Source organism: Pleuronectes platessa, chromosome 15 (genome assembly GCF_947347685.1).
Source record: "Pleuronectes platessa chromosome 15, fPlePla1.1, whole genome shotgun sequence".
In the NCBI taxonomy this organism is placed as follows: Eukaryota; Metazoa; Chordata; class Actinopteri; order Pleuronectiformes; family Pleuronectidae; genus Pleuronectes; species Pleuronectes platessa.
In genome coordinates this window covers 17,262,015-17,406,193 of record NC_070640.1, presented here as the reverse complement: position 1 = coordinate 17,406,193, position 144,179 = coordinate 17,262,015, and the positions used below count along the sequence as shown (strand labels likewise).

At 40.8% G+C, this 144,179-nt stretch overlaps 8 protein-coding genes and 1 long non-coding RNA gene across 19 annotated transcripts in view; 2 read left to right on the top strand and 7 right to left on the bottom strand.

The window, feature by feature from the left end:
* The window catches only part of cnih2 (cornichon family AMPA receptor auxiliary protein 2), an 18,420-nt gene extending 16,935 nt beyond the window's left edge, over positions 1–1,485 (bottom strand). Inside the window, exon 1 of the mRNA XM_053442129.1 lies at positions 1,447–1,485. Coding sequence (XP_053298104.1) covers positions 1,447–1,485 — 39 coding nt within the window. The remainder of the gene's footprint in view (positions 1–1,446) is intronic.
* A 1,104-nt stretch (positions 1,486–2,589) lies between these two features.
* slc8a4a (solute carrier family 8 member 4a) lies at positions 2,590–17,668 on the top strand. 9 transcript variants are annotated; one of them, XM_053441544.1, is made up of 9 exons: positions 2,734–3,921; positions 4,058–4,563; positions 11,554–11,660; positions 11,695–11,715; positions 12,941–13,035; positions 13,919–14,018; positions 14,548–14,550; positions 15,915–16,187; positions 17,289–17,668. In XM_053441544.1, the coding sequence occupies exons 1-9, from the start codon at positions 2,845–2,847 to the stop codon at positions 17,666–17,668; spliced, it is 2,562 nt and encodes an 853-aa protein (XP_053297519.1). In that variant the 5' UTR covers positions 2,734–2,844. The 9 variants fall into 9 exon arrangements, with proteins under 9 accessions (XP_053297511.1, XP_053297519.1, XP_053297517.1 ...); XM_053441542.1 differs by lacking the exons at positions 11,695–11,715; positions 14,548–14,550 and adding an exon at positions 11,976–11,980 and having other exon boundaries at positions 11,554–11,644; positions 12,891–13,035; XM_053441543.1 differs by lacking the exon at positions 11,695–11,715 and having other exon boundaries at positions 12,917–13,035.
* Positions 17,669–37,805: 20,137 nt separating this feature from the next.
* si:dkey-175m17.7 (uncharacterized) lies at positions 37,806–60,125 on the top strand. Its single transcript, XM_053442128.1, is given in 6 exon segments — positions 37,806–39,903; positions 40,348–40,650; positions 41,533–41,792; positions 48,787–48,911; positions 56,449–56,548; positions 58,554–60,125. Coding segments are annotated over 6 exon segments (3,015 nt in total). The 3' UTR covers positions 58,683–60,125.
* A 788-nt stretch (positions 60,126–60,913) lies between these two features.
* Positions 60,914–63,703, bottom strand: banf1 (BAF nuclear assembly factor 1). The gene is made up of 3 exons (XM_053441672.1): positions 63,567–63,703; positions 62,460–62,624; positions 60,914–61,764 (listed from the first exon to the last, which is right to left on the bottom strand). Exons 2-3 carry the CDS (start codon positions 62,583–62,585, stop codon positions 61,618–61,620), a joined length of 273 nt encoding a protein of 90 aa, XP_053297647.1. The 5' UTR covers positions 62,586–62,624; positions 63,567–63,703; the 3' UTR covers positions 60,914–61,617.
* Positions 63,704–65,350: 1,647 nt separating this feature from the next.
* prdx5 (peroxiredoxin 5) lies at positions 65,351–69,347 on the bottom strand. The gene is made up of 6 exons (XM_053441253.1): positions 69,139–69,347; positions 67,394–67,528; positions 67,172–67,303; positions 65,950–65,988; positions 65,797–65,861; positions 65,351–65,701 (listed from the first exon to the last, which is right to left on the bottom strand). The coding sequence occupies exons 1-6, from the start codon at positions 69,235–69,237 to the stop codon at positions 65,596–65,598; spliced, it is 576 nt and encodes a 191-aa protein (XP_053297228.1). The 5' UTR covers positions 69,238–69,347; the 3' UTR covers positions 65,351–65,595.
* A 2,481-nt stretch (positions 69,348–71,828) lies between these two features.
* Positions 71,829–88,007, bottom strand: esrra (estrogen-related receptor alpha). Of its 3 annotated transcripts, XM_053441414.1 has the most exons (9): positions 87,704–88,007; positions 86,036–86,141; positions 79,435–79,809; positions 78,828–78,869; positions 78,535–78,651; positions 78,280–78,393; positions 77,330–77,497; positions 76,762–77,031; positions 71,829–75,113 (listed from the first exon to the last, which is right to left on the bottom strand). In XM_053441414.1, the coding sequence occupies exons 3-9, from the start codon at positions 79,802–79,804 to the stop codon at positions 74,860–74,862; spliced, it is 1,335 nt and encodes a 444-aa protein (XP_053297389.1). In that variant the 5' UTR covers positions 79,805–79,809; positions 86,036–86,141; positions 87,704–88,007; the 3' UTR covers positions 71,829–74,859. The 3 variants fall into 3 exon arrangements, with proteins under 3 accessions (XP_053297389.1, XP_053297390.1, XP_053297391.1); XM_053441415.1 differs by lacking the exons at positions 86,036–86,141; positions 87,704–88,007 and adding an exon at positions 83,815–83,972; XM_053441416.1 differs by lacking the exon at positions 78,828–78,869 and having other exon boundaries at positions 72,072–75,113.
* A 7,872-nt stretch (positions 88,008–95,879) lies between these two features.
* On the bottom strand, positions 95,880–104,349 carry LOC128457202 (potassium channel subfamily K member 4). Its single transcript, XM_053441786.1, has 6 exons — positions 104,161–104,349; positions 99,721–99,835; positions 99,451–99,611; positions 99,173–99,359; positions 97,027–97,169; positions 95,880–96,458 (listed from the first exon to the last, which is right to left on the bottom strand). The coding sequence occupies exons 1-6, from the start codon at positions 104,347–104,349 to the stop codon at positions 95,880–95,882; spliced, it is 1,374 nt and encodes a 457-aa protein (XP_053297761.1).
* A 6,419-nt stretch (positions 104,350–110,768) lies between these two features.
* Positions 110,769–114,741, bottom strand: LOC128457656 (uncharacterized). The gene is made up of 3 exons (XR_008341954.1): positions 114,718–114,741; positions 111,948–112,038; positions 110,769–111,145 (listed from the first exon to the last, which is right to left on the bottom strand). It is a non-coding gene; the product is annotated as an uncharacterized LOC128457656 (long non-coding RNA).
* Positions 114,742–118,504: 3,763 nt separating this feature from the next.
* adssl (adenylosuccinate synthase, like) lies at positions 118,505–131,880 on the bottom strand. The gene is made up of 13 exons (XM_053441696.1): positions 131,626–131,880; positions 131,023–131,125; positions 129,885–129,953; positions 127,916–127,966; positions 127,753–127,819; positions 126,404–126,511; positions 125,424–125,505; positions 124,894–125,020; positions 124,641–124,795; positions 121,731–121,855; positions 120,928–121,025; positions 119,539–119,688; positions 118,505–119,435 (listed from the first exon to the last, which is right to left on the bottom strand). Exons 1-13 carry the CDS (start codon positions 131,863–131,865, stop codon positions 119,383–119,385), a joined length of 1,428 nt encoding a protein of 475 aa, XP_053297671.1. The 5' UTR covers positions 131,866–131,880; the 3' UTR covers positions 118,505–119,382.
* Positions 131,881–144,179: the final 12,299 nt, after the last annotated feature.

Sequence of the window (144,179 nt, the reverse complement as noted above, 5' to 3'; positions counted from 1 at the left end):
GTTTACTCCAGCTGCTAAATCTGCATCCCCGCATCTGTGGCTTTTAAAACGCTTCATGAAAGTCTCTTACATGTGTGGGTATCCTGTCTGGTTAGAATATTGAAAAGTCTCTTAAGAATTTCAGATAATCCGTTTTTCCACAGAGCGATATGAAGGATAACTTCATCTCCTGAGGCCACAACTTCGACACCGAGCTGACTCACAGACAACTGCACCCGGGTGAGTAATTCAGTTTCTTACAGAATTAACCATATTCTGTGCTAACACTATTCCTGCATGCACATCTGGATTCTTCACCGCTATGCTGTTGGCATCAGGCTCTGAGACTCATAAGTGAATGTAATCCAACACTACACTTGTCATATCTGCTTACTGTTTACTGATTGTGGGGTTTGGTTCAATATAATTAATTGTGTTGTGTGCAAGCAGCCGCTTCCCCCTTGTGTTTACACTCTGTTTCTGCTCCATTTTGTTCCTGACTTCTCATTCCCAGGGCAGTGGAAATGACATTTAGGAAGTCACTCATTGCTAATTGAGAATGCCACCATTTGAATAAAGAGAGAGAAAAAAAAAATCACACCTTCGCTCACTAAACCATTTCTGGCATCAAAATCTGACTCATTATGTTCAAGTGTTTACTTGTCAACCCGAGACCCCTGCGAACCAAACAGGAACACTTCTGACGATCAGATCATCATTTCATTTGGGTCAGAGTTGTTTTTCAATTTTAGAATAGCTGAAGATTGCATGTGGAATTGTGGGAAAGGGAAGTATGAAATCTCACTGGGCCTTTTCAGCAGCTGGAGTGAGGTTGTTGTTGAAATGATGATAACTAGTAAATATTAGCCTCACAGAGAATTGTGGTTTTGGACTGCTTGAGTTCCTCTAGGGGATCTGCATCCTCAAATCTATATAGGAAAGGTTTTCGGTGAGACTCGACGTTTGCAAATGATCCAATTAAGCTGAAAAAATAAAACCTTCAGCTTCAGTTGTTGTTGCAACTAGAAATCTCTGTATTCTCAAGGAAACAAGGCAGAGTGCCACTAAAAGTAATTTCCTGTGCTAGGTTATTGCTGCCTGGTGATTCAAATGAGAAATGTGAGTCAGTGAACAGTAGTTGACACCGGTAGAAACTAGCTACACCTCTTGTCTCTATAGCATTGATTTTTTTTTTTAAAAGAAAGAAAGAAAAAAAGCTTCATCCTTGTATTCCCACCAGTTGGAGAGCTTGCTTTTGCCATAGAAACATCACCCACTCAAAATTTGTGCAGGGTTGTTTGCCAAAGAAAAAATGATATTATTATATTATGCTATCGCGGAAAATGACGGCGCTGTGAAATATTAAACTCTCTCTAAATGACACGAGGTACACAATGTACTCTTGGACTCAGGATTCTCAGTGTTTTTGAAGTCAGGACTTTTTGTGGATGGTCCCATTTCACTCACGGTTGGTTCCTCCTGCCGGCTGGAGAAGTCGCTGTCCATGGTTCTGATCTTTCCACTCGGCACACAGCTGTTGAGCTGCCGCACAAAAGCTGTTGCTGCACAAATACAATCTGTCCCCAATTTATTTACGAGGCAACAAAAATATGGACAAGTTACATTTTTTACATTTGTACTGCGCTGCTAACCCCTGAAATGTAGCCTCAATGGAAACTGGTGGCGGTGGTGCTCCACTTAACTGCAGGTTAAAGTGAAGATTGCTGCTTTTTTTCTACCTGATGCTCCTGAAGCATTGACAGATCTCCTCTGCTTCAGGTGGGCAACCTATTTTCGAGACAGAAATTGGAACCAGTAGATTACACTCCCTGGTATTTCTCTTTTCTTTTTCCCTCTCTTCACACTGATTCAGATGTTAATCCTCTGGAGTGTATTGACGCTCTGCTCTTTGAATTGCTCACTCAAGCTGTAAAGATGGTCACCGCGCTGCCAAGAAAAACCACAGTGAAATGATTTTAATTTGTCCCATGACATAGTTTAAAAGGTTTAGATAAAATGGGGAGAAAAAATACGTATGCTGCATTTGTTAGCAATAAAAATAATATTGAGCTGAGAGGTAAGCTGAATTTCTCCTTCAAATAATCTTAAAATATCTCTTTATTCCAGGACGTCTGTGCTGCCTCACAACAGCTTCCTTTTCTCGTTAACTCGTTATCAGTGAAGATTTTTTCTTCTCATCTAACTGGACTGTACACGGTGAACTGAGTCAGTGTTTTCCCCTCAATATTTCCAGTGCAGAGGGTTAACGTTTTCTCTGCTGCTCGGCACACATTGGCCACATTACATGTGTGGGAGTTTGACAGAGTAGTTCAATACGAGTGACTCAACGATTAGTAGGTGCCAATACTTCTGGCTTTCCAAATTCGGACCGACCAAACTGTTAAATCCCACATCATTTGCATACAAAAGAGCATGAGAGTAAGGACTTTTGAGTTGTTGACCCTTTCCCTGTATAGTTCTAATAATAGATGAATATCTGACGTAATCGATGCAACCATCTGATTTTCTCTGCAAATTTCCTCTTTGTTCTGTCTTTCCGAGGTTTGTATAGACCTTCACGAGTGACAGCAGACTGCAAGTACCGTCACCATGCTACTGCACAAGATTATCCTGAACCACTCTTCGCCCGTCAGTCCATATATTTTCATCTCTTTCCTGCTCGTCCTGCTCCCGGGGGTAACTCACTTCTCCCAGGGCCATGAAGATGCAGGCGGCACGGCAGACAACTGCTCAACTGCGAGTAACTGCTCCGAGGGAGTGGTGCTGCCCTTGTGGAACCCACAAAACCCTGCGGTGGGCGACAAGGTTGCACGCGCCATAGTTTACTTCGCAGCTCTTATATACATGTTCCTGGGCATGTCCATCATCGCAGACCGCTTCATGTCGTCCATCGAGGTCATCACCTCTCAGGAAAAGGAGATCACCATCAAGAAGCCCAACGGCGAGATCACCAAAACGACTGTGCGCGTCTGGAATGAGACGGTGTCCAACCTGACCCTGATGGCACTGGGCTCATCAGCTCCGGAGATCCTGTTGTCCGTCATCGAAGTGATCGGCCATAACTTTGAGGCTGGCTCTCTGGGCCCCAGCACCATCGTGGGCAGTGCTGCATTCAACATGTTCATTATCATCGCTATCTGTGTCTTTGTGGTGCCAGAAAATGAAGTCCGCAAGATAAAGCACCTCCGGGTGTTTTTTGTCACTGCTGCCTGGAGCGTGTTCGCCTACATCTGGCTGTACCTCATCCTGTCTGTGTTCTCCCCCGGAGAGGTGGCCCTCTGGGAGGCCGTCCTCACCTTCCTCTTCTTCCCCCTTTGTGTGCTGCAAGCCTGGATCGCAGACAGACGCCTGCTCTTCTACAAGTACGTCCACAAGCGTTATCGCACAGATAAGACCCGCGGCATTATCATCGAGTCAGAGGGCGACGCCATGTTTACCAAAATGGACTTGGAGATGGACGGCCAGGGTGTGAACTCCCACACTCACCCTAAAGAAGCTCTGGATGGGATGCTGGAAGGGGTGGAGGAAGGCGGAGGTAGCACGGAGCAAGATCAAGAGGAAGAGGCCCGAAGGGATATGGCTCGCACTTTGAAAGACTTAAAACAGAGGCATCCGGAGAAGGACATGGAGCAGCTGATTGAGATGGCCAACTACCAAGTGCTGGTCCAGCAGCAGAAGAGTCGGGCCTTCTATCGCATCCAAGCCACACGCATGATGATCGGAGCTGGGAACATCCTGAAGAAGCACGCCGCTGATCAGGCCAGGAAGGTCGTGAGCTGTCATGAGGCGAGTGGCCAAGAGGAAGATCCCAACACCATCTACATGCAGTTTGACCCCTTTCACTACCAGTGCTTTGAGAATTGTGGCTCACTAAAGGTGTCAGTGAGCCGCCATGGAGGAGAAAGTGGCTGCACTGTGAAGGTAAGGGGGGAAATGGGAACGCTCAAGGTCAATTTAAAAATCCACTTCCTTCAGGCAGAAAATATTAATAATTCACCATGTTATTTTAACAACAGTTACTGAATATTTAACAAGTGTCTGTTCCTGTGCCATGCAGGTGGACTACCGTACAGAGGATGGGACAGCCAACGCAGGCTCAGATTATGAGTTTGCCGAGGGCACTTTGGTCTTCAAGCCCGGTGAAACAACCAAAGAATTCACTGTTGGTGTTATCGACGACGACATTTTCGAAGAGGACGAGCACTTCTACGTGCGCCTCAGTAACCCACGTATCGTGCACCGCGCCGAGGTCTCTGTCCTGGAGCCGAGTTCCATCTCATCCAGCAACAGCGCCTCCCACGCTCCTCCAAAGGCAGCCCTGGGCAGCGCTCACACTGCCACGGTAACCATCTACGATGACGACCACGCCGGCATCTTTACGTTTGAGAGCAGCTCCTCAAGGGTCAGCGAGAGCGTCGGCAACATGCAGGTGAAGGTTCACCGGACATCCGGCGCCAGAGGGAAGGTGGCGGTGCCTTACCACACAGCCGAGGGCACTGCCAAGTCCGGGGAGGACTACGAGGAGGTGTCTGGGAAGCTGGAGTTTCAGAACGACGAGACCATGTGAGCAGCAATTCTTCTTTTTTTTAAGTTGATGTGATGTCTTGTTGTTGCTTCTAATAACTTGAATAAACATCCCAGCCCACACCTTGGTGTGTTAAACAGTCCTGCTGGATCACCGTCGGCTGCTTGTCTGCTCACCCCTACAGGATATAAAGACTATTTTTATGAGTCATAGATACGTTCACTCTGACAAGTTAAGATCTTTTACAGGGATGATGTGGGAGGATAAGATAATTGTGAGGCAGATAATGAAACAGTGAGGCTGATGTTAGAGAGGAGGAACAAGGATACGCAGTTTTCTATGAATGCATGCAGAATTAAGAGGCAGAGCTGCCCTGTTTCTGTGGAGGTTATATGGGAATTTGTTGTGTTGCAGAGCATTGAGACGTCCACTGCAGAAACACAAAGAAGTGTGTGTGTGTGTGAGCCACAGCGCAGAGAGAAGAAAATCAGACTGGTGACTGCGATATGAGGAGTGAGCAGATACTAAGACGGGTACATGTGATGAAGCCTGTGTGATCATTTGAACCAAAGGATTCACGGATGCAGCAGCAGAGTGGCGGATGAAAAGAGGAAGGGTGAAAGTGTGATGTTTTTCAGGCTTTTCTACCCACCGTCGTGTAGAAAGGTCGGCAGAAAGATGAGAGACACTTGTTGTTGTGTATTTGTTTGTTTTTTAACGATGAGATGAGCCAGAACCTGGCAATTATCCACAGCTTCTTTATTATTTAACGAAAAGGAAAGGCAACTAAACTGCATCAAGCATTTCACAAAATGATTTACAGCACACACACCGCGGGAGGAAACAAGAGGGATAAAATGTGTCAGAGGAATCCGTCTGTGTGAAGAGGATTTCAGGGCTCGTGTGTAGGTGTATTGTGTAGGTTGGACGAGTGGGAGGAGAGGCAGGTGAATACTCGGTGTCAGAGAGAATGCAGATCTTCCAATTTGTCTTTTTTGTCTCGCAGTTTGTCAGTTCGCTCGTCGCACATTTATCCGTGTTTTGTGCTTGGTGTTTTTGCACGTTTGCTTGTGTGTACGTGTGCGTAAGCCCACATCAAACAAAGCGTGGCTCCAAAGGGATACTAACAAAAGAGCTTCTTGAGCTTTCAGAGCAATTAAAGCGCGTGAAGAGGGGTTAAACGAGTCCCAAAAGTTCCTGAGGCACCGCAAAGAGCTGCGGAAGGTGCAGTTAATGAGACAATGGTGTCGAGCACTGCGAGATGAGAGGAGGACAGCTTGTATCTGCGCTCAAATGAAGACTGAGTGTTACATAAAATTCTCACCTACTGAGGCGAGACTAGACAAGTTAAACAGACTGTAGCAAGCTGACAGTGACACAAGCATCTGCACACTCTATATTATCTGGACTCTGGTTTTTCCGCAACAGTTGCTCTGGAGCAGGTTGGGGAGGATGGACGGAGATGCAGAGAAGGATCCAGCAGAGCAGGACAGTTTCTCAAACCAGTGAAAAAGAGCCAAAGCTGTGCTCAGCTGCTCCTGTGTGAGGATTTAATGGGTCTCGGATAATGGGTGGAAACTTCAGACATGAGTCAGAATTGCCAGGTCCAGCTGGGTCAAGACACAGCAGCTCGTTCTATCCAGCCGAAGAAGCTAAACCTGCTATCAGAGGGTGAGAGAGAGATGTTGTTGTTCATCTCTATTTGCAAAAAAAAAAGGTGTTAATAAAGGCATCAAGACAGAGATTGGGAGAATTTCAAGATGCTCAATTCTTTCACAAGATTATATTTTGTTGCTGCTTTATGCTGCTCAGATGCTCGAGTCCGACTGAATTTTTCATGAGGCTGTTTAATTTGGAGCCCTCAGTCTGCCCAGTTAAAGATGCAGGTGAAGCCCCACCACTGTGTGTCTGTGCATCATCATCTCAAGGCATTTCAGCTCTTGCAAGCATTAGGCTGTTTGTGTGTTTGTGTCTACGCTAAAGAGCTTCATACACATGCTGTGCATTGAAATGCATATCCGTGCTGCTGACTGCTCAGCAGGCTGCCAAATTTCCTCCTTCAAACGGAGCTGGCTTTTCTTGCCCAAGTGTTTCCCCCGAGCGCTCAGGACAAAGAGCTGACACTCAGCAGCAGGCCCCCAGGCAGCTCTATGTCTTTTCTGTGTGTGTTTGTTACAGCCTCTCAGGCTTTCTGTTTCCTTGAGTCTGTGTGTGTGCATCAGCCGACCCGGGTCGATGTTTCACCATGCAGAGGAGCGAAGAACGGTGGAAGCCAAGTTTTTAAGCCGTTGACACGAAGCCAAAAAGAAGGGTTTAAAATGTGGGTGTGCAGTTAAATAATAATTTACTTTCTAAATTCTGCAGGAAATAGATTAACATGTGCACACAGAAACCCCAAATAAACAGGCGGCTGACATGGAGAAGCATTTTACATTATGTGTTCATGGATTAGAGGAAGATCTGCACAGACTCTTTGATGTTTAAGTGTAGTTTCCTCTATGTGTTTTTGTCAGCGCCTCAAGATGTGTGGCACCGTACACTAGTTGAGGCTGAAGTGGATAACTGGGGCAGTTACATAAGCTACGATGAAAGCGATGTGAGGAAAACTCCTCGGGAAAGTGAAATCAATACCCTGATATCATTTATTTCTCATGCCTAATGTGGTCAGGATCAATATCATCCTGAACTTCCTGACAAACATGGATGAAAGACGGGTAACGTCAACACATTCGGAGCTGGTTAAAACCTCTTTCAAATCATGTTCTTCTTTCTGTGAATTCATTCACTCGTTCGCAACATTGTAACGGCGCTGATGTGAAGGTTTCTTTTTTCAACCATAAGAAATGTAATTAGGCTTCACTTTTTAGATTCGCTCCACAAAGCTCGAAAAGATGGCCGCGCTCGTTTGGGCTACACTGAAGCTAGTGCTGGATATGCCTTGTAAACAGAGATACGCTCCAACATTTAAAGGTCCTATTATGTACAAAAAAACGTACAGAAATATGTGTCCTTTAGAAATTTCTAAAAAGTAAGTCAGATCTTTCGCCCCATTTGACATCCTGAGTGGCTCGAGGTCGAGTGACACTCCCTGAGCTCAGTGTTTGTTTCACCCACTGAATACTATTAAATTGACCTCGCAGCCACCTTGTTTAATTCCCTCAATGTGACTTGTCGAAGGTTGTTGGCTGCAATAACGAAGTTCCCACTAAATCTGAGGATAAACAAGTGCTAATGAAAACAAGCTTTCACAAAATGTTGAAGAGACATTCATGGTTCCCAATTCTAAATATTTAAATAAACTAAGCACAGCCTCACAGAGTCGTGTTGTATGTCGAGTTTCTTCTAATCTCACTCTTCTCTTCCTGTACTCAGCTGTTGTCATAAAAAGGTACCACCCAGCTTTGTAAGTTGTCAGAGGTAGGGTCATATATCACCATGTCGAAATCCCTGTTTCCATATAAATATCCTGTATAATAATCTAATATCAAATTAGAGAGGAGACAGAACAATGTTTTTTATTTTATCTGCAGCAGATATGAGGAACATATATCTAAATTTTCATTGAACAGCAGTGGAGCTGGTCGAGAGTCAGTATGTTGCTCAAGGACACTTCAGCATCGCAGAGAGGTGCTGACACACTAGTTTTAACTTTTAACGCACTTTTTTAACTGAATGGCATTGCCCCCTCTTCAGACGTGAGCGTTTTTACATACTGTCATGCATACTGAATATGATTTCAGTCATTTTCCCTGCTGGCTTCATTCGTGTCAGGCTCTCAGGAGAGCTGGAGCCTGTCCCGGCAGGCAGAGGGTAGAAGGCACAGACTCTTTCCTCGGGTGAACATACAGAGTCATAACATCACTCACACTCTGCCTGTAGGCAGTTTGGAGTCTCCAGTCCTCATGACTTACTGTACAGGTCTTTAGACTGTGGGAGGAAACTGGAGCATCTTCACCACATTAACGCAGGATGTGGGGGAGAGGGAAACTCCAGAGCTTCTCAAAGAATCATAGTGGTACGGTCCCTCTCTCCAGAGATGACCGTCTGAGTCACACCACACCAGACCCTGCTCTTTTTTGCAGGTTAATCCAAGTTAATCAATCTGATTATTTTACAGATAAGGCATGCACATATTCAATAATCCAAGAAAACGTGTGATGTCATCTTTAGTTTTATTAGCACCAGTAAAATAGAGCCATTCAGACTTTCTGCAGTGTATTTCACACCAGCAGCAGAGATAATAGCTTTTTTCATACGCTGGCTAGATGATAAGTCAGCGCACTGACAGTTAGGAAAACAGCATCTTTTCATCAACTTGACACAAAAGAATGCAGAAACGGCAATGGAAATGTTTTCTAGCTGAAGTTGGGTTCAGCTGCTCTAAAGTCACAAAGTATTGAACACAAAGCTTGTCCCAGTCGCGTTCATTATTTCCTTGTGTCCCCCGGAGAAACTCCCTCTGTTGTTTGTGCTTCTTCAGCACCTTTACGTATTCAGTTGTGTCCTGTTTATCGGCAGCTTAGGTTTTGTCAATTGATGAAGATTTCTTCTTACTTTGCTTTAGCTACAATGTGTTTTCTTAAGTCGTAGAGCACTGAGATCTCAGGGCCACAACACAGATTAGTTTTGGGAGCTCAGACAATAAAATTGAGCGTGTGTGTGTGTGTGTGTGTGTGTGTGTGTGTGTGTTTGTGTGTGTGTGTGTTTGTGTGTGTGAGTGTGCGTCAGACACGATAGCAGGATATGTTACCCACAATGGCTTCTCAGGACTGGAGAGATGGCTGATACACAGTCTTATGTGTAATGTAATATGAGTTCAACTGTGGCTATTGTACTAAAGTGCTTATTGGTCTGGGAGCAGTCAGGGAACAGAGCAGGGTGGTGATATAGACATGGGCCTGATTCTAATAGCGACGTCTAACTCACTAGTGGGGATTGAGAAACTTGGACGATAACCATTGTCAACAAATTGAAGTCAGTGGTCCGGTAGGGATAATGTTCTCAGGAAGATTTCTCTAGCTGTTATGCCTAACCTGAGATACATAGGCTACCTGCACACTCTAGTTTTATATTTACTGTAGAGAAATGAAAGTGATATTGATCTAGTTGTCTAACTCAACAAAATGAGGCTCATGGGAGTCAGGTAGACGATTCAACTGTGATACTGCTGATCGGTCTATTTGCTGATTTGTACTTTATAGGTAATTTTCATGTATATATACTATAGATTCATAAATTTCTAAATCTAACCTGAAATGTGTATTGCCATCTGCATTTGTTAGTATTTGTTTCTCAGGGTAGCTGATCAAAGATATATGTTTTTGTGTGTTTTTCAACTTTTTCATTAATTCTTCAGAGAGTAATGTGAGGATCTCTATGAATTTGGCATATTTAGTAGACTGATATTTATGAGTGTGTGAAAGTTGGTGTGGCTCCAAATAAAAATGTGGATGTTGGGAATATAAATGTGGATTCCTAAGGGAACTGTTTCACTTGGAGGAGGTGTGTGCTCTTACTGAGGGTCAATCTGGTTGAATCTATATTGCTCTGGTATCTTCATACTGCCGTTACATGAAGGAAGAAGCTCCATGAGACTCGATGGCTTTCATTTGTTATATTTATACTTTGGACTATTTCATTGAACCTGGTGTTTTTACAGTTTTCCTATGGGCTGCTCATTTGATGGATTTGAACTCATTCAAGACTTGGAAAAGCTTTAATTTCAAAAGGAAAAAATAAAAATAAATGATAAATTCATGTAATAATTCTGAATGTATATTTAAAAGTCTATGGTTCATTTTGAAACGTTCCTCACTTGAGTTATTATGATCCACTTCCTGTCTGAAATGAGAGCAAATTAGCGTAAGACTCTGGCAGAGATTCTGAGTTAAATTGCCAACTAATCAGCCTAATGCAGGAAGTGATCCGTTCCTCTGCTGCTTGTTGAATTTCTCATTTGGATTTCAGGCTGAGGTCACTGAAATGTAAATGTTTGTCTGAACCCTGCCAGTTGTTATATTATAGTTTCTCTTCATTTTGATCCACTGCAGCAGGACAAACTCTTCCTGCCCCAAGTGTGATGTAATATCAAAATGGCTGCCGCATGAATATAGCAGCTGAACAGTCATATTATATTTTAAGGCCTCTCCATGGTGCTTCAAAGTAGACTCATCCGTGAGTGTACATAAAGCACTTGAAACGGCCACTTGTTTAGAAGATGGGGTCTTTTGTATCCACTGTGAGGACTCGGGGCGATATGCTCCCACTGGCATGACTCTCCCTGACATTAGGCAGCCAATGACGTATTGTTCGTGTTTAAAATTAAATCCTTCTGTACTGCGAGCAAACTCTCTTTCCTGCATGTTGTCGAATCCTGAGTGTATGTGTGTAGACGGAAATAGACAGCCGCCCACATATCATTAGGGAGATGGAGGGAGAGGGAGAAAAAGACTCGGTGTGACAGTGTGGGAGAATGAAACGGGCTGAAGAGAATATATCGGTCACAGACTGACACCACAGACTCACGCGGTCAGGTCGGGTGTAAGCTTTAACTCGCATGAATCCGTTACAATTTCAATACAATTTCCCATTACTTGAAATTTGAAGTGTGTGAGAGGGTTCCGGGCTTTTTTCTGTATTATTAATTTTATGATTAATGGAATTAATGTTGTAAAAAGGAGTTCGCCCTCTTGCGGACTGCTGTTGAAAAACACTTTTATTTATTTATACGGTACACAATGTTCTACCCTACAGGATATTTGTTCAAATCTTCATCTTCTTATCTAACAGCTCTGATTCATGATTCATTGTGTGGGCAGTCTACCTCTCGGCTACACCGCTGTTATTCGAACGTAGCATTAGTAACTGCTTCCACCGGTTGCTAGGGATCTATTTCTGATTGGATAACAAAACCCTACTGCAGGTTAACTCATAATGACAGCTGCTGTTATTTCCAATACAAACCTCATTAATGAATGTCTCCTTTCGCTCCAATCCTTTTCCTGTTCCTTGACCCTTCTCGCTCACAGGAAGATGCTGAACGTGAAGATCATCGATGATGAGGAGTACGAGAAGAACAAGACCTTCACCATTGTGCTGGAGGAACCCATCCTGCTGGATGTGGGACAGAGACACGGTGAGATGAGGACAAGGCTGCACCGCCAAAGCAGCAGTGATTCTTTCTCATTTAAGTATTAAAAATACATTTTAGTCAGCATCCACTCTCCTCTATGTTTTATTGAAGTTCTTGGGCTTGTGCAGTTTATATCAAGTGATACACATTTGATGGCTAAGTAGTGATCTTTGTAGAGTGTGTGATCGGTACATTTCATGGTCAAACTTTACGTTGGAGGACTCAATGTTCGATTATTGACTTAAGGTCAGTTTGAGGACTAAAAGGGAGAGTTATATATCATTTGTTTGTTTTTATTGCCTACAGCTGCACATTAAGCTAAGGTTGGTAATCCTGGAAAAGCTAACCCATACATCCCAACCCTCCTTCAGCCCTCTTGTCAAATGCACGCCCCCAAAACACATGAACATGCACTGACAACAGCTAGAAGCCGACCTTTGTGTGACTCCTTTGCTAACCTCTGACTATCATCTCACATCAGTGGTGTATTCAGAATCTACAGAAAGACCCTTAATTATAATCGTTAACATTGTTATATGGAGATGCTGGGTCCTTTGACATGTGTGCCCTAGATAAATCCTTCCTCTGGGAGACAGTGAAGGCTAAATATATTCTTAAAACCAAAATGAAATAGATAGACATTTTTTGGGGAAAAACTGCTAAGAATGAATCAGGTAACTGATTTCAGGACCAGACACAGGTGCAGACGCCACCAAGGAAAGATCCAATAAATGGTCTTTAGCGTGAATAGGTAGAGGTATCCTAAAGTAACATGAGGAAGGCCCGCTCAAAATAAACGTAATTAACTCATGAGGAAGAAACACCGGAAAACCCTGCAGCCCTGAACGAGGAAGTGACTGGACGAACTGTCACCGAACTAAGAAAACACAGAGACTAAATACACAAAGTTAACAACACACAGGAGAAGCTAATGAAGGCTGGGCAAGTCATCAATAAAGGAGGAAAACTAGTCAAAGACAAGAAGTAAAGTAAGAGAGACACTCAAAGAGATAAGCTTCAAAATAAAACAGGGGATAATGAGATTACATTGCAAAGATAGAAATCCATGAACCAAACACAAGGAAAAAAACTAAAATATCCACAATGAAATAATCAAAAGTCCCAACAAATCAACAGGCTCCAGACAGGAGAATCAAGACAACAGAAGAGATTCAGACCCACAGATCGGACAGTATCTTGTTAACAAATCTCTCATGTAGGAGCCACTGATAGTTTCCACATCTGTTCCTCTTCTGCAGGTGACACCAACGATAACAAGACAGCACTGGGACCTGAGGATATATCAAAGATGGGCTGCCCCTGTTTGGGAGAGCACACCAAGCTGGAGGTTGTCATCGAGGAGTCGTATGAATTTAAGGTAAGCGTAACACGCAGCATCAAACACTGAGTTTACACAAGCTCACGAGACCTGTTCTCTTCCTGCTCAGCTGTTCTCAACAACTTGACATTAACCATGCATCTTATTTATTTATTAGCAGAGGGTTCAGGTCCATGCTGGCCTCCAACGTTGCTTTCACCTCAATAAATTTGTTCTGCATTGATAGTGACAAAATAAAGCACTGACATTTTTCAGTAACTACCCCAGAATCTTTTTTTTTTATATTATGACTTCTGCAGATGAATATTTAATCAGACCAGGGACGGGTGATGAATTATTAGTTATGTGCTTGGAACTAATGGCTCCAGCAGAGTCGGTCTCTCGTCGTTTCATCCAGCTATAGGTTGCGCTAACTGTTTTATTTAACTGTGATGCTTTTAAAGGGATAATCCATCAGTTTAGTCTCACGCTGCCATAAAGTTTGTTGAGTTGTCACAAGATCAAATAAAATAAATTTTATTTAAGCTCAAACCCGAAGCATTTTGAAAAGCGACTTCACAATCATCAAGTTTCATTTTTCAGATCGCTGGAGGCACTTCTCCAAAAAGCGTGTGCAGCGATTCTCCTGATGAGTAAACTGATCTTCATGTGTGTAACTCAGCGCTCCAGTATCATGAGTGGCTCTATTTTCTGCTCTGGTGACAAGCTGTTTTACGCCACTAAATGTCTTTGTCCTGAGAGACAGTGGGGTTTTGTTTTGGTGACTCGCCGTAAACCACAGAGAAATAGACACAGTTAATTTGTCCTCATTTCACCACGTCTGTGTTTCTTGTGTCATAATACGACTGTGTTGAGATGTGCTGTTAATCTCTTTCTCCTTGTTGTGTTATTTTGTTTCCTTTGTGTTCGGGGTCGCCTGCAGAGCACAGTGGACAAGCTCATCAAGAAGACCAACCTGGCTCTGGTGGTGGGGAGCAGCAGCTGGAGGGAGCAGTTTGTTAGTGCCGTCACTGTCAGCGCAGGTGAGTCGTGGCAGTGTCCTGAAATGTCTCATGTGTTCACTGAGGTGGGGGGGGGGGGGGGGGGGCTGCAGCTCTGGTGCTGGCCCACCTGCTGCCCCACACACCAGCCTCTGAGTGTGTGTTTAAAGTATTACTCATATTATGGGGTCCTAATTCTGTTTTAACAGTCACAGTTTGGGGACTTCATGTCCTTATGGGGACAAACAAAAAGTTTAAGGTTAAGGTTAAGGTCAGTCACTTATTGCTCATGGGTCAGGTTAGGGATAAGGTAAGGCTTTCTACAATTTATAAAAGTCAATGCAAAGATAGCTGCGCAAATCTGTGTGTGTGTGTGTGTGTGTATATGTGTATGTGTGTGTGTGTGTGTGTGTGTGTGTGTGTGAGTGTGTGTATTTCAGGTTACTAGTCATATTGTGTGGACCTCGATCTACCTGAATAGTCACATTATGGGGACCTCATGTCCTTATGGGACAAAAAATAAGTCCTCATAATGTAAATAATTACATTTTAAGATTAAGTTTAGGTTAAGCGGGTGTGTGCCCGTGTTTGTTCTTTTTAAATGAAGTGCTCCAGTTTGATATTGGATGACGTTTGAAGCCTAATTCAGACACATTATTATTTTAGCGTAATTAATTGAAGAGCTGGCAAAAACAAAGCGCGTTTTAATACATTTGTGTTTATTTGCTGCCTCATTTAATCCTGACAGTTCATTAAAAATGCATTTGAACACCTCATGTGACTCGTCATAAACACCGAACCGGCCGGCTCTGCCTGAAAAATTAACGGCCCTCAGGAATTTATGTCAGTGAACGTGGTGTGGTGAAACATTTTTATTTTGTCCCTATTTGAAAGCCTGTCATTTGGCTTTGTGAACCTTTTAGATCTGCACTGGCACACAAAGCATTTAGAGCTAAAAGCTGTTTTAGACACGAGAGATATTCCATTTTGTTAATAGGCTCTTTTTTCCCTCTCTGGTTGAGGTCACTCTGATTTGTATATATAAATAGAAAAGTCGACTTCCTGCCTGTTTGAATGCCTCAATCACTGAGTCACAGCTATGTTTAGCTTTAGATTGAATGTAATGATTTGAAAAGGTTAGCCCCCACACATTCATCAAACAACATGTATATTCATGGGTGGATTTTGCACTAGATATGTTATTCTTGGTTTAAATAATGCATGGAGCTACACGTATTTACCATTCCACAGATTTTCATATGATTTAATTTGATGAGTGCAGTGTTCGTTGTAAACCTGCCTGTTTGGAACAGACTATTTTCTTGTTCTGTGTTATTGCTCCGGAGCGACTTCAAAATGATTCCCTGTCATTAGTGAGTCCTCCTCAAACAGTTCTACAATATATTGTCACTTTTTTATTGTTTGCCTGCCTCCCGTTTGAGCAGAGCTTTTTATAAACAGTCTGTAGTGCATATTGAAATTAGAAAACTTTGTGTTCATCCTACCTGTTTTATCTGCGGTGAAGATGTTATAGTCAGTGTTTCACGTGTATTGCTTGTTTATAAGTTTGAATGATTTACTGACCTGCTGTTTTCATATTTTCCATGTCGGCTATTTCAGAGTTCCGTTAAACGTTGACACAGACCCATGTTCAAGATTTGCAGGAATAAAACAAACATGCCTTTACTTTGAAGACAATGTTGCTGCCGGGATTGAGATCCGCACCAGTGAATGTCCAATAAGTTGAAATAGGTTGACCCAGTTCCCAACACAGACACTCCTACAGAGCGCTGTTTATTCCATTTGTATCAATAGTGAAAAATGTGTGGTCTGATTTGTATACTGCAAGAAATAGTCTTCAGATCACGTGAAAAAGCAGAAGCAGCAGTTTGATGCCAGTGTTTTCCAGGGTATGCATCTCTTCTTTGTCTCTGCAAGGTAATGACGATGAGGAGGAGAGCGGAGAGGAGCACTTGCCGTCTTGCTTCGATTACATTATGCACTTCCTGACAGTGTTCTGGAAAGTCCTCTTCGCTTTCGTCCCGCCCACTGAGTACTGGAACGGCTGGGCCTGCTTCTTCGTGTCCATCTCCCTCATCGGCGCCCTGACGGCTGTGACCGGGGACCTGGCCTCCCATTTCGGCTGCACCGTCGGCCTCAAGGACTCGGTCACCGCCGTGGTGTTTGTGGCCCTCGGCACCTCTGTTCCAGGTGGGGCGTGTGTGTTGTCTGTCAGCTCTAACACCCAACTTGTTCTACAGGTTTCCTCTGGGGCTTTCCGACGCAGGCAACCAGCTGCTTGGGTAGGCTTGTGTGACCCTCCTGTCAGAGGAATTCTCTCTAGAGCTTTTTGAGCGTTAACCAGCTGGAAACAAAGAAAAACATTGTTTCACTTGTTAGTCTCTCCATCCTGCTTAGCTGTATTCCCACTTCACTGTGTCCTAAACACAATGAGAGTATGAAAATTAGGCTTTGACAGGTTTTAGCTCAGTGAGCCCCACACAGTCTCCTTCAAGCTGGCAGACTCGTTGTGCTGGGAATTGTTCGAAATAAACAGCCTGAGAAGGTAATGATCACAACAGTTGATTAACCTCAGGACATTGTTGTTTTGAATTTTACATAAATTTACAAGCTCCATCCACAGATGATGAGAGTTTCTTGCTTGAATTCCGATTGCTGTGGTGTTGGTCTGAAAGGATGTTGTCTGGGAGATGGTCATGATTAACATTGTCCAGAGTTCTTTCCCAGGCAAAGAAATTCTGCCTGGGACATTTGTGTTGTCACATACAGCCGCTCCAGTGAATGTCAGGAGTTTAGTGTATGTCTGAAAACAGCTTGAGATATCAGACTCTGTACTTAGGCTCTGTTTTCACTGCTTGTTAGTTAGCTTTTTGTAGTAGGATGTGGTAAGGGTCAAGAAAGAACTGAATGAATAAAGGCCATCAGTTTTCCTTTGGTACCGTTTTTATCCAAAAAAACCCCACAAAATTCCCCCTGAAATGATGTATACACTACAGGTGAAAAAAAAGTTATTATTTACTACAAATACATATTTAAAGATGGTTTCTTGTTATAAAGTTCTACCTGCTTTTGATCGCCAATTTATCCGAAACACTTTGTGCCCCAGATTGATATTTTAAAGTTTAATGTTGCAGAAAACTAAATGATGTAATTTTAGTTTGATTTGAAGTCTCTGATTTAGGTGGACTTTACACATGATGCCTTCAGAGTTTGTGCACAGTATTTATCTCCACATTAAAATCCAGCGATTAGCACAGATTCACTTGTTTCATTTTTCTATTTCTTTGACAGATACATTTGCAAGTAAAGTGGCCGCCATCCAAGACCAATACGCCGACGCCTCTATCGGTAACGTGACCGGCAGCAATGCGGTGAACGTGTTCCTGGGCATTGGCGTGGCGTGGACCATCGCGGCGGTTTACTGGCGGTCCAAAGGCAAGGTGTTCAAGGTGAACCCAGGCTCCCTGGCTTTCTCCGTCACCCTCTTCACCGCCATGGCGGTGTTTGGTGTGATGGTGCTTCTCTACCGCCGGCGTCCCGGCGTGGCGGGGGCAGAGCTCGGGGGCCCACGGACAGTCAAGCTCCTCACCTTCTTCCTCTTCGTCTCCATGTGGTTAATCTACATCCTGTTGTCCTCGCTGGAGGCGTACTGCCACGTGCCGGGCTTCTAAGACACAGGGAAAACGCACACACACGACTCTTCTCCTTGTTTTTACAGTCTACTGAACGTGTTTTCTCTGTCTCTTTTTTGCCTATTTTCACAAAAGTTTATAGCTATTTGTATCATTAGTTATTACTGATTCTGCACAATCTCTGACTGACTTTGAATCTTTGGACTTTCCACGATGCTGTGAAGGCTAGCCACTTAAACTTCACTTCCTCTCAACTTTCCTCTTTTGAAAGTATACGTTCCAAATGACATTCATCTGATCATTAATCAGCATAAATCACATCCAACCTTCACTTCACATTTCAAACTTTAGGCATCGTGTCCTCTCTCTGAAAACAATTATTCGAGTTTTTAAGTGTTAGGAAAGCACAAGATTGAATCAGGACTGGAACGATGTAGATTTAAAGATGGTGCATGGGATGACATTATATACTTGACATTCACATAAGAGGAAAGACATTACTGAGACAGAGATGATCTCTTCAACATTCTAAAACATAGCTGTGTGTGTTGATATTTACTACTCAATCTATACATTAATTATTCACTGTATATCATGTAAAAGATGAACATTGTGCGTGGGAGTTTTGTAAAAGAGTACGTGTGTTTACTTTTGCACGTTATCAGAGTTTTCTTGGTAATCAATCTCTAAAGTACTGTACGTGATATTTTGACATGGCAGTTGATGTGTTGGTGTATTCCTGTACATGTGAACCGCAGCTGTATCATGAACTTCTCACTGCCTGGCGCCTTTTCTCATGAAGCTTCTCTCGGTCAGTATCATGTTTGACATAGCCAGAGTTTACAAATGCCTTTTTTCAATTCAATGGGGAGCAGAGTGCCTGCTTTAAATTGTATTATAAAATATAAGTTCTGTGAGCACATATATAATTAATTTGCGCGTGTGTGTGTGAGCTCCTCTGCTCTCCAGCACAAACTGTCATAAAGGCATGGCACTATCTCCTCACCGACTTCACAGATGGTGGGAGCGCAGTCTTGAGTGCGAACGCGGAACGCCAGTTTCCTTATCTGTCATGCTGACACTGTGAACATTTTTCAACAGCATCACTTTTAGTAAAAAGCACAGCGGAGAGAGCAAAGGACCACTTTCCATATGACTGCAGACGGAGCGACTGCCCCTATCGCCAAACACACGTCCATCATTCGAAATGAAAAATGTTCTAAAAGAGATGACGCTTACAGTGTTTCCCTGAAAGTGTCTCCTTGTGTCCTTTGTTTCGTTTTTTTATTTAACCTAGAATCTGTAGAGCCATATTTATTGTAACAGTATTACAGTAGAGGTATTTATATGATCAGTTTGAATTTTATCGATATGCACGTTTAATGTATAAAAAAGTGGTAATAAATGTTGCTGATTTATGATCCTCTAAGATGCCTTGTCTTGCTTTCACGTGACAATAGAGAAGGAAACGTAAATTAAGATTTATAAAGAGCTTTTCTTGCCTTGATGAACACTCAAAGCTCTTTACAGCACAGTTTTGCCATTCACCCATTTAACACACACATTCATATGTGCAGCACTTTGTCACACATCCCTTACACTCTGCTGCGTTGGAGGCCATTTGGGGTTCAGAGACTGGTTTGGAATTGCTGACATTCGGGTTAGTGGACAACCGCCTCCACTCCTCTGCCACAGCAGGTACCCTCACATTACACTGTTTCATTAAGGGGCTAATTCATGAGAGTGTCTACACAAGTGCCACAGCACATGATTAAAAACTTTAATGACACTCAGCAGGATACCGAGCTCCGCCGAGGCCCAACAGTCGCCTTCTGAAACCACATTTAATTTACTGGATCTGGAATTTTATGTGAATGTGCACTAAATTGCAGACACTCACAAATATCAGTTCCTTAAACATGGCTGTTTTTATTTTTCAATGAAGATCCAAGAATTAATCTCTGAGTAATCAAAACGCTGTATTTTACAGTTTTAAAGAATGTGTATAAAAGATTCCTGGATCTGCCGCCTGACTCAGATCTGCGGATCCCTGCAGTACCACATCCCTCCACCAACTTTCACTAAAATACATCCAGCAGTTTTTGCATAATCCTGCTAAGCAATGAAAAGACAAACTAACGCAGATGAAAACATCACCTCCTAATGGGCGGCTGTGGCTGAGGGGTAGAGTGGTCGTCCTCCAACCTGAAGGTCGGCAGTTCGATCCCCAGTGTGACCCATCTGCATGCTGAAGTGTCCTTGGGCAAGATGCTGAATCCCGAATGGCCCCCCATAGAATAAGAGTGCAAATAGATGCACTGTATGTGTGAATGTGTGTGTGAATGGGTGAATTTAAAACTGTACTGTAAAGCGCTTTGAGTGGTCCTCAAGACTAGAAAAGCACTATATATATACAAAACCATTTACTATTTACCATAATAACAACTCTACAAACTACAGCACTCTTAACAGTGATAGAACTACACAGAGTAAAAGTATAAACAATAATAACGCATCCACGGACATATAGGAATAGCACGGAAGTAATTTGATCTAAATGTAAACTGGTAGCTTAATTCAACAGAGATTTCACAAATATCAGGGTTATTTCATGATTAAAACATTATTAACAATGTTTTAATTCGTCAGTAGAATTGCAATGTTGTTGTTGACTGAGGTTTGGGTTTCATCATGTTTCTTTTTGTTTGGCCTGATGCTCAGCAGCACTAGAGAATGTATAGAGACAAAAAAGTGTTGCTGCCTTTTTTATTGAAAACCTAAAGATGAACTGAATCCACGTGTTGGCAGGGAAATTAACGTTCACTCTGCCAAAGGGTTGATATTTATTTTGTTCTTGCAGGCACACAGTCTATTTTTTGGGTCTCTGGGATTAGTTTTTTGTCTCCTCGCCTAAGAATGAGACTTTTCATCTCATGGCTTCTTTGAGAGAGGTGTTCCACACACTGGCAACTCTCCGGCATGGTTTCAATTAAAAGTCCCTACTGCTTTGAAATGTCTGTTGACTCAAGACGGTTTTAAGTTTTAAATATAGAGGCTGGGAGCAGTTGAAGCTGCAAATAGAGTAGAGTATTGCTCTTTTGCATCAGGGCTATAAGCTTGGTTGGGGTAACTTTGTTGAGAGAGCCTGCATGGTGCAGAAAAGTGGAGGGTTAGGGTTTAAAGAATTTAAAGAATAACTTTTCAATATTACTTTCTTTTGACACTAAATAACTGAACTAAAAAGGCTAAATATATCAAATGTTTAATAATCTAACAGCATTTAATAATTACTGTCTATTTTAAATTATAGTTCTTATTTACAAACTGTTTCTCTATGCTGTAAGGAGTGAGAATATAGCCATGGACTTGATATGCATATACACCTTCTGGATGGCTACGGTACTTGCTGCCTAAAGAGAAAGATGAGATTTGCTGCAGCGCTCTGTGGAGGAATTAGCAGGTGAAGAGAACGGCTGATAAAAAACTTGTATAAGAAAATATGTAATATTTTATTGATTTATTTGTTCTCATTATGTCCTTTGTTCTTTCAGCGTTAGCTATGGAGCAGCAGCCTGTGACACTTTTACAAAACAGATGTATTTGACAGGTTTCGGTTCTTCAATGTTTAATGCTGCACTAATAAACATTTATGTTATGCATCAAAGGACTCTGATCAAAGTGAATGTTGTTGCTTATAGTGGGGACACAACTGGAAGTTATCACATAACTGCAGATCTTCTCAGCACTACAAAGCTTTTAAACGACCTTTAGCTTTATTGTTTCACCACGCTCGTCCCTGCTTCTCTTTCGAGCAGGTGTAGGCTGCTGGTGTCAGTGAATAACTTTCAATTAACCCACTGAGCAGAAACTGTCCATGCAGCACCTGACGGATAATATTAGCAAACCCCTGGTGGAATAAAGCGAGGCCTGATATTTGAGTTTGATTTTGACTTTTCTGGTGGTTATAAGAGGGTGTTTATTGAATTGATATTCACCAGGTGGTCAGATTTACAGCTCAACATGAAGCTAATATTGCCTCATGTTGGCTGGATGAGAAGATAAGCAGCTGTTTTCTACCATGTTCACCAGAACAAGGAGATGATGTCAGAGTTACAGTTTGTTGCATTGCCTCCAAGTGGCCAAGAAGAAAAAATGTTAACCCAGGTTTAACCATAACCAACTAACACTACTTGAGTAAATGGCTAGTTTGACATGTCCTAAACTAACTAAGACATCAGAGAAGCATCTGGAAATTCAACACTGCTGCTCTTTCTGTGACTCACAATTAAAAGCTCTGTTGAACAAAACAGGTCAGGACAAGATAAAGCTCTTGAGTGGATGTTAAATACTTTTAGCTACAGACAATGGATCATAATTACAATTATTGTTGCTGTAATTACTATCATTATTATTATTATTGACTTCATTTATAGAGCACTTTTCACAACAGCAGTTATAGGCCGCTACAATTTTATGTCAGCAATAATAACATTCCAAATCCTATACAGCAAATTATATAATACAAAAATATAATAAGTAAAATGATATACAATGATGAGATACAATCAATTGAGAAGGATGAAATAAACACAAATTGTTAATTTAGTATTAATGTAGAGTATTAGAGTATTAATGTAAGAATATAACAATGTAATATATAGCAGGTCATTGTAAATTAGGGACAATTTATCTACGGAGAAAATGTTGGTATGTCGATTTTTCGGAAGAAAAGATACTAATAATTAATAATCAAAGATCTAAACAACACTGTCAATACAATTACTTCAACAATGTCGTTTTTTGTGTCATATATATACATGAATCTATTAATAGATATTTTTACTGAGGTAATTCATCTGGCTCCAACCACTGGAGTGACTCTGCTATTACGCAGCGCGTGTGGTCAATAGTGAATAGTCATAGATACTTACAGTAAATATGACGGTATTCAGTGATGGCTCATGCAAACCATACGTGTTCATCGTCAGCATCCCCTTCCTCCTCTTCCTCCTCCTCCACCTCCCCTCCCAACGGCCCCGCACGTGCTGCGTGCTCGCCCCTGTGCCCATCCGTCCCGTGCGTCTCGCCATTGGTCTGGGATGATGTCATCATGCACAGCAGAGACAATAGAGCCCACCCCCCCACCACCCCCCGCTCACCCCCACCCCCCGTCAGTGTGTCCTCACACACACACACACACGCACCGCGGCTTCGGAGTGACACACGCTTCAGACGTGACGCCAGCTGAGTCAGCCAAGCACCTTCTCATCACATCTCCTTATTTCTCTCGTTTTTTTTTTTTCTCGTTTAACCCGGCAGAGCTGTGCATGTCAAGTCTCTTTTCTTTTTTATTTATCACTGTTATAATAATTCATTGCATATATATATATATATATATATATATATATATATAAATCCCGTGTCTTGAAATCCATGGAGAGAGGAGCAGGCGGGGAAGGAGGTGTTACACATCTGGAGGGTACCACCGCGGCGGGTCCTGCAGCTCGGGCCACTACAGGCATGAGGATTTCTTCTTCTTCTCTCTGTGTGGCGCACAGACCATGATCACGGCACGGGACTGTCGCTCTTGATGTAAGTGATCTTTCTTATTTACTAACGTTACTTCTGGTGGTGGTCGGCCTGCAGCCTCTCAGCCCCCACATCAGCAGCTTCAGCTCATATACAGAGACAAACATATATATATATATATTATCCTGTATTGGTGCTATTCATGTGTTTCTCATCTGCTGTCAAATTGATGCCACATATAATAACAAAACAACCCGTGCATGTTATTCGCCGCTGGATGTCAGCAGTCAGTGTTCGCCGTGATGAGTGCAGGCTGCTATTTGTGGAGGTAAATAAGTGCAGACGTGTGAAGGTGTCAGGGACAACACACGAAGCTGAACTTGAACACAGTGAGTGAGTGTGGGGGGGTCCGGGTCTGGGGTCTCGAGCCCTGCAGCCCACATCTGCTTTTATTTCTGGGTTCAAATGCGATCAGAGAAACGGAGAAATTAAGCAGTGCGCCATCTAGCGACTCCATGAACAGGAACTTGAAGATGTGCTGCAGAGTATAGCCCCAATTGACACACGATACAGAGCAGGGACGTGCTCACACATTTTGAGGGGCCATTGTTGGAACCTATAACCCCCCCCCCCCTCCCCCCCGCTATGGAAAGTTAACACATAAGTCCAGATCAGTTTCCTGTAAACAATTTGTACGTCTAGTCAAATTGTCATCTATCTGAATGCAAACCACATTATTTAAACTTTTGCAGGTATTGGGCTTCTCATAATTATGCAGCCACAATACAAATAAAACGTTTTCTAAGCAGAAAGGCAGCTCAGGGTAAACGGGCCGTTGCCCACTTTAGCTCTATGATGTGCACGTCCATGATGCAGAGGGAGAATGTAAACACAATTTCTGGTCCATCTGCATTTGGTGGTGCTGATGAGAGGCAGAGCAGCAGAGATTGTGCAGCAGCCAGTGATTTATTGACACACAGTTCATTGTCAGAGTGCATTCACCCAGCAGAAACAAAGGGCATTGTGGGTATAAGGATGTGCCTGTGTGGATTGGCAGACATGAAGGAGGAGACATGCTGGCTGATGAGAGTGATTTGGAAGGCTTCTTCGGAAAATTATAACAACATACACCCAGACTGCCCATATATACAATGGGCAATCTGGCCCCAAAAGGTTTAAAGGAAAACCTTGGTTGAGACCATTAATGTGATTTGACTTCCTCCATCATGACTCCTCTGAGTTTGCTCTTGATAACATGTTTTTTTCTAGATATTTCTCAATATGTCACCCTGAATGCTGATCTATGGTCTTACGCCATATTTTAACAAACAACTACACAGAGACAAGCCTAATGGTTTTTCATTATGACCAACGTTCAATGTGTTAAGAATTATATAAGTTTATATTTGACACAATTTTTCTATGCATATATTGTGATATCTACGATATGCATATAATCTTTGTTGGTGATACATCACGTTGTTCAGTCAAATTGGGTTGTAGTTATTTAACATGGTGATTGTTTCTTTATCTGAATTCTGAGGAAGAGCCTTGTGCTTCAAACGTCACTGGCAATTAAATCCTTTATCAGGAGCTTTAGGTGTATGGATTTTCTCTTTTTCAAACGTTTTATAGTTGAAGCTTACTCTTTTATTTTCTCAACAAGTAGTGCCAGGGTGAGGCAGGCAGGTTGCAAACACTGCAGTGCATTTGCAGGAAGACTGTGTTGGGACAATGTGGATCATGCTGATCATCCAGCTCTGGAGCAGAAGCTCTTCACATTGAGAACTGACCAAACTTCTTGCTTGGAAACTGGACGGACGAATAGCTTCAGCTCTGGTTTGAACACGTTTGTCTCAGTGCTCCGGTTTATTCTCTCAGTCCCCAGGCTCAAAGGTCAGGAAAGCAGGAACTAAAATCTGCCCACAGTTTCCACTGCTTGTTTTGACTGGAGACTCATTCTGGTTCCCTGCTCATTTCCCAGTGCATGCTGTGATAGTCTCTTGCCCCACATTACTGTGGCTGCATCCAAAATCACTCCCTACTTATATCACATATCACATATATTATAAACACATATTCATATATACTTTTTACAATATAAGCTTTTTTTTTTACAAGAAATGCACAGGACACATTCTGCTAACACCCACAATTCTTTGCTCTGCATTGGTTGCAAAACTATCATTGTGCAACTCTGCACCTGTCCAAGATGATGATCCATACTTAAATCTCAACACTCTGCTCACCCAAGAAGAGTTAACTAGTTATTGTTTGTAAAATGTAAAATGAGCTGAAATAAAATCTGCTGATTTATTAATTAGTTTATTGATTGAAAAATAATTGCAACTCTTTAAAGTGTAGGTCACGTATCTCTTGGACCCTGGAAAACTCCGATGACATTTTGTAAAGTGCACAGTTAAGATGAATCAATAAAGGAAAAGGTCAGAAATTGCTGCGACAGAGAAGTGAATGAGTGATCTTAGGAGCTGCTTCTGAATAAAAGAGCATGAATTACTTGTGGATTGTATTAGAGGAGTTACAGACATAATATGCAACAATGCCTTTGTTCAAATGTCTAAAAACAGCTGTATAATACATCAATATTTTGTTGACTTTCATACTTACATTATACAAAAGGTTTTTAACAATGTTCAAACCATGAGAACTCCCCATATTTATTCAAGGTAACAGGACGTTTCACTGTGGTCATCATCATATTTTGCCGTTGTTTTTGGCTGAATAATAATATTGCACATTTAAGCTCTAGTTTAGAAAGTTATTTGTCAACCTTATAAAAAAATTTAAAATATGAGATTAAAAACCTTCTTCTAAAAACTTTTAGTAGCTGAATGCACAATCCAACGCACTAAAAAGTAAACACAACTACACCTTAAAGGATAAAATATGAGATCAGACAATAAAATGTGTGACTAGACATTCTTACATTGCAGAGTTGTTGTTGGATAACAGCGTTGAAAATCTCCCATGCACCATTAATAATAATGATTTTATCAAGCATCCATTCCTCTGAATGTTGATGCCGCAGGCTGGCTGAGGCTGAGGGAGATGCTTTGACAGTGTGTGTGTGTGTGTGTGTGTGTGTGGGGGGGGGGGGGGGTCATGCGTCGTTGTTTTCATGCACACTCATCCTTTCTTTGATGTTCTTCTTGGAGGAAATAAAGATTGTCTGGCTTAATTTCCAGAGGGGAAACCGATAAAGGCTGTCGTTAACGCAGTGTAACTCGCCAATATGGCCGTTGGTTCATCATTTTGAGAAACTCCTGACAAATAGATAGTTTTTCTGGGGGCGAAGATCTGTAGGAGAAACAATCGTCAGAGGACACATTGAACCTGCAATTAATACTGAGGAGCCTGGAGCTGAGTTTGTTTGAATCAACTGGTTCCTCTCAGGCTGAGGTGATATCTTAGTTCCATCTTACTTAGTTTCCTCCCATGGTTCAAATGAAAATAGACTGAAACACACACGGATCAATTGCTGCACAACACACTCACACATAAGCTTTCAGCAGGCATGTTAATAATTTATCCTGTCTGTCTGTACTTTTGACACGTTGAAGGTCCAGTGGGTGAGACAGCTGCTCTGTCGAGTGATACACAGAAATAACCATTACATCGGCTTTTTAAAGTAATCATTCTTTACAGATTTTAATATTTATTCAAACCCTATTTCTTCTTTACTTATCTTGACGTAGCAGAGGATGAAATCCCAGCCAATCACAAAAAGCTTTTTTCCAAGCTGCTTTACTTACTTTCTATTCTTAGAGTTCTATTTTAAGAATTAAGTCATTTTTTCATTTCGTATTAAACTGCACAGAAGTGAATCTCCCATCTCATTATTTTGACATTACAATGGGTCTTTTCTTGAGTTTGGCTACCAAAGCTCTTTTTATAGTTGTCAGTGTGCTGATTAGAGAAGTTCAATATAAAAGATTAGCCTTAGTTTATTTCATGAGTTAAGCATATAATGTTTCTATAATAAAAACAATAATCAAAATAATAATAGTATTATTATTATTAAATCCAATTAAAAACCAGGTATTTAAAGGCTTTTCCATAAAAATATGTTTCAAGCAATGGTTTAAAACAGATAAACTGCTGGTATATCTAATCTCCTCAATTGAGGAATAAAATCCTGGTCACCCTTAGTTACCAACCTTGATTTAAGAACACCTAGCAAGCATTGGTTGGAAGATTGTAGATTATGGCTCGGAGCATATGAGAGATAGTAGCTCAATAAAATGGCATGTCAGTGAATTCCGTGGCACCCTGAAGAATTATTGCTCTGCAGCCGAAGCACCACCAATCCATTTTTCAACTCCTAAATAATAAAATAAAAGCCACCACTGTGGATGCGGGAGGATTATCCTGCTGCAGTGTGTCCACAAAGCCAGGTATTCCTTTCAGTGTGAAATCAGTTCGACTGAAAGTGGAGTCGCTGAATGCTTCCTATCACGCTGCTCACTGATTGGCCCGGCTTGTGCTGCTGCTTCCATCACTTTCTGTCAGCCGACCGTGGAGATGAGGTGATGTAATTATTTTGACTTCCCCCTCAGTAGCCCGTAGTGGTTTGGAGCTCTGATGATGAGAAGCCGAAAACAAGGCCGATTTGAGTGAAGAACACATTTAGCAAAAGGCTAACACTGATTAGCAGTTAACATGGAGATTTAATGGCGTTCCCAAGTGCTTTATTACTGCAGTGCTACGATGTGGAATCAGGATCATTCCAACAACAGGAGCAGTATCTCAGACGGGAAGAGGCGTCACATTAAACACTTGGTCAATGACTGTGTGTCATCATTGAACCCTTATCATGCCAATGTTGACAAAGCACACATTTATTTGTGCATGTGAGTCACATACAGCCAAGTTGGAAGTCATTTCTTTTGTCCCGAGTAAAGCTTACATCATTAGCTATGTGGCTTAAACCTGATTAGAGTGTGACTCTTAATGATTTAAGCCCTCGTGGCTCAGTTCATTTCTCAGGTGGCGATTCCCTTTTACAATCTAGACTTTTTTTGTCTAACTTAATTTGCTCCATTGTTTTCTTCGTCCCACTGCACAACATAATTTAAGTGTGTGTTTTCCTGTGATAACGGTTAAAGTTTCCTGCAACAACACCTCACTTTGGTAAATAATGAACACTGCTACCTCGTAATGGACGCCAAGAGAATCCTGTGAAGTCAATGGCTAAACTCTTTTTTATAGATGAGGCTCACTTTATGTGTTTGTGATCAGCGGACTCATTTCGAATTTGTTTTGACGTGTTCATGTCATGTTCATTTCGAGGCAGTTTATGGAAACACCAGAGATATAAACTTGTAAAGACGAGAATGTCACTCAGTGGAGCCTGCACCTCCACACCGGCCCAACAGTCACCTTAGATTCAATCAAGATGCACCAAATGTCACACAAAATCCTGGATCTGATCCGGATCTGCACCCAAATTTAATGTAACAAACAAACAGACAGGAATGAAAACACAACCTCTATGGCGGCGTACATGCTGTGACCGCTTACTGCTATGAAGAAACGTTTCCTTCGTGAAAGAAAAGAGCCACTTACCAAATGGATGTAAATATCGAGAGATCAAACTCATTCACACGTCTGTAGCGAGGCAGAAATATCATCAGGGTTATCAACATTTAAACATTCCAAACTTTTTTGGCATCAAACTTAAACAAGGCAAACACTCTCTCTGTTTTATTGCTCAATCCTGAAAATACATTGGGCTGAGCACCAATGCATTGCATTTTGCTTGTGAAGCTGGATTCACAGCATCTAGCTTGTAACTGCGGCAGAATGGCTTGTAGGTAGGGAGCAGCAGCCGAGGGTGAAGCGCCTCCTGCCCCTCACAGGTAGGATATGAATGATAATGACTGTGAGAGCGACCTGCACACGAGGCTGCTTGAATAAGACGTTTAACCCCAAATGGTTTGACTCACGCAATTACCAACATTGAGGATGTAATGAGAGGGAACCTGGTGCTAATGTGTGTCAGTGGTTTAATGTCAAGTATTTCAGAATTCAGTAGAATCGGCTTTATACATAAAGTTTAAATATTCAAAACAGTTACAACTGCAGCTCTCTAATGAATGTGGTTACAAAGCTGTGGGCCATTTAAACCCTCAATTACTATCAAGATCTAAAGCATGTATTTTATTTCCTCCATTAAGGAATTAAGCAAGAATAAAAAGATTTTTTCACGGAATCCAAAGATTTTCAACGGAAACCAAAGATTTCCACGGCACTTGGTCAAAAGATGTGGTATGAGTCAGGGAAGAACCCATTCAATTGTTGTGCGGATCCAAGATATTTGTATATCTGATATCTAGGATGAGGATGTAATTTGGTGCAGCTTGATTGGGCCATGGCGGAGGGGTGCGTACTACTGAGAGGCGTTCCAGTTGGATTCTGTTGTGTGTGTTCATTTTGTGAAAGTCCTGCTCGCCTCATACATATCAGTCCCTTAAACATGCCGGATTCCTTTCCACCAAGATCCATGAATTTTCCTATCCTACACAAAAAAGGTGAACATTTTGAAAATATTAAATAAAGTGTAAAGAAATTCCTGAATCTGCCCCCGGATCAGGATCTGCATATTTCAGGAAATCTTTGAAAACTCTACTTATTCACTGTCTTGCCAAGAGTCCTATAGAAAACTGATACCTCCCTCATGTCTGCCTGCTGAACATGAAACTAGATCTTAGTTGAGCTTTGAGTCTGGAAACAGGGGGAAGCAACAGGGTTCTGTTCAAACTGATACTGGCATTGATCTTCTCATGTCACAAGCTTTTTCTTTTTCTTTAACATCACATTTCCTCCGTTTCTTGTGGTGGTTTCAAGCGTTGGAATTTCAGGGTTTGTGCTGCCTTGACAGAGGCATTGTGTAACTGCATCATTCAACCCAAGCAAGGAAGCAACAAATTCTCATAATTTACCAGTTTCACATACATTTATAGGTGTATGGAGATTCCACCACTACTTTGCTGCTGGTAAGATCACAGGGGTGGAGGCCAGAGACATGACATGACCTGAGACATGGTTAACATCATGCAGCACCTGTTCCTCTCTCAGCGGAGCCGCTCGGTGACCCTTGTCACTTTGCTGCCACTGTAACTCAGTCAACACACTTTGTTACTCTTGATACAGCGGCTCTGCAGGAACCTGTTCAGTGTAGTTGTTAAAATCAGCATCAGTCTGTGGGTGGATCTATTATCTCCGCCGACTGCTTGACGCTCAGTGTTGTCGGGTACATTTGCATGTACATCCCACTTGTTTTGTCACGTGACCAGTGCCCTTAGCTCTTGCTTCCATGTGTCTGTTTGGTTTAGTGTGTGAACGACTATGTAAAGAGAGCTGCTGATCATGTTGTGCCAGCTCACAAGCAAAAAACGTGGATATGTGGATTGTCCTCGAACAGAAAAACGGCCTGCTCATCACCCTCTGGAAACATGTGACCCAGATGACTAATTTGTTTCTGCCATCCGTTATCTCGAAAAAGCCATTTTTTTTTCTCCACGATGGAAAAAAAACATCCTTTTCTTTATCATGCGGCGGCAGAGGAATACTTCCTAACTCAAGCAATTTTACAAGCCAGTAATTGAACAGCGCTTCCTCGTGTTATTGCCTGGGTTCTGCTGCGGCGTTGTCCATTCTGCTGTGTGGGTGTTCGGCTGTCAGGGGCCTTTTGATGAAGGAGCCGCATAGAGCTGAGTCGGAGCGAGAGAGGGGATCACCATCAATCTTGCACAGCCAGAAAACCATCTGCTCCCAAAAACAGATCCCCCCCCCCCCCCCCCCCCCCCCTATAACAGCTTGTCCCCAAAAACACTCACTGCACCACCTCTACAGCTGGAGATGGACCGTGCATCCCATAATGATGCCTATACAGTATCTCCACTCTGACTCATAGGATGCAGTGACATTCATCAAACTAGTACAGTCACCACTATCTACTGTATATGAAGCCCCAACATTACATGACCTTTCGTACAGTGGATGCTATTTTTATGTATCTTTTCATGACAAAATGTATTAACCTTCATAAATAATATAACACAGAAATAGTAAAATAGTAAAGAAATGTCATGGTGGAGGTTCTGGGAAGCATGGTTCTGCAGATGATTGACTCGCAGTAAGGTTTTTTAACCTTTTAATACTGTAGTGTAGATCACGTGTCTGTGTTTACAGCTTACATCGCGTTTTCATCCTGAGATATTTGTATTATTTATTTATTTTCTTCCATTTTTACATCTGCCGCGTGTTAGACGCGTAATCAACATGCCCACTCGCTCACTGTGAATTCTGTGGTAGATTTCCTGCTGTTTTCTCACTTTGACTCATTCGGACATTCTCTGAAGAAACTTTGGAGAATTCCGCAGTCTCTCACTCGCACATTTGCCCTCTCACATACAGCCCTTCCAGATAATGTTCGGAGTTCAGTGCATGTCTTAAAGGAGCTTATTACCACCCTGTGACACGCTGGCGACCTGTCCAGGATGTCGGAATGGCCCGTGACCCTCAAAAGCATAGATGTGAATGGACAGATGCAGGGTTTCCTCAGAGAAAGTGTTACGTCATGTAGAGGATTATTAGCATGTGCACCATCCTCGTCTCTCTCTCCAGCCTGTGACGATAAAGCTGTTATCTTTATTCTGATTGTGGGTTAGCGAGCGGAGGGAGGGCGTCATGATCTCCTCTGTAGGCTCAACGGAAACTAAGTGGCTCCTTTTTTCCTCTTCTTCTTCTTTTTCAAAACATATCCTTTTATCATTACACTTTCATGAGCTCGAATTCAGGAGCAGCAACTGTGATTGCAAAGCTTAGCATAAGTTAGCCTTTTTCCTTATATATTAATACAGCCATGATCGTGTGCATACATTTGCATTTGGCTCCCCTCTGCTTAATCCATCCTGCAGCACGTGTTCATTCAGCCTTATATGAGAAGCAACATGTCAAAAGTTTTTAAAATAGGATCCTCGGTAGCTGCTGTGTCTCCTTTGAAAGGTGCTGATAACTTATTCACAGTTTACTGTCAACCTCTGAAGTCATATCCCTAGTAGATATATTATGCAATCTCACACTGTGATATGAGTTGCCTATTATATAGTATGCTGCTTTTGTGCACTTGGCACTAAGCTGTCATTCTCACAAAGGGGTGAGCTATCTCTGAAGTATCCGCACGCATTGGTTCGGTTATTATAAAATATGATTTTTGTTCAGTTGCAGCCTGGCTGTAATCAACAATGTTTCACAATTTACACAGTTTAATATAGCCGATCCTCTAATGGCAGTAGTCATCTAATAGATCAAACTTTCCTATGGGTTTCTTTCTTATCTTTATTCAGGAGCGTTGTCTTTAAGTTTGGAGAGTAGAGTTAATTTCACATTCAGATTTGGTCCTGCTTTCACTCCAATACCCTGCGTTCGCACTCGGATACCCCCTGCCTTTGCTTGGATTGGCTTAGCTTGTGCTCGGCCTGTGCACTTGCAGTCACATATTTTGTTGCTTGGACAGATTTGCTGCGCTCCGGCTTCAGCTCCTCTACTTGCGCTTCTCCTTCATGTGTTATCACTACACTTGGCATTCTATTGCTTGGGGAATTTTGCCCCCAAAAAAAACCGAGCCGAAGAGAAAATGCAAGAGCAGAGGACAGAATCAGAGAGCAGAAGTTTCATGCGTGCACAGAAGCAACTTGAGTACAAGAAGAGGAGGGCAGGAAATCTGAGTGCAAGCGCTCAGTTTGAACACAAGCAGAGACAATCTTAGCACAAGCTGGGCGTCCAGTGTTGATGACCTCTCACAGGGTTTTACAATAAACTTTTTGCCTTTCACCCATTCACACAGTGCATCTATATGTGCAGCACTATTAGAAGAGTACGGGGGCAATTTGGAGTTCAGTATGTTGCCTGAGGACACTGGAATGAGGAAGACTGGGATCGAACCACTGACCCTCTGCTTAAAGGGCGACCCGCTCTATTTCTAAGTCCTGCTCTCAAACTGAAAGACAACATGCTTAAAAACATGCGTATTTTCTAAGGTATCTACCCAGTCAAACTATTTTTTGTATTTGTTGTTACTTCACTGTGTAGATTGATACAAGAGCAGAGTGTGAGGGCTGTTTTTATCTCATCAGCTGAAGGGGCTCTGATCCGCTCTACCTATTCATTCACACTAGCTCTGTGATGTAGAACTTTGAGACACTCATTATACTGAGGACAGACGTGTGCCTTACTATTAAACTTCTAAAATAAACAATATAATTTTTTTACCTACAGAGGGAACAGAAACTATTTTAAAGATTATATAATGAGTCTATTGACCTTTTTCTAATGTCAGATTCGAATTCCATCTAGCAGAGTACTTGAATTTGACATAAAACATGTCCAGTAAAAATTCCTTGGTCAGCAATGATCCTGTGCTTTTGTCTCTGTGTGCAGTTGGTGTTCAGTGACACTGCTCTCTGTTGGGTTGTCAGAGTTTTCAGATTGGCTGCCACATTTGATGCTAACTAGGATCTGGCAACTGAGGCTATTAGCAAGGGAATGATAATGAAAAACTGTCAAATCACAAACTGAAAAGAACAAGTCTTTGATCATCGAACAAGCCTGTTCTCTTTGTGCACTTTGTTCTGTTTGGCTGTAACCTCCAAATGAGGCATATTGAGACGGCTCCCGTTTGAAAGACAATTACTATCTACACACACAACAGCACTCACCATGTGCTGTATGTTGTCGCAGCAGGAAGCTTACAGCCTTTTATCAGATTCCATTAATGTGTGCGGAAGACTGATTAATTAGGGCCATCAACTGGGATCTCACATTAATAGCCTTCTAATCAACAGTACCTTTACCTTTCGCTGTTTTACCTTTTTTTAATTGCCTTCTAAAATTGCTTACACATGCTTCCATCAAGTTATTTGGGGAATCCGTTTGGCTGTTTTTATTTAATCTTCCTTATAAACAAAGAGATGAACCAACAAAGAAGGACAGTGATGAAAACATAACTTCCCTGGAGTAGGTTACTACTAAATTACTATTATGGCTGCTGATGTTGAGCAAATCAAGTCACATAAACAAGAAATACTCAAGTAAACTACAAATTATTCAAGATTTCACGAAAGTTAAGTATTTTAAGTAAATGTACCAAAAGTAATCTGTAAAAAATCCCTAACCTAATGGAAAATACATACAGAGACTAAACTAGAAACAAAATTTCACTCAGTAGACACACCCCAACAGATCCCCCACAATGCACCAGAATGTACACAAATATAGATGGAAGTTCCCTAAATACCCCTGATTTGGGTATATAATGAATCTCACATGTAGTGATGAATTCAAAATCTTTTTTTGCATTTTGCATTTATGTGAACATTCAAAATGATGTATGTTGCACACAAAGAATCTGTTATTTTCAGTGTAACTGGCCCATTGGATGAACCGCGTTTTACTTGGGGATGATCTTTTATTTATTTAAAGTGAAATAAAGAGAGGCATCCCTGGAACACTTTGTATTCTCCATCTCTCACTGTCTGCTGGAGCCGTAACAACGAGTGAGTGAAAAGGCCACTCGCCTGCAGTTTACAGTGTGTGAGGGAAAAGTGATCAGAGTGATGGTGACTGCCACCATGACAAATCTGGGTCAATGTAACCCCCACCCCCTCCACCACAGGCAAGGCTGAAAAAGAAAAAAAAAAAGAAAAAGAAAAGATGAGGACGCCATCGTCGGACTCTGTGCGTGGATATAAGCACGGGGACACGGGAGCATGGCTTGCTCTCTCTATGGGTCAGTAACTGTGTTCTGTTGGGACTGAAGGCATCCCCAGATTAGTGTGACATATCCCCCCCTCCTGTAGTCTGTGGTTTTTACAGTGTCATGTTCAAATCTGTCCCCCTGTATTTTTCTTTATAACCAGTGTTGTCCTCAGTATCTGTTCCACCTAGTCCCCCTTATTTTGATCTTCTTATCCCTGAGAGATTCACCCTAACAAACACTGTAAAAGAGGTGATATGTGATGGACCACCTGCAAAAGCACTCACTCACAAACATTGTCTCACTTACATCTGGTATATAGCCATGCAGATAGATTGGGCTCTGCCTTCATCCGAGTGGTTTCCACTGGAACTCTTCCTTTGGTAGGAAGCTGTTCCAATAGATAATGCACCATTAAAAGGTGATATTAAACGGTTGTGAGCACCACAAACCAACATTTGGGAATAAAGCTGAAAGTATCTGCATGGCTTGACGTCATAATATGAACTGACCCTTTATTTTTAGACTACAGTCAGTCATAATACTGTAACCATCCAAGGTAGACTAACCACAAGCTACGAGATTATGATACAATACTATATGCTGCTGTAAATTCAAGAACAAGCTGGAAGTCATTAGCAAGAAGTCATTTATAAGGGTTTATGGGATTTGTATTTCCTTCCTTCCTCCAATCTTAAATGTTCACAGTCATGATTCATCTCGTAGCTGATCGGCTTGGTTACAGACTTTTTATACAGACATTTTATAAGGATTTATAGAAGCGTCAATAGATGAATGTGAAATATACTTCCATAACCAGAGCCGTCACTGTAAGGCTCTACATCTCTTGTTTTGAAGGTATTTCGTCAAAGTATTTACAAGTTAAGCAATAAATGAATTACGAAGCTGAGATACCAATATCCTCTACATCTTAAAGAGCTAAACAGACTTTAGGGGAACTGGGTAAGATGAGTAATTTCTTTACATTGATTTTACTGCAAAACAGTAGTGTATTTGTATTAAACAATATATACTATATATATATGTACCTTAGATTGTTGTGTACCCATGGAAATTAAAACAAGTTATCTAATTAATATGGTTTCTGAACAACGACCCATCAAAAAAGTTGGTCATTTTGCTCGACTTACCCCCTTGGTATGATCAGTTTACCCCAAGGTGGTGGTAAAATGATCATACCGATGGGGTAAATTGAGCCCTATAGGGGTTTATAGTGCCACCATTAAAAACACTTATTGCCACCTCAGTCTCAGCACTGCTTTCAATGTTGTAGGCTAGTAACATTAGCATATTAGAATGTGCCATCTCTAGTGTAGCCAGTCCTATACCCAGTATGACAGAAAGTAAATGAAAGGACTTCATCAACCAAACAACTCCTGGGTGCATCACATGTCTCAGATTGATTTAATTGAATAGTCTGTGTATCAGAGGGTGGATTTTCACTTTAACCACAATAATATTCCATCCTAATATTGGAGAGCAGCCCTAATACATCTTTTGAATTACTGTAGTCATTTTACCATCCTGTTATTAAAACCATTAATCATAAAGGGAATTTAATGATACAATAATACTCTTCGATATGTGTGCAATCACAACATGCATATTAACAAATAACAGCCAGTGTATCTCTTTTAGCTGTGTCATGGTGAGAAAGCCTTCTCTCCAGCTCAGTTGTGTGGTTGTGTACGTGGTGACCTTCTGTTTATACCATGGCCTGGACAAATGCTCATTTAAATTGGCCCAAAGGAGTCGGTTAATTTAGTTTATACCAGAGGCAGGATGAACAGGCTGGAGCGCTGCAGGGAGGGAGGGTTTCATTTCAGAATATCTAATGGCTCTCCAGTATTACACAACCTTCAAAGTGAAGAACCCCAATGAGCCAAAGTGCAAAAAATATATATTGATAGGAAAAGTATGCACAGTACATATATTAAGTCTTGACCTGGCCTGACTTATTATTTCATGTGACTAAATGTATCCGTTAAGAATGAGGATTTTTCAGGGGGGATGAAGGTTGTTGCATCTCTCATGAAGCAGCCTTTAAGAAGCCTTAGTGCCATCGGGATTAGCTGGGATTATATGCTGCAAACAGCAAACAGGTGTACACTCTTGCCTCTTCAGATTTAGAACTTTACAGACTAATGTAATGATATTAGTGGGAAACAGTTTCAAATATAGTTAATAATGAATGTCAAACTCCCGTTATAACAGATATGCATTTGATGGCCGGCAAGGTGCCCTGGTATAAGCAGGTAACCGACTGTGAGCTGTATGTTTAATAATGGATTCAGCAGATGTGATAACAGTTTTATCCATTCTAATCAAACATGCACCTCAGTGGGTATTATCTTTAATGTCGCCTTTCATTTCCAGCAAATGTCAAAGGAAATACATCACGTGTGACACCTTAATGGTGAAAACAGAGATGTGACAATATAAGTTGTGTTTGGTTTTTATATGTTTTGGTTTGCAAAGGAAACTTCACTTGTAAAAAGATGCAAAAAATACAAATCTTTTGTTGTTGTCTGTGGTTTGGGGGCTTTACATTTCACAAATAGTTGTTTTTAATTTTAATTAGTCAACTAAATATTGTAAAATACTTGATCAAAAGTGGAAAAAAATATCCTCACAATTCCAGTATGTGAATCCACAGCGTCTATAAATATTTCATAGCTGCAAGGCAATTTTCATAATTTTACATTAATATGTTCTGGTTGTGTCTGAACTGATGGAATGTAAAGTCTGCCCCACATTTTCAGTGCTTGTTTAAATTACAGTCGTTTTCTGACAAATCTCTTTCTGTCTCTCTCTCCCTCTTCAATGGACAGCTTTGCATAAACCCAGATGCCTCCCCTCCCTCTTGACGAGCGCATAGTGGTCATTCAGCGCCCTAAAAACTTAGCCCTGTGCGAGAGTTCCCCACAAACCATCCCGCAGCATTCCTCTCAAATATCAGCCTCTTCTAATGGACGAGTCGCCCACCCTACTCATCTCCACCCTTCACAGTCACATTTCTATTCACCAGCCTGTAAATCTCTGACTCTGGAATGCAAACGCAGATCTTCCAGTGTGCAGAAATCCAAGAACGACCAGCCTGTTCTACCAGTGGGGGTGAGACACATCCCTAGCCACTGCCATAGCAATGGCACAGTAACACTCAGCCCACGGCTTCCCTCCCACACACATACTATTGATATCAGGGTGACTGTGGACAAAAGAGGACGAGGAGGAGGAATCAGCAACTCGTTAGGCCGCAGCGGTAGTGTAAAAGGTGGCAGAGGGAAATGTGTTTCTTCACAGTTGGATCAAGGACAATGTGAGCGAAAAAGTGGAACCACAGAGAGGCCAGGTGGAGCCGAAAACAAGACACAGCGAGGTCGCCATAGTCAGCTGTCAACTTCCCCTGGAGGGGTCCTACAGTTCGTCCCCGCTCAGACGCAGCAGTATAAGTTCAGGAGTGAAAAGGAGAAGGAAAACGATCGGTTTCCTCAAAGAAGTGACCAACAATTTCCTTCTCTAGGTCACAAGAAAAATTCCAAACTGGGATCTGTTCAACAAAGCCATAATAGTCATAGTCAACCCTACCACCAAAACTCTGTCCCTGTGCCCCATGCTGCCATCCTAAACTCCAACTATCCCACATCCCCTCCCTCCCAACCCACCAATGTCCCAATATTGTTTCAGCAACTCAGGCAGCCCCACCTATCCCGCTCCAAGGATCACCGTCCCCACATTCTTCATGGTCTGCCCCTCTCCCCGTGCTCCTCCCATGCCGGAGGGTTTCCCAGCCCAGACCACACCTGCACCATTGACTGCACCCACCCATTCAGTTGCGGCTGCTGGAGGTTGGTAAGATGCAGAGGGTGTAAGGCAAACTCTGCTAACTGCCAAGGAGGGGGAGGAAGCTCTTCCACCTCATTTTCCTGTGCTCACAATGTTGGAGCAGTGAAGAGAGGAGGCAAAGACATGGGTCTGAGAAATCTGGGTGGGTGTCTCTCCACTGCCTCGACCTCCAACACCTCCTCTTCAAACAGCACTGTGTCGGACTGCCGAGCGAGCCTGTTCAAACCTCTTCGCTGTGCCTCCTGCTCTGGTGAGGCCAGAAACTTTGAGAGTCCTGCTATCCTTCGCAAAAAACTGGTAGGGGGATGCCTGCCATGCACCCCTCTGTCCTCCTCAGCCCCGCTGCGGGCAATACAGAGCTGTGTCACGGGTTGCAACCCCAAAGCCTCTCAAACAGGTAGTTCCACCTGCAGTTACTGCAGCAGCGACCCCATAGTGGTTACATTCAACCCTCGTCGAGGAAAACCCCCGGGAAGAGGCGTCGGTGCGGCTCATCCGATGGGTATGTTCCAAGCCGATGATGATGACTATAGCGTGCGTACTATCTGGCCTGAAGAACTGGCCAAGAAGATGACCCATTCTAAAGCCCAAAAGAATCAATATGCTGGAATGGGAGCAGGAGCAGCGAAGACCTGTGCAAGTCAGGCCCAAAATGGCAGCAATGGAACGGGCCTTGTCCTCTTGGACTGTCAAAACCTCCAAGAATATGGGCAGTCTCAGCACACAGACCACGCTGGCCGTCGGCGGCTTCAGCAGGGACGAATGGCTGCCCTTGATTTTATGGGCCGCAGGTCAGGATCTGGCTATGACGAAGGCTGGAACTCACTGCAGAGACTTTTGAATAAAGCAGAAGATGGTGGAATGGACAATGGTCTGGAGCAAGAGGGAGATGCAGCATATCCTCGTTCCCCTTCTCCCCGCTCTGTCTCCCCGCCTTCTCCTGTGTCCTTTTCGCCTCCAACGTCTGTCCCGAACACACTCATCAAACCACAACCCTGGCAGAGAGACAGGGAGGGAGGACACTCTCTGCCGACAGCTCAGTCCCTTCACCTAGCCCTGAACTCCCTGAACAGAGACCAAGATGAGGAAAATAGCAGAAGTAAGAATCTCTTAAAATTCACGTGTGCAAGCGGTAAAAAAAAAAAAAAACACAGGGAAACAATGTCTGCAGACTGTAGAATCCTAAAGCAGGGTCAGACTGGGTTGAATGCTGTTTAGCAATTTTTATTGCATCAAAGGATCCCTGTTAGTTTCAACTTTATCCTGAGCCAAATGTACACACGTTAGCGCTCATTTGGGTCTCAATAAGTTGTTTCACGTTTAGCTGAAGGCTACAAAATAAGCAAAAGTCTTCATTGCTACATGTTTTATAGGAAACAAATATTGCTCATTAGCTTCCAGACTAATATGAATTTGTGAGATTTAGTGATTTCAATAACGGTTTAGCTAGACCAGATTCTGTCCCCTATACACCTTTTCCAGTATCCTTCTTGTTTTTTCATGTTCTGTATCTACACTTTCTTTCTGTCTTGTCTTCTTCCAGTGCGCCTTTCTCTGCCACTCTCTTCGTCTTTGCCGGCATGTCTGTCCGATGAGAGTCTGATGACTCCTGACGCGGAGAACGCTGTGGTCAGTGCCATCCTGCCCTTCCTGTTTCTGGGGAACGAGAGAGACGCTCAAGACCTGGACCTGCTGGCGCGGCTCAACATCGGCTACGTGGTGAACGTGACCACACACCTTCCCCTCTACCACGTCAACTCTGGACTGCGCTACAAAAGGCTGCCAGCCACCGACAACAGCAAGCAAAACCTTCGACAGTACTTTGAGGAGGTTTTTGAATTCATTGGTGAGAGTCCCATCTGCTGATATTTTCTTATACATGGACAGTTACGAGAGAAATACTGTGAATTCACATATTTGGGTATATAGTTGGCCGGGTGTTTATTGTTGAAGACGAAATTTACGCTGTGTTTCTTTTGGAATCAAGATGATCTTTATTGACTGTTGCTAATTTTGTGTCAGGTGATATTTGTCATAAAGTTGAGCATTTCTAAACTTTTCTCTGTAGTGTAGCTGTGTTCTTACAGTGTCTGTCACGCACAGTGGGCGAAGCCAGTTCTCATTCACAAATAACTGTAGCTGTCACTGTCCTAGATTTGTTTTAATCCATATATGTCAATGCACTGTTAGTTACACATTACAGTAATGTGATTGTTTTTCAGTAATGATCTGGGATTACAAATTGAAATTCAGTAATTGCAATACAGTAAATTAAGTCCCACTGTGTTGCTTTGACATTTTGAGTGTCGGCTTGTTTACTGTTGTGTCTCGAGCTTAATGAAGAGTTGATATAAATCTTCTGTGCACTTGGTGAAGAGAGCAGTCCAGGACATGTTGGCACAGCAGCAGGAAGGGTGGGGAGGAGGCTCGCTTCTACCAAAAGATGAGAAATGCGACATCCCGTAACTCCACATTGTGTTTTGATGTTTGTGGCTTCTTTCTGGAGATTTTTATACATGAGGTTTTGTGTCTACATTCAGGAATCTGCTAGTTTGTCCTCACATTTGATACCTTATTCAAAGGTCTTTACAAAATGTATGTTATTTGTCAGTTCTAATGACTGGGATGCTGTTTTATATTCAGAGCTTCTCACAGCTCTCCAGCCTGCAACATTTTTCACTGCCTGAATAAACCCATCGCTTATCTGTTCTGTTGTTCTCTTCCACAGAGGAGGCATATCAGAGTGGAAAGGGAGTGTTGGTGCACTGCCAGGCCGGCGTCTCTCGTTCTGCAACCATTGTCATTGCCTACCTTATGAAGCACACCCTCATGACAATGACAGATGCCTACAAATATGTGCGGAGCCGTCGCCCCGTGGTGTCCCCGAATCTGAACTTCATGGGCCAGCTGTTGGAGTTCGAGAGGGACCTCAACTCTGGGGTGACCCCTCGCATCCTGATGCCTAAACTGAGCGGTGTGGAGACGCAGGTGTGAGACGCAGGTGTGAGACGAGGATAAGGGTTAGGAGCACATGGGGACGCCGCTGACGAGAGATTATGGTGGCATGAGAGAAAGAGAGTGGCACACTGGAGAGAGAAATGGTACAACTGGAAAATGTTGGCGCGTTGTGCACTTTTAACGCGGTGAAACATAAGACTGGATGCTTGTTTTGTTAAAATCGTAACTCTTCATCATTCAGTATATTGTTTATGTGCCAATATTTTGTATAGATCCAACATCACTCTCAGATATCTGTTTTTCTCTGATGGCTCTTCCTTTGTGTTCCCATCACTTACATTCCCACAGGGAAACAGTTGCCATCAAGAACAAATGCATGCAGGATGTGAACACATACAAGGAAAGCTGCTAATGACTAACTTCAGCCACTCAAATATCTCAATCACATGTAGCAACACACGGGCCATTACGATGCACTATATTCCCTGTGCATTTCCTTCATTTTTCACAGGGAGGACAATTTGTTACGCAGACCTCAGTCACTGTTTTTTGCTCAATATCATCATGTCTATTGGTGAATTTCCTGTTTGAAAACTGTGAAATTGAGTAGCATGGACCTAGTAGGGATGTGAGTAGCATTTACCTTGGAAACGTATTGCAAAAGAGACAAACAGCTCATTGGAATGTCTTAGTTTGTTTCAGTGAAAGAGCCAGTGTATAAGCAGAGAAAAAGTATCACAAGTCAGAAATAAGGCTGTGTACTCTCATGAGTGAGTAGCTCACAGTTTAAAACACGGATACAAGCTCAACTAAGACATATTAAGAGCCGATCGGTCTTTTTTGTTTTTTGTACAGTGTATTTCAGCATAGGTGTGTGTCAGCAGGTATTTTCCTGCTATTATAATGTGCTTTAAGACAACAGACCTTCTCCAACTGTGCACTATTTCTTCCGAGGTTAATCATTCAAAAGATGTATTATTTTCATTCATTTTTTTATGATGTGAAAAAGTTAACTCATGCAAGAAAACAGAGCCTGTTATGTTGCACAGAGAGATATTGCTTACAATTTCAATACAGCACATGGTAGTTTGGTTTTTTGGAAGAAAAAAAGCAAAGAGGCAACATTTAACATCCTTCTCAACCTGACTGGTCATGAACAAAGAGTCAAACTATTAATTTTGTGTTGTGATGAAAAACTGTGTGAAACTACAAGCTTGTATTTTTTTAACTTTCAATTTCTGATCTTTACTGGCATCTATTGTTTTAACAAATTTATTTTTTACACAATCTTATTTTAAATCATGAATTCCCTTGAAGCCAAATCTACTTTATACATTATTTGAATTCCTTTGTGAAACTACAGTTCAAGGTGTTAGATTAGAATAAGATCAGCTGTTCTTTTGCCTTATCGTCCTCACTCAAGTTCTTAATTGTCTCCCTCTTGACTATGCATTATATATTTTTCATTTGTGTGAAGGCTTAAGTTTAATTACAGAAGTTTTCTCGATTCACTGTGAACTTTTCCTCTGTATTGTTAAGGTTTAAGATATCTTCCTTACACATTAAATAAGAGTTATAAGCCCTGAAAAATGGGACTTTTCTCATTCTGACAAATAATTACAATTATAATAATTGTGTACAAAGCGTATTCACATTAACTTCTGTTCTCCTCTGATCTGGGCTGACAATGATATAATACAATCTGCAGTATGTCCCCCTTTGACTTGCAGGAGGTTGAAAGTACCACAGCTTCCATATACTATCATTCATTTTAAAGAAAAGAAGAGTTTTCTAATCTGTTTGCTAAGGATGGAAGTCATTTTGCACATTTTCTGCCACAAACATTTTGTGATGGCATGCTGTTGATATATGCAGTGATGTGAACATTTGCAAATGAAAATAATTTTGTCGAGCATTACTTACAAAATGTAGTCTTATATGACCTAGGCGTAAAGACAGATTTGTGATTGACCTTGTTCTCTAGGTCCCGTAAAAACACTTGAAGTAAATGTCTGTGCAGACCGGGACACCCCCAACACCAGGGCCTTTTCTCCAGCTGGAACAAAGCTATTATTGATTATATTGATTTCATATAGATTCAAAAGTATGACCATACAGCCTCTAAAAAATCCAATCTAGAGTGTGAAAGGATATTAATGTCACTCCTGAATTAAGAGTCTGCAAACTTTTTTTTTTTTTTATTATTGTAACATTGTAACTTACAATGAAGTACGAGAGCCATTTTGAAGGACAAAAATCCTGAGAATTTTAAGAATACTTTCATTATATTACGAGAATAAAGATGTTATTCAATGAGAAAAATCTCATTATATTATGAGGACAAAGAAAAAAAAAAGGAAATAAGCAGCAAGGAGAACTCGTACTTGCCAGAGTTCCACTCCTTCTGCAATCTAAGTCTTGATGGGCAGTCTCATTCATTCTAGAGAAAATGTCTTTGAACAACACCCAGATGTAACCAACGATATCCAGTCAACCGCTTTCAAACATTTCCTCCTCAACTAAAGAGGCTGTTTCCTCCAAATCCTGAGTTGTTTCTTTCTTCACATTAGACACAGTTTCTTACACAATCGTTTCAAAGTCCTGATATATATGATAATGTGGTGCTGATCATTCAAAGATTAAATATTTTCTCATTCGTAAAAAACATATACTGAAGTATAACTTAACAAGATGCTCCACATTCCTCATTTTAAAGCAGGCAACAGGCTTATCTTCTGATATTCCTCCTCTAAAATGACACAAAGCTTAACATTGGGACTTTATTCTCACAATAGTAGCATTTTTATTCTCATAATATTATAATCTTATTCTCATAAGGTTATGATTATATTCTTGTTGCATTAAAACTTTATTCTCAAGGTTTTCTTCCCCTTTAATTGTCTAGCCCCAGTTGCCCTTCTCCCATATATTTCTCTTAAACCAAAATGCCTTCAGTTTAGCCTTGTGTAATTTGGTCCTTTGATGTAATACGACTTTTTGAAATGATGCTGACTTTTGCTTGTTGGATTTATTTCCTGGTGAAGTGACTTTGATATAGGCCATATATTTTTCTACAGTCAAACGTCCTCATCATGTTGGGTATATGCGCACATATATATATCTGTGTGTTTGCCATTTTTTACATGAATCTTTCTTTTGTATTTAAACAGAACAACATCTTCCTCCTCCGCACTGACAGTGTGGATCCTCTGCTGTGTTTTTGAGTTGCAGTATTGCACTTGTTGTCAGACCTCAGTAAAGATGACTCAACCAACCATATTCCTGTTTTTACCTCTCGCCTGCATTACAGCTGGAGAGACATTAAACCAAACAAGCCGTTCACTCGTCCGGTCTCTCCAGCTCAGCTCACAGTGGGTGTAGTGTTAAAACCTTTGAAGAGGGCCTGTTGCCATTACTCCTTGATTTTTTTTTTTATATGGACTTTATATGCAAAATGGCTGTGGAGGCAGTTTCTTGACTTCCACACTGTATGGAGTGGCTGTGCAGCCGAGTCGATGCTGACCTCAGATGTTTGTACTCGAGAGACACGTCAAAGGAATACCGAACGTTTTATCTTTCATTTACATGAACTGAAAGGGTCAGTGTCTCTGTGAGTGTCGGTGTGTGTTCAAAAATCAGTTTGTGTTGAAAAGAGGAACGTCGTTACTGTGTGTATGATAGCATCTTGAGAACAGTGTATATCCATGCTTATTGCTTATTTGTGGGAACCGATTTATTCCTGTTTGTATTATATTGTTCATTTTTAAACATTGTGTTATTTCCTGCACCAAATACTGAATTTAAGGACTCATAGGGATGATGATTTAAGAAAAAAGCAGACCACCTCCTCTCTGGTAATGGGGGTAAGAACTCTTCAGGTACGACTATCATAGTAATACTGTGCTGTTTCACCCCCCTATCCAGAGACTCATGTTATCTAACCTCTTCTGTCGCCCGCTCCCTTTTCATAATGGATCGTTTCTCTTGAGCAAATGTAATATTTTCATATTGTAGTACCTGGTTCTTGTATCTAGACAAATGTTTCTAACTTCACGTACTGACTATAATCTTCATAACTCTTTGAGGTGCACTGTGACTAATACAATGCTGCTATATCACAAGGACTTTTATTTTGTACATTGCATTTTTCGCGGATGCAAAGTGGTGAATCGTCACTAAAGGTGACAGATGCAAAGTGGTCTTGAATACAGAATCCCTGCGTACGTTGCTCCGGCTCCACCCAGGCTTCGGTGTGCTGCCTCGATGCGGTGTATAAATCTCAGTGACTGTGTGAAACTGTGGGTGTGTAGCAGTTCCTGTTGGTCTTCCTTACGAGCATGATAGCAGGTGCAGAAAGTAAAATGTAGCAGTCAAATGTTTTGAAAACCCCATCTCACTGGTCACTGTGTTTAAATAAAACTGTGGTGTTGCTTTTTGTTAATTTTGACTTTTTTGTCTTGAGTTTGGCTGTAGTTTTATTTCTGCCCCTAGTCGTGGTAAAATGTCTGAGCATTGGAATATTTGACATCGATCTGGATACAATCAAGTTATCAGCGCTTATCAGAAAAACACTGTGATCACATGACTTAAAAACCATCACGTTAAAAATGCTCCGAATGAAATTTTTACAACATGCACATTTGTCCCTACATATAATCAGAGTGCATGTGTTCATGACATCTGAACTATTTTTCATTTAGTATTTGAGTGAAATCAAATGCATCAGTAAAACAAACACAAAACACAGGATTTTAAAAACACAGGTTTCATAATAAAAATTATAATGATTATTTTCTTGTGCCTTTTTTCAGTGACATGGTTCAAAAGATGGCAGCAGTCGGTCCACTACTGAAATAGCTTGACAACTATTGACATTTCTACAGACACATCTATATACACTGTATACAGTTGACCTTAAAATATAAATCAATGTCATCAGTTGACTGACTGAACAACTTTAATGATTATTGCAATATCATGATACAGACAAAATTATAAACCCACACACAGAGAAAGGGGAATTATGGTCCTTCTGTCTTTTAATTTGCATGGAGTCAAACCACTTACATGATGTTCTGTTTAATTTGCTTATAAATAAATATAATGGGGCTTGTATATTTTAGATCTCAGAACTAAAGATCTCAGACACAGACACATGTCCAATATAACGCTTCGATTAATCATCTTGTTTCACTAAATGACACACACAAAATAAACTGATCAGAGAATCTGTAGCTATATCAAGTCAGCCAGTGTCAAGATTATTATCTTATTTATACACCGGCCTTCTGTGCATCCAGGGCTTCCTCAGTCAAGTTTGTGGTTTAGAACTTAACTGGTTCAGAAGGTTTGGACGACGGCAGCAGCAGCAGCAGCAGCAGCATCGATTACATAGTTACAAGGATGTAGACGACAAGAAAAGTGATGTGTGTAAACATTGATCACCGGTTCACATGTGACTATTCTTCGTTGGCATGACGTCAAACTTGTGTCCAGAACAGAACAGTTGTGCAACACACAGACGCACTACTGGCTGCATGAGGAGGCTGGAAAAGAACAGTTTCCTCTTGAAGTGCTCTGTATACATGTGGACGCTGTTCAGTTCACACGTGTTCTTTCTCTTCCATTTCGGACATTTCCGATTATTAGCAGCAGCTCTGATTACGAAGCTGCTTCCTGTGTTGACTGACGATTTCCCATGAAGGGATTTTATTGCTGTGTTGTCATCTCTTCTGTTGTTTATAGCTGAATATGATCATGTTACCTTAATAGCATTGATGGCTGGATGTGAATTTGTTCTCCATGTTCATTTCTAGAAAACACATTAGAACTGGTTCTTTTTATAAAAAAAATAATTAAAAGTCTGAGATATAATGTCAAGTGTTTCCATTTGTGATTTCTTTTCCGTGACAGGCTGACGCTCACTCAGCCCACTGGTCACCGGCTCCCTCTGAATGAAATCACAAGTGTTTGTTTGGAAAGTATTGAGCAGAGTCTTCGCCGTCGATACAAACAGCCAATTGCGATTGACGATTCAGACGATCACCCCACCCAGATCTGCTTCGCTCATCGTTACATAAGAGCTGGTTTGGAATTCACAGCTGTGTGTTGGGAGCACCCGGGGGCCGATCGATCAGAGAGAGGTTAAAACAAACTCAGTATGTAGCTGGTAAGAACTGGGAATAATCAGCGTGAGTGAGGTGGGGCAGTGCTGTAGTGACTGTGGCGACCAGGTTTGTATTCCACAATGACTCCTCATGGGCTTACCTGAAAACCAGAGCTTTTCACTTGGGTCCTTCACCGCCGCCCTTAACAAAGTTTCATGGAATAGTTTGGCTTAATCCTGCTAACTAACAAACAAAGGCAGAGGAAATCAGAACCTCCTTGATGCAGCCAATATTTCATACAAATCTATATAGAGAGCTAACGACAAAGGGGATTTGGATTCACCTAAGTTAAACACTATGATCATTAATGTTTCTATGTAACATCTGCTGTCACTCCTCATACAGTATCTGGTGTAGATCATTGTTACACTGAATTGGATTTGTGAACGAAAAAATAACTCACTGAATAATCATGATGCAGGCATCGGTTATAGTAGCATGATTGCCTGTAACACCAAAGGTCAAAGGCTTATTATGGTGACTGAATTATTTTAATTCTACTTTAATAGCAACTCTATTGAAAAAGCCTGCGATCTTCAGATATTAAGATACAAACATGACGGCTGCTGCTGAGCTGGAAACACACCCAGTGTTTCAGTGTCTATTCACCATCGAGTCCCATCATGGAATCAATGGCTCAAATGGTTTTGAAATCAAACTCTTTTACCAACATTGTTTCGATATTTATCGATTTCAAGCTCGAGGCGGTGAATTGCATCAACTGCTGCACGGACAGTTTTAAATGAAACTGCAGTTTGCTTGAGAGGCCAATGATTATCTGACAGACTGGTGCAAGACGCGTAGATAACAAGTCGGGTCTCATTGTGACTTTTATCCATTTTTGGAGAAAATCCAAGTGTCTAGAGACTAAACTGCCAGATTTTATTAGATGTGAATCTGTGTTTGTGTCTGAAGCTAAAAAAGCAGAAGAAATCGGTAGAGAGGACTGAGCTGTTTCTCCAGGAGGCCCCACTGTGCCACAGTGGTAATTAGGTCCAGCGTACTTAAGGACTACTCATTAAGTTCTGAGAGTTAATTAATTGTAGTATTTATAGTTTAATACATAATTTAACACACAACTGAGTTAATAATTGAAATTCAATCTATGTTCATTGCTGGCTATAATTAAGTATTTATTTTGGAAGGACATTTAAAGTTAACTAATCTGATAAATAATTGTCCAATTAAATGTTCTTGTGCATTGCCTTGCACTCTTAACTCATTATGTCAGTTTATTAATAAATTACTCGCTGGCTGCACCCAGAATAATTACAAACAGAGTATGACCTGCAGAGATGAAAGAGGAGCTCCCAGGGACCATCTGGTGAGCGTTTCCCACTTGGCCTTTGCAGTCATGTACTGGTTTGTACCTGCTGTCACTGTTTTTCAGCGTCTGTTCCATTACATAGTCAAAAAAAATAAAGAAACAGTCCACGAGGATTAAAACTGGTTCTTAAAATGACATGCAATGCTGCCAAGTCCCTGCTGGATTAAGATGTGGGCTCACACCTCAGATGTGTCAAACCAGTTTGGATTTTTCTCAGCAGAAAAAGACATGACACAAACTTCTCCTGAATACCAGTGACATGCCCACAATTCAAAGTCAAACCTGTGAATAATGTTTATAGATAGATACTCCCCTATCAGGCTCCTTAGGTCAGCTGGTCAAGGTTCAAATTTTTCAGTACTGGCTCCTCTGCTATATACAGCCTTCCACAGACTATTGCATCCGCTGATTGTTGCTTCTTTTAAATCTTAAAATTTACTTTAACAGATGGGCTTTTTTATACTGATGGATTTTTCTTCTGTTGTGAGAGTTTTTAAATCTTTTTAACTTTATGTTATATGTACATGCGTATCCATATATGTTTTTTATTGCATGTTTTTATTGCACGTGGTTACTTATTTCCCCTCTTCTTATCTTATAGACCTTTTAGTGTTGCATGTTTTTTATTAATATCATTAACTGAAAGACTTTTTTCATCCGCTATTAATGTATTTGTCAGCAACTATAACCTCAATGAAGGGTCCTCCACTGATGTAGCAACAGAAGTCAAAGCTTTTAAACACATTTCTAATCATCTATATGGAATCGTCTTCAGTAGTTTCATAAACGTGACACAAATCCTTTTTAAGAGTGTGTTGTGAAATATTTTCTTAGCTGTTTACACACATGTGATCATACAAAGGCCAGTTAGAACCTGTCTTAAATCCGTTAGTGTAAAAGTTTATTCTTTGTTCGTTAGTTTTAATTTCAATTTGAATCACTTGGGTTTAATAGCTTCCATTAACTGTCATTTATTTTTCTCTGATGTTTTTGTATACCAGGTTATAATTAGCATTTTTTAGGATTTTATGAATATCTACCTGAAAAGAAGCTGGGTGTTCAGAGATCTTCTGACTGGTTCATTTATGAGGAGATTGGTTATGAGTTATCTTTACACATCACTATGACGCAACTAAACCTGCCAGCATCATCCAGCAGATGGAGTCCTTCAACTGCAGCCACCAGTCGTCCTCACAGGGTTAGCTGCAGGTCCTGACAGAAAAGGCAATGGTAATTAACATATATGAAGTTGGAATTTGGCAAGAGGAAGATCAGATTATCGTCCTTATTAGTATTATCAAGACAATATTACAAAGTCATACAAAATGTTGCTAACTATAGAAGAGCTGATATTTATCAGCAATTTATATGTAAAGTCACAAGGTCAAAATAAGTTTCAAGATGTACTTTGAAGAAATAAATATCGGTGTCACTTTAACTTGTGTTGAAAATTTTTTACAGGGAACAGATGATGTATTAAGTTTTTCACCCCTCGTATATTTAAACAAACATTAGAAATATGTGCTAAACACAGCAAATAACCAACTGGGGACAGTCCAGTTAAATAAACAGACAAGATACATAAATATAATTAAAAAGATATTGTTAGAAATAAATGCAATAAAAATAATCAATAAGAAGATTGCACCAAAGGCCATGACTCCTTTAACAAGGACTTTATTAACACATGATATTATGCAGGAAGACTGCACGCATAATGAAACCGGCATGTTCTGACTTACTGTTAGGATTCCATAAAAGCACCTGAGCCACCACCGTCACTACTAGTCATCACTACTTGGCCCCGGGGTTATGGAAACAGGTTAACCCCAACTTCAACAATAGTGTTACATAAGTGGTTAAGAATACTACACTAAAAAGCTTTTATTTTGAAATCTTAGCTTGCTAGTTGAAGATTGATGCAGCTTGTACCAACTCACATGCCTTTCCAGTTTGATCTCCTGCTAAAGTCTGCTGTATATAAATCTATAAGATCTTTTATGATAAAAAAATTTCTCCATGAAAGTCAAAGATATTAGTTGTGTGGAAAATCATGATAATTAAGGTCTATTTCTTCATTTCTACCGACAATGTGAAGGTCCTTCTCTGATCAACAAACTTCTGTACAACTTGAAAATGATTTAACTAACTATTAAATATTGTTTTTTTCCCCACAAAACATCTGTATTTATGTCTCGTATATCAGTTTGTAACTATACACTGTGACGGAGATTTGAATTGCACTGTGTGTCATGAGGATTTAACACAATGTAACATCTACTGAGCAACAGCGCCCTCTACAGCCACATGTGGTGATTCATTCTGCCTTTGTGTACAATTGTAGCCAGACGTTGTCATACTCATAATTCTAGTCAGAATATGAGTCTGATACCGCTCCATTGGGCTGTGATTATGGGGCGTGTTTCAACCGAACCAGGAAAAATAATGCTTCTTTGCTCAATTGGATACACCTACAACCAATCAGAGCAACGTAGTATGTGACGTATGTAAAGCGAGGCATAGACAGACCTCAACTGCACGCACGCTGGAAGAAGTAGAAGAAGATTATTCACAACTCTATTAACAGTCTTTGCACAAAGAACAGGACTTGAGCACGGCTTCTCATCGTCTGCTCCACACTCGTTCCCCATTGAATTGATATTACCATCCTTTTACTCATATACAAAGCTACTAATGATGAAGCACCTTCTTAGATTAAGGACCTTTTAACTCCTTGTCAACACCGAGAGCCCATGGGTCCTCGGAGACTTGTTCTTAAAGTTCAGGGGTCTTCAACGTTTTTCAGGCCAAGGACCCCAAAACTGGTGGAGAGATGGAGCAGGGACCCCTACTATATAAATTGTATAAAATTGTCTTTTATATTAAGCTGGGCCTAGTGCCATATATAAACATAGCTACCCTGTTATTGTGCATTCAATACTAAGCTATTCAAATATAACACAGGCTCATATAGTCATGTTTTTAATTTAAACATGTGCTAGGTACAGGGTGGCCATGCCACTGCCATTTATAAACATACATCTTGCATACAACACTGAGCTATTAAAGTAATTCACAGATTCATGTTTTAATTTTAAACATACATGTAGAAGAGATAGTGAATCCTCAAGCCATCTCTGGATGACACACATACTCCCACATCAGTGAGATGTCTGACCCTGATGGGTAGCACACAACTTATCTAATCTTGGACGGATGGAGGCTGTCAGGCAGAGGGTCAAATCAGCCTCTCAATATGTCGGATGCATGTTAATGTGTATTTAAAGACATTTAAATTTGTGAAAAAAAATTGGTTAGATATAAATCTTTTTTTTTTTTTTACATTAAAAAAATTCTAATCAACCAAACATTTCGCGACCCCCCTGCAGTACCTCCGCGGACCCCCTAGGGGTCACGGACCCCCTGTTGAAGACCTCTGTTAAAGTTTCTTCAGCTACAACCGGATTCAAAGACAAATTAGAAATTAAAGCTCTGTCCACATTTTTAAACGGTAACTGAGATTTATTTAGGCACGTTTTTGGTCAATGAAATGTATATTTTTGTACTATCAATTTTGCTATTTAATTTAGTGTCTTACTTGGATCCATAATTTATTAAAAACTCTATTATAAATTAAATGTACATCATGTTCCTTTTTCAATGTAAACAACTTTGAGTTGCATTTATGTATAAAAGGTGCTATGTAATTAAAGTTGAACTGCGTTTATTATTATCATTATTATTATTGTTAAGTTTGAAAGTGACTGATCAATTTTAATTTGGACAGTCACCGTTAAATACAGATTCCAACCGACACATTTTTACAGAGTTGTCACTTCTGTAAAATATAGACAAAAATAATTAGAAAGCGAAAGTTCTAAAATTGTGTTTCTATAAAACAGCTCTTCCTTCTCGTGTTATTATCTTCCCCAAAAGATTCTGTGTGAGCACAGCATATATTCCTTATCAACGAGTGCAACTGCACTGTACTAGGTCTAATCTTGGAATAGTGATTTGTGAGAAGTGAAATAATCAGCAAAAGATCAAATCCTGTTTGCGAAGAAGTAAAAGTTTCTCACATGCTGTTATTTGCAAGAATGAGACATAACACTGTCCATTTATATTCATCAGTAAATATAGAAATTATTATTTCCTAATTTATTTTCCTTAATTATTTGTATTTACTAGTAGCTTTGTAAGTGTTTGTGGACCTTGTTCTATTTTAGTGATCTTAGTGTCAAACATCTCAGATCTTCACTGATCTCTAATCAGCTGCTGAGATCAGACAGAGCACAGAGTGCAGCCGCCAGCAGCCGACCTCTGCACGCATCCTCTCGTAGGCGAATGGATCTGGAAGTGGGTCATTTTCAACCGGAGGAAGAAGGGAAGGCTTTGCACTAAACTCTCAAAATGATGCACTAGAATATTTTTGTTTGTCAATCGCTGTGTCACCAAATTACCACCGGGGTATTGTTTCAATAGTAATGAGGGTCACCAACTGTTAAAGAATGAACACATTACTTATTGATCATGAATTTTCTTAATTTACCATTAACAAATACATTTGGAATAAATCACTTTGGAATTCATAAGATAAAATAAGTTAATCCTTTATTGATCCCCATGGGGTAAAATCAGGTATTATAGCAGCACTAGTTCAGAATAAATACAGGTAAAGAGAATACAAAAATAATAGTTGAAAATAAAAATAGTGGGAAAAAATGATATAAGAAGAATTACAAAGACACATTGATACAGATAGATTTATTGGTCCCAAACACATGCAATGTGAGCACCATTGAGACATTTCGCGAAGCCCATTGAAAATTCCTCCAGAATACGTATATTTTCACCACTTTCTAACTTTCTGCAAAATTTGGTAAGAATTTGAGCATGTTAAAGCCCTCAAAAAGCCAATTCCTTTGCCTGAATAATAATAATAATAATAATAATAATAACAATAATAATCATTACAATTTCAATAGGGTCTCACCTGACCTTTCATGTCAGTGCTCGGGCCCTAATAATAATCATTACAATTTCAATAGGGCCTCCCACTGTCAGTGCTCGGGCCCAAATAAAACAGTACATAAATATATTATGTCAAAACAATGATGTAAAAAGGAGACATAGAGGAGATAAAAGGTAGAAACAGTTTCTTTTTGTTGTTAAAATGGAAACGATGTTTTAAATCTCATTGTAAATCGTGCAATAACGTTTTTACATGCCTATTTAACACTATGATTACAAAGGTTGTATTTGAGTTTATTCCCCCGGGAGCCAGATACTTTTTACGGTAAGCACGAAGGACAATTTAGTAGGAAAGCGAAGCTGCCACCTCGCCACCAGAGATGGTAAAACTACAAGATTAGTCACCGCTGTAAAAGGGAAACGAGAAATAGCAGCGCAGCACCGAGGACTCACTAGCTTAGCAAAACATGGCGTCGGGCATTTCTCGTGACTCCAGTTCCTTGTTGACGGTTTGACTGTCTCTACTCGTTCAGCACGATGGCGGAGCATGCATGTGGTTTAATAATAATCCTTATCTTTATTTATGACCAGGTAAACACACACAAACAGCTGCTGTTATTGTCGTCGTGTCGGTGCAGCTCTTCCCACCACAGAGTGTCTGATCGCTACAGCCAGTCACATATTCGAATGTATTCATATAATAAAAGGAATGCGGTTATTTTGATCTGTAGCACGTTTATATATTTATTCATATTCACATTTAACTACCAGCAGAAAAGTCTCAGTTTTGAGTTGTGATGCAAACCTCTAAACCAGACTGCAGCAGTCCCCATAGCAACAGAGGAGAGGGTGGGCATCACTACAGCCACAGAGACGAATGATGAATCAAGAGATCACAGCCCAGGCTTCATATCGTCTTCAGCACTCAAACCAAGACCATAAATCACATAGACCACCCTGCTTTCTTTGTCACAGTTTGAAACCTGAGACATTCCATTTGGCCCTGATTTCCCTAACAGGAGATAATGGTACAACCCACCCCCATTAGATAACATCCACCGAAGGCTTCCCCTCCCTCCATCTGGCAGCTACCACTCGCCACAGATGGGGGTGATCCTCTCCATCCACCACGAACCTAGTGCTCATTGTAGCAGAATCACAGTGCACTGGATTGAACAGAGCAGAGTACCATCCAGGCTGTTGTCTGGGAGGGGTGGGGTCCGGCTACATTGATACCACCAAACATTAGCTCACAGACTGACACGGGAGAGGCAAAAAAAGGGGAGAGAAAAAAGAGAGAGAGAAGAGGGGGGAAGATTGCGCCTGAAGAGGAATATAATACGGGTAAGGAGAAAAGGGGGTGGATGGATGGAGAAGGGAAAAGACAACTGGGAAGGGTCCAGAATGGTTCGAATAGATCTGCTCCTTCTCTGCTGCTTTTTTTAACCTGTTCACTAGATTCTCTTTTCATCTGTGGCAATTTTTATTCCAGCTATGTGCAGATTTATTCATGATTTCATAAATGTCTGTGCGGCTGCAGCGCTTATTTCTCTCTACATTTGATATCCCTGTGGTGATACTTGCTCGTGGACGGAGACTCTCTGGGCCACGGTGGATGAATCTGACCATTTGGCCCAGATCACATTGTGTGTGTGTTTTTTTTTGGGGGGGGGGGGGGGGGGTCAGTTGTTGTGACCATACTGTATATGATGACATAATGTAGTGGCTGTGACAATTCTATGACACAATAGTGACTGATATTTATACTTGGTTATTGGCGACTGACTGGCTTCTTGCTTGTAAACATGTAAACGATTAATAAAATACTGTGACTTTTGAGCTGTTAGCTTTCAGCACAGAATAATAAATCTAAATCCATGTGTTTGTCTTAGAACTCCAGGTTCACATATATAGTTCATTTTATCAGGCACCTATAGAAAGATCTTTTAAAAAGCTAATCTGGTAATCACTGTAAATGGGTGCATGAATACAAAAAAACATTTTAAACAGATTTTAACAGAGATACATGCATTTTCCATCCATTTTTAGTTTCAGAAATGTGTTTCTATGGCAAAAAAGAAGTAGATTAATTATCCCTGAGGAATAGGACTATAAGGAGTCATAGTCAGCTAACATGTAGTATAATTAAAGTAATTAATAAAATTTGTTAATGAGTTTGTGTGTGGTTCAAATCCATTGCTATTGCTGTGTTTGTGGCCAGGATGAAAGGAGACACCCCAGTGAACAGCAGCATGAGCGTCGGCCAAGCCAGGAAACTGGTGGAGCAACTGAAGATTGAGGCTAGTTTCTGCAGGATAAAGGTAAGACGAGTTCAACTCCTCCGATTCAGATGTGAGTCACGACACTGCAACAATGGAAAACATACTGTACATGTGATACTGAAGTCAAAACAGGAAAACAGAAATACTAATGTGTGCACACGTAATTCCATTTAACTATAGTAACGTCAAAAGCTGTCTTAGTGCAGTACATCCACCAAGGTCCGACAGCTCCCTTATGAAAGCATATTTAATTCACTAGATTCAGATTTTTATTTGGATCTGCACCAATTTCACACACTCTTTTTTCTTTTTCATCATAATTCTATTATTGTCTAAGAAAAAAAATGAAAATAAAAGATATCCCATCTCACAATGTCAAAGATAGTTTTGAAAAACTGGAATCTGCCACATGTTCTGGATCCACAACACATTTGTATGGATTCCTCTTTGGGTTTCCACACCCCTCCACAAAATTGCCTGGAAATCGTACTTTTATCCACTTTTTGAGTACTTTTTGTGTCATCCTGCTAAAAATAACAAACGCAGATGAAAACATAACCTTTTCGGAGTTGACTACAAAATGGCAGTTACCATTAGAGGAGAAAAACTAAAATAACTTTGGAATTTGAAACCTAAATATTTAATCAATAAAGACAGGGTTACCACTATCTAGAATCTAGATTATAGACGAAAAGTGTAAAGAATATGTTTTAATCTTTTCTTTGAATTTTCCGAGAAGGTCTATGAAATAAAAACAGATGTAGACGAGCACCAGTGACCTTCTCAGTGTGACTCAATGCTTCCCACTGGAGTGTTTCCAAACAGTACTGGTTTCCATCATGTTCCTAATGGCATCACAAACACCTTGTAGAGGCACCTTTCTTCTTCAAAGAGAACATTACATCATAAGAAAAGTTAAGCACAGGAGAAATCTTCTAATTCTGTGTTAAAGACAATTCTCAACTCTCGTCGCTACATTTTACTTTTCCGATTTGCAGGGGAAAATTTTAGGGCAAAAAAAACTGAACCTGCATTCGGACACATGAAGTTTCCTTTAGTCAGAGGCTCAGAATAAAGAACTTCCTTCTACTAATTACAAGCCTGCTCTGAGTCATGTACCACTCTTTTAAAACTGATAAGTGAAATAAAACCGGCGGCTTACAAGTGTTCGGACATGTTATTCCTGTTGTTATTGGCTTAAATGTTTATTTTTGTCCTTGTGTTGTGCTGAGTTCACTGCTGTATGATGATGTGTGCAGCATTTATAGCATTATGTCCATGTACACAAATTCACAGCTTTTGTAGAGAAGCATTTGATCCAGTTGGATTTACAGTGAATCGTTGAGTTTTGATCTGTATCTTTGAATCCATGTCACTGAAACACTTAAATGTTCAGACTTAGACTTTAAACTCATGTGTGTGTTGGCGAGAGCTCTTAAATGGAGACAATGGAGATTTGTTACAGTGTACAGTATGTATTGATATATTTGGTCAACATCATATTGTTAGAAATATATTAATTTAATCAATTTGTCACTAGAACAGCAATCAGTAAAGTTCATACCTCCACCAAGCCCCAACTGTCCCCTTATGAAACAACATTTAAATGCACTAGTTGTAGATTTTTAATCGGATATACTCATAAATATCAGTCTCCTAAATATATCTGATATTTTTCATCATGACCCATGAATTATTTTCTGAGAAACCAAGGAAAATACAGCAAAACGTCCTATCTCACAATGTTAAAATTAAAAAATATCATTCCACCAGGAGTTGTGGTAATCTGTCCTGTAGTTGTTGGTGTTATCAAACCAACCAACCTACCAACACACAGTGGTGAAACATAGCCTGCTTGGTGGAGGTAAAAATCTCTCTGATAATTCTTGAATAAGAATGTGATTTCTTCCATGTCTCTGAATGTATCTCAGCCTCTTATTACAGACAAATGAATGAAATCAAATGATCAACTTGGATTTGTCGTCTACTGTCATCATGTTCCCAAACTGCTCTCAACCTGATCCCCCCCCCCCTCCCCCTCCAGGTGTCAAAGGCCGCAGCCGATCTGATGGCGTACTGCGACGCACACGCCTGCGAGGACCCACTGATCACCCCTGTGCCCACCTCAGAGAACCCCTACAGGGAGAAGAAGTTCTTCTGTGCTCTGCTTTGAGACAAATCAGGGATTGTTGTGATTTAAAAAAAAAGTGCAACTGTACAGTATGTACAGTGTGTACACGTACTTCCATTTGAAATAAGACATCGATGTACTATAGTAACCTTGCATAAAAGCTGCCGATGTACAGTACATTATCAACTACATGTCTTGAAGTGAATTCTTTAACTAACATTAGACTGAAAGAACAAAAATAACAGAGATTTAACACGTTGAATCAATAAAGAGAGAGTTACCTCTATTTAAAAGAACTCAAAACAAGACCAGAAGTGAAAAGAACGGACATTTTACATGCAAACATCACCTGGTTGAAAACATGGACATCTCATGCTCAGTCACAGCACAGGAAACTGCCACACAGGACAACAGAGGCTCCGCACACACACTCATTCATATGGATTCTGCAGCTTTTGAAACATTCGTCTGAGGCGTTCAATTCCCACAATCAGCCTATTATGGGCAATGGTGGTGCTATGTGTCTCAGATGTTGCCCTGGTTGGTCAGGACTGACAGTTCTGCCCCATGTAAACGGTGCGTACATCTGGCAACTAAGAAAAAGATGTCCCATTAATAACGGTTATTGTTTGGTGTGACCACAACCATTTTCTGTCAGAATGGAACTGTTGTTTTACACAAAGAAACCCTGATACTGAATGTTCTTCCATCAATATTTAGATTGTCCTTCAGAGCTGCATCCCATCCCATGTTAATATATTTTGTATTCTCCCATCCTCTTTATGGCAGTTACTTGTTATCTACCAAGGACAACTAGTTACATGTGGATTATTATGATTATAATCAAATCATGTCATGGTTTTATTAAGATTTTAGCATTGTGCTCATTTCTATACTGTTGCTAAGGTGTGAATGTGTTTGTGTGTGTTTGTGTGCGAATAGGTGCTACTGTAAAACCTAAAACAATTCTTTGCATCTGATCCATGATTTCAATGTTTTATAGTTCCAACAGCAACCTGACCCAAGTTTATATATAAATATATATATATATATATATAAAATATCACACATTCCAGGGATTGTGATAATTTAATATACAATCTAAGCCATTGAAGCAGAATTAGCTAATGCGTTAGTCAGATCAACATTAAAAAGAATCGTACAGCAGTTATTATGTACTTGTCATCATTTGATCATGTCTGAGAGTGAACAACTATAATGTCTCTGCACATTCATGTGAAATGAGGGCTAAAGAGAGTGAACTGGGAATTAACATTTTAATTAGAGGTTTCACTTTCTCCATCTATAGAACATGCCATTGTTTTGTTCTGTTCATTCAGATTCACTCAAGAGGAAACTGCTCCTCTTCAATCTAGCATTGTAGCCATGATGAAACTTTATGGGGCAACCTGCTCTGGTCAAATGTATTTTTAAAAAGTCTTGCAAAGATCAAATTTGGAGCTTTGGTGAAAAAGTAACAATGGAACGAGCATTGAAATAAATAAAACTTCAACTCATCGATTGTTTTCTCTCATCTGTGACTTTATTCAAGATAATATATAAAAACTGAGTTTTCACAGTGAAATGCAAACACATCCGCCAGTGTTTTAACAAGGAGCAGCTACACAACGGGTACATCTTCATTTAGCTGGTGACTGCAAGCGTTCATTTACGTGAGAGAAACGTTATGGGACACAGCCTACACATGCACTACTGTCAATTTTATAGTTCATCTACTCAACTGTGTAAACTAGCATGCATTAAATTAAGGCATCTTGAGTGTAGAAGTACATGAAGTTAATATCAAGCTCAGCTATGAAGATCTGAGTAATAAAATACATCGCCTGGGTGGGATTTTTAGCTTTTGTTGGACGCAGGTAACCCCCCCCCCCCACACACACACAGTGGGTGTGTCATGCCTCCATTTTCTTAGGTTTTTGATTTATATGAGACACTGTCAGGTTCTGCAGGGGCTTCCAACACATTCCTTTGTAGGAGTACAGCATATTAGTATCCATAAAGAGACCATCAGGGCCCTCATCATGCCATAGATATTGGTCTTGATTAGGATCACTTTCACAGCCCAGTCACCATTTAATCACACCAACCGGCCCAACTCATTTGCTTTGAACCCCGCACGTAAGGCAGCTGCTTTGTTGACTACAGACACACAATTTGCAGCATTGTCTTGCTAATTTAGTAACACATGTATGTCTGTTAAGATAAAGTCTGACATTTTAATGGTAAAAGACTTAGACACCTGTTTGACAGTGTTATGAGTTTGGCCATTGGCATTTTATTTATACACATTTCAATCTACAGGGTTAAACAAGTTTTTAGCAGACCCCATAAGGGAATTCCAGCAATTTTAGAATTCCAGCAATTTTAGTTGCAGGATCAACAGTTAAAATGGCAAAGTGTTTGTACTATAATTGTAAAAGTATATCTGCATCTATGCAAAGTCTAGTATCATTTGCATTCTTAGGGTTATTTCTTGTCTCACATCAAATGCAAAACACTCCAAGCTGACAATCCGCTCGCGAAATACTTTAAACATTGGTGGATTAACATATCAAACTGTGAAACACGCCTTTTTTTTTTAAATGACAGCTTTGAACTTTCCAACGAGTTTAAAAACGTGGGGCAAAAAGGCCAAGATTTGAAGAAGAAAGATTAGTCTTCATTAGCAGACATTTTGACATGAGATAACTACCAATAATAATTAACAGTCTGCAGGTTTCTAGTCCAGAGCTACACGACAAAGACCACGAGCAGCGCATGAAAGTTATTTTAGGGGTTTGTAGGATTTTCAGAAATGTGGCAAAACTTCTCATTCGAATTTAAAAACAAGCCAACTTCCATAAACTTAAGTGTGTCGTGCCCATTCATATCTGCTGTGCATTTGGATTGAATAGAGCTCATGAAAGAGGTAATATACAGTTTGAACTAGAGTAGTAGAAAACAATGAGTGAGCAGTTTATAGGAAGGCGTCACACCATTCTTTCAGACAGCTAAAGCAGTCATTTTGTTGTTTGGAATTTGCCATGCAAGTGTCCTTCAGCCAATCCCGGAAAAGCTCCTCATCTTTCTTAAGCACTAGAAACTGGCCGAGGACAACATACGCCTGTGGACATAAAAGTAGAGACAATGAAAAAAGAATAATTAAAACAGATATACAAAAGTTACAGGACTTTACACATCAAATGTTGTCTAAGTACAACTGCAGTGATGACAGCATGAACGAATGATTGGTATGTGGAAACGGGATGGGCTGGCAATTTACAGTAGGAGAACAGGTTTTCCAACCATCGTATGACTAAACCAAATGACCAGCAAACAAATGATACTTAGGTTGAGAGAGGGATCTATCTGACACAGTTAGACTGTAGACAAGAACATGATCAAAGGTTGCTTCCAAATAATATTGCTCAGCTAACTGCTCCACTGTCGTAAAATTGTGTTGCGCCATCAGAAAGTAACAGAGCTTGTGATTCTGACGGGTTAGGGTTACAACAACAAGGAAAAGCCCTACAATATATTTGGATATAGTTTTAATGATGCAAGGGTAGCAATTGTTTAAGTATTTTTTTTGACAAATAACTAACAATAATAGCTGCCACAGATTAAAAACACTGAAGTCTAACTGTAGAAGTCATGCACTTGTCAATGCTCACAAACGCATGATAATTGAGCAAACTGTTCTTAGATTTAAGATCTTAACACAAACATTAAACACACCAGTTAAATTGTCCAGTATAACAGAGGAGATAAGCAGTGCGCCGCGCCTTGTCAACGCCTTAAATATTTATTTTGCCTCACCTTGTCAAAACCTTTCTCCTCCAGCCTTGTGCCAAGGACCTGTCCGATGCCTGCCAGAGCCATCACGGTCTTCTCGCCCATGGGCTCGGCCACAAAGTCCTTATGCTTTTGGGATGTCGATGACATGGCTGGTTTTAGGGGAGCTGCAGGTCACCTGGAAATCAGCTGTAAAAAAACAGGACAGAAAATGGAAATTAAAATATAATAATAATACAAAGATAATCTTGAATTTCCCAAATGAATTATCCCTCTTGGGCAATATGGAACTATTGGAATAACCTGTTGCCTCTTCATTTTTTGGTGAGGAGAAATGTTCAGTAGGAGAATTTGACTTGACTTTAACTTGCTTTCTTAGTAAATTCTTTACATTTTATGAAAAACAACGGATCTACAACAGACAGAAGGGGAGATGACACGGATATCGATGTTTTTCAATCAATATACAGTTGTACCGTAAATCAATATACGCTCAGACTTAGTTGATAACCAACAGATGAGTAGTAGTATAGGGTTCACTAGAATCCAATGTTCAACGGAATCACCATGACAAAAGAACCGAAAGCAGGAAACCAGGTGTCACAGCAGAACTTTTCAACGATGAGTTTATTAAATATAAATAATAATGTCTGTCCAGTATCCAGATAGCACAGTTAATTATTTGGATTAGATTGGATCGACCTGCCTGTGTTTACAATGGGTGACATTAAATAGTTAACATTAACGCGATGACAGCTTACTACTGAATTACGCGCGCATTGGATTTCCGTGCTAACAACGTTAGCACAAGTAGCTAACGTCCACCAGCTGGAGAGCTGCTAATATCAAGAGTAGCTGCTTGTTAGCTAGGTGCGTTACTTTAGAGGTGGTTCCGTTTCCAGACATTAAATGACCCTCACGTGTCTCTTGTCCGTGGCTCAGTCTCTAACGTCGGGGATAAGAAGTGACCCGTCACATTTTAGGCGCCTTCGGATCAACTTTAAACCGATGTAGCTTCAACGCATGGAGCTAACCCCCTACCATCGCGGGTGAAGCAGCGTCTCGTGCTGTTTGTTATTAACAGTGCACTGATCTCACCATGCTGCGTGTTAATACCGCGCGTGCACTTACCTTATAGTGTCGTGTACAGACTAACGAGGAGCGGCAGGATTGTTTCTGTTTCTGCACAGCAGCCGACTGGGACCACAATGCACCGCGCCTGCCTCTGGGCCCATAAAAAGCTCAGCTATGCGTTCTTACGTCACGTGGTGTTCTTCTTCTCTGATATTTTGCGCAAGTTGTTATCCACGGTGATGCATTACTGCCACCCTCAGGCTGTATTCGTTATCTCGGCATTACATATATATAAATAAATTACATTTAATATTGATATAGTTCAAACAGGGCTGGTGGACTCTGGTTGGAACCCAGGGTCGTACCTCAAGTCCAGCTCAGAGTAAACAGCCTTACGTTTTCAGTTCATCTTGGATCTCATTCACCATGGTGGCATCTCCGTGACTTCTTGCAGCGCTCTGTTTATCGACTGATAGGAGTTCCCTCTTGGCAACATTCAGAGGTGCTGCTCGGAATCGTTTCTTCTGGGTGACAATAAAGTCTAACTCTCCCTGATTGAAGTTAGGCAGGTTAGATCTGCTGCCGAAGATCTAACCTGCCTGTCCACTCACCAGCTTAAAACACACTGCCTGGATTCACTGTCAAACCACAGTCACTTCCAAGAGTCCTGCGACTCTTTGTCACCTGGCACTTGAGTAATAAACACGCTCTTTGGTTTAACTTTTGTTAAACGTTTGTCTGCGTTTGTAATAACACGTATTGTATACGTAAGCAACTAAAAGTTGTAATCATCAGCGATCTGTTTGCTTTGTATTCACATATCCATCCATCCATTTGAAGCGGTAACAAACCAACCCCTGAAGAGCAGTCACTGCCCCCTGGTGGTCAAAAGGAGACACTGTCAAGAGTTGAGTTTTTATTACCAGGATTTCCTGTAGAACTTTCATATATTCTTTTCAGGTAGTAGGCTCAAACTGTTAAGATGCTGAATGTTGGTGATGCATTTTTCTAACTCTTTACATGTGCATTCCTGTAAATAAATACGTGATCAGAAACTAATTTCAGGTTTAAATCAGTGCACTAGCAATTAATTAATTCCAGTTCAATAGAAGTCTAATCCAGGGTCAGTGCCATAGACTGTAGGTCAGTGCACAGCAGGTCAGGTTAACTTGTACAAAATGTTTCTGCAGACTAGCAGCGTAATTGAGTAATCAGAAATAAAATGTATAATAATAGTGATAACTAGGAATTAAATCGAGCAGATATTTATGGATAATTCTCATTGACCCCAGTACCAACTTACTTGGTTCTTTCCAGGGAACTTTCTAAGAAATATTGGGAAAAGCACAGATTTAAATGTTTAGTTTCACGTTTCCAAAAATGTTAGGCACTGAGATGTCCCGTGAGATGCAGAAATATGAGTTGGACGAGTAATGATTTTTTTTATAGCTGCACACGACACATGCAAAGACGTCTCGTCGTTCGGGGTCTCCCTGACCCTGAGTCGCGACGTCGGGCCCGCCCAGCCGCCTGCGTTGTGTACTCGAGCCTGTTGTTGCTCAGTGATGCGAAGCAGAAGAAGATGTAGCTCCAAGCTGTAATAATAATACAATTTTATTTTTATTTTTTTATAGCTGCACACGACACACGGGAAGACGTAGGGCCTGTCGCATGTCGGCCGGGGTCTCCGTGACCCGAGGGCGGGCGCCGCGAGCATCCCCGGCGGCCAGTGTTGGGTACTCGAGCCTTTTCTTGCTCAGTGATAATAAAAATAAAAATAAGAAGAAGAAGAAGAAGTTAGTTTTTTTAACTTCACTAATAACCACACAGGAAAACCTTGGTTATTGCTTTAGGGATAATTTTTATTTACTCACATTAGACAAGATACAGAGGTTCCATTACATTGCTTTTTTTGTCATAATTGTGCGCATTAATTTCCTTTTAGCTGTGTTGCTCGACACTAGTATCCACATGGCATTTGCATCCTTCTTTGGAAAAGGGGTAAACTTGGGAGTTGATAAGTGGGTTTTATTAGTGCAACTTTTACAGTGACTCAAGGTTTGCAGTTTGCATTATTGAGCTCTGCCTACAGCTCAGACAGAATGTTGGAAGCCAGACTGCAGGTGAGTCCGGTGCCATCAGGCTCCACATTAATCTTCTTCACGACGCCATCTTCCACCAACATAGAATATCTGAAAGAAAGGATGAAATACACTCAGATTTATGAATATGATCTTCAATGCAATCTTTAAAACATGCCGTCCATCTTAAAAAAAGGTGTCCTTACCTCTTGGATCTCTTGTTACCAAGTGCCTGAACAATCTGATCATTGTCAATTAACAGGTCAACTTCCTAAGAAGGACGACAGAGAAAGACTGATGAGTACACAGTCTCAGTGCCTTAAATAGAACTTGAATACACTACACATTTAGTTTTTTACCTTTGTAAATGCTCCAGTAGGATCAGCCAGCATTCGAACCTGCAAAAGAAAATAGCAGTAAGCTCCATATTAATAATGAGATCTTATCCATCAGTATGAATTTCATTTATCTTGAAGGTCCATAATAAACATATCACCACACAAAAAGGTATTATTTGTGAGCTTCATTAAATTAAGAAATGCTTTTATTGTGTTCAAGCCCAGTACACTGTGATAATGTCTCACAGATGGCTGGGCCTACCCACTTAAATGGACCAGAAATAGGACCTCCTCCTTTCCACATACAAACTCTGACAGCAGGAATTATTTGCAACTCTGTAAAGCAACACGACTTTTTAACCTTCAAATAGCAGCTTCAACATCTAATGATTTACTGACTTGGAAAAGGGATAATGGAGCCACTTTCATTCCCACTCCTCACTGAACCTATGCTCTGACTATGTGTACAATTGGGGATCATGTAATTTGGCTCAGGCTCAGCAAGTTCAAGTGTAATGATGAACAGTAGATTAGTCAAAAATAATTAAGTCATTTAAAATCAGCATTCATCTTGAATATTCAGTGAGGAAACCATAAATCAAGAATTCTAACGATTGCATTTGTTAAAGCAGCAGCTCAAGGAGCCAGTGTACATGAGGAATATCATGAAAAGCACTTAATCGCTCAAACAGTGAGCACGTAGAGTTTATCTACATATATGTCTGCAGAGGGTAATGTTGCTCAATTAAAAAAGGTACACAAGCCGTCTTCAGACATGAATTCCTGAAAAAATCTGCACAAGGAGGTCTAGACATTATCCAGAGTTATCAACAAAAGCTCCCGAATCTCATTGTCTCTCCAGGATAACATCATTGTAGTTGTCTTCTACATTTGAGGCTACTCCTTTTCATTTTTCAGTTTTCATTTACGTGTAGGAAACGTTATCAACACACTCACTCACTATCTGTGAATCATCTGGATAATCTCCTGCTTCTTTCTGACATATGCGTTCTCACATACAGTCTCTCCTTATTGTTTCCGGAATTTAAGTTCAGTGTTTACAGATCATGTCTGAATGCAGTTATAGTGTTGCTTTGACATCTAGAATGACTTAGCATTGATATTCTCCTCCCCTGAATAGTGACAATTTGCGGTCAGATGTTAAATTAGAAGTTAGATTTACTGGACCTCGAGCTGCCGGCTGTGACAGACGTTGCTCACATACAGAAGCTGTGGTCCGTACCTTTCCATCCGCGCCGTGCTCCTTTCCCCACGCAGCCATGACAAATGCGTCATTGACAGAGATGCAAGCAACTTCCTGAATACCTTTACTCTTCAAGTCCTCGGCCTGCTGCACAAAACCTGGGAGGTGAGTCTGAAAGCAACAAAAAAAAAAACTCAGGTCAACCGATGCGAAGGGAATTGTATACATGACATGTCAAGCAAAGTTAACTGGTGAAATCACCTTGGAACAACCAGGGGTAAAAGCTCCAGGTACAGCGAAGAGGACGCCTTTTTTCCCCTTGAAGAGCTTATCCATGGAGACCTTGTTTCCAGGCTCCCCCTCCTGGACCTCCACTGCGGGGAGATGTTCACCAACCTGGTGGAGATGGAGAAGACAAGAGAGACATAAGTAAACTTACTTTTTCAAATTGACAACTTCCAACTGTACAGATATTTTTTTGTCCCTTAAGCAGAAATAAACCATTAGTTTCTCCATGTATAATAAGTTTTTTTTCCACTTCTTACAGCTTCTTCAATGATATTAACCCAGCATTTTCACAATAGTACTGATATTGTGGCCACTGGCAGGATACCATTATTTAGAGATGACTATGTGTCTTATATGCAGCACCGTTTAGCAGAAAAAAGGTTAATGTAAAACAGAATTTCAACAATTCTTTAAGACCAACATGAATTAAACTTCAGACCCATGTCAAGTGCAACTGATAAAAGGTATATCAGAGACTGAGAATTATCAACAACTACTCGTAACTAACAATAACCGGTTTCACATTGGTCTTGTTAGCAGTTTTATTATCGAATGCTAATATCTGTATTGCTAGGAAAACTACAAACACACGGAGACATTAAAAACTAATTCAAATTTTGTGAAGGAAGCAGCATTGAAGTGAACGTTACCATAAAGACCCACATTAACATATTTCAGAGCTAATTCAGATTATTAATACTCACTTTTTTAGACTTTTTTAAAGTCCCGGCAGAAATTCAGTAAAAAGCAACAGTGCTAATTATTTTATCAAGTATAGTCACACCAAAGTAAAGATGTGAAAGAAAGACGTGCACAAAACACAGGAAAGATCAGACATACATTGTTTAAATTCCACATTTTCTCAATGTATTCACAACAGGGAATCTGGGATTATTATAAATATCGTTATTTTTATAATTATTATAAAATGTTCCAGTTATGTGTGATTCCTGTTTAGATAAGATCATGGATGTTTTTAGAGATTAGAGGTTTGTGGACCAAGAGTGGATAAACGCAAGAGTATTGATGCTTGAGCGGCGGTGGCCACTGGAGGGCGACATAACAACACACATAGAAGTACATACCTCTTGTCAAAATGGCCGAATAAATAATCAGATTAAATTCATTTAAAAATGGAAAAGAACAGATAAATAAGGCCACTTGTCAAACGGTGGTTGTTTTAAACATGTTTGAACAAACACCGAGAAAGATGCATTGCACTTTCTCCAAGTTGTGCAGTGGAAGATTAAAGATAAACCAACCAAACACGCTGTAACAAGTGTGAACATGTAACTAGTAGAATTAAGTTTAGTCTCAGACAGAAGGAACACTGACAAACACACGAGGCAGCAGGTTTTAAATTGTACAAGCAGGTATTTGACGCGTCTTAAGGTCAGTGTCGACATTACCAGAGTAGTAACTGTACACCAGCACCTCCTATACACACTGACAGCTTGTTTTATGTTTACACACAGTGGTGCAGGAGTAGTTGCTCCAGAACTGACAGCACGGACGCTCAACTAACCACAGACTCCATTCATCCCATGTTACAGTCCATCATGGCGGACCCCTCTCTCTCTGCGGGGCCGTTAGCTCAGTGAGCTACACGGACAGTCTGACCATCTAACCTTCAGCCTGCTTGTCAGTGCAAATACACCGACGCGTCCTTGACCTAGAGCAGGTCGCATCCACGGCTCACAGCGGCTATAGGGGCTTACCTGAATGGGCATGTTGACGGTAGCAGAGCGGTGTAGTAGCCTGACTGCGCACTGGACCACACTGGTTCTCTTAATGACGCTGGACGTGATGGAGAGCATGTTTAGCTTCGTTGGGCTAGCTAGCTCTGTGACGCGTGTGTAGCCTGTCTGTGCTAACAGTCTATGATGCTACCTCACTCAGTCACTCACACACCTCCTTTAGAGTTCCAGTCACTCCGCCTTCCTCCAGGTTCTGAGTTTGACAGCAGAGAGTTAATCTCACTGAGGCTAAATCTTTTTCTGCTACCAGGACGCCTTATGTCTGAGGTGTGTTTGTTACACGGACTGATGAGTATATAAAGTAATATATCACTGCAGCTGGAGACATCTATCAATCTATACACGTCATATCCATCAGAGACCAGTCCAACTCGTTTCCAGGCACACTTCAGGCAAAGGACCAGACCTCTGATTTTGTAGGCTAACCCTTTTTAGGGTTTAGGTTATATCACTGCCCTCTGCCATCTTTTCAGTGATGTCATCTTTGCAAATTGCCATAATAATCTCCATTTCTGTTGCTACAACCACAACAGTGAAAATGTGATATTTCAAGGGCCTTTGATTTAATAATTCAGATTGACCTGATATTGTCTGAGCCAAAATCTGAGGTGAAATTAGTCGGTGGAAACCATAGACTGTGGTGGAAACAAGCTGTTCTCAATGACCGTCTGTTATTTTTTGGCTTGAATTAAGTTTTTCTTCATTATAAAGTGTATTCACACAGTGGTAATGAGAATCAAAATAGTTTTGTGTGACTTGTTTAAAATGAAACATTTATTTAGAAAAATATCACGATGCATCAAGAACATTAAAGTCTAACAATTGGAAAACACTTAAGACATTGTCTTTGTGCTCCACATGCTCCTGGGTCAGGTGCCTCGGAGGACACTCAGCAGTGCTCACCGAGAGAGGAGGAAGGGGATGCTCAGGAGGAAGAGGAGGGGCATGAGGACAAGGAAGAGGAAGATGATCCTCCCATTCCCATAAAGACCAGGCTAAGTAAGCAAGTTGAGAGGGAGAGAGATAGACAGAGACTTCCCTCATCAGTCACCATAGCAACCAGATGCTTCATTTGAATATGAATCTTAATTTGGTAGGTATTGATAGCTATTGTATTTTTGACTTTACCATTTATACTGTAGTTAGAGTAAATATCACGCTACTACGTATAACTAATTCATTTAAATAGCAACATTAAATGAAAAGAATACCACAGGAATCGATATAAGCAGCAGAAAACACAAGACAAGCCGTAAACAATATTCCCATATTTGTCATGAAAGCAACAACCCTCTTGAACACAAGTCTGTGCAACTCAAAGGGGTTTATCTCATTTGAATAAATACATTTAGTGAACAACCAGCACAGAAACCAGCACATTGTCAACATTTAACAGAAGCAGGTAACAGCATCAGCTTCATATTTTACTGTAGCATCATTTCAAACTTAAATTATGAAGATGAATTTTATAGATAAGCATGCTGGATAAATACAGAGAGAGATGAGACATGACTTACCTCACACAAGGTCAGAGGGCAATAACAAACTGTCTTAAACTTTAACTCTAACCCTAACCCTTAAAGCAAAGCCAAAACGAGAACAGCCAATCAGAGGTCTCCTGTCCAAGGTGTATGATGGCATGTCACTGTCAATCAAAATCAGCTTAAAACTCAAATCTTAGCATCCGGTTGTTATGGTTATGGAAAAAACCTCTGATGAAGGAATTATTCCCAATCATTTATTTCAGTACACACTTTTTTTTACTCTAACTCATGAATGTCATTTTGATGACTACATTTTAAATAATAATAATGTTACGAATATTTTTATTTAATACAATTTGCTTATGTTTAAAAATCTTAAAAACTCTTGTAGCTTCTTTTGCCTTTGTGTTTGTAAAATAATCCTTTATTAGTCCCTAGTCCCACAATTTGCCAGTTAACCCTTACATAGTGTGAGGGTCAAAAAGGACCTTTTGTTCCATTTGACAGCAGTAAAAATATCCTAAATGTCATTCTTTAAGCCTGGCACTTGATGGCTTTTTATTAAGTCACAACAAATACACAAAAATAAATACAGTTTTATTCTTTTTTACAGGTAGCGGGACAAATACTATCTTATATCATCTTCCCATAAGTCAAATTCTAGATCGATTTATCATCCATTTATCTATAGAACTGTCAGTCTTATATCTATCCAGCTCTTTAAATGCGAATTTTGTGTCTTCTATCCATCTTTCGATCTATCAATCTTATATATATCTATCAGTTTTAAATCATCAATTGATCTATCTATACCACTATATGCACACGTTATATCAACCAGACAGTATATAAATTACATATGTATAACATTTTTAAGTTTATATAGTGTATGTATAGTCTATGGTATACACTGTCACTATCGTCCACTGATTGCTTTACTCTTATCTTCATTTATTCCTGCTCAGTAGCTGCATGTGAAGTCTGTTCAGTATTTGTTTTGAATACCGTCCCTCCTCATCAGTGAAGTCTGTCAGAATGTGCCCTGTCAAAACTACTAAACATGAAGTTGGAAGTTTCCACAGTACTCTTTACCACGCTGCCCTCATATAAAGAAACACAAACACACTCACGCATAAATATCCACAGTGAGAGATGAGACCAATGATATGCGGTGGTGGTGGTGGTGTGTCCGTTTATTACACAACACAAAGCACCCACAATAATCCACGCCCTGTGGGGACAGAGAGCGGAAGATCTCACTTTTTTTTCACAGTGATTTTTTTTTAATGTGGACATGTTTAGACAAGGACATCAAACTGTTTTTCTCTAAAAGGAAAAAAAAGTAGCCTACACACAGAGGTTCACAGCCAATATCACACACAAAAATAAAGCAGGATCAACAAACAACAGTAAATTGAGTAAAAAATAGAATTTAATCATTTAAATAGTCTTTCAAAATACAAACATTGATTCGAACGTCTAAATAATATAACGTTAAGTAGCTATTCTTCTTTGTAACTGGCAATGTTAAATGTACACTGTGGCTATACAAGGAAATGTGTGAGGTTTGGTAATTTATTGTATTGCTCATTTATATTAATGCACACATATTTAATAGAAACTACAAATGTCTGTATAATTTGAACAGCGTCACTGCAAATGATTCCCCTCTTCACCATAACCCACTGTACCGAAAATGTATTTGTAAGCTAATGAAAAAAAGATTCGCCTTTAGGAAAATGGTAAAGTTTTAAAAGCTCAAGCTATATTTATGTGTTTGCTTCAGATATCTGATCACTAATAGAGAAATTAGGTTTATAAAAAAATCGCAGACCAAAGTAGTTTCATATTAGCGGTTACCGATGAAAATAAAAAGCAGATGAGAGTATTAGAGTCACATTTTGCCAGATAGGTCAATCCCCGCTCAGTCGTATATCTGTGGCTGTGTGAGACACAATGAACCGTTTTCAATTTGAACTGCTGCAAGTGACCTCCAGTGTTTTCCAGCTGCACCATAAATCCTTGGGAAACCACATCAGCTGTCGGATGGCCGCCCCAGCAGCAGACACCTTTTTTTCGTTCTTTTTTTAACCACAGGGCATCTTATAAAGTGAGATTAATCAACCTTGAAAACCAGTCAAAGACAAATGATCTCAGGCTTTAGCACAAACTGCACGACATTTAATAAACCTAATATTCAAATTTAACTGGACAAGATGAAGATTTAACACATGTTCAGACAGTTACTTGGCCACGTTCTCTTCCTCATGAGGTAGCCCCTCTGTAGCCTCACCAAGCAGCTGGATCTATAGCCATGTAAATTGATCCCTAAATGACAACTGCTTACATAAAAAAATAAAAATAAGCATTCAAAAAACATCATGAATGGAAACCTTCCAAACCCACAACAGTGTCAAAATGTAAATAAAATACCCTTAAATCCTAGATAGGAACATGTATGAAAAAAGGAGTTTTCAAGTCTTTACAAATTTGTGCACGCTGCGAGATGCACAAATATAACTGCTCAGGGGGAATTTGTAGAATAACATTTGCTGGCATTGTTATCTTTCACTACAAACTGCATGTTTCTGTCTATTGAATGGAACTGTACATGGCTAAAAGATTCATGGCCCTTTGGACAATTACTATTTTTTGGGATCTGATTTTTCGACATCAGATTCTGTAGCTTTTGCATTGCATGTGAAGCTGAATATAAGGATTCTTCATACTGTAAGTATACAAACCTGCTGAATAACGATGACTTAAAGAATGTTGTCGGACATGATTTCAACATCCATAAAGGAAGATGTTGCATATGTTGCATTTCGTGTTGCCTCGAGCCCTTGACGGGCACTAACAAGTTAAAAGTTCAACACATGAACATACACAAAGGCGGGAACTTTTTATGCAATGACCTTCACTGCTGCCGAAAAAGCAGCAAAGTCTCATCATAAACCTAAAAAAACCAAACACATGGGTTAGTGTTATATATCATAGCCCACAATTCAAATGGGTCAGACCATTATTTTTGAACAACACAGACAAAAATAGTGGTTAGATCTAGTGGAGGACAGAAGAAAAAAGCATATGTATTTCTTTTCTAACCACTTATGTTGCCACACTGGCTTTAACGTCAGAGCTGTGTTCTTCCCTGATCTCAGTGTAGCTCATTGGTTTTGACTGCCAGTTCTTTCTTTGCCAAAAGGACTTACATACAACACTGAACATATGACCTTCCGAGTTGAGCTTTTTTACGAGCACACAATCTTCATATGCACGTCCCCTGCACTACAAATCAATTGCACAGCCTCACACAAAGAATCCTGCACCTACTATGTACACCAGTGGTTCTCAATTCCAGTATCCAACCCCCAAAGTGCCATTTGTAAAAAGATTTGAAGGTTTCTAAGTCTACTCACCCGACAGCCCCCCCCCACACCAAAATCAGGATCCACTAGACTAAAGCACCTGGGGTCCTGAGAGTGGAGAACTACTGATATACACACACACATACACACACGCACACGCACACACGCACACACACGTAGATGTCTCACCAATTTATCCACATTTTAAATTCGTGACAGACAATAATCAAGTCATTATATTGCTTTTAACATATTGCAAGTAATTCCTATGAATTTGCCTACAACGGCACACTAAAGTATAGTGAGTAAAAGCACCCCCATGTGCACATCAATCCAACACTATACTGGACCCTCAAGTCCTCTTGCCGGATATTTTGTCATGGCTTTCACGAGTTGATGCAGTAGCAGTATGGTATTTTTTTTAAAGTTCAGGAACCACAAGACTGCAGTCTGTTCTCAGTACCTACTGTAAGTGTTGTTCTTCAGTGGTTATGCAACTGCAGACTGATGCTGTGATGGAACGCGCCGCGAAAATAACTGCGAAGCATTCTGGCATTGATGTTAAATGTTTGCACTCTGGGATCTTGAAGCCTTCAACAAAAGTTTGGCAGTTACATCTTACTCTAAGTAGCGCATTCCCACTTAGAGACAATACATGAGGTTTTTCTCAAGTAATATTCTTTTTCTTTCTTCATGTTGCCTAAAGGATAAAAAAGTACCATTTCTCTCTCAATTCTCTACCAAAATCGTCCTCTGATTCGTCCTCTCTTGAAGATTACATCTCTGTTGGGTCTTTACAAGAATCCTCTTTACGTCTGCGGCTTACGGCTCTAGGGAGAGTCCATCATGGCTTCCAGCATCTCAAGGAATAGTTTGTGCATGGGTACACCTCCTCGTGTCTTGATGCTGTAGAAAGTGGTGAGAGCTCGACCGGCAGTTTGTCGGAGGAGGGGCAATGTTAAAAGGAGGCGTCCAGCCCGCTGGCCGTCGTCGGGACGCCGCTGACATTCCAGCTCCAGCAGGGCCTGGTGGAGAAGGTCCCGCAGCTTCTGCACAGCCTCCATGTCCTCGATGTAAACAGAGTCTGACAGAACAAAGAGCAGAGAGAACATGCATTAAACTCATTTCTACTCTGCACTGGGTTTATGCCACAGACGACCTTCCTGCCGAAAACCAGAAGACCATTACAAATATATATATATTTGATGCAAAAATGTGTGATTATCATTGCAATTGTTTGTTGGTTAATCCATTTATCATTCCTTTGCTATGTTTGGCATTGATAGCAACACAAAAACTGTAGATTAACTGTGACGGGTAGAGCACACAATGCCTGTATTCCAGGTTTTTAGCTTAATTGGATTATGTGCACGTCAGTGGCAAACAACTAATCGATTTAATTGATTATAAATAAAAAAAGAAAACTTGGCAACTAATTTAGTAATGCAGGTGGAGCCAGTAAACCAGCCAATCCTGTGCCTTGTTAGCTCACGTGCTGTTGAGCTAAACTGTTCTCAGGAATAAACGTTTGACAAATGGCGGAGACAAGCACAGCTAGGATACAGCAGAGACAAGTCGGGAGGAGTGTGAAAACACTTTACATTAAAGCCTTCAGAGCCCGTTAGCTGCAAACTGTGTGAAGGTGACCTCACATGGAACAGCAGCACAACATCACCTTGGTATGAACCTGAAGAGAAAACATGTCGGAGCTCGGCTTCTGCTGCGTTCTCCTCGTCCCTCAGTTTACTGGAGGATCGTAAACCACTTTGAGGTTCATACCGCAGTGATAATGTGTTGCTGTGTCTTGTTACACACGTTTTCTTTGAGGGTTAAACATAAAATGGTCACACACTTTTAAGGGCTGTCACTTCTCTGACTCAATGAGAGAGAGAGCGCAGCAGTGGTCGAGAGACCCATCGGCTGAATGAAGAGAGGGAGCGCCCAACACGAACACACAGTTTTGAAACATAAAAATGTAATTTTATGGTTGTTTTACAGCGGTGGTTTTAACTTAACAATATCAACATTGTCCTTCTGACTTTTACTCTGATTAATAAGAGTTTTTGTATAGGATATATATAACATTTTTCTGACTTCATCACGTCGAAACAATCATTAATTGTTTTAACTACTCAAAACCTTTTAAAATGTGTAATTACATAGTAAAACTAGTGTGTATGATTTCTCATTATAAATATCTACAATTCAGTTGCAATATGACATTATATTAAGATATCTTAAATTAAGTTTGAGTTTCTGAGAATTATGTACAAATCAGGAACTTGAATTATGAATAGTCAGAATTATATTGAAGGTATGTGAATCTGGAATTAGCATCATGATTAAGTTACAGATGTCTGTAATACATATAAAAACAGAAATCTACAAGAAGATTGTTTATTTTTAAATAAACAGCTTGAAAGGGACAAAAATAATCTACAGATTAATCGATTATCAAAATAATTGTTAGTTGCAGCATTACAATATTTAGATGCTGCTCATAATGGTGGAACTTGGAGAGCTTTGTACTTTCTGAGGTGGTACATGTTGTGAAAAATATGAGATCCAATGCACTAGAACACTTTGACAGTTTTGGTCTGGTCAAATCATGGCAAGTGATATGAAAACCCACAACACACAGTATATAACTTGTAAAAGTTGTTTTAGATAGTAAAATATAAATAGTATAATCTATACATCTGCAAAATTGTCAAGTATACAAAATCAAGTACCTGAGTTAGTCAGTGCGATGGCTTTTAGCATGACAAATTCTTCCCGGTCCACATTAAGAGAACGGAAACGGCGAGCGAGTTGACTAATTGATCCATTCAGCTCTGTCAGTCCAGCGACGCGTGACATCTCCTCATCAAGGACAAAATCCTCTGCAAACACCACCTCATCCTCACAGCCAAGCGAGCGGTACGCTACACCCAGCACCAACACCTCCAGCCACACCGACTGCAGCACAGACATCTGGTCTGCTAGGGAGAGCGACAGAAAGCCTGCAGGGGAACAGACAGACACACACACACAGAGGAATTTAAATCCAGCTGGCAATATGTTCCCAATCTTGGTGTCAACCATCACAATAGAGTCAGGATCAACATTTTCAAAGTGACCAAATAATGTGCTAGATTCTTTAACTACCCTAGCTTGTAATACAGTTAAGAAGTGCATCACTTTCCTAACACACCAGGCCACACGTCAATTTATTTCATATATATATATATATACGTATATCTTTTCTTCTAGAGATTCACATAGTTTCCAAAGAGAATGCCTCCTCTCTGTTCCCCTCACCTGGAATGTGTTTGGCCCAACCGATGATGACGACCAGCTCGCGGTCAGCAAGGTCACAAAGAGTGGTGAGCGTCCGCTGGGCTGTGTCAGGCTGCAGGGGGTCGGGCATGGCAAATAACTTCTCTGGCTCTGCCACTAAGAGGTGGGACACAATGATGTTGGAGGAACCTAGGTCAGCAAATAGACACAAAACAACGATTAATATATTGAGCTAATAAAAAACATTGATCCCCATTTATCAGCTACATCTTCATCTTAAATATTACATTAGTTTTTTTTGCCTTGAGCAACATGGTGATCTACACTGGTGTTAAATGTTTTGCATACTGCACTATATTCATGCTGAAAGTTTCCATATTCCTACTTCAAATGAAGGATTGAGACATTGATGTGTCCCTTACAGACACATATTCATATATTCTGAGTGTAAAAAAGATTTTTGCTTCAAACCTGCTCAACTACTATATGAATCAAGAGCTCCAACGCAAGTAATTTCAATTGGGCAAATTAGCTCAGTTGCAATGTTTCTGTCATGTACTGTTGTCTAAAAATAAAGGAATTACTGTATCATTTTTAGACAGTAGATGGCGCTCTTTGAACTCTAATGGGTAAAAAGCATTTTGTGTTTTCCTTGACTTCTCTCAGCACCTCATGGTTCACCTATAAATTATATCTCACAGATGAAAAGCTCTATGAGGATGGGGATGTGCTCACAAATAAACTGACTAAAATAACCAATCTTGCAGCAGCAAGACACCTCTCACCACCAAAAGAACAAATACCACTCTCATTAATCGGATGTCAAATACAGTGAAAGTGTGAGCTGGCTGCCCCTTTACTGAGATGCTACAGTAACATGACATGTTGTGTAACCGATCCATCTCATTTTGCACAATTTAATCTTTAGAATAGTTTTACACTTTGTTTTAAGAATAAAAGTCGAATCCCACCTTTTTCACTCTCCTTTGTCAGTGGTAGAGGGGCATTCTGGTACGTTGCGTTATCCACTTCTGGGCGCCTCTTGTACTTCTGTCTTCCACCCCGCACCCTGTCGAGACGAACTCCTGCGTGGTGAAACATTAAGTCATTAGGATTTACACTGGGAAAACAGAATAATCACACAACAATTAAAAGACCAACGAATGGCTCGGAAGATGTAATATCACAGACTGGCTGGACAGCTTCTGCACACAAGGAACACTCACCCTCCTTCAGCATGCCTACTTTGAGGCACTTGGTGAAGCGGCATGCCTGGCAAGCCTTTCTGCGCCTTTTAGTGATCTCACACTCATTTGAGGCTGGACAGCTGTATTCTATGTTACCTTTAAAGGAATATAAGAGAACACGTTAATAAAATACAAACATAAACAAACATCTGAGATGAATAAAAAACTCTTCAATCTGTTCATCTCTGGAATATTTAAACATAGTTTCCCTACACACAGAACATAAAGTGTGCATGCGTGTGCTACATGTCTGTGAGTTTTGTTTAACAGACCTGTATAAACTTGGTGTGGTTGTATTGACCGTGTTCTGAAGCCTGTTAAACAATAACACCATTAACATATGATGTGGGTTCTTGGTCACTGCTGGATTTTATGACTTTTTAACCACTATAGAGACACGGGACAGCTTGTGGTGTTCCACATTAAAGCTGATGAAGGTACAGTTTATATTAATGGTTGCTGCTCAATTAACATGAACATCCTGTTGTTCTCCATTGAAATATAAAGAACGTACCAAATGAGTTCACAGATGTCACTGAGACAAATTACATTGCATATTTCACAACATATTCACAGATTTAATTAGTTTATCTAACTATGATCTTATGTAAGTAAATTAATGCCTTTATGGAACACTAGGATCGAAACTAAATGTAGACAATTTTAAATTTTAGTTTTTCCCAATTTTTTACACTATTTCTCAAAAGCAAACAACTTACTTAGTGTTTTAAAGTTACAGGAGGTAGTAGTCAGTATCCCATCAAATATGGTTGGATTGCTACAAATGTAAATCCAATTAAATAGTAACATTACAGAGGGGTCATGGGAGAACATGAAGTGTTCTCTGGTTGTTTCGCTGTGCACTGCAATTGTACATACCTTGGATGGTTCTCTTGAAGAAGGCCTTGCAGGCCTCACATGATGCCACACCATAGTGGTAACCTGAGGCCACGTCTCCACATACTAAACAGAGCCTCTTGGGTAACGTGCTCAGGGCGTACTTGCATCGCCCCGCTCCGTTGCCGGCGGAGCCCTCCTCTGCTCCGTCGCCGACCTCGTCTTTAAAGTGGCAACGCAGCGCTGGTGTGTACAGCGGTGGAGAGTAACGTTTAGTGCCGTCTCCTCTGGTTCCGCTTTGAGACGAGTCTGACGAGGCCCCGCCGGGGCTGGTGCGGCCTCCCCCACCTCCCTCTGGACTACTCGGTTCTGCCTTTATGTAGACATCTGTTCGACGCTCCCTGGAAGACATGATGTCTGGAGGACAAACAAATAAACAACAAAGAAAGGTCAAGCTCAATTAGATATCTTCAGCCTTCGGTATCCATCATAACTTAAAATAATTCTTATGTGAATTAGAAGTTAACTTTTATGATCTAATAGAACTTTTATCTTGGCACAGATTGGCATTTCCATTCAAATGCCCCATCATGAGCTATATACCCTCATGTTTACACTCACACCAGTAGTTTACCCCTGTGGGCTAATTTGAGTGTAAACACAGGGAATGTAAGGAACATAAGAAGAGGGTAATCTGAACTGGTGTCCTGCCTGGTCACTTTTCATTACGGTCCTTTTTCTTTTCTGGAAGCAAGGGCTGTGAAAAGCTGTGACATTTTGTAGTAGCACCCCAAAGGGCCTGCATGTCTCCTCATGTTCTTTAGCAGAACTAAGTATCTGTGTTGTTTGGTGCCATGTTTTTCTCAACTTTTCCAAGCTATCAAAAAAACAGCTTAGATTCTTTGTCATACCTAAAATAAAACTATTCAGTCCTTGAATCATCCCCCCAGTTTTAAATCTTTGTATGTGACATTTACGGCCTCTAAAATAGCCAAGGTGAGCAGATGAAGGTCACCAGGCTCATAAACAGCACCCTCACATCCCTATTCTGACATATAACTATGTTGTGACTAAGTGCGCAGTAACATAGCTGCTCGACTTTTAGTTTTTATTACAAAAACTATGACAGCTATAACAATTCTGCTTGTGATTAAATAGAAAATATGTTCAGGGCTACAACTAACAATTATTTACATTATAGATTCCTTTTTCTGTTTATTTTGGATTGTTTAGTGTATAAAATATCAACAAAAAAAATCGTAGTAATAACTGAAATGATAAATCGACTATCAATTTAGTTGATTATTTTTTCTCTAAGTGAAGCCTGATGATGAGACGTGCATGTCAAAAATAATGGTGAGCATTGCAACAGAAACTTATTGAAGAGGAAAATGTGTCACAACAAAAGGTTATTAACATTAATGTTACACCCAACAATTATTTTCCATGCAAGGTTGTAGTGGAGTAATGGCCTCCTGAGCAACACACTCCCCCCTGTGTGTGTTCTGAAAGCAGGTCCAGGCGCATGTTCATGTAGGTGAGCGCCCCCAACCACGCCGTTTATAAAGCACAAGTGATGTGATGTAAACATGAAAATGCTAATTTTCCCCCTCTGTCCGTATTGTGACGTCTTGAAGAGCACAGCAACACAGTAAGCACACCTGTCACCTCACCACCATGGTCCTGATAAAGCAGAAACAGAGACCAGCACATGCCTGTGACCATGCAGGTCCTCTAAGAGTGTGCACAGTCCACAAGTAGGTCTATAAAAAAAGCACATTTATCTAGGCTCAGACACAGATGAGACTCCAGATCGCTGGAAGTTTTTTTGTATTTTGCACTGTTGCTTCATTATGGATCTGTGTGCAGTCCCTTCAAAATATTCCAGTTTTTTTACCATCCTCGGCAGGCAGACTGAACTCCTTGTAGCACCAACACAAGGTTTTCCGCTTTAGCTGAACATTATGTTATACTTTTGAAGCAATACATATTTGTCCAATTATTTGAGTATTTTTTTAAGGCAGTCTTGGACTGAAAAATGTATTAAAGATCTGCTTGGATTTTTTTTTGAAACTGTCGAAGGTTGAATAAGCAGAGAATGCATCAACTTAATACGCTTGGTATCGAAAAAAATTATCAGTGTCGTTAGTTTGGATTCAAAGTTGAGTATAAAGCTCCAGAGCTCCCACAATCAATCATAAACCTCTAGTATCCTGAATGGTTGGATCATCATGAGTAATTCATATAACATTTAAGCTATAGACAACTTCCAGTAACTCCGTTCTTATGGAAAAGGTCTTGATTGCTGTTGTTATTCATACATTCAGGGTCCATTTTATACAATACCATTACTCTCGAAGCAGTCTGAACTTTTTGGCTCAGGAGGTTTCTTGCAGTAATTGGACGACCAGCTAGACGAATGTTTGTGTAAGCACATTGAACACTTTTCTCCACTGCCCAAATAAAAGGTCATTACTTCAGAGTGTAGGTGTACCACTCCTGTAATTACAACCCTATAAGAAGACCCAGACCATATACTGAATAGGAAAACAAAGACAGATTGTTCATTTCCTCAAACTGTCTGACGCTGACTTTGCTCTTTGCTGTTAAAGATAGCCTCCACTGTTGTTAGATTGACTTCATCAACAGCACTTCAGGGATCACAAAAATAGGTGAAAAGGGAAAGGCGGGTTCAAGGGGGCAGAGTTTTGAACAGTAGCGTGTGTTGCGTCGGTCTCCAAGTCTCAACTCATCAGTGGATACATAATTGCTGAGCCTTACTATTGTGCTCTTGTTCCAACTTAATAGTTCACTGTTTGAGGACGAGGATATGGGCTCTCTGAAGCCTAAATAGCCTCAATCCAGTTAAGACCCGACTGGGATTTGTGATTTTTTCATGCTCACATCCTGGCAACATCAGCTGGCTTGTACATTTAAGTGTTGCAATATTGAAAATACTTTGCTTATGGTTGGTTCAGTGCTCGAGTCCCTAGCCAGGCCCGTATTGACTACATGCATATATGCTTGGTAAACACGAGACTGGTTGAATGGCCTTATTAAATAAACCTATGGGTGTATGGCTTAATAATTAAAAAGACTATCATTGTGTTTACTCTGCGAAGTACATAGAGAGAAGATTAACCAGCAGCGTTTGCAGAAGATTCATGGACCTAAAGTACGCATATGATTTTTGTTATTTTCACCACAGCTCACTGAACGCATGCAGGTCTCTAAACACATTAACTTTTACCCGGGGTGCTCTCAGTCCTGACCTGTGCTGTCTGTCAGTTTGCAAAATTGTTAACACGTGATATATATATTAACCATTTGTTCATCTCTACAGTGAGACACACTGATATAATATCAGATGCAAAATATCAAAAACATCCTTATACTAGTGTTATAAAAGCTGTTCACTATCAGGCATATAAACATGGCTCCATACCCACTGAGATAAGTGATTCCTTGGGTTGGAACTTGCAAAGACAACGTGTTTTACACATTAACTGCAACTGTTATTGTTTTCCCCCCTGCTTATATTTCTTTAATGATTTTACGTTTATTCTACACATCTGGACTGGAGAGAGGAGCCTCTTACAATCTCATGGTAGCTGAGTTTAATGACAAGATCTTTGACCAACAACACAGAATGGAGTACAGTAGAGTGTAGTTTTAGACTTCCTCCCCTAACATCCAGAGTTTGAGACAGATCCTCACTAATTGTAAACCAAGTCAGACTTCATCCTATTTATTGCTGCAGCAGATAACCCCAGTGCTATAGTGGCTGCTTGTCCTATGCTTTTCTGTGGAGTTTGCCCTTTCTGGACTTGATTGTAGTTCTGTTTGGCAAGCGACAAGGGAGGGGGGGGTCACAGTAGCCTGAGCCTGTCTAAAGTTTAGCTTTACTTGGACTGAGTTTTACAAGCACGGGTGAAAGGCTCAGCTTTTCCGCACTAATAATTAACGTTCATTAACAATGAGAGTCAGTCTGCTGTGACTTCGGTGAGCAGCGAGGTTTCCTGTGCCATGTGCACCGATGCCCACTCTCCCACATCTGCGCTGGCAAATGGGAAACAGCGATGGTCTCTGCGATTTAATTGTAGGAACTCCAGCCTGAATAAACAACAGTTTTCTTGTTGGTTTAGTGGAAGCTGGCTGGGGGCTACAAGTGAGACTGGCTAACGTGATTAGTGTGCCAGTTTAACTCGCCACATAGAGGCGTCGTTTGCACTTAAACCCCATGTTTGGAGTAGTGTTAGCTTTAGCAACAACACACAACTGAGCGGCTAGCCTAGCTCTTGGCTAACTCGGCTAGCAGCTCGCTAGCCCTAATCCTGACCGTCCAGCTCTGCTCGCTGTCTCCCTCCTCCCGGGGCCGAGGTTTATTTTTGTCCCGCTAACCCGGGCTAGTCTGCATCTTACCTGACGGTGACCGTGCCAGGACTTAAAGCGTGTCCGCGGTGTGATAATGTGCCACAGATTTGAGGGAGAAATCAGTTTGCAGAGCTGCTCGGCGCCCGGGCGCTAGCTCGTGTTGGCTGCTTCTGCTGTTGTTGAGATGGGGCCGGGCTACGATCGGCTTCCCCCTCCAACAGCTGGTAAATGATAAAAGGATGGAGGAGCTGGGGCAGGGACACATTAGTGCAAGGATCAACTCTGCGTTATCTGACTGACAAACGTATTTATTTATTCATCCATTCTAGGTATGATGGTATTACTTCATATGATGGGGGGAACATCCTCACAGGTATATTTACTGAGAGGTGAAATATGTTAAATCCCAATTTGCAAACTTGATCTTACCCTGTACTAAAGCATAGTCAGAACTACTTGCGTACTATCAGCTAATCTTAAAACCGGATCCTTATTTGGACGTGCACCAGATTACTCACACAGATATCTGCCCCCTGGAGATGGCAGATTTAGTTCAATCTAGATCCATGAATTGTTCTCTGAGAAATCAGTGAAATGCCATATCTACTAAAGTTAAAGAAAGTGACACAAAAAAAAATTGGATCCGTCCCATGATCTGGATCTGAGCCAAAATTGAATGGGTAACTATGATGAATGAAAATCTTCGACTCATGCGTAACTGGTCAGTTTTCCATTGTTGTTTAGCAAATTAATAAATTGTAGGCATCGATCTAGCTGCTAATGAGGGTATTGTTTCATCGGCGGTTGTTTGTTTGTTTGTTTGCAGGATAATGCAAAAACTATTGAACGGATTACCCCTTGATGGAAGGATATGGGTCACACTCAATAATCCATTACAATTTAGTGCCGATCCACCGATATGTTTTCATCACTTTCTTTAAAATAGGTTTGTAATGGGATATTACATACATGACACAGCATAGCAATTATCTTCTGGTTTATGAATTCTACCTATCTGCGGATAGATTCAAGGCAATTGCCCTGAGCCACCCAAAATACACTTAATTTATGCTAAGACAAGCTCCTCCTCACACAGAGGAAGAAAGTCATCCAACCAGCTCTCTGCGTGCTGTGACCAGGATGATCAGACATTTTGGTCACCCTCAATCTACATGAGGACCCCTTCAAAGTCACAACACGTTGAGCTGAACTCTGCTGAGACTCAAGAAGAAACCTGTTTCTCAGACCCCTGTTTTCTGCTGGATTGGCCCCTGCTGTAAAAACCATTTGTCTCAGCCGAGGACACAGGAATCTCCAGCGAATACACATTTGAGCAGGGCACGTCACGAGAACATCACATCTTGTAATAATATATGCTATCTATACTTGTCATTCTTTCATTAAACATATCTAAATACAAAATGTGCCATCACAGGTTCTAGGGATTTTTTGAAACTCACTGTTTTAACAGGAAGTAATTCATGTATCTTGATGGAAAAAAATCTGGCACATTTAGGGAACTGATGAAAGATATGCGTGTGTGAAATTTAGACTGTTGGGCCATTGCAGACGTATGAGCTCTACTGGTTGTCACCCTAGTCTGATTTGATTTTAATCTTGACAAAAATTGCTGCAGAAAACTTTAAAATGTCCCCTCTATGCTGCATAGCATCCAGATAAACAGGCTCCTCAAAGTCATGACTATTATCAGAGCCCTTCAGACTGATGCCTTGATTGCTCTTCTCTTCTCACCCACAAGATTTTGCACATTCTGCTTCAAGCTGAGGTCAATCCTCTCGCTTATCTATCTTGTCCCTCATTCATCCTTTTTTTGTGTCTTTAGGGCAATCACAGCCCTTCTCAAGGTTTCAGAGTGTCAATGCCCAATTATTTCAACACAACAGACCAAAAGACATACTGCATGAGAGCTGCAGCTGGCCACGCAGCTGGTCCTGCTTTTCTCAGACAGTAACGTGCCCTTAGAATTACTTGATTGCAAAAATTGTTATATCCAATCACAAGGCCACTCTTAATACTTCAGATGTGAAATGAGAATGCCTTTAAAATAATTTTCTGTGTTCTCCTTCCAGATCCCTCCTTTGACTACGAGTAATTCCTACAGAAGACATTAATAATGTCAGCCAGTCTTTACATTACAAGAAGGAACGAGGATCCTGGTCTGTAACGCACAAATAATAGACATAATCCAAATCGAAGTGTAATGGCATAATATTTTATCAGCATAAAAGGTGACGTGGGAACATATTACCTGTTTGGTGAAGTGTAGTTTAAAGCCTGTGTCTCCCCCCTCACTCCTGGTGGTGGCCTAATGAAGTGCTTTTGCTTGGGTGTGAAGTCTGCAGTTTTCAGGACACCTGGGGATATACAGGCAAAAGGTTTTGAGTTACAGAGAAATCAAGATGATCTGGTACATGCTAAACCTTCCATTTGTGATTTTAATGTGCAAATGACGATGTCTAAAAAATAGTTGTAGATATTATCTCATTCAAAAGCAATGCCAGCAATCATACGTGCCGGACAAAACGTCTAGAGTTTTTTTCCTCTAATGTACGTTTTGTATGAAATGGTGACAGACTTTTCCTTCCAAAAATACATAACCCACTGTATGTATCCAGACTACTGCCACACACTGCTGGAGTACCCTCCCCCTTACACTGCGTGACACACTCCAAAGGTCACAGCCGCAGGAATGCTTGAAGGACAGACGAGTAGAGCCAACACCTTGTCTCTTTACTCAAAGTCATAAGCAAAGTTTGGTGATAACTCTCTGTAAATAATTAGAGACCAGAAAAAAAATAGTACACTAAAAATGATTTTAGTGAGCCTTTAAACTTTAAACATGACTGTGTGTTTGAACATTTAAAAAGAAGATATATGCCACATTGCAGCAAAGAAGAGTAAAGTGGGTTGTTAAGGACTTTAACCTTGAGGAACAAGACTGTGATATGTGCAAATAAACTGAGATGAAGTAGTCATACTCTTTGGAAGTGATCACTTACCTTTTTTAAGCAGCATTTGAAAGGTTAAAGGTTTAAATGATAGCCGATTGTACCAGCAAATGGCATAACTCAGATAACTCCTTATAATAAATGTCAGAAAATACTATTGCACATTAATAAGCTCTTGCTTTGTCTGTTATGGTTTAACATCCTCTTGTCATAGCTTTTGGTTAGGGGGGAACCAGTGGTCTTTTGCCACTGACACCGATCGCATCACACTGACTGTACCTAATAAAAGTCAGTTTGAGGAGGAGGAGGAGGTGGGTGGGGGTGTGGGGGTGTGCTATACACGGCGACACCGCGGAGGCGGCGAGAAACAGCACCCAGGGGTGACCTTGCCCGCTGATCTCGGGCTGGTTAAAAGGTTAATTGCCAAAGTGGATTAGGCGTTAAGATCGGTGATCTCAATCCTGGTGCAGCATGGCTCGGTGACTCGCACAGTTCAGTGTGTTAAGACAGAATGGAGATTAACTCGGGGGGGGGTAGAGGTACAGATAGTGGGGGTACACGGATAAGAGAAGTGTGCACAGTTGGGAGAAGTGCGTCCGTGCATGTGCCACACAGGACAATTACGCACTGCATCCACATCCAACCAATACACAGCCGTGCATCACATCTATTTCTCCCTACTGGTGTTTGACAGAACGATGAGGCTTTAACCATCATTTATTCAGTTAGGTTATTTATGTAGGTATTTGAGCTGAGCATGACGCATACGTGATGCACATCATTAAACGAAACCACTAAGTATTTCTTCCCCTACAGCCAACCAATAACGTGGCCACGCAAACTTCCTTCTCCAGCAGGCGGATCGTGAACGCACCAGACCCGAGACAGCTGATATGTCCACCGAAGCAGTCGGGAGCCTGAAAGCACCACATGCAGTAACATGGACAATACAGAGAGAAGACACTCACAGTGACATTTAAAAACAAGGCAGGGTCTTCTTCTTCTTCTTCTTCTTCTCGTGCCTGAAGTCAGTCAAGTCTTCACGGCTGCCAGGTCCACAGAGGCTTTAACCCGGGTTAATGGCGCTGTCCGTGTCCGAGCCTCTCCGGCTGTCTCACGCATCACACCCCCAAACGTGCTGCTGTCATGAGGCGGTGACGGAAGCAGCAACAACCGACCACACTCCCGGGTCTTGTGTCGGTGTCCGAGCCCCCGCTGCTATAATTTCCACTGTTCCACTGGGGTTGTAGTTGCACGTCAGCGTCAAGCGTAGAAGAAGAGACAACGAACATCCGGTCAGAGGAGGTGGGGGAAGAAAGTTCAAAATAAAACTAAATCAAGGCCTAAAACGGTTAAACCTTTATTACAGAGCCAAAACAAATATTTTGCATTGGTCTGGAATTTTTTTAAGAGATATGTAAATGTATATACACGATAGGAAATGTGGTTTCCAAAGTAAAGCGGGTATTGAGAGACAAAGAATAGGACGCCAATATAATTGGATAAAAAAAGATATTTCACCCATAACGGTGACAATTTTTTTAAGAGATAGTATTTGAGTTTGAACCAAAACAATCCAATAAAACATTTTATTCTGTTGTTTCTTCTTCTCGACATGAGCAATATAGAGTTTATATATGTGGAGTAACACATTAAGTTGGTGGTTATTATAGGATAATTTATCTTGAAAGAATATAGGGAGGAACTGTGTGCACAAATCAAAGCAGTGTGATGATGTCTGACTTTAGAAAAGACACCCTACCCCCAAAAATCCCGCTTTTATTTTGTAAGAAAAATCTGAAAGTGCGTGACTTCCTCCCCTTCCCGAGCGCCTCTCTGTAACTTGTCGCTGTGACGAAGGTTTCTATCCCGTGTCTTTTCTCCTCCCTCCGACCAATTCACGTCCGCTGTGCCTCCGTTACGTACATGAGCACCTTCCACCAGCGTCATCAGCGTTATGTTGATGATGAAGGTGGCCTGCAAGTCGTTAAAATATCTCCATATAGGTTATATATATATATATATTAACCAGTCTACGTTAATCCTGATGTGGTCTAGTTATATATCCACGTGTCTGCAACTGAACATTCACACCAGTCAGTTCAATCGTGCGGAATCAGGATATAGCTGCAGAAGTGAACCCTCCCCCACTAAAAATGTCTGATTATTCATTTCCCAGTGGCCACTCAGCTGTTTAATAAAAATCCAAATATTCTTCTTGGCTTTATTATAAGGTATGGATTATCCACTTATAGTAAATCCGTCGTTGGGGCATTTTAACCTGTTAAAAAATAGATATGGTTTTCTATATAAATCATCCTGAGTGTTGTTGAGAGATCCCACATGTCTCCTGAGGCACACCTCTATGGAAAATGTAGTCATGCTGTCGGTCTTGTGACACTGACCCAGCACAGTTGCTAAGGAAGAGGAAAGGCACTGGCTTACTGTGATGGCATGGGACCACAATCAAGAGTTTTAAATCCAGAAATGTCATCAAAATTATTTTTCTGTCTAACTTTGTAGCCTGCTGCTGCTAGAAATAGTCTCCTGCATGCCTGCGTGGTGGCAGCTGACACAGGGAAGATAGAGGTTGCCACACACTGTCCACTCGTTGAGATTTAAAATAAAGCAATCAAAGAATAATACAAATCAGAGCTGATTTCAAATTAAAGGGATTATTTTTTTTTGCACGATTTGAATAAGCCCCCAGCTCTGATTATAGACAATAATAAACGTTAGTCTCTAATAGTCTGGTCTGTTTGAAGCATAATTAAGCTGTGTGCGTGTGTGTGTGTGTGTGTGTGTGTGTGTGTGTGTGTGTGTGTGTGTGCGTGCGTGCGTGTGTGCGTGTGTGTGTGTGTGTGTGTTTGTGTGTGTGCAGCGGGACAGGATTTCCGTGGTGCGTGCACGGGAGGGAAAAACTGACAGCAGTGTCAGTGCGACCTTGAATGAAGGTCACCCAGTCTCTGCTGCAGACACTGCACTTCTGCGGAGCTGCATCACAGACACACACACACACACTCTGCTGCAGTCTGCATCATCATCATCATCATCATCATATTTCCTGTGTGTGTGAGAGCAGTGGTCATGTTAGATTCTGGGTTTGTGTTCGTGTTGTTGCGATTTGGTCGACGTGCATTATAATATGATAAGAGCAGTTGTCGGAGACGCGGTACAGTGTCGTCCATGCTGGTGTGTTTTAAACGGTGGATGGCAGCTGGGGTCCCTATGGGCGCTTCTTACAGCAGGTCGTGACCTCAGACAGGTGTCAGCTGAAACATAAATACCAAGAAGCCTTTGTGCCTCTGTTACACACACACACACACACACACACACACAGAGAGAGAGAGAGACTATTGGGCACCACTTCATTGTGGTGCATGGACTGAGTCATAGATAACAGCACTGATAGAGATCAGTCTACACCTACATTATAAACACCTCTAATCTGTATACAAGCACCACAAGCTTCAGTGTAAGGTTAAAGTATCAAAGTATATGGATTTGAGGGTTTTAAGCAGCATACTGGGGTTCACTGTCCTGGTCCAAACAGCTGAGTTGACAAATGGATGAATAGGTGACAGGAGGAAATAAACCAAACAAAACGAAACATATAATTTCCTTATAAAAAGTCAGTGTATTTCATGTTTTTTATTCCTTCAAATAAAACACAAGGGGTAAATTCAGCCTAAATCAGGGTGACAAGTATTTTATATTATAACGATTTACCTATAGTAAAGCCTGTATGGTTAAATATGGACCTTGTCTTCTGCTATATTGGATATCAGAACATCAGTAAACACGGGTTAACTTTTTTATCCATTGAAATGACAACACCTTCTTTTTTTGTTGATTTATTTAATTTGTGATGGACAAAACGTCCTCATTATTTATTATGGCGCAGCTCGTTTTCTTGTCTAAATAACATGATACCTGCAGTCTCAGTTGTTCTTAAAATCTGAGCACATTAATAACGAAATTACATGTCTGAATTCTATTTTTGGACGGATTTCCCCTTTAACTCCGGGTCAGGAGTGTATCGCCGACATCAGCATTTACCAACACTGCCAAAATTATGGTCCCTCTAGTGGCAGCCTGGGGAGAGTGCAGCTAAATTGCTGATGACGTTATAGCAGCTGAGTGTGTGTGTGTCCTACACTAAAAGGTCACCCACTGCCACAGCACATCACCAGGGCCTGCTCACTTCCTGATCACTACGCCACAAGGCTGCTTTTTCATTTTTCAATACCTGCAGTAAAGTGTCAGATTAACAAAAGGGGGGAACGTTCACACAGTTCATGCTCCTTTTAAAAAAAACGTCTTGTTCACTCGCCATGAGAACACGAGAGCAAGGGGGACGAGAGACGGACTGGGATTTGTCTAATTTCAAATCATTAAGATGGTCAATAACAAATCATTTCAAGTGTACTTGAGTCAAAGACCTCGGATTGCTTCTCGTCTCTGATGTTATGTCTCAGTGCTGTACAGATCAAAATGTGTGAGTGTGTGCCATCTGCTGGTTGTGTTTACAGCGGGAGAGCAGCATTCATTTACTCAGAAGAGCAGAGGGGCGGTAGTAATACATTTAACTATAAATTAATATGCAAATTTGTATCCATCACATATTTTGTGACCTCAGCATTGCTTTCCTACAACCTGAATATACAGATGATAGAATAACTCCAGGCACAATTTGATGTCGCACAATGTTTGTCCTTGGGGCCATTTTCAGATTGAAACACCAAGGTAGAGTTACCAGCCGAGTATCACTTACACGGATCAACTGAGGATCCGTAGTCATGCTAAAAGGAACATATTGACAAACTGAAGGGCATTTATACAGTACAAACAGTGCTGCATGTACAGTATGCTATTCAAGTCTTGCAGCACCTGTCTCCCTTTGCCACCAGCCAACACGCCAATGTTTTCATTCTCACCCTCACATGATACGATACTGTCCTTATGTCATGACAGTGGGCACCTGCCCTGCTTAGGTTGTTCCATTGGACTTTTATTTCCTGTTTTATTTTTGTATCATATTTCGTCCTTTACTTCCTGTCTCTGTCTAGTTTTCCCTCTTTGGTGATGGCCGGCCCCTCCCAGATGTGTTTCCCCAGAGGCCTATGGCTTCCTTGTCTATTTAGTCTCAGTGCTCTCAGTTCTTTGTTGCCTGGCTTTTAAATCAATATCCATGAATTAATCCCCCAGGGAAATTGTTGAAAAGCACAATATAATTCCTGGATCCATCCCCTCATCTGTATCCACATCTTAATCTAGTGGGTTCCTTTCCCATACCACATCATTTCATCAAGTGTCACGTCGGTTCATCTTGTATTTTTTTGCAATCTTTCGAACAAACCAAACAATCATCTTCTCTGAAACTACCTGCCTCTGTTGTGTGTCTGCGTTTTGGGTCCTGGACTCCTTTAACCCCCAACAACACAAGTCATGTGTCATTTCAATCTACTGACAGAATTTTGAGAATATACTGCAAATATTTCCGTAAACCAATTTGAAATCCAAGCTTATACAGTGGGATTTTGTTCACAATCAAGTGTTTATTGTTAAAAGCAGATAACAGCAAATGGAAAATGAAAGATGGTGAATGAATCAAGTACAACATTTCACTAAATCACATTTTGTAGCCAAAACATGTCGTCCAGGAATGTAGAGTAATTGGTCATCTACGGAAAAACATGAACCTTAATATACGGTATGTTCCACCCAAGCTTTACTAGAAAGACTGAACTGCTTTTCATATAATGATGTTGATGCTGAGTTTGCATGTTCTCACAGTGTCCGTGTGGCTTTTCTCTGATACTCGAGCATCCTCCCACAGCCCAGAGAAATGCAGATAGGGGTTGGGTCAATCGGAGACTCTAGATTGACTGTGGTTGGGAATGTGAGAGTATATGGACGTTTGTCTCTGCAGTTAATCTTGCCCAAGGACCCTTCGGCATGAAGATGGGGAAGCCTGGGATCAAACCGCCAACCTTCTGGTTAGAGGATGCTCTATAGTGGGGTGCCTAGGCACTCAGTCATTTCAAATTGATGCAAAAGTTTTGTTTTGTTTTCTAAATTGAACATAATTGTCTATAGAACAATTTTGGTCTGAGGGCCAAGAAACCAGATAAAAAAAAAAAAATGGTTTTGGGCCAATTTTCTAAAATGGCCAAAATCGGAAATATATATTATTTAAAAGGTCTTAATTTTCTTACATTTGCTATGATGTATTATTTTTTATTGCAATTGCAAGTCAATACTATGTTGGGAATGAACTTTTGCTCAAATATGGAAGTTATAAAAATTATGGTATGGCAAAAAAATAAGGTGGCTACCAATTTTCATACCTTTTTTTTAATAAACAATTTTAATAGCTATAGTTACTTTGGAGAATGTCCTGAATATTTTGAATAAGGGAAGGTGTTTATTATTTATTCCATTTCATATACAGTAATTTGATGTATGTCAAGAATATTTTACAATCTTACAATTCATGCCCTTTAGTTATTTATCTTCTATTCCTCATTTCACTATTTTCTCTATTCTACTGCTTGGATAGATTAAGGTTCATTCGTCTGTGTTCCTCATTTGGAAAGTCCATTCAGTCCATGTAGGATGAATGAATAAATGCCTGAAGAATATAATAATTCCATCAGTAATGCCCCCAGTAATCAAAATTCACTAAACCACTTGGCTCTTTACGGAATAAGTTCTCATTGTACTGTTTGAAGTGACTACATAAGTTGCACTGAACATTGAAAGTAAGTATTCCTTCTTTTACTGCTACTGCTGAACCAACCCTAAAAGGGTGAAAGACTAAATGTAACAGGTATTATGAGATGGCTGGGACAACGAATTGGCAGCTATGCATTCTTTGCCAAAACCAAACGACGGAAAAAACTTGTTTGCCCTGTTGCTAATCCAATTGTCAGTCGTAGAGAGGGAGCATACATAGATCTTATCAGCCTTGCACGTCAGTTCCAAGCAATTGGTGCTGCTCCCCACCCAAATTTAGAACTTCCAGATGAAGAATCCATGCATCAGAATCGTGCTTCCTTGCACAAAACACGGCACAAGTGTCGTAAGCTTTACAAGCCAACAACACTTGACAATGCAAAAAAACGTTATTCTGAAGGATTGACTCCTGCCATAAGAAGATCCTGCCAAACTGGTGAAACTGTAAATCGTAAAATATGTATCTTCTGTGGTGAGGAAACAAATAGAGCAGACCATTCTTTCCAGAAGGTAAAACTTTCCCATCAGATACACGACATGGCAGTTGCACTGGGGGAAGATCGTATTGTGGTACTCCTTTCAGAGGGAGATCTTGTCACTATTGAGGCCAAGTATCATCGCAATTGCTACACAGGGTTCAAACGTCGTTACAATGCAATTTGTAAACGAAATACAGCTAGTGAAGACTTTGAAGTCACAGCCGAAAATAAGTTGCTCCAATTCATACAGGAAGAAATTGCTGGAGGTCGCAACATCTTTGCATTACAAGATCTGACCGATATGATGACGGAGCGATTGGAACAAAGTGGAATCCAGAAGACAGTGAACCGGACACGCCTAAAGAAAACAGTCATCAAACACTTTCCGGATTTGACAGTGGAGAAAGGTACCTGTGATGGTTCATTTCCCAAAGACTGAAGAATCATCTGTTCCACAACGTATGAAGTATTTCTTCCGTAATCTCCTTTCAGGACCCAAATCATCACCCGAACAGGAGAATTGTCGGGAGATACTCTCTGTGAGTCAGATGGCCATGCTAAATAGGACTTCTCTTTCCTCAAACTTGTAATATGAGCCTCCACTTGCAGTGTTCCTGGCCCTCGAACTGCATTCGCAAACAAGAAGCAAGAAGTTGGTCGAACTCTTACACAAATATAATCTGAGCGTGTCATATAAGAGGGTTCTCAGCATTGAAGCTAGCTTTGCAAAGACTATTGGAGATCGAAGAATGAACAGCGCAAATAATATTTTTTCATACAAATTTGCATCAGTGCATATTCACAGTTACAGCCCTGGATAACCTGGATCATAATCCCACATCACGTACTGCTACCTCATCCTTCCATGGAACTGGGATTTTACTTTTTCAGTTTCCTACAACACAGAAGTCTGGACTGGACCAAGAATGTCTACGCATAAACTCACATGCAGAAGCAGCTGGTAGCAGTGGACCAATCCTGCCTCACATGATACATATGGGTTATATCGGTCATATTATAAAGATATCAGTTGCTACTCCTGATCCTGAATCAATACATACTTATTATGTTCAGATCAGATATTCTGATCAAGAATTATAACAGCTACCATATTTTATTAAGGCTGGTGGTAGGTTCGGAGCCAACAACGCCCCCTAGAGGGCAATTTTTTGACCGGCATGTCTGGCCCTCGGACCAAAATTGTTCTATAGACCCTTACAAACAACTTAGAAGTGAAAACGAAACTTTTGCATCAGTTTGAAATGAAAATGACGTATTGCCTAAACACGGAACCCCACTACTACCCTATTTTAGCCGTAAGGACTTGAACAGCATCTTTAGAAAACATGTACTTACGACAGTATAACAAACATGCTTGTAAGACACAGTGCTGCTTTAATTTAAAAAATATTTATTACATGTATGCAATACAGTCGGATTAATGCATTTAACCATCAAAATGCAAATGTTATGGTCGTTTAAACAGTATTCACACAGCATTTAGAAAAGTTTGTTACATACCTCAAATGTAAAAGAGCCTGTCAAGTACCTGTTTAATTATACTTGGCAGGATTGAAGAGTGTAAGCTACCTCCTCTTTAGGTTGCTCTCAAATTGTTTGCACTGGTGTGGATTAGTAAAACACAACGGGAACCCTGACGTTGAGATGCACTTCTGTCTTGGCCCAGTTGAGGGCAGCAGCTCTTCATAAAGTAAAGGGATCATTGGCATGACAGTCACTTCATCAGCTTTGATTAAGGCAAACACACTCGCATGCTAAGGCCATTAAATGCAAACCATAAGTGGCTAAGGCTTCTTCTGCAATATGTTTTCATCAAGTGTCTGTAAGTAAGCAGCACATATACACAGATACATTGCTCAGATTCTCCCCACATCTCATATATCAAGCTGGAGTTTCTGTACTAGGTCTAGATCCGGAGGTTCAGTGGTAGATCTGGAACTGGTTTGGGGTTTCCATTGGGCTCCCTCCTGTCAGAGTTGGAGCCATTGACCTCGGGGCTTCTCTGTGGAACAGGCCTTCTGTGACGTCTCCTCTTCGGCTGACGAGAGCGAGCAGGGTTGGGTTGTGTTGGGTCCAGCAGAGGATCCAGATGAAGTTTAGCACTCTGAGTATCTGAGGATTCGTCTATGAAGGCCAGGTTCTCCCCGAAGTAGTCCAGAGGCTGAGATAGGTGGGGCTCCTCCTTCTCAGTTTTTTCTTCAGGCACTCGCTCCGTCTGCGTGGCCTGAGAGTCTGTTTCGGATCCAGACCCGGATTCATTGGATGAGAAGGAGGAGGAGGAGCAGTACGATCCAGAATCGGTCTGGTTCTCAGGGTGCCCTTCTTTCCCCTCAGAGGGCCCTGTACCCGACGCACTCTGACCATGGCGGCGCTTTCTCCGGCGCCGCTTGAAGGGGTCGTCGATTTTACCTGGGATGCGGAAATCCACCGACATGTTCTGGATGTTCTGAGTCCAGTCCGTGGCGTGGGCTCGAAGTTCTTCCATCTGAGAGAGAAGGGTCAAACCAGAGTTGAGCCACTACCTAATACACAGTTATTTATCTCTACCTCTCCCTTTTTTATTACATCCCTTTCTTTTATTTTCTTCTCTGTCTCTCTTCTTGTTTCATTTTGAATTACTGGTAATATTTTGCATGCAACCTAAATTTCTCATTTCAGACACATAATTGTTATTTTTATTATTGTTAATATTATTATTAGCAGTATTATATTTTCACCACGGTAGTCTTTATTGGGTTCATGCATATATTCAAAACAAAAAACATTACAAAAAGATAAAAAGAAAAAGAAAAGAAGAACAAATCTAAATGTAGACATTGAACACTTTACGGTTTTTGGTTTTTGGTTTAGGGTGAGATGGGAGGGGGAATAGGGATAACTAGCTGTGTTGTAAAGCTGAGTGATAGCTTCTTTTCCCTTCCTTTCTCTCTTCTTTGGATAATTAACTACGGAAATCAGACTCAATGAAATAAAGAATATAAAAAAGAGAGTTGATGGAAAGAAAGAAACGGAGACAGGACAATATAAAACCAAGCAGAAGAATGCAAGTATACCTCAGCTCTGGTCTTCTTAGAAAGCACCCGGAGCCAGTTTCCAATCATCGTCAGGATAGAAGCAAAGTAGGCGAGACCCAGCAAGATCCAGAACCACACCAGAGGCTTGTACCAGTGGTCGCTCCCTGCAATCCCAGAATCCCCTTTGACAAGACACAAGTACACAGTAGCAGTCAGTTAAAGCAGCAATAACCATATATAATATACATCTATCCATGTGCAAACAGTCATGATGGGAGACACTATGCAGCAGGTTAGATAAATCAATAGTTGCCCTTTTAAAAGAAAATCCTCCTGAATAATTGATGAGAAAAATGAAAATTATTTGAGCTAAGTGAACTTAATGCATCATAACTGACAGACACATTGACAGATGACTAATTAAGTTATATCAGCAACTCATCTGCCGATCAATACATTCAACAAAGTGGAAAAAAATAGGTAAAAGCAAACGCAGAAAAACGGAAGCCACGGCACAAAGAAGTAAATTCTCTTTTTGATTTGTATATTAAAGCATTTTAAATAACAGTGAGTTATCAGGGGTTAAAGGGGATGTGTCTGTGCAATGATTCGATCTTTTAACCTCTGATGTGGTGAGAATAAGATCAGCTGTGACGTGACCTCAGGGCTAAAATAAACCCTGTTGAGTATGATTGGTGGAAGTTGTCGACTTTCATGGATAAAGTAATGAAACCAGTTCTTTCTGAAACATCTCAGTGGACACAACATCTGAAAAAGTTAATTTACTCAAGTATCACAATTAAATACTATATTTAAGATACATTTTCTGCTACTTCTCAACTCTGAATGAAGTTGTGTGTATTGTCTATTGCATTACAGTTGATAACTTTAGCTTTGATGATTTAGTTTTGATTTTACTTTGCTATCATTTTACATGATGCAATTTTCTTGAATAAAAAAACACTATTAGGTAAAATACGTTTCGCCATCTTACCAGCTACATCATTACAAGCTACATCAATAAATCCCAGTAAATTACTTGGAAACCACCACTTCGAAAGCATTGGCCATAATGAGCTAGCAACTGTGTCTGTATGTATTTTCTTACACACACAGCATATCGCTTCCTCCCCTCTCCTTCTGTTTTCCTCTTTTTTGTGAAAGCAGATTCCTTTTCTAGTATTTCTATATTCCCTCTGCCAAGGAGGTTTTGTTATCACCCCCGTCCATTTGTTTGTTTGTTGGATTGGATGTTTGTTGGTTTGTAAGCAAGATTCCACACAAATGATAGAAAAGAATTCCACAAAACATGGTGGAAGATGTGATATGTGTCAGGGAAGAAACCATTCAAGTTTGGTGCGGATCCAAGTCAGGTGGCAGAGCCAGGAATCACTATCTTTAATATTACGAGATAGGGCTTTTTTTTTTTACTGTTTTCTCAGGGGAATAATTCATGGATCTTAAAGGAAGAAATCCGGCATATTTGGGGAACTGATATCTATGACTTGGTGGACTTTGTTGCAGCTTGATTGAATTTATTCAAGCTGAACCATTTTGTTTGTAGATCCAGGGCTGCAGTTGCGGCCACATCGTGGATCATGATGGTGGATCGCGGATCAGAGAGAGTGGTGGTGGATCATGATCAAGGTGGCAGCTGATGGTTGATTATGATGGTGGATTCTGATAGCGGCAGCGGATGATGACGATGGTTTGTGAATTATGGGCTTTACAAATACAATTTGATTGATTGATTTAAGAGAACTGTTGGGCCTTGGTGGACTCTACTGAGGACCATTCCAGTTATCTGTGGTATTTTAACGAGAGCAGGGAAATTGTGTTGATGACAATGGCTCTCACCAAAGTTTTCACGACTAACATATCTAGTGCCCTTATACTGCTGCACAGTGGAACCCTTTTACTGTTCCCATTGACAGTGATTAAAAAGGTGCTTTTGTTAGTGTCTTGTTAGTTATTGGAGAGTGTATAAATATGCAATATGTAAGAATACAAATATAGTATAATTCATGTGCTTTACATCTAAACATCATGTTCTAATGAAGCCATTGTGGCCGTTTCCTTCCATCTGTAATGATAAAGTCCACCAACCACCCCCCCCCCCCCCCCCCCCTTGTGAGCACACTACAAGCTATGTTTATAAACATGCGGTGGATCTATTGTTGTGTACCTGCAACATAGTCTCCAAAGCCCACTGTTGTCAGGGTGATAACTACAAAATAGGCCGACTCCAAAAGACTCCAGCCCTCCACCCTTTGGAAGACCAGGATAGGTACTGCAACAAAGAGCACGCAACCAAGCAGGATGGACAGGACGGCTGAGATCACTCGCACAATAGTGGGACTCACACGCCATTTCTGCCCGCAGGGTGAAACAACACAGTGGGATGAGAAAAATGAAGGGAAAATCAAGCAAAGAAGACATGAACAGCACTGTTTGGGCTCTGACCAGGAAGAGAGTCTCTATTTTGGCAACAGCTTTCCTCAGCCAAGTACCCAGATGGTCTCCAACCCCAGCGAGTAGGATACCAAACAGTGGGATTCCCACCAGGGCGTAGAAAATGCAGAACAGCTGCCCTCCGTATGTTTTCGGGGAGATGTTTCCAAAACCTGGCATGTAGGGTCAGAGGTCAGAGACACAATTCGTTAACAGATTCTGTTCAAAAATGAGTCATTAGAATTAAATGTTGTGGTCTTAATAGTTGTACTGGACACCTACCGATGGTTGTGATGATTGTCCCTGAGAAAAAAAAGGCACTGGCCAGATCCCATTGGCTGACAAAGCTGGTGTTGCTGGTGGCATCCACACCTGCACCGATGGCCTCCACCACTTCCTGGGAAGGGACATTGGACAAGAGTTATTATTATGAAATTAATATGTATTTTTAAAAGTCCACTGTGTAATTTAGGTGAAAGGGTTAGTTTGGTAGAACTTAAATACAAAATTGTCCTGGTGGTGTTTTCCCTAGTGTGTGATGATCTAAATTGTATGAATTGTTGGTTTCTGTACCCTGGAATGGCCCTTTATATTTAAATACTTCATATTAACATCAGGAGCGGGTCCTTTCCAGGAGGTCGCCATTTTTTTTTTTACAGTAGCCTAGACTGGACAAACTAAACACCTTTTGAGTTTTTTCAGGCGCTCTTTCATGTTTGGAGGGGGGGGTATTCAGCTGCAACAGGGGCAACTTCCCCGAGAGATGTCACTTAATTCTACCCAATGAACCTTTAATTGGACAGTAAAAAGAAAGCTAAATTTGTTTATTTTGCACATAATTAATTTACTACTTTACAGCCGGCCGCAAATGATGTGGAAAATGCACTGTCCTGATCAGCATCATCCAGACAGTGACAAAGAGACTGATAACCGATGTATTACGGCGGCCGGCTCCACTCTGTCCCAAGTGTATCGAACTCCCCCAGCACAAATAATCGAATTACCTGATCAAATTATCTTTTGTGTGTCCGTTGTTACTTGAAGACATTTGTTCACCCTAAAATTAAAAGCGAATACGATGAGGCTGTGACTGAACATGAACTCTGCAGACGTTATACTGACTGGGTGCATATAGGAGCATTTCAGTAAATAGAGTATGTTTTACTTTGTAGTGTTGTTTTGTTGCCTGAACATTTATAATGGGTAATGAGTCAGCCCCTGTCTCTATCAATGTACAGTTTCTGATTCAGTAAGATGAAGACTTTAACTTTAACTTTTTCACGTTTATTGTTTGTGCAAAGCCACACATGATTTATATATATTTTTTTTAATTCTTGCTTCAAAAAAGCTTAGAAAATAAAATGTCTTAACAAATTGTCATGCGTATTGTTGGTATTATAAGTAAGTGACTTCTATTTTTTAAAGGCTACTGACAGGACAGGGGCAGTTCAAGGGCCTATCAGATTTGAGTGTGACCCTATTATAAACAAACAATTATAAGCTAATATTCATTCTGTACATTTTTTATAATAAAATAGATTTTTGACCTGCAACCAACAATCGTTTTTCTGTTGATTATTCTCTACTAAAGTCCAAGGCGGCACTTACAGATTGTTGCTGGATCAAAACTTAAAGTCTTTGATTTACAATGATGTACAACTGCAGAGGATGAATGTTATTTTTGCTTCATAAATAACTTAAACATATTCAATAACCTAAATCATTGACAATTCAAAAAAAAATTATGTTGATTGATCGATTAGTTGACTATTTAAAATTATGTTGTATGCATCCGTTACTTATTATCAGACCATATATGGTCACAAAGGCCTCCTGGAAATCAGCTGTGCCACAAAGCCATACACATGAACCACCACATTAATAGCCAGCGATATAAAACAACTGTACAAGGGTGACATTGTGTAGTGGATAGGATCTCAAGTTACAAACATCACATTGTTGAAGCATGGAACTTGGAGTCCATCAATCATCAGCCGATACTGGTTGTGTGAAACCGGACCCTTCTGACTCTGTGACAGCTGCCGCACTCACTTATGAATACGACTACTCCTGTTTGCATACAGGATGTAATTAAGAGCTCATGTGTTTAAGATCTTACAAGTGCAAGTTCATCCTAATGATTTCTATGTTTTATTTTAGAAGGGAATAGATGCCATCAGATCATTGGCTGTTTATTAGCCTATGTGAGTGAATATATATTTGTTATGATGTGAAAATTGCGAAAAACAACCACAAGCTGTTCTTTTCCTTGTCCTTTTTTAAATCACATTTATTGACTTGGTAGACAATTTCTTTGTAGGGCTACATTTAATAATTTCAGTTTTTATATATGAAGTATTTGATATGAAATGTTTTGTTATAAACTTGTCTGATTAATATTTTCCCATTTATAGAAGTTTTTATTTTATACGACAAGATGTATTTTTAAATTTTTTCCTCCTAATACAACATATAACATTTCATAATAAAGGTGTTGTATCAAACTCAATTACTGCAACCAGACCAGCTCTTGTTAACCAGGGCAACAACTATGTTAAAGTCAATCTGCATCACACATCTTTATTAAATTAGTAGCCTAAGAACATGCAAGGTGGGGTTGAGCTTGATTTTCTAACCCAGCAACAATTTGTTCAGAGTTAGTTTGATTCTGTATAACCGTGTAAACCCCCAAAAAGTTCACCAAAATTCTGAGTGAAGCCACAATACGACGGGAATGTTTTTTTGATGTTTGATGTTCTTTGCACAGATTGGGGGTTCGCCACAGAAACATTTGCATATGTGTGACCACATGCCACAACTCAGATGCTCAGCAAAAATGTCGGTACACAAGCTGCTGACATCATAATTTTACAATTAGCTCTAGTTTCTCTTGTAATTTTAACTTTTCAAATGTAACTTTTGTCACAGGCTAAATGTCCATTTCCCACCAGCGCCTAACACCATACTTTTTAGCCAATTTGAATGGTTAAATGTATATGTTTTAAGTTATTTATATGTCTATCACCTGATCTTTTTTCATTCCTCTTTATTGTCATGCAAATATTGGGCAGAGGTGTCAAGGTGTCGGTCAGGTCACTTAGTCGTTTAGTTTTACAGCCTCCCTATTTTTCTCCCACATTCCGACATCAAACCACATGAGCCCATGATGTGCCCCAGTGTTAGATTCAGTGTCTGTGCTCTGTGTTTATTTAAAGCAACAGCTTCCAGTTGGTTGATTTTTTTTATTGTCATTTTAGCAAACAGGTGCACACAGGCTGGATCTGGTTGCAGTTGTTGAGTTTGTTAGCTTTAGAGGCAGGAGCTGCGATTGGCTAAGAGGCGAGAGGGGGGTATCCACGCCACTGTCACCCCGTCAAATTACATTTCATGAAACTAAATGATGAAATGCATATTTTGATATGTATAATAAGGAAAGTATTCAAATATGTATGCCTTTCCCATACGACAGCCTTGAGTCCCTTTTTTGCAAATGTCAGCCACTGTATGCAGATCACTTTCAGGCTAAAACTGTCATTTACAACGTGCATTCTGGAGCAAGGACAAACATCTCGGAATCACAGCACGGTTGCCAAGCTGGCTCATAAAACACAAACATTCAGCCTGTATGTCTCCATGACTTCAGAGGACATCACATTGATTTCCAGGAGACTTGACTCTAGCCTAAACCTAAAACCTAAATCTAAACCTAAACCTAAACCTAAACCTAACCTGACCTGACTTTAAAACACGTCCTCACCTTGAAAGGTAATGATTTATGTTATGGGGACTTGTTTTTGTAAGAAAGAGAATTCCCCATAATGTGACATTTAGGTCCCCACAACATGAGTTGGACCACGAACATACACACACACACACACGCACACACGCAAACGCACACGCACACGCACACGCACACGCACTCACACACTGGAGCTGACCCATCCTTACAAACTGCTCTGACCACACCTCTGCCTCACCCCCCCCCCCCCCCCCGCCCCCCGCCCCCCCAAATGAATCTGAAGTCTGCCTCAGGACCCACATGAGAATTGACAATATTGGTTTGGATAAGTTGTGATGTCATACTCAAGTTCCATGCAGTGAATATTATACATGAATCAGAGCCAGCTGTCCATCGGACGCCATGCCAAAATGTATTTTTAGCCACTGGAGGTTATCAGTGTCTAAGTTACAGATCCTCTGTTGTTTGTTTACGTATAACTAACAACTGGCCGTAACTAAGTCCACTGTCACAGTCACTTTCTGATGCACATTTTCCAGGTCCAGTAACCTGGACCCTGTTGACACAAGACATAATGAGAAAAAACTTAAAGAGAAAAATAATAATAGGGAAATATGAACAGTTTATTAAAATTATCGCCAGCACCAACATGAATTTACTCAGCCCACTACATGTTATATTCGTCTTGAGAATAAAAAAGTATGAAAACTGTCTTTAATGATGACAAAGAGCATTAAAGACAGGGGGGAAACACAAAATAACTTTATATTACTTCCATTTAACTTTGTTAGGCTTGTTAGAATTCTTCAAATTGACACAGTCTGGGAAGGAAAATCATTGTTTGGTTGAGCTGTTTTAAATCCAGAATCTGTTAATTAAGTAAAATCTGATGGAAAAGGGAATTCCATTTGAAATTGGACCACTAGAAGAAGTCGCCCAAGACAGACTGCCGGTGGCTCTTGTCACGAGAAGATCTACTTTACCTCTAGAAAGGCCTGTAGGTTGTTTTCGCCGACACATGTGAAGTTCAACAGGAAGTCCTGCCGCGTTGTCTGCAGCATCATGTGCCTGTTCTCCTCTCGCGGGGTCTCCAGGGCCCGGAACACCACGGCACCCAGCACCAAGTACAGAAGCACCCCCGTCAAGATGGCGAGCACGGTGGAGCACCGCATGGCTGCGCCTCCGCCCAGTCCAAACGTAGACTGCTGCTTCCCTCCGCCAGCCTCAGCGTGGCCTGGATCCCAGCTGCTGCAGCTGAAATATCAGCATCCACACTGACATGAGCAGTTTCACACTGACCACATGGGACTGACCACCCCCCCCCCCACCCACCATTAGCTGCACACAAGGCATTTAAATGGACCTAGGCCTCACCACACTGCTGACCCAGTAAGTGTAACATCCCTGATACAAATCTGTCATCTGACCCACCAACATGCTACATATACACAAACAGATGCACACATAACACTGACCTGTCAATCCGCTTCAGATGGCCACGCCTGCGTCTTTTCCAGTCCTTCTTCACGCCAGGCCTGAGGATGGAGTCCCTGGACCCGTAACCACCAGGGAGCCCGTCCGCCTCACACTCTGACGGAGGGGACACTAGGTAGGAGCACACACATGTGCCTTCACTCAGCGTTTAAGTCAGTGATTTTGAAAGGTAAATGGTCGGTATTTTTATTGCACTTTTTCAGTCTTTAACAACTCTTTATACTGCAGTTTTTGTCCCACACATTCATGAAGTGCATCTATGTGCGGCACCTTCTCTATCACACACCACTCATAGCATTCATAGCCATCAGGGGTTCCGTATCTTGCCGAAGGGCACCTCACCACAGTGTGCAGGATCGAACCACCGGCCCTGTGCTTAGTGGATGACCCGCTCTACCTCTTAAGCCACAGGTCAGCAGTAAGAATACAATTATATTCACTGGCAACAGCAGTGAGTGTTGAGGAACATCCACAATGACAACTGTTACACGTTCTCTGTTTCCATGTCCTGTAGGTGATGCTGATCAGAGGAAAAGTTGCCTCCAACTAGGAGAGGCACCTGGAAACTTGGGACCAGCCTCAGAGCGATGATGTTGGTCATCATCAGCTCAAACCAGGAGGATCAAACGGAAACTGGAGCTAAGGCTGGGCATACTGGTGTTAAAGCAGTGGCGCCAAGAATCTGATAGATGTGTCCGACGCTCCCTTTATACAGTAAAAACCTGGGAAATTATTAAATAAGGGACGGATCACTGAACTGCTGCCAGAAAGAAAAAATCTACAACCTCCCATCTTCTTAAGTTCTTCAGTCAGCAGATCAGCTGGTTCTGATCCAAACTTAGAGTAATAAACATGGTGACAGCAAATATACAGCCGCTCTCCAAACGGTTTTACAGCTGCTGGAAACAAAGGGACTGTCTACTTAGTAAATTGGAAACATCACAGCTCCCCAGTTATGCACAATATGGTCTGATGCTGACATTACAGTATTCATAGTAGTGGCACAAGCAATAAGAAAAGGGACAAACGTCCATGTGTGATCATCACATGTAACCTGCAATTCACAAATTAAAGATTGTTTTACACCTCAGATATTATTCTAGTATATTTGGGTCCAGAAACACAGTTACAGAGAACATCTGAATTTACAATCCTTCTATCAGCATGAATAACACCACAGTAGACCCACTTCAGACAGACCTAACACACACATAATGCACCACTTGACGAAAAGGAAAATCATACTACGCCTTCCACCGAGTGCCAACAGGGGCTGTTACCGCTGCTGCAGCCGAGCCGTGCCCATAGTGATCCCGTTTTATTATTACCATTTAGAATCCCTCCATGAGACGCATGGCACTGACCACAGCACCTGGCAGTCCAGTGTCCAGTGTGTGTGTGCCTCACCTCAAACAGACGATCAGGAGAATCCAGAGCACTGCTCGCCTCTTGCAGAGTTCAGGCAGCCATGTACAGGGAGTGTGTGTGTGTGCGAGCAAGAGTATATGAGACTGTGTGTGTGTGTGTGTGTGTGTGTGTGTGTGTATATGTGTGTGTGTGTGTGTGAGCAAGAGTATATGAGAGTGTGTGTGTGAGGCTATTGCTGAGCGCACAAGAGAGAACAAAGATACTCAATCAAACTGACTTTATGGAGAGTGAGAGAGGGAATGAGAGAGAGGGAGCATCACAGATCAAGACGGAGGTGAAGATGAAAGCTATATACTCCAGTTTGCTTTATATACATTTTACACCCACTCCGAAAAGCTGCAGGGATTTTTTTTCCTCTCCTTTTTTGTCAGAAACATAACGGACCTCATACTGTGCTTCAGTGTGTGATTATAATGTCCACTGTTCACTCCTATGAAATAACTTCAATGTTTCTACAGTGTACAGCTTTGTATAAACATTGATTGTCTCAGTGGGATCAATGGTAAGGATTGATTGAGGACTAATTGTTATCACACTGCCGACTCTGCAGAGGGAAGCCGGCTCAGCCTCCTTCACCTCACTCTCAATATCCCATCTTCCTCACAGGCTGCCTGACAGAACTGCTGCTGCTCTACTTCTCTGTGTGTGTGTGTGTGTGTGTGTGTGTGTGTGTGTGTGTGTGTGTGTGTGTGTGTGTGTGTCTGATCCAGGAAACTGAAGTGAACTCTCAGATGTTCCTATAAAACATCCTAGGTACCGACCAGGTCAGGACATTTCTGCTTCACATTTCAGATTCCAGGCTGCAAAGTTTAATGGTGTTAGATGATGACCTCACTCCATATGAGTAACATGATTATCTGCAGGTTTCAGCACATAACAGTCAGACTCCATGACATTACACAGCAGAAGTAGTTAACTGCAATAACTGCATCTGTATCCGTGGCTACAGGGGAATATTCATTCATTCATTATATATAAGTGGTAAAGCTTTCAGGCTATTATTATTGACATGGTTAACAAAAGAAGCTATGATATTAATTGTTTAATATCTTTAAATAACAATATTTATTTTGGGTTAGTATTATGAGTGTCTGTGTTTAAAAAGCACCTGTCAATGAAATATAAGGTTGTCCTTAATATGCTGTTTCTACAAACATGGATTTTATCCTCACCTCCAACAGGGATTTTATGTTTTCACCCCCTATCTGTTTGTTGGTTGGTTTGTTTGTTTGTAAGCAAGGTTGCGCAAAAACTAACTAAATAGATTACAATGAAGCTTGGTTGAAAGGATGAGTCAGGAAGGAATCCATTCAATTTTGATGCAGATCGATTGAAGGGGGCGGATCCAGGTTTTATTTTTTTCTCTTTAAAACAACGAGATCGGAACGATTTTTTTTAATGTTTCCCCAGGTTTCCTAGGGAATAATAAAATCAGACCCATTTCGGGAACTGAAATATATTTAAGGTGATGATTGGGCCGTGGTGGAGGTTTGCTCTCTACTCAGAACCCTTCTAGTTTCAACCAACTCGGATGGCTTGGTTGACTTGGTCACATCTGTCCAGGGACTACAAATTAAAAGAACAGACTCTCTGCAAACTGTGGCGCATCAACAGCTATGAATACTAATGTACACTGTCCCAGTTAAATAAAATAGAATAGAATAAGGTAAAATGGGAATAATCTTCATTAGCATCTCTCTACCTCCGAGGGGGAAAAAATAACCGAAACGTTTAAGCAACCAGTATAAACAATGGTTTAAAAAAAATAATTAATTATTATTTTTTCGACGGAAATAATCTGAAATGGTGACTGCGTCAGTGCTGCTCGGTGAGGACCAACCTTCACCTTCTGTGTGGATCACATGTAAGGAGAGAAAGACACAAGATCATTCTCATCACCTTTCATGAATATATTTATTTACCTGATCAGTGTGCTCAATCACTAAATAAATGAATAACGTAAAATAAATTTGTTTGTGTATCAGTCGGAAAAAACAACAATGTTGCCTACTTAAAAAATCAACGAGTCAATCAATCAAGAATCAATTATAATACTATATATTATATGATTATTACCACTCATGCATTTAAATCAGGGTGATTTTAAACAATGTACAGTTTAATAGAACCGAATCCTAGAAATCTTATTTCACTGTGCAATCGGAATATTTCAAAGATCCTGACAATTTTTATTTTCTGCCTAGACACATTCAATTTTGAATAGAAAATCAAATGTAAATCAGAATTATGAGCATGATGAGGTGAAGGGGCTGGGAGAGAACCCTCAGCTGCACCACAGAGGACCAATCAGCACAGGTGAGAGAGAGCTGTTAGCTGATTGGTCATAAGACTTTGAAAGGCAGCGTCTTCGCTGCCTCAAGGCGCCTCAGACACTAGAGACCTGAGAGAAGCCGGACTCGGCTGAAAAGCGCGTGACGTTGTGTGTGATATAAGTTTATTTGTTTGTGCTCGTGTGTGGTGTAATAAATATGTTCAAGAGCAATCATTCCGTCTCTGGCTGTGTGTTGGAAAACCCCGTGGCATGCACCACTGCCATAGAGCAAAACTAAAACTAAAAATATTTTTTGTATTTTTACATCAAGTTTACACACATGGGTCAAAAATGACCTGATGGAGGTTTAATTGTAAATACATCTTTGCAATAAATTGATTTCATCATTCAGATTTCCAAGATCATAAATTCTAATTTTCAATTGTCCTTTTCGACTTTTTTAATAAAAATCCTTTTTTTGTAACACTACCCTACTAAGGCACAACATGGGTAAAAAATGATTCGTATGCATTTCAATTTTTTTTTCATGCATGGCTGTGCTTCTTTGCTATATCTTTTAAAATCTATTTATTAAATAATTTAATAATACAAAGTATTCCTTAAAATATCTTGTTTTTGATTACCACAAATTATTATTTTCATTTTCTCTTTCTTAATTTTTGAACTAAAATAGTTTTGAATAAATAGGTAGAGTGAAGTAAATGGTCTCTAATTATATAGCGTTTTTTTTTGCTTCGATGACCACTCAAAGCGCTTTACAGTTGTGTTATGCCATTCACACACACATTCATATATAGAAATGTATATATTCATTAGGGCTGTCAATAGACAAACAAATTAACTACTTAATCTCACATTTTGAAATTCATTAATCTAGATTAACCCCAATAAAAGTTTGTTTGTCTTCTAAAGACTAAATCTTATAAATTAACAAGTAATCACTTCAGACAGCGTGTATTTTAGACAGTGTTGTTTAATTGAAATTTTTTTAAACACAAAACTACACACAGAGCTGTGTTTTCAAAGAGGCTCAGGCCTATTGCTCCTACCTATAAAGTGGCAGCCAGGTATTTAAATATCATGTATGATAAATTGCGCTGAGACAGACAAGCATGTTCACATTTTCTGGAGCTAATGCTGCTCTCCTCTTCTGGACAATATGACCTGAGAGTGAGAACAGCCGCTCACAGGCCACTTTGGTAGCTGGGGTTGACAGGTGTTTCTTTGCTATTGTCGTGTATTCGTTAGAGTAAAACATGTTGGTATGTGCTTAAAACACAATGACAGGCTTACATTTATGATGCCTATCTTTTGGACTCTCAGACATTCTCAGAGAGCCCTCCAGATGGTAATCTTATTTGCTCTCTACCCTTTTAGCTGGTGGATGGATGCAGAGGGAATGTTTTTGACCAATGTGTTTTCATGTTCGGACACAAAACGTGCCCCTATTTAGTAAGTTATGGGCGGAAACAACCTCCCTATATAAATGTGTGTAAGAGCCTCTCACGTCAGATTTTCACTATCTGGCCTTTGTGATTTCTCCGGGCATACCAGGGTGCTCGTCCTGACCTGTGAAACTTCTGTGTAATAAATTCTGTTATGCTGCAAGTTCTGGGTCTGCGTCTCCTCTCTTCAAACACCGACTTCGACAAGACACTGCTGCTTGAAAGATACGACACTATTCCTGCAAGCTTCTCATGGGTGTGCTGCCTTCCTGTCCACCAATTTAGTGGACAGTCCCCTGCATGGTTCAAGTAGCTTCTTCTTAAAATATTCTATCGCATTAATCTCAGGCACAATAATCTCATAGATTAACGCGTTAACTTTGACAGCCCTAATATTCATACATCCCCACTATCTGTGAGAGGCCATTCAGGGTTCAGTGTCTTGTCACTTGGTCATGCAGAATTTGAACGGACGAACCACTCTCTTTGCCACGCTGCAGAAGAAGTTTTTGACCCTTTGAAATAGTTTCTTCCTAAAGGGTTTATGACTGCTTGTGTTGACATCATCAACATCTACGGGTGTGATGGCAGCCGCAGATCTAGTGTTGGAAGAAATGGAGGTTGACTCTTCACTTGTTACAGTGTTGAAGGGACTCTCATCCAAATGATCCAAGGGGGAAACAATCATGAGCTCAAGGTCAGTGTCTGCATAGGAGCTGGTCTCCATTTCATCTACCATGTGATCTATTGTTATAAAATGATGTTTAAGGGCTTCACTGGGACTAATCCTCTGCTCAGATTAAGATTAGGATACATTTATTTATCCCAAACACATGCACAGACAGGGTGTCAACTAAAAAGAGTAGCAACATGATGCAACCCAGTGACCAGATATCAACAGCTTCGGTCAAGGGGAGGCCCAACATGACTTCCGGAGCCCTGAATTGAGGATTCTGCACCAGATGTCCAAGTTCTGCATCACTCTCTGGAATGGCCAGACCAAAGTCAATCAGCCGGAGCTTGAATGGATGATCTCTGTGATTGACAAGCATCAGGTTGTCCACTTTGAAGTCTCCATGTATGATGCCAAGACCTTTGAGAGCTTCAAGACTTGACCAGTAGCTGGTGGAGCAAAGGGCGAATTTCATTGAGACTCAGGCAGATTCAGGCTTGGACTCTGATCACGAGACAGAAGTTTGGTGGTGATAGGACAATGCACAGTGGAGTTATGAGAACATCGTCTCCTTTGGCGAAGGATGAACCTTCGCCGTACCTCAATGTTTACACGGTTTGAGGAAATGTCCAATTCTGAGAGAGAGAGAGAGAGAGAAGAGAGAGAGAGGTCACCTTTGCAAGACATAAAGATTCCTTTGATCTTTGAACACTGACACTGCAGGAGTGAAGTTGTTTATTTACTGCTCAGCATCAAAGGATTCATGGTCCAGAACATCATGTTTTAATGGCGTGTAATCAAACTTTGACGCCACGCCACGGTCACAACGTGTGACGAAAATTCGATCCTTTAATAACTTTTTATTTTCATCTTGTTGCGATGACACTGATCTCAATTTGAAGTTGATCTGATGAAAGCCCTGGTAAAGTATATCAAAGTAAAAATGTGGAATATGGCCAAAATGGCAACTAAATGCAAAATAGCAGGCTTCCTGTACGTTTTTACAATTGCAATTTTTTTGAAGATCGGTCAATGTGAACATGTCATTTTGCGACGCTTTTTGAGAATTCCTCCAGAATACGAACATTTTCACCACTTTCTAACTTTCTGCCAATTTTGGTAAGAATTTGAGCATGTTAAAGCCCTCAAAAAGCCAATTATTTTGCCATAATAATAATATTAATAATAATCCTTACAATTTCAATAATTTCAAAGTGTCTCACCTGACCTTTGATGTCAGTAGTCAGGCCCTAAAAATGAATCCTACATATCCCAGCAGTTCATTTGAACTGAGTCTGAACTCATAACTAAGTGCTCTTGATTTGAATTGACGTTCGCTTAAGCGCATTATAATAACTGTTATTGATTAATGGTGACCCTGCACTGTTAATTGTACCAACTCCAGTAGCAAGTATGCTTTTCATCTCTCAACCATACCTCAGTCATCCCATACTGAGCCTGATATAATGCTCTGGCACACGTTCCTTCTGGAGGCTGGTTCTGGCTCAGCTGAAGTCCCTGGCATCCACTGACGGGAAATGATTAAACAGAGACGTTTGAATGTTGTGTTGCAAACAGGCAGATTGAGGCTCCCGAATGAATTGTGGCTGTGGCTGAGGGGTAGAGTGGTCGTCCTCCGACCAGAAGCTCGGTGGCTCAATCCTCAGTCTTCCCCATGTACTGAATCCCTTAATGGCCCCTCATAGATGTTGGATGCACTAACTGTACGTCGCTTAGGATAAAAGCGTCCGCCCAGTGACATGTAATGATGTAATCATGTAATTGATGAGCTCAGTGCTGTTTGTTCGGTGTTTGTTGGAGGAGTCCCGACAGGCCCTGACAGAGGAGCAGGTCGTTTGGGTTCTGCAGACCGAGTGATCCCATTCGCGGGACGGCGGTGTGCAGCTGTTCTGCTGTGTCACTGCTGAACATGTGTAGCTGCAGGGAAATATTCACTCTGACTTTTGTTGTAAATATTCTAGCTGCAATTGCATGTATTCAATACTTTGGTTGGTCTAAAGTAGGGTCTTTTCATATGTTTCATAAAATAACAAATACATTTAGATTTTTTCAGTCTGTTTTCTATCGTTGATAAACTTAAGTTTTATCCATTCATCCATCTATATCATATCGAAGATTCTTTAAAGGTTGTGGGAGAGCTGAAGCTGACATTGGGTGAGAGGCGGATTCACCCTGCACAGGTCGCCAATGTGTCACATAGCTATAAATATATTGTATATATATAAACATTCACCCTCACATACATACCTATGAGCAATGTAATGTATCTTTTTGTGGGCAGAAGCAGATGTGATATTTAATTATAACATATTAACATCTTGAAATCCATTTATTCGCTGATCTTCCTATTCATGTTATATTTATTCATCTCATTTCAACATAAAAAGAGGATTTCTTGTACGTAAATATCTTTTTTTTTTTAACTAAAGAGATAAAAAAAAAATGTCCAGCCTTCTTCTGCATATTCAACACTTTTGTTTTGGTTCCAAATAAAAAGGGACAGTTGGGAATTTGTACCTTAATGGAAAAATATCTCATGTCCATTAATCTAATGGGTTTGAACTAATGAACCGCTCTTAACCACTTGGACCAACAGTCTATTACATCTTGAAGGATGGAGGTTTCTGACACACCTAAAGATACAAGATGATTTGGCATTTTTTTGAAATCCTTTACAGAAAATACATCATTAGCTTCTTTGTCTGAGGTGGTTATATTTTCATCTGCGTTGTTTGTCCGACTGTTCGTTGGCAGGTTTACACAAAAATTACGGAAAAAAATCCTTAAGCTTAGTAGAAGGATGTTGTGTGAGTCAAGAACACATAACATTTTTGTGCAAATCCAGGATTTGATTTGTGTTGATTTGTCAGATGTTTATCTTGATGGAAAACAAATCAGACATGTTTAGGGGACCGATGTTAATCACTGTGAACAATTTGGTGCAGATCCACATAAAAATCAGCGTCTGGAGAATTTAAATGTAGGCTTTATGAAGAGTATAAGAGGTATGCTCTCTAATGGCCATTCTGACTTATATAAAGAACTTCACGTCATTGACCTAGGACCAATCAAACAAAAAAATACAGTATTATAAACATTGATTTGTCCTGCTGCACAGCTGTCAGCTAATTTAAAGTGTACAGTGTATAACTTTGCCTTTGGTTCACTCTGATACTGTGTGATATTTACTAGTTGTGTAAGATGTGCACATTTTGCCTATAGACAAATTTAGGCAGTGTAATAAATAGGTCATTAATCAGTAATTGATTATATAGGATGTTATATCACTGTAGCTGGGAGATGACTTTAAGTAACAATCTAGAATGGTTTAACAAATACCTCCGCAAAGGTCCAACAGTTCCCTTAAATTCAAACTGCACCAAATTTCATAAACGTGAAGATAGCCCTAAAAAAATATGCAGGAAAAATATTCCTGCATTCGGCCTCAAATCTTCTTCTTTGGTTCATGCCCCACACCTCGAAACGATTTCATGGAAATCAGCTGAGTAGTTTTTGTGTAATCCTGCTAACAAACAATCAGGAACATTCGGCCATGCATCAGACTAAAACATCCATATAAAAATGTATTTAGATGCATTTGTAACGAGATAGAAGTGGACAGATCTTTCAACTTCTTTTCCTGTAAAAACTGGATCCATACACTCACTGAGCAGCAGAGCTGGATTTATTTCACGCACTCTCCAAATCAACTGTTAACCACATTTAGCTGCTTCAATTCAATCTGCGTAAGAGCTCCCGTCTCTCTGTTCGCATGGAGGCTGAGAACAGTCCAGCAGCAGTGAAACAGGTGTCTAATGTATCCGGCTACATGGATCCTGTGCACGGTGCAGGACGAGGACAGTGCACAGGCACGGACAAAGACTGTTTTTTTTATTTTGAGAAAAAATGACATGCATTAATCAACGTTAAACAGAAATACATGAGGGAGAATGATTGAAAATGTTCCCTTCCTACTTTATAAATCATAGGCAGAAAAAACCCTCATGTTAGTCTTTTATTCATTGCCTTACATAGTTCAATGTAATTAGGGGGAAAAAAGACAAATTATTAGGTAATAATTTCCTGGAAGTTCATTCTGATATCAGAAATATACTGTGTTTTGTTTTCTCATTTCAAATTGGCCTTGAAATCAGGTCATTCATGCAAAGAAAGTAGAAATCCTTACTTCTAGTCGCCGGATGTTTGCAATTTCAGCCGTCCTTTTATTTTTGTGTGTGGTGTCCATCCAGTGGAGGGAACATGAAGATCTGCTCAGGTGTGACCGATCTCAGAAGAAGCTCCACCGAAATGAAAAAGCTCAGATTCATTGACCTGATAAAAAAACTCCTCACAATTGCAGCTTTACGAAGGTGGTGGTAAATAAAAGAGAGGGATGGAGGGTGGGGACAGGAATGTGGTGGTGGTGGTGGAGGAGGAACGTGCTGCTATTATGAGCACTTTATTTTCAATTAAGCCTTCTTGCATATACTGTGAGCTCAATTTAAGCTGTTTATTTTTGATGACTCGGGGCCTTCCTGGACTGGAAATTGACCGGTTAGCAAACGTCTGCAACTTTGGTGAAAGAGGGGAAGCGACTCTGTCATTGGGCAGCGGCAGAAAAACAAGAAAATAACGTATTATTTGATCAGACGGCAGCAGAAGAAAATCAATACTTTTTTACTGATAAAAGATGAAGGGAGTTTTCATTTTACTACAAATATGATCTGTTTCTAGGCCTCTGTTGTTTTGTTTTGATGAGTTTTTCCTCTTTTAGGTCAATCTTATGTGCTATATATGCAGTTTATTAATATTATAATAAATGAGCTGGAGGTTCCTATCCTATCCTCTGAATTTCCCACGGGATTCCTCTCCTTCCCTACAGAAGCAGTTTGGATTGGTTCATAGAGACAGCCTATATACCTATATAAGACCCTTGTATTTGACTGTTCTCCATCTTCACTCTGAGATCCTTAGGACTCTCGGTGTGTTGCAGAAAGCCCCTTATTAAATATACGTAGATAACGTTGGTGTTTCTAGCCTCTTGTATCTCCAGATTTCCATCACATTCATTAAATAAATATCTGAATATACAGATGGACGACATGACCTCTTCCAAACAGTGAAGCCAAAGCATCTTGATCACCACCAGGTGGCTGGCTGCAGTATAAATCCTGCCTCCTCCATGTTAGTAGATGGAACAAAAAGTCGAAGTACATGTTCATTTTTTTTTTTTAAAGATGGTTTCTGTCATTTTCAATAGGTTCTATCACACTGACGTTTTTTCCAAGAGATATATTTTTCTGGTGAGTTTGGTTCTAATAAGTGGTTTAAAATTAAAAACGGGGTATAACAACATGATTGACAGCTGAAACTAACTTGTGATTGGTCGAACACATGTATCAGTGTGTACCCCAGTCCGTATACTACTCTGGCCCCAAATGTGTGGGCAGCGTTTGTATAGCCAGCATATTTTAGCTTTATTTCTTTATAGTGGAAGGAAGCGGAGACGTATGGTCTATCTTTATTTACAGTCGGTGGAATAGACCTTGACAGACACATGAGCCACAGACACATGGGATAAAACTTTTGATTTGAATACTTTGAAGGTTTCTCAAGACAAAGGACTCGGAAGAGTCAAAAGTGATAAACTTCCCTCACTGGACCTTTTCTCGTGACACGTACACACCTCTCAGGTTTGGCACACACCCAACAACCTATAACTACATTATCCAACCGTCCCATTTATGTCTACTACCTAAAGACTGTGATGACTTTAATGCAATTCTCTGGCATCGCTCTGTCCAACATCAACCTGAGCTGTGGACTAATCAGCCGGAGAGAGGCGCTCCTGCACACGGTTACACCTCTGATCGATTTGCCAAGGAATCCATTTAGTACACTTTAATTTACGCTTCAATCTGATCCCTCCAGTTCCTGAAAAGCTTTTTACAGAGTGAGAGGAAGTCGACATAACTAAGAAGGATGAAAAGTGAGAGTGAGAGAACGGCAGTCTGTTACAGGATGTCTGGCTGAAAGGTGAGCGGCGTCCTTTCAAAACATGTTCTGCAGATGGATTGATGTGGTTCTTTATTTACAGTCTATGGGTTATATTTTTTTTGCAATGTCCCTGTTTGGTTGCTCCTTCCATGCTTGTTTACTGTTATGTTGCCCTTCGGTTCATTTACCCGAGTTAAAACACTATGAACTGTGGGTAATTCCTTTGGGCAAAGTCTGCATAAAGAGCTCAGAAAGTCTGCAAGAGATCCCACACACACACTTTGGATTTCACAGTGAGCTTTCACTCACTTACCAGGATGGTGCCCCAAAGTCTGAGTGTTTGAGGGGAGGCGATGGGACTGTGCCTCAGTGTCAGATGTAATGAAACTCTCTCCAGGTGTTCCTGACATATTGCATTCACAATCGCATGAGGTCACTGTGACCTTTACCTTTAACCTCCGAAATCGAATCAGTACATCTTTGAGTTGAAATTCCCCAAAGGCAGAGTCGAGATATCATGTTCAAGACATTTTTTGGTGACATTGACCTTTGACAACGAAAATAAAATCTGTTTATCTGTGACTCAAAGTTGGTATTTGTGCAAAAGTCGAAAGGATTCTCTCGAGGCGTTCTTAAGACAACACGGCAAATCTAGTTACCGCCCTCTGTCCAACCAACCAGTGCACTTTGTCTCCACACAACCTTTTTTCCAGACTCACAATATATGATGGTTGCTTCTAAAGGAATTCAATAAAAGCCATTGTGTATGTTTGGATGAACATACACTGACGTGTACGATTATAGTAAATAATTACAAGTTATAAATATGCTGTTTTCAGTTTAAGACTGTTTTTACTGAGGAATCCAGGAAGCTGATAAAAAGGTTCGTCATACATTTGTAAAGACAATCATCGGAAGTCCAATATTACCCTATTTTTCATGGTTCCTAGTTTATATTCCATTTTTGCATATATTGCTATCACATTGTTTCTTTGCTGCTGTAACAATTAACCCATTGTGGGACTAATAAAGGACCTTTATCTTATATCAGCTTAACAGCTTTTCATTTACAAAGAAATAGGAAGCCTCCTGTTGTGGTGGTCATATATCGAGGGGAAGTGAAGAGAGTTTAGTCATTTACCTTTGATTACTTATAAACTAAGTTAATGCTGCATCTGTTATTGTTTTACACCAAAGATAAAAACACTTTTACCAAAGCACCTACAGACCTACAAGCCCCATATTAATGTGTTGTTTACATAGACACTGAACACAGACATCGTATTTAAAGCTATAGGCAGGTTTATTCCCCAATGGGAGGTGGGAAGAGAATCTCAAACAGGGCAGAAACGTGCTGTGAGCAGAGTGTAGAAGAGCGCCTTCACATCCTTCAGTCCAAGTCAACGTTTGTGCCAAAGGGGAAGAAATTCCCTCCCGGAAGTTCCTGAGATATCCATTCCGAGAGAGGAATGCATGTCAGGTCACAGGAAACTTTGCATGTGCCACTCGTTTTCTCATCAGTTCTTGCTGTCCTGGGCTACTTCAGCCTGGATGAAACATTCACTTAAATGTTAACAGACGCGCGATTGGTCAACACCTTGAAGCCCTCTGCTCAACATTTGGAACCAAATAGTGTAACACTTTTTGAGAGCCTCAAGTGGAACTCTCTCCAGGTGTTTTTGCCATTTTGCATTCACAATATTATGATGTCAATGTGACCTTTGAAATCAAATCTAAACTCACTTCTGAGTCAACTGGGCAAAATCTAAAGAAATCCTCTAAAGGCCGACTCGAGATATCATGTTCGGAAGAGGCCAAGAAGATGTTTCTGTGAAGCCACCGTGAACTTTGAGCACCAATTTCTAATCGGTTCATCCGTTTGTCGAGGAATTCCTGTTTGATTTATTACCTTCTAAAAAGCACATGTTATTCACACTTTTAAGGCAAAACAATTATAAAGAACGACTTCATGAAGCTTTCCATGTTAGTTTCCTTTTATTGGTAATAGCATAATAATAAAGCTCAACAAGAGTCTTTTGCTTTATTGACATGAGTTGAATGTCAAATGAGATGTGCTCTGGTCCGTTACTGCCCACGGTTTTCTTTACATCGACACAACACACCAATGTCTCTGTGCGGATGAGGAACGTCTTCTTATTTTCCCTCGGTTATCAGGAAAAACGTTTGCGTTTAAACTCAAGCTCGTTTACGTTGATTTATCCCTTGAGGATTATTTAAAAAGCACAATGTTCATTCTAACAATCATGAAAATACGATTATAAACTTAACAACCCAGATGCATTTCATGTTCTTTAAGTTTTAAAACTGTTCAATAGAAAAGTTCACAACTATACTGATTGCATGGCTTTCGACAATTCTCCCTTCTCTTCACAATATCTAAAAATAATCTCTGGCTTTATTGTGAAACTCCTGAACACGTAAGCTCCTACACCTGTTTCTGAAATATATGTAAAAAAAAAAGAATTAACATGGCGTACGGATTAAGGTCAGTTAAGGTTAATTAGCTTCAAAGGCTAAAAAAAAGAAACTGTCCTTTTGACTGGGGAATGGAATCGTGACCATTTGATCCACTTGCACCAGGTTTTTAAAAATGAACATCCTAATAAATATAGAAAACACTATGAGGAATGCATAAATCATATCTATGAAGGATGACTGTAAATGAGATGCACAAGCAGCGACTAAACGTTTGACACATAGCCTTGCTGGTGAAGTTATTTTCTTTAGGATCAGGTTTGCATTTTTGATTCCTCTGGTCATCCTTTCAATACCTGAAGTTATCATCTGAGCTGTGTTTGAGAGGAGGACTACATGCCAGTGAACTGGAGATGGATCAAAACAGTTTGATCATGCTCTCTCTGGACTTGCCGACTCCGACCCACTTCACTGAAATGAGAGAAGAACAAAAAGAGGTGAGTGGGAGGTTTTGCCACGTTAAGAAACCTTTGGCCGGAGATCCTCTATTTATGATAAGTGTCTCTTTACAGACCTGGCACTTGCAGGAAGTTCTCGATGAAGCGAATGTAGTTTTGTGCCTTTGGCGGCAGCTCCTCGAAGCTCCGAGCCGCCTCAGTGCAGCATTCCCAGCCGGGCAGCGTCTCGTAGTCCACCGACACCTGCGTCAAAACGTCCATGTTGGCTGCAACACAGGCAGATCAATAACACTGAGTGACATAGGAGATGCTTTGGTTTTGATTCACTGTTAATGATTCATTAGAAGATGATTGGGAAAACAACATGCTGGGAAATTTACTTGTACACCCAGTCCATACACATGCAAGGATGACATTAATGTGGAACTTCCCCCATAAGCCGAAGGGCAGGAGGATGAGGAAAATCTATGAATGGTATATGATTTGGGGGTTTAGGGGTGTAGTTTCAGCATAGATTTGAAAATGAGTGCAGCATTCCAGATTCCCACTCAATAGCAGTTGCTGGTTGGGGGGGTGGGGGGGCTGCCCGCCTTTTAATGGAGGATGTCAGCTTTTTCGAATGTTTATATAAATATCATCATATAGAGACATTTCAAATGATTGACTTCTAGTAATCATTGTCCTGCCAGGTCTAAGACAATTTGAAACACAGAGACATTTTTAATCCATGTAGATCAAATGTTATAAATATGGTAATAAATGCGATATTAAAACCAGTCCTATTATTCTGTTTATAAGAAGAGTATCTCTGTAAATCAGAGTCAGGAAAAGAGCCACTTCATTAAACATCGAGTACACTGAGCAGAGACATTAAAAACTGGATTCAGTGAGCGTGCTGCTTGAAGCTGCTGCAGTGTCACATGGGGAAAGTTGTTTTTATCATCGTCTGGTTCATTAGCTGAAAACACAATTTGCTGAATCTGGCTCGACGAGCAGAGAAATGCTGAAGGTCTGCTGCAAAATAGATTTTCAAAAACCCTGAATGCTGCATTTCCTGCTCAAGAAAGCTGACCAATGTGGAATAACACATTAGGGAGCATTAAAACCACTGTATGGTCCTTCACTTGTGAGTGGCAGCTCTCAAAATATGAAAACACTTTTCACAGATGCTGTAGCTCTCCTTTGTTTATCGCTAACTGGCATTCTAACATTAAAACATTTGTGGACAAATAAACGTCAGAAAATGATATAGTATTTTAAATTACACAGGATTAAAATGTAAATTGATATAACTGAAAATTGTATATCCTTAAGAGTTTTGACTGGGGTCAGAAGGAGAGAAAAGTTATTAATAATAATGCTTATAATAATAACAAGCACATTTTTGTTAATAACTAAAGCAGCAGTGACATATTGGCAAGTTATTCTGTGTCTGAATACCTGACTACCTGATGATGAGCAGGCAAAGAGCAGATCTATGAAACATAGAAGCTTGAATAACTTACCAGGGAAACTTGGGAGAGGTTTTCCATCCACTTTGTAGGCCACACCCACTTTAATCTCAGTCAGCGTGTCCAAAATGTCCAACTTCGTCAGGGCAATTCTGCAAAAAAAAAAAAATCACTGTTTAAATCTCTGATAGAATTAACAGCAAAAACTCCAATTCTATCAGCAGGTGAAGACAAAGGTCTGAAGGTTAAGAGAGCAGAGACAAGTCGGGAAAAGTGTGGGAACACGTTAAATTAAAGCCTTCAGAGGGAGTTAGCTGCAAACTGTGTAGAGGGGACTTCACATGGAACAGCAGCACAACATCACCTTGGTATGAACCTGAAGAGAAAACATGTAGGAGCTCTGCTGCTGCTGCGTCCTCCTCTTCCCTCAGTCACTGGAGGATTGTAAACAACTTTCAGATTCATAAGGCAGAGATAATGTGCTGCTGTGTCATGTGAAATCAGCTTTACTTTGAGATTTAAACGGAAAAGAGCGAGAGAGCGACAGAGATTTCTCATTATAAATATCTACAATTCAGTTGAAATATTACATTATATTATCATCTTTAATTCCAGTTCAAGATATCGTTAATTTGCATGAATTTAGGAAAACTTAAGTGAAGTTTGAACTTCTTAGAATGATGTTGTAGAAATCATGAACTTGAAGTATGAATAGTTTTAGATTTTACAGGATTAAGTTGCTTTTCGAATAAACTGGTGGAAAGGGACAAATGTAGCTCTTGTCTTTTAAATCTAATTTATCGGGAATAATAAAAATAATTGGGAGTTGAAGTCATAGTTGTGTGATGGCTCCTTACGCAGAGAAGCCGTTGACCATGTGGGCGTATCTGACCAAAATCAGGTCCAGCCAACCACAACGCCTCCGTCTGCCCGTCGTCACACCAATCTCTCGGCCTCTGGACTGTAGCAGTGACCCAGTCTCCTGAAACACAAAGAAACACACTGTGAGCTGATTGGAGGAAAAAAACGACTTCTCATCAGCGATGTCAGCTGAGCAATAAGGTTTGGTACCGTTCACATTTGAACCAAAACCGGTTCCCATCTGTAATTTCCCCTGGTTCTTGACTTTCCTACAAAAAAATGAACGACCACACTCTTCTATGGTAAAACACTGAGCAGCTCCACCACAGTGGTTGGGTCTAAGCGTCTTTGTTAAGTGCATGAAGCGTCTGAATTTTTCCCTCAATAGCCCCACGAAAATAAAGCTACTGGCTGAGCATAATTTTTTTTAACCAGCCTAAATGCTACGTTGCCTTTTTGTGACACACTTGGTTCAGTATTGCACTGAGATAATAAGGTAGTGTGTTGAATACAACCTTAAGGAGGCCACGTTGTGAGTGTGTGCAACTCCCACACAGGCAGGACAGCAGCAGAGTGCCCATAAATTAAAAAGACTGTCTCTCAGTATAGTGTTTATTACTTGACCATTTTGGTTCAAACATTCCTGTTGCAGTGTCTATAGTCTTCACAAGATTTACTCGAATGAAAAATCTATCTACGCTTGGTGAATGTTTATTTCATGCATGTCTCTTGCAAACAAAATGTCTAGATTGCTACAAAATTTTAAACTTCTGGTTTTCATCTTGAGGTAAACAAAAAATGACATGAAACTAGGGATGCACCGATTTATCGGCCGAACATCGGTAGCGGCCGATATTCGCCTCGTTTACTGATATCGGCTTATCGGTAATAAACTTGACTTTCACCGATATCATTGGCCGATGTTCATATTTGTGGTAAAACCGCTGGGCACGTGCCGCGGCTGGGGGAGCAGTCGCTCCGTCGCCCTCCTCTCCGCGCCGCCAGAGGCTCAGTGTGCGGCACCGGGAGGTCCTCATCCGGTGGCACCTGACTGCGTCACTGGTGCGGGGGCTTTCTTTCTCTTGGACCGCGGGGCGGTGTCCATCGCCGGCGCGGAAGGCGGGCTGTTGGAGGGGACTGGGTACGCGGTCAGCGGCGGCCACTCTGGACGCGTGTCGGGCCCTTCTCGCGGATCACCTCAGCTACGGCGACCGCTGGGGGAACCCTCTGTTCGCGGGGGGGGGGCACCCTGCGGTGCGCCTCGGCTGGCGCCTAGCAGCTGACTGAGAACTGGTGCGGACCAGGGGAATCCGACTGTTTAATTAAAACAAGCATCGCGAAGGGCCACGGTGGGTGTTGATGCGATGTGATTTCGGCCCGACACTCAAAACAGGTCAAACTGAGGAGGGCTTGTTAAGTTATCTTGACTCACGCAGTGTAACTTGGTGTAAAAAGTATGAGCGTAGCGTCTGTTTAAGTACTTTATTCTCATGTGCACCGGCTCTATTCATCCGTCTCATGCACAGGTAACAAGGGAATTGACAACATACGTCATACACACAGAAGCCGTAACACCTCTAATAAACGGGCAATACTGCTACCGTAAATCAATGAGAAGAGCGTTCTCTATAATGATACTTTAACAGGGCTGTTTTAGACAGGGTAAAATGGTGCTGTTTTAAATTACCCTTGTGGTATTTTGACCAAAATATGTTACAGACATTTCATTAAGATCCCAAGGAACCATTTCAACTGGCGGTAAAATGGGCATAATATGTCTCTGTTAAATAAAGTTTAGTTAAATCAAAGATTGTTTCATAAATCTGATTCAATCTGTGCTCATTAAAAGATAAGAGTGATGAAGGGCTGAAATGTTTTTAAATAGTGCTTTCTAAATAATGATTTAATTATTTTTCTGGCACAAAAGGGTGAATGAATAACAACAAAAAGAAAATAAACAAATATCGGTATCGGCTATCGGCCAGATTGTTATTTTAAATATCGGTATCGGCCAAGAATTTCCATATCGGTGCATCCCTACATGAAACCTATTTTCCTGTTGACAAAAACATAAGAGACACTGAACCCCCTTTTTCCACTGGTCAAAAAAACCACGAACAGCCAAGAACACCTGGCTATTGTCCTCAATGGGAATGGATTCAATCTGCATTCACTCCAGGGTGAAATTACTCTGCAGTAGACACAAGTTTGTATCAGTTTTCGGCCCCGATAGCCAGTAGCGTTGGGAACGAGACACCCGCGTGAACGTGCTGATTTCGCAAGAGGAGGTGAGAGGGTGCCTCAGTCTTCAGCGTGTTCATGTCGGACATGAGACACCAGAAAAATACAAAATGGAAAGGCAGACTCCTTTACAGGCAATGGGAAAAGACAAGGAGTCAATGCGCTTTGTAAGCGGGATGCACCACGTTTAACTGCTAATTATGGTGTAAAAGTATGAAAGTGAATTTCTCTGGCAAGGCCCAACACGGCCCTTATGAAACCACATTTGAATTCAGATGATCTGGATTTCATGGGAATCTGCTCCAAAGTGCACACAGTGATAAATATCAGTCCCTAAACATGCCTGATTGTTTGAATTAAGAACCATTAACTACTCTTTAAGAAGTCAAGGGAAATGTTGCAGAACCTCCTATCTCACAATGTTAAAGAAAGTGATCTGCCCCCTTAAGGCTATTTAACACAAAGCTGCTGTTGAGCACCTGAGATGTCAAGTGTTATGGATCGAACATTAGTGATCTTACAGTTCCTTTCCATTGATCAGTACCCGATTCTGAACAGACCCTTTGCTGCTCCTTGTTTCTGCTCTCTCCCAATTCCACTTACCAATAAAGGCAAAATGGCCAAAAAATAAATATCCTTAAAAATAAAACAATAAAACAACTCACGTTATCCTGCTCTGTTGGAAAAGCACCTACGCCGACCCGAGTGGTGTAAGCTTTGACGACACCGTATACTCGGCCGACATATGATGGAGGCACGCCAAGGCCGGTGCATACTCCTCCCACGGTGCAGTTGGAGGACGTCACGAAAGGATATGTGCCTGAGCAAAGGAAACATCTGTTAACTAGAGTAGGCAGAAAAAAAAAACATCCATCCATCCATTCTCATACTCAATTCCACAAACCCCTTGTTGCTCACCAAAGTCGATATCCAGCAGAGCAGCGTTGGCTCCTTCCACCAGGATCTTCTTAGGGGATCCAGTCAGAGCCTTGTGCATGAAGTACACCCCATCGGTCACCAAAGGGCGCAGTCTCTTAGTAAATCCCTGAGAAAAACAAAGACAAGTTCATACACCAAACATGGACAATAAGAGATGTGATTTAAGTTCTCTAAAATGTGAACAAACCGGAATCATTCTCTCGTTTTCAAAGCTTCATTACAGTGACAATTACTTATATTAGACCATGTCACAGTAGAAAAAGCGGTGGAACTAATAACATTAATGGTGGCTCCATTTAACTCAAGTGTCACCGGTAAATTATGACAGTGTGACAGTAAACCCGCAACGCCCAACAACACAGCAGCCAAATGGAACGAAGCCATCATTTACATCTGTCTTCCTACATGACAAGATATCTTCTTTGAAAGAAAAAAAAAAAAACACAGAAAAAAAAACAGATGCGTTTTTTCAGTCCTGGCATAAACTGTACATGATGAACTGTCCTCACCTCCAGCTGCTTCAGTTCACTGTCAATGTCAACGTTGAGTTTTGGATACATTGTCAGGAAATGTTCTGCCAACAAACGAAACCTAGAGGGACGACAGAGTCTGTTTACAGAGGCTTGTTGAAGTCTATTTGTGCAGCTCCTCTGTATGTAAAACCACGGTCACTAAGCGAGTAGACAAGCTAGAGGGCTAGAAGTGTGGGATAGGTTTAGTCAGAGTAAGCATAGGATCTATACATTTCTATAACAGCATCACCTTCATAACATTATATACAGGATGTTATAATGTTGCCATGAAAGCAGGCTGCAGGCAGTTTTCACATGTACCATGGCCGGGTGTTGCCACCTGCTGGCAGGAGAAGGTACAGAATCTTAAAAGTCAAAGCAATGCGTTAAGAGGATAAAAACGACACTTTAAGAAAACTAACTTCTGCAGATATTGACAATTTGTTTATTGTACGAAGAAAAAAAGATACCAGATATCTCTCATGTCTCTAGTGTCACACCAACAAATCTAGAATTCGCCCCTTAAAATTTTATCTAAATGCTCTGTAGGAGCTGACCCCGAAAATCAGGAAAAGCTAAAAGATTTTGAAATATTAAACTTGATAGCACATTGACTCTGGCATCAGCCCTTATCACCAAAATGCATCCTCATCTGTCTTCTCTCTCTTATTGACCAACAGATATTTGTACACTCAATTTTTTGCGTTCCTAACATGTAAGAAACGTCATCAACATGCTCACTGACTTACAGGGAATCCCCAGAAGGGATCTTGTGCTGCATTTTCCAGAGTTTTAACTAGGCTGGAGAAACTTTGGAGAAAGTCCGGAGTCACCAACTCGGACATTTGCATTCTTCCTTTCAGTGTTATGTGTTATAGTACCTCATCCCATCTTAGACCACAAGTGTTCAGGAAACATTTAAAGAGGGAAAACTTTATAACCCTCACCCTGATGATGATGAGAATGAAAATACTCACTTGTCTTCAAAAGCCTTGAAATCTGATACGAGGTCACAGATTCGCAGACCGTTCCGAGCTGCTTTGGAGGAGTAAGCAGGACCGATACCCTTTTTTGTGGTTCCCAAACTGGAGAGCAAACAAAGACAAACATATCTTACTAGGGATGCACCGATATGGAAATTCGTGGCCGATACCGATATTTAAAATAACAATCTGGCCGATACCGATATTTGTTTTATTTTCTTTTTGTTGTTATTCATTCACCCTTTTGTGCCAGAAAAATAATTAAATCATTATTTAAAAAGCACTATTTAAAAAATGAAACAATCTTTGATTTAACTAAACTTTATTTAACAGAGACATATTATACCCATTTACCGCCAGTTGAAATGGTTCCTTGGGATCTAAATGAAATGACTAACATATTTTGGTCAAAATACCACAAGGATAATTTAAAACAGCACCTTTTTACCCTGTCTAACACAGCCCTGTTAAAGTATCATTACAGAGAACGCTCTTCTCATTGATTTACGGTAGCAGTATTGCCCGTTTATTAGATGTGTTACGGCTTCTGTGTGTATGACGTATGTTGTCAATTCCCTTGTTACCTGTGCATGAGACGGATGAATAGAGCCGGTGCACATGAGAATAAAATACTTAAACAGACGCTACGCTCATACTTTTTACGCCAAGTTACACTGCGTGAGTCAAGATAACTTAACAAGCCCTCCTCAGTTTGACCTGTTTTTAGTGTCGGGCAGAAATCACATCGCGTCAACACCCACCGTGGCCCTTCGCGATGCTTGTTTTAATTAAACAGTCGGATTCCCCTGGTCCGCACCAGTTCTCAGTCAGCTGCTAGGCGCAACGCAGGGTGCCCCCCCCGCGCGAACAGAGCGTTCCCCCAGCGGTCGCCGTAGCTGAGGTGATCCGCGAGAAGGGCCCGACACGCGTCCAGAGTGGCCGCCGCTGACCGCGTACCCAGTCCCCTCCAACGGCCCGCCTTCCGCGCCGGCGATGGACACCGCCCCGCGGTCCAAGAGAAAGAAAGCCCCCGCACCAGCGAAGCCGCCACCGGATGAGGACCTCCCGGTGCCGACTGCTCCCCCAGTCGCGGCACGTGCCCAGCGGTTTTACCACAAATATGAACATCGGCCAATGATATCGGTGAAAGTCAAGTTTATTACCGATAAGCCGATATCAGTAAACGAGGCGAATATCGGCCGCTACCGATGTTCGGCCGATAAATCGGTGCATCACTATATTTTACTATTTACTTAACAGAAACAAAGCTACTCACAGTTTAGAACAGTGTTGTAGAGAACATTATACTAAACATTTCACACAAATTAAGAGTTAAACATTACTTTTTCCCTTCTTGTTGCTGCCGCTGCTGCTCCTGGATTCCATCGACAGCTTGATGGAAGTTGAACACTAGAGGCAGAAAGGAGGGGGGGGGGCAAGTCAATAAGGTGACAAATCATATTCATGTTCAATTCAATCATTTCACATGAGAAAATGCTAACTCACCAATGTGGGCACGATCAGAAATTTTTAATCGCTCCTCCCAACCTTGTAATCCTGCAACAAACACAATAAATAGCTCATCACATGTTTACAAAACAAATTGTCTTCTACCTCATTCATCTGGGTGGTATTTGTCACCAGTATACACCATGTTCTCCGTCTAACAAATCCAAACACAACACTCCTTATACTGTTAAGACTTTCCCCAAATTGACTAATACATTAGATAATATTGCTGATCCGATCTTGGCCCCACACTAGGACAATCAGGTCGATTTGGTGTCCAATTTAACCCTACAGACAGTCATGGGTTTTTTTCCCCCGACTAGAGACTGATCTGAACAGATAATCTGGCCAAATAATGCTCCATGTTATGTCTTATTTTAAACCTTTGATCACGCGAGTTTAAGCAAGTTCCCAAGTCTCTAGAACACCCGCTGAGAAATTGTTTAAACATCAAGTGATTGGTCCTGCATCTCGAGTGACTCTTCAAAAGTACTGCATTCAAATAAATATAAAAGCGTCTTTTAAAATCAGTTTTTAATTTTGTGACACCACACATGCTGATACTAGGGCTGCAACAACGAATCGATAAAATCGATAAAAATCGATGACTAAAAGCGTTGCCAACGATTTTAGTCATCGATTCGTTGAGTCACGCGATTAATACGTCACTCGTAGGCGCAGAACTGTTTACTGACGCCGGCAGGTACATGCTTCATGCGCGCCCACAGCGAGCCTATTAGCGCTTTAGTGTTTGCGACCACTGCTTTTATTTTTGGACATAAAAGATGGCGGAGGGGGTTCGACCGAAATCATCCAAAGTGTGGGAGCACTTCACACTGCATAAAACTAAAAAGTGTGTTTGTTGCAATCTTTGCAAAAGCGAAATGGCGTGGCACGGAAGCACCACGGTAATGATACAACACCTCAAAAGAAAACATGTCGGAGTCATCCATGACGAGGAAGGGGGCTCGACAGCAGGGTAAGTCAATACAAAAGCTCACATTTATTCCGTTTTCAAGTAAGAACATGCAACATCTACTCTCTCTCGTTTGGTGTGTTAATGTATTCGTTATCCAGCTTTACAAGCATGAAACGTTTATTAAACTAACGTAAGCGTTAGTGTGTGTGTGTGTGTGTGTGTGTGTGTGTGTGTGTGTGTCGGGGTGTCTGTTATTTTATTTTTTTAAAGCACTTACAGCTTAATCTGTAAATTACTAAAAACGATCTTACTTACATAATAAACTTACATACTACATTTTACTTAAACCTCCATGAGTGAAAATAAATAAATAAATCATTATTATAAAAATGTGTATTGTCTGTAATTGATCTTTGGGTTACTTACTGGCCTCAACATAACAGTATTAATAACTAAAACAATGAGGCATATTAATTTTATTTAAATCGTGCTGTTTTACATACTTACTAATATTAACTTTGTCATTGCAGAAAAAAACAACCAACAATGAGTGGCTTCCTGATAACCGCGTTAATGTCAATGTTAATGTTCGAACAAATACAGTGTGGACAGATTGGTAGTTTGCATTTTTCTTTATTTTTTATAATTTATTTATTGTTCTAACAGAAAACCTCAGTTTGTTCACTTTATAAAAGAAAGTAGCCTTTTCATTTTTTGTATTTATATATACATATAAAAATGTATATCATACATTGTATTTTATTTTGTGTTCCATTTTTATTATTATTTAATATGACTTAATAGCTCAGGGACGTTGAAGCAATAACCTGTTATTTTTTCACTTTTCACTTCATTCTACTGTGAATTTATGTTCTGTTTTTATGTTCAGAAAGTAATGTTCAGTTTTTTAATAAAGATGCGGCAATTACAAATGTTTCTATTTTTATCCGATTCATCGATTAATCGAAAAAATAATTGACCGATTAATCGATTATTAAAATAATCGTTAGTTGCAGCCCTAGCTGATACCACTGCATCTCTCCTTACCTTTGCCTTTCTGCAGGTTCTTCTCCGCCTCCTCAAACAGACCAGGTAGGTGTATCACCACTCCGTTTCCTGTGATGCAAAAATGCAATCTTTAAAAATCCTGATGGTAAATTGTTTGATGCATTGCATGTAAAATAGGCCTTATGAGCAATATACTGTTAATGTTTTCCCAGAAGTGTTATTTATATAAACACAAGCTATCTTGTTGCCCATCACTTAAACTTGGGTTCCTTAAATGTTTCCTGTCTTTTTGGCAGTGAGAAAAACCTCACCACCAAAAAGAGGAAATGGAAAATTAAGAAATGACTTGCAATTTGGAAGGCGGTTACCATAGTTGCTGATTAGACTATAAAGTCATTTGGGAGGATGTAGTCTGTGGTGCTGTTTGAGTACACTGTTATTCTGGGAGGTGTTTGTGTTAATAACACCAGCCTCACATGTATGTGTTGCATTCATGTTACATGTTGCTGTGCCTGCAATCGTCATTCAAACAATGATCTATTTCATACACTGGACCCAAGAATATAGTCAGCTTTCAGGGTAAGGTGCAATGCAAGCTATAACTACAATGCCACAGAGAAGTACTGAGGAAATAAAATCCACAACCAGATAAACCAGCTGCCTCCGTGTTATTGGCGAGCTTTTGATTTTTAGTGCGTGTTTGAACACTATGTTATTGGCTGGTGGTTCCTTTGTGCTCTGATAAGTTCAGCAACAGTTGAAGCGTCCAAAATATATATACGTGCGAGTCCAGCACAAATCTACCCTCTCTGATAGTAAATAGTATGGACTAAATATTAGATAACAAAATGACCATAAAGTGGAACCTGCTGGATCAGATTCGATTCAGCGAATGTACTTTAAGTTTCAGGAAGACAGGATGGAGAATACGGCAGTAGTTTTTAGCTATGAGTGTCTAATTAATAATAGGTAGCTGTATGTGACTGCTCATTATGTCTAACTGTTACCATAAAACACTGGCCCTTCCTCAACAACTGACAGGACTATCTGCTGGGGCTGCTTTCAAGTCTGCGCCGATAATGATCATCTGTTCACATTTTATTGACATTTTATTGCTTTACTGGGCTCTTCATCTTCCCGTCTGTGTACAAAGAAAAGCACATGGGTGGAGTGTTACCGATGAAGGAGACAGCATTCTTGTTGAGCACTCCGCTGGGCAGCAGGTGGAAGTCGTACTCCACCTTGTCCACCACCACCGTGTGACCTGCATTGTTGCCCCCCTGCACACAGAGACACGGGAAGCAGTCAGATATGTGCCTGTGACCCACAACGCAGCAGAAACACAACCACCGAGCACCGCTTCACACACGTCCTGCTCTTACACAACACACGACGTGAACACTGTTTTGCAGGTGGCCCCCAGATAACACGCCTGTGTTCAGTGTCACATGGTGGACGCTGCAGAGGGAAAAACACTGGCTGCAGCCCGTCGGTTGCTTTCTTACGTAACACCGACTTCACACGATGGTCAGTGTTTACACAAGTGATTTACTGACATAATAACACGTAGCAGCCAGATGCGGGTTAGCATCCCGTGCTAGCACCAACTTCCACATCCGGGAGGTCAGACAAGGTTGTTGACGTCACAGGCAGGTTACGAATGCTTCACGGCGGCAAAGACTCCCGCGGAGCCTCCGCTACGTTCAGCGGACATTTTAAAAACAGCGATACAGGGAGAGAGAGCGTGTGAAATGTGAACTCCGCCGTGTGGTTCCCTCACCTGACACCTGCAGACGATATCCGCATCCATGGCGAGCAGGTCCACAACTTTCCCTTTGCCCTCGTCGCCCCACTGCGCCCCGAGCACCACGGTCACTTTGTTCTGCGGGTCCCGGGGGATGCGCAGCGACGGGTCCGGCTGCAGGGCGCTCTCCCGCGGCCGCTTCGGCTCCGGCTCCCCGTTCTGGGCGACGCTCTGTCTTTGGCCGTTCGCGCTCATGGTGCTGTAGGAGGAAGCCATGCTGCTCTGCTGCCTCTTCCGCTGCTGATGAGGAGGGGGACCGGAATACCGTTTTACCGCGTTTCTCTGCGTCACGGGAAGTGCTCATCGGCAGCTCCGCCTCTAGATGGCAGCGTTTCCTCTTTACTCTCCCTCATTTTGTTTAACCCTTTGATACACAAGCTATGCAAACCATAGATATATAAACCCTTGCACAACATGGTTAAATATTGGGTAATATACCGTATTGACCTACCATTTTATTTGACTGTTTCTTTGCTATATTTTTGGAAATAAATTTATTTCATCATTTAATATTCAAAGTATTCATTAAATATCTTGTTTTTGATTACAACAAATCCTTATTTTCATTTTATCTTTCTCAATTTATGAACTAAAATATTTGCTGTACTTTTACATCAAGTTTACACGCATGGGTAAAAAATGACCCAGGTATGCAAGTCTGATAAAAAAAAAGACAAACTGTAATAATGATTTTGTTAAAAAAAAATTTTTTTTAGATTTGGACAAAAGATTTACACATTTTATATTTGAAATGTTTAATTGTCACTTTGTCTCACTTACACATAACATACAACCGATAAAACTGATATTGAACTGTGGTGAATGTATAAAACAAATGAATAAAAGAAAAGAAAACTGATTAAATAAACTCATATGGGTACAGTGCAAATTGCCATCTCAGTGCATACATGCCTCACAAATGACAATCACATGTTTGTGCTCCTTGCACACAGGGCTGGTGCACTTGGAACACCAGCCGCTGGCTTTTGGGTCTTTGGCAGCTGGGCAGATCTTGCACCTCTTCCTCTTCACTTGGTCCTCCTGTGGCTGGATGGTGGCGGCGTTTATTTTTCTTAACCCACATCTTCCCATTGCCTCTGTAATATGCGTTTGGAGGTGGGGTGTGCCCTCCATGCACCTCTTCATATGTGGCATTATAAGCTCTTGGCCCAGCTCCTTGATGAAGAGCCGCCGTGCATTGGTCACACTACCCATGTAATCAGGGTGTTGTGCAATGAAGTTAGTGTAGGCATTGAGAGTGGCAACATCCAGCACATTGTGCCAAAGCACCATGGGCCACCTCTGTGTTCTCTGTACTGGATCACTTCTGGTTTATTTTTCACACTGTTGTCATCCACTGCTCTGTCATCATGCATGGTGCTCAGGAGGACAACAGCCTTCCCCTTTTCCGGCACATAGCTCACTATGGTCATTTTGCCACTGAATCCAAATTCGGAGCTATGTTTCTCCCTCGATTTGGATGGCTTCATGACAGGCGGTATGGCCGGCTTGTTCTGGCGAAGCATCCCCACAATGGTCATGTTCTTCTCAAGGAGCTTCTCAGCCAGAGGGATACTGGTGAAGAAGTTGTCCATTGTGATGTTGCGATCTATGATAAAAAAAAAAATTGAATGGTCAATTACTCAACATGGAGCAATTGACCATTCAATTTTAATGCATTATCTATTGAATGGCATTTTATTTCATTCTACTCTTTTGCTTAAAAATAAATAAATTTCTCACAATGGTAATACAAAATTAAATACACACTATGAAAGATTCGACAAAGGGATCTAGGCATTGTGGTAGAACTTCAAGAGCATATTCACTTCTGTATTCTATATTCACCTGTCGGTCTGATTCCGCTGGAAAACTGTTGGACAATATTCGCTCCAAGGTTCCTCTGAACTTCCTCTCCTGGCTGTCTCCCTGTCTAGATCATTCCATCTATCACATAAGGGACCCTCGCGTCGCACATCCAGAAGATTTGTATCTATGGTGACACAGTCACTGGGGATGAACACTCTTTTGCAATTGGCCAGGAAACAGTCCCACACATACCTGAATGTCGCATCCCAGCTCTTGTCCCCCCCTGCAAGGACGGTCAAACCAATAAAGGCCATGAATTCTACTTCGTCGAGGCATCTCCACTCTTTTTCTTTTGCTGCTGCTGCTGCTCTTCGTCCCTCTAAATTGGTGCATTTCAGAACCTCCTCAATGATGTTGTCACTAATAAATAAATCCCAGGCATCTTTTGGTGAAACTGTTGTTGAACCAGATGCAGGTCCTGGGCAGCTCCTCAGGATGTTGTGGCTTCTTGCTCTGCCCTGAGTGGGGAGATGTTCATTCTAGTAAGACCCCTTTTTACTCAGTCTATTGGCCTGGGTCTGAGTTTCCTCTTCAGAGGACTCATCAGACGAGTCTTCGATCTCATCCAAGGAGTCTTCTAGGAGAGCTTGATTTCTAGACACGCCCACCACTCCAGCTTGACCCTGTGGCACATAGTCTAGGTCATCAGCATCAGAGATGTCAGACTCAGAATCAGGATCAAGAATTGCTTCATCTTCATCATGTTCTTCATTTAGCATCTCTATGACCTGTTCAGCTGTAAATCTGGAATGAGTGTGACGATCCAACTTTTTCAACTATCAGTTGATAAATTATACAGTATAACGTAAACTGTTCTATTTCAAGTTGTATTTGGTTGACCTAGATGCCATTAGCTCACATTAGCTAGCTAGAATAGAATGTCATTGTGACCAAACTTCGTTAACTAGAATTGAACTAGCTTACATAAGCTAACATTAGCTAGCTAAAAGAGAATATGTTAACAGCTAGCTAATAATATTGGACATACAGTGCCTTGCATAAGTATTCACCCCCTTTGGACTTTTCTACATTTTGTCATGGTATAACCACAGATTAAAATTTATTTCATCGTGAGTTTATGTAATGGACCAACACAAAATAGTGCATCATTTGGAAGTGGGGGGAAATATTACATGGATTTCACAATTATTTACAAATAAAAATCTGAAAAGTGTTGAGTGCATATGTATTCACCCCCTTTACTGTGAAACCCCTAACAAAGATCTGGTGCAACCAATTGCATTCACAAGTCACATTTGCAAGTCACATAATTAGTAAATAGGGTCCACCTGTCTGCAATTTAATCTCAGTATAGATACACCTGTTCTGTGATGGACTCAGAGTTTGTTGGAGATCATTACTGAACAAACAGCATCATGAAGACCAAGGAGCTCACCAAACAGGTCAGGGATAAAGTTGTGGAGAAATATGAAGCAGGGTTAGGTTATAAAAAAATATCCAGAGCTTTGAACATCTCTCTGAGCACCATAAAATCCATCATAAGAAAGTGGAAAGAATATGGCACAACCGCAAACCTACCAAGAGGAGGCCGTCCACCCAAACTGAAGAGTCGGACAAGGAGAACATTAATCAGAGAAGCAACCAGGAGGCCCATGGTTACTCTGGAGGAGTTGCAGAGATCCACAGCTGAGGTGGGAGAATCAGTCCACAGGACAACTATTAGTCGTCTACTCCACAAATCTGGCCTTTATGGAAGAGTGGCAAGAAGAAAGCCATTGTTGAAAGGGATCCATAAAAAATCCCATTTGGAGTTTGCCAGAAGCCATGTGGGAGACACAGCAAACATGTGGAAGAAGGTGCTCTGGTCAAAATTGAACTTTTTGGCCTCAATGCAAAACGCTATGTGTGGCGAAAACCCAACACTGCCCATCACCCTGAGCACACCATCCCAACAGTGAAACATGGTGGTGGTAGCATCATGCTGTGGGGATGCTTCTCTTCAGCAGGTACAGGGAAACTGGTCAGAATAGAGGGAAAGATGGATGGAGCCAAATACAGGGAAATCCTTGAAGAAAATCTGATGCAGTCTGCAAAAGACTTGAGACTGGGGCGGAGGTTCATCTTCCAGCAGGACAATGACCCTAAACATACAGCCAGAGCTACAAAGGAATGGTTTGGATTAAAGAATGTTAATGTCTTAAAATGGCCCAGTCAAAGCCCAGACCTCAATCCAATAGAGAATCTATGGCAAGACTTGAAGATTGCGGTTCACAGACGGTCTCCATCCAATCTGACTGAGCTTCATCTTTTTTGCCAAGAAGAATGGACAAACCTTTCCATCTCTAGATGTGCAAAGCTGGTAGAGACATACCCCAAAAGACTTGCAGCTGTAATTGCAGCGAAAGGGGGTTCTACCAAGTATTGACACAGGGGGGTGAATACTTATGCACCCAACAGATGTCAACTTTTTTGTTCTCATTATTGTTTGTGTCACAATAAAATTTATTTTGCACCTCCAAAGTACTATGCATGTTTTGTTGATCAAACGGGAAAAAGTTTATTTAAGTCTATTTGAATTCCAGTTAGTAACAGTACATAATGGGAAAAAGTCCAAGGGGGGTGAATACTTATGCAAGGCACTGTATTTCTCTTTCCCACCAGTAGATGGAAGGAATGTTCAAATGTTATGTGCAGTTATCTTTTCACAAGATATCAAATATTTTCTTTTGTAAAATAAGACTTACTTGAATCAGATGTGCAAAAGCAGCCCGTTTAGTTCTGACAAGTAGTTCTGTGAAGTGTGGCATGTGAAAAGTTGTCCAGAGTAAACATGTTTACTAGCTACAAACATTTACAAATAAAAGGTTCCTATCGAATTCACAACATCATACATTTTTGACCCATGTGTGTAAACTTGATGTAATACAAAAACTATTTTAGTTAAAAAATGAAGACCCTAAAATAATGATTTGTGGTAACCAAATCAAGATATTTTTATGAAGACTCTGTAATATTAAATGATTAAATAAATAGATTTTAAAAGATATCACAAAGAAGCACAGCCATGCATGAAATAACATGTGAAATGAATACGGGTCATTTTTTACCCGTGTTGTGCCTTAGAAGGGTAGTGATACAAAAATGATTTTTATTAAAAAAGTTAAAAAGGACAAATGAAAATAAGAATTTGTGATGATCAAAAACAAGTTAATTGAGGAATTCCGGGAATTCTGAATGATGAAATAAATTTATTGCAAAGATATTTACAATTAAAACTCCATCGGGTCACTTTTGACCCATGTTGTGTATCAAAGGGCTAATGGCGGGTGGCCTCCTGACGTTTAAGGTGCAGTACCGCCGCCTACTGTGCTGGAGTGTTGGGTCTGCGAGAAAACATACAAGGGATAGTTCACTGAAAAGTGAAAATGATCTATTTGTTTAAATCATGATCGATGGATTATCCTCTGGAGAAAACAGTTACATTTTACAAAAATGCCCTATCTCAAAATCCTTGATGCGCCCACCAGTTCCAGATCTGCACCAAAATAGTATAGGTTTTTTTCTAGACTAATATCGCATCCTTCTGTCAAGTTTCATGGAAATCCAGTCAGTTATGTTTGTGTAATCTTGGTCACAAACAAACAAACAAACAGGGGTAAAAACCTACTTGGTATACGTGACAGTTTTGCCCCAGGAAGCTTTGCATTATTATAAATAGCCTCATGTCCCTTTCCTGTAAAGTGGTGCTGTGTCTATAACTATATTGTCTAACAGTAATCTCACACTGACCACGACTAGTTCAAAGCTTCAAGGGTTCAACCAATCAAATCACTGATTCAATACTGCTTCACAGTGATCCTGTTGACCGCTGGGTGGCAGCAAAGGCAGCATTTTTAACGTGTTTCCCAAATGAGCATGGCCCCCCTTCATTCCAGGTCAAAGCTTCTTTTTTTTTTTTTGTAATAAATTGCATTAAACTGGAGCACAGCAAACAGACTCACACAGAGTGCACCTGCTGCTAAACACTGTTTCAGTCCATCTCCTCCCTTCTGTCTCATCGATGTTTTGTTTCAAATTGTGGTTTAGTCAGAAAGTGATCTACAGTCTGTAGTTTACATTGTAATTTGCTTGAATTACCATACTTGCTAAGATTCATGGTGTTCATTTGGTTGAAAATCTCGAAAAGCTCCAGCCCCTAATCCACTGAGCAACGCACTCACCGCCCATTTCACTTCTCCCGTGTCACAGGTGACAAAAACATCTTCACTTTGTCTAAATCATTATGTTAAAGCGTTGATCAGCTAAGCAGAAGAACTGCCAGGAGTGTGATCATTGCTGAATGATGGTGCATGTAAACACAAAGTAGCTGAAGAGACTTTATATATTTTCCGATTATCATCCTCAGTAAGATTTATCTGTCCAGTGAACTTTTGACATGTTTTGAAACACAGATTTATTGCACAGTGAACTGAATGAAGTGACACGTGGACGTCAGGTTTCAGGAAGTGTCATCACCTCAGCAGAGGAGGTCGTGTTTTTATTGCTTTTTCTGTATTTGCAGGATTGTGCAACTACCCAACAGATTTCATTGAAACTTGGGCGAATATAGCCCCAGGAAGAACACACAGTGGATTCGATAAAGGGCGTGGAGCCAGGAATTTTGTTTCACTTTCTTTAACACTGGGAGACGGCTGTGTTTTGACCGTTTGGGGATTTCTAAAGAAAGAATTCAGAGATATTGATGAAAAACCTCCAACATATTTAGGGAAGAGATATCTAGGATTGTATTCATTTTGGTGCAGCTTGATTGTATTTAAGGAGCCTTGACGGAGATATGAGCTGAGTGCCATTAGTTCATGATTTAATGAATTCGTCATGATTTGTTAAACGCCCCAGATTTTGTTAGGAGCACACAACATAACATATTGCAATATCATATATCATGAAAACATAAATTATTAAATCAGTCTTCTTGTTTCATGTATTTATTTTCAGTGTATACGATAATTTTTACATCTGCGTATAATCAGTTCCGTTGATGTAAAATACCATAAATAGAACATAGACGTCTGTGTGAGGATGATGTCATCCCCTTTTCACCGCATTCACTTTCCTTGAAACACTAATTTTGTCATGAATCCATAAACATGACATCAGTAAAAGCTTTCTCTGAGGTAACTTACTATTTATACTATACTAATGTTAAAAAAGCTGTTTGAGGTAAACATACAATTTGTAATCGTGTGTGATACATATCAAATCTACTTTATTTGGCACATTAATCTTGCTCATAGCAACGGAGTTCAAATGACAGACTCGTTCAAACACGAAGCAACACATTCAGGTTTTAATTATTTATTGAAGATGCTGCAAAAACAATTGCAATTCATGTCCAAGCCACAGATGCATCAGCTCCATGAGACCGTGACCTTCTTTCTGTGTGAATCTGTGCAGGTTCAGAGAGAACGCAGCAGTGGCCTACAGAACTGACAGGCAGAGGTTACAATCACTGGCTGTCAATTCATAGGTCATCACCTTGTGCCCCGTGGCTCCTCGGCTACTTCAACATGAGTCAAAAACACTTTACCAGTGAGGCTCATCTTCCCGTGAAACAAAACAAAATTAGCCAAGAGAAAAAAAGAACAGTAAAATTCCTCACGTTGTGTTCGGCGGCTCTCTGCAGGTAACACCATCTCCACTGGAACAAACACATGACTTCCACATGGAGTTGCTGTTACATACAGCAAAAGCACCACAATTAAAGCTGAGGACAAACTGCAGCATCTCCACTTCGACTCCTGGTCCCATGGTCCCACTCACCGTTTTCCTCCAGGCGGTTCGGTGCTGGTGTGGAGAACGTACCTGAGGCGAGAGAGGAGAAGCACCGAGGTTAACTCAGGATCTGGACTCGGAGGCGGTTGCTTTAGTACATGAGGAGTCTCCGCTCGCAGGTGACTTTGACCCCGGCAGGTTTCCTCCACCCAGTTTTATTGCCTGAGGAGTCAGCATCATCGCTCACACTCTTTTCCAACAGCCCGACCAAAGGGCCAAGGCCTGTGTAGATAACGCAGATTTTATGGTCGCTGTCAACACGGGGGGAGGCTTTCCGATGTGTGAGTACAAGGGTGTGTCCGACCTGTGTACCTGCAGGGGCCTCGCACTTCCTGCTTTTTCAGACACTCGTCCTCATGATTACTAAAAAAATGGGTGCGATTAGGTTGACCCTGGTCGTGTTACTTTTTGAAAATCTGTCAAACATTTCTTTTTTGTCTCGTTCAACTTGCAGGGGGATAAGTGCGTAGACTTTGTCTCGTAGTAAAACTGTGCACACGAAAAACAGAACAATAAAGCAATTAAATGATTAGCAGCCTTGTTAAGAGGCCCTGTGGTCGTACCTGATTGGTTTCTATTCTGCTGAACCGACCAATCAGAGGGCACTATCTACTTCCTGCCTCTTCTAGGTCAGAAACAATAAATACAAATTACCACAATTACACTTTATCTGACTTAGTTATTTAAAAAATCCAACAGATTTTACTACCCAATTGCTTACCTTGTACATTTATAATGATAAGTACAGAAATCCTTAAAATGTAGTTGTGGACTTTGTCGATTAAAATAAGAGAGATTCAGTCGGACAAAATGTAATTTCTTCCTGAAGTGAGCTTGTTCATTGTAGAAAAACTAAAATAAGGAAAAAGTAGCTTTTCTATTGTAGTACTATACATTTCTTGTCCTCTGTCTGAGCTGTACTCACCTTTAGATTGCATGACTTGCTGGTTTTCACGGGCTGGGGCCAAAGGTTTGAGGAGCGGCAGGTTGTCGTGACACAGGCCGCCGGGGGGGCCGATCTCGCAGAGGTGAAAACACAGCAGAGAGAAGCGGAAACACAGAAAACACAAAGGGCCAAGACGGACGAGGTCACACGGAGAGAGAGCGTCACAGACAGGTGGACGGCAACTAAAAGACTGAAATGTTTTTCAGATGTAATTGTCGGCAACGACAGCGAGGCACTGGCAGCGAGGCAGAGCAGCCAGTATAAGAGATCGGGGGTTGGTGGAAGGTTAATTATTACACTTGCAGTCAATATTTAACAGGCCCTGCAGCGCCCTGCCCCTCAGTCCAACATCCTGATTCCACAGACTGAGAGGGTAGGGCCTGCGCCAGGCACATCTCTTTTGTCCCCGGCACAAAATATGGACTCAAAGCCTCACAGGGCCTGAAAACAGAAAAGTGGCGGGATGTGCTTCCTCTGAGTCTAATCTGTATACACATAAACATATATATATATACATAAGACTTTTATGTATTAATAGAGTATAGTGCAATGCCTGTTCTGAACCAGTTTGCTTGTACTGTGGTTGTGCTGGCTGCACCTTTCTATCTGAAACCGTAAAAAGTGACCTATGATCAACCGAGGATTGTCTGTGTCAGCCCAATATGGTGAAATAAAAAATAATGATAGTATCAAAATGATCTGGCTGAACGGATATGATTGCTGACTGCAAGTTGTAGGACACTGCTGTGGGTTATCTGAGGTTGTTGAAGAAGACCGCAGCCTCCCCCCCCCCCCCCCCCCCCCCCATCCCTAATGATTGCAATGCACTGTTTGCCTGTTTATTATAATTGTATTAATATTGATCTGCTCACGACTCTTAACTTCCTCTGTTCATTAAGAACACAATCAACAAGTTCGGAGGGGAAGAGATGAACGATTCGTGAGATATGAGGTTCACAAACACACAGACAGACGTTTGTGGAATAAGTGGGTAGATCAGGACCATGAAGTATCAGCACGTTAGCGTCCATCTTCCTCACATGCACGATACACACACACACACACCTTTGTAGATTTACTGGAAAAGGCAGATATGAAGAAACCGCAGGAGGAAGCACAAGACTCTGGACTGCAGTCACAGAACAGGAGGGATCGGCAGCACAATAAAAGGCTGATGAATGGTGTGTAAAAGATTGGAGGAGGAGGAGGGTGCAGAGTGCAGATTGCGCTATGAAAATTAATAGTGAAACAAAGTGTAATCCTGGTGAGTACACATTAGAACAAAATAACAAGTTGGGAAAGAGAAACTTTAACTTAAAGTTGACTGTTTCGCTCTGGTTCAAGCAACTTTCTGTCTCTCTCATCGATTTTTAGAATCTAATCTCACGTGTGACACGTTTCTGCTGCTGACTACATAAAAATCGTTATCCCTGATTTGTTGATGCTATCTGAGGATATCAGCAGATTCATAATGAAACAGTGTGTATATCAGCGTGGCAGCCAGTTTTTTTCCACTCTCTTGGACCACAAATTCCTTCAGCGTTGTAAAACATAAAAAGCATAAAATGCAGTGAAATTGCAGCGGGGTTATCTTATCTGCAATGTTCAAGGGCTTGGAATATCTGGGTGCAGAGTCCAGTGTCTTTAAGAGAGAGAATACGGGCACAGTATTAAGCTGCCAAACTGATATGAGTCGCTCCTCGTTCCTGTGAATGGACGCTGCCTCAGGTCGTAATCATTTCTGCTGCAATATAGATCCGATAACCGTCCTGCTGAGCATGAAATTACCTTGCGCACACACGACACATGCGGCCCTAAATATTTCGGCAGAGGTTGATGTCTGTTGCACGATGATCTCATTTCGGGAATGACTGAGTCCATTCGGGGAGATGATGGAGTCTAACTTAAGATTTCAAAAATCTGTGGCTCACGACTGTTTGATTTTGTTTCTCATCTTCTAATCGTGTTGTTAAATTTGCTTTCATGAGACAGAGCCCAAACCTGTTGGGATCCTGTTTACTTATTAGTCATTGTGTGTTATTTTTTCTGTTTTCTCATTTTAACAATGTGTGCAATGTAACATGATGTCCATTTTCTATTTTGCAGTGGTGGGATGTAACTGAACACATTTACTTAGTTACTGTACTTCAGTAGATTTTTCACGCATCTGTACTTTACTTATAGGTACATCTCCCTGAGGAGATCCACGTGACACACCTCTTATCCTCTTTCAAATCTCTTTTTAAGACACATTTTTATAAGTGTTCTCTCTCTTTATTCTGATCTAACCAACTATTTGTAAAAAAATAGCTGTGTATCGATGCTTTTATGTTGTGTGATCTTCAAATTGCTTTTAAGTGTTTCCTATTGTTTCCCTTTAACGTTTTCATGTTTTGACAGGTGTTATGTCATTAAAGTTTATTATTATTATTTTCTCTACTAAAGCCAACATCTTTATACTCCACTACATTTTCGTTGCATTCCACTACATGTTCACATTGTTCTTAATACTTGTAAAAGTAAACCATGACAACAGGCGAATTGATCAATCAGAGCGGACAGGTAACATTAGACCCCGCCTCCTGAAACAAAATGGATTCAGATGAGGCCACCATCATGACTCAGCAATTAATTAACATGAAAAGGCAGTGTTTTCAGAAGCATTATCTGCAGCATTCTTTATTAATATGACTCCTATGTCTACAGTCAGCAAGTATTTACTTTTACTTAAAATACATTAAAAACAAGAATTTTTACTTTTGCTCTATGGTACCTTTACTCTTTGTACTTTTACTTTTGTGAAATGTTTGAGTGCTTCCTCCACCTCGAAAATGTTGTTACTTTAACCATGTTTCCACACCGCAAAGCCAGCCTCAAATATCAAGAGAGGTGACTCATGTCTCGTGGCTAAAGAACAATCAGTTTTTTCTTTTTGGTTGAGTGGTTTGATCGCTTTAACATAGTTGGACCAACAACATACTCGTCATCTGCTGGTTCATCCTCCTCTGAACTTCAATCTGTAATATGTCACTCCATGTCCCCTTTGAAGGGAGATATTTTCACTCTTTTTAAGTTCACAAAGTCCAAATGTGGCTCAATTTCAATAAACAAATTGTTCAGCTAAACAATACGGCTTTGTCTTGCTTTTTTGTTTGGACTGGGAAGCAGCCCTAAAAATGTCCCTTGAACACAGCAGAGCAGCTTCATCTGCACATTTCAGAATGTGGATGGCAGTGATTTTAAACGCCACCAGGTGGAGGGCTTCTGTTCCCAGCTGAAGTGACATCACCTAGTCCAAACCTTAAATCTTGGAATGATTCAACAATAACTGCATCAACCCCCTGCAGGTAAATGTGATCAACAATACTTGTGCTGTGAGTCAGTTGTAATAAAACTTATAAATAATCTATTGATCAATAATTGCTTATTCAGCTTTCCACAGAAGGCCGTTGAAAGAATGAGCAAACACGCTGCCAGACGTCAAGTGAGCGCTTCCTTTGTACTGTACACCGAGCAGAAGTTATCACATCAGTCTCCGACAACGGCTTCTTTTGCACTCTGTGATGTATGTTGTTATGAGACCTGTGTGTGGTGTGTTTTCAAGGATGTTTCACATGATGGAGGAACTTGAATAGGTATAAACTGTAGTACAGACTGTTACGGCTGTAGTGTTCCTGCTCTGTGCCCTTATTTTTCTCTCGTCTCTCCTCTAGCTCCACTCTGATTAACCGATCAGTCATCGATGAGGTAAACCTGGACATTTAGGTTCTTTAAAAACTCCTGTGTCAGGATCAGTAGAGGCTTCCAGTGTGGGGACTGCTGGTTCTGCTGGGCCTCAGCCTGGGATTTTAACATTGTGTGTAGTGTGTTGTTTTATGATAATAAATCCCATGGTTGGGCTGTTTTAAAGGCTTTCTGTTGT

What these genes read in the sequence shown, in the direction of transcription:
- slc8a4a (XM_053441536.1), top strand. Translation starts at nt 2,590, where the DNA reads ATGCTACTGCACAAGATTATCCTGAACCACTCTTCGCCCGTCAGTCCA. An exon ending in AAAGTGGCTGCACTGTGAAG is followed by an intron (nt 3,922 to 4,057) that starts GTAAGGGGGGAA and finishes TGTGCCATGCAG; the next exon opens with GTGGACTACCGTACAGAGGA. An exon ending in GGATGTGGGACAGAGACACG is followed by an intron (nt 11,661 to 12,916) that starts GTGAGATGAGGA and finishes CCTCTTCTGCAG; the next exon opens with GTGACACCAACGATAACAAG.
- banf1 (XM_053441672.1), bottom strand. Translation starts at nt 62,585, where the DNA reads ATGTCATCGACATCCCAAAAGCATAAGGACTTTGTGGCCGAGCCCATG. An exon ending in AGGAGAAAGGTTTTGACAAG is followed by an intron (nt 61,765 to 62,459) that starts GTGAGGCAAAAT and finishes TTATGTCCACAG; the next exon opens with GCGTATGTTGTCCTCGGCCA.
- prdx5 (XM_053441253.1), bottom strand. Translation starts at nt 69,237, where the DNA reads ATGCTCTCCATCACGTCCAGCGTCATTAAGAGAACCAGTGTGGTCCAG. An exon ending in TTACCCCTGGTTGTTCCAAG is followed by an intron (nt 67,304 to 67,393) that starts GTGATTTCACCA and finishes TGTTGCTTTCAG; the next exon opens with ACTCACCTCCCAGGTTTTGT. An exon ending in GGTAACAAGAGATCCAAGAG is followed by an intron (nt 65,702 to 65,796) that starts GTAAGGACACCT and finishes CCTTTCTTTCAG; the next exon opens with ATATTCTATGTTGGTGGAAG.
- esrra (XM_053441414.1), bottom strand. Translation starts at nt 79,804, where the DNA reads ATGTCTTCCAGGGAGCGTCGAACAGATGTCTACATAAAGGCAGAACCG. An exon ending in AGTAGGCATGCTGAAGGAGG is followed by an intron (nt 78,394 to 78,534) that starts GTGAGTGTTCCT and finishes TTCACCACGCAG; the next exon opens with GAGTTCGTCTCGACAGGGTG. An exon ending in GACAAAGGAGAGTGAAAAAG is followed by an intron (nt 77,498 to 78,279) that starts GTGGGATTCGAC and finishes TTGCTGACCTAG; the next exon opens with GTTCCTCCAACATCATTGTG.
- LOC128457202 (XM_053441786.1), bottom strand. Translation starts at nt 104,349, where the DNA reads ATGCGGTGCTCCACCGTGCTCGCCATCTTGACGGGGGTGCTTCTGTAC. An exon ending in GACAATCATCACAACCATCG is followed by an intron (nt 99,612 to 99,720) that starts GTAGGTGTCCAG and finishes CCTACATGCCAG; the next exon opens with GTTTTGGAAACATCTCCCCG. An exon ending in CTTTGGAGACTATGTTGCAG is followed by an intron (nt 97,170 to 99,172) that starts GTACACAACAAT and finishes GTCTTGTCAAAG; the next exon opens with GGGATTCTGGGATTGCAGGG.
- adssl (XM_053441696.1), bottom strand. Translation starts at nt 131,865, where the DNA reads ATGGCTTCCTCCTACAGCACCATGAGCGCGAACGGCCAAAGACAGAGC. An exon ending in ATATCGTCTGCAGGTGTCAG is followed by an intron (nt 131,126 to 131,625) that starts GTGAGGGAACCA and finishes CTCTGTGTGCAG; the next exon opens with GGGGGCAACAATGCAGGTCA. An exon ending in ACCTCTCCCAAGTTTCCCTG is followed by an intron (nt 119,689 to 120,927) that starts GTAAGTTATTCA and finishes CCTGTGTTGCAG; the next exon opens with CCAACATGGACGTTTTGACG.